The following is a 144,179-nucleotide window of genomic DNA, read 5'->3' as shown; positions in this document are numbered from 1 at the left end:
TACGGTATGGGTATCAAACGAAAGGTGTTACTGAGCATTTTAAGAGGGAGTGGGCATTAGGTCTATAGGTGGACGCCTTTTCGAGATATCGCCATTAGGGTGGGCCAGGGTGACTCTAGAATGTGTTTGTACGATATGGGTATCAAATGAAAGGTGGTAATGAGTATTTTAAAAGGGAGTAATCCTTAGTTCTATAGGTGGACGCCTTTTCGAGATATCGCCATTAGGGTGGGCCAGGTGTGACTCTAGAATGTTTGTACGATATGGGTATCAAACGAAAGGTATTACTGAGCATTTTAAGAGGGAGTGGGCATTAGGTCTATAGATGGACGCCTTTTCGAGATATCGCCATTAGGGTGGGACAGGGGTGACTCTAGAATGTTTGTAAGATATGGGTATCAAACGAAAGGTGTTACTGAGCATTTTAAGAGGGAGTGGACATTAGGTCTATAGGTGGACGCCTTTTCGAGATATCGCCATTAGGGTGGGCCAGGGTGACTCTAGAATGTGTTTGTACGATATGGGTATCAAATGAAAGGTGGTAATGAGTATTTTAAAAGGGAGTAATCCTTAGTTCTATAGATGGACGCCTTTTCGAGATATCGCCATTAGGGTGGGACAGGGGTGACTCTAGAATGTTTGTACGATATGGGTATCAAACGAAAGGTGTTACTGAGCATTTTAAGAGGGAGTGGCCATTAGGTCTATAGGTGGACGCCTTTTCGAGATATCGCCATTAGGGTGGGCCAGGGTGACTCTAGAATGTGTTTGTACGATATGGGTATCAAATGAAAGGTGGTAATGAGTATTTAAAAGGGAGTAATCCTTAGTTCTATAGGTGGACGCCTTTTTGAAATATCGCCATTAGGGTGGGCCAGGTGTGACTCTAGAATGTTTGTACGATATGGGTATCAAACGAAAGCTGTTACTGAGCATTTTAAGAGGGAGTGGGCATTAGGTCTATAGGTGGACGCCTTTTCGAGATATCGCCATTAGGGTGGGCCAGGGGTGACTCTAGAATGTTTGTACGATATGGGTATCAAACGAAAGGTGTTACTGAGCATTTTAAGAGGGAGTGGACACTAGGTCTATAGGTGGACGCCTTTTCGAGATATCGCCATTAGGGTGGGCCAGGGTTGACTCTAGAATGTTTGTACGATATGGGTATCAAACGAAAGGTGTTACTGAGCATTTTAAGAGGGAGTGGGCATTAGGTCTATAGGTGGACGCCTTTTCGAGATATCGCCATTAGGGTGGGCCAGGGGTGACTCTAGAATGTGTTTGTACGATATGGGTATCAAATGAAAGGTGGTAAGGAGTATTTTAAAAGGGAATAATCCTTAGTTCTATAGGTGGACGCCTTTTCGAGATATCGCCATAAAGGTGGACCAAGGGTGACTCTAGAATGTTTGTACGATATGGGTATCAAACGAAAGGTGTTACTGAGCATTTTAAGAGGGAGTGGGCATTAGGTCTATAGGTGGACGCCTTTTCGAGATATCGCCATTAGGGTGGGCCAGGGTGACTCTAGAATGTGTTTGTACGATATGGGTATCAAATGAAAGGTGGTAATGAGTATTTTAAAAGGGAGTAATCCTTAGTCCTATAGGTGGACGCCTTTTCGAGATATCGCCATAAAGCTGGACCAAGGGTGACTCTAGAATGTTTGTACGGTATGGGTATCAAACGAAAGGTGTTACTGAGCATTTTAAGAGGGAGTGGGCATTAGGTCTATAGGTGGACGCCTTTTCGAGATATCGCCATTAGGGTGGGCCAGGGTGACTCTAGAATGTGTTTGTACGATATGGGTATCAAATGAAAGGTGGTAATGAGTATTTTAAAAGGGAGTAATCCTTAGTTCTATAGGTGGACGCCTTTTCGAGATATCGCCATTAGGGTGGGCCAGGTGTGACTCTAGAATGTTTGTACGATATGGGTATCAAACGAAAGGTATTACTGAGCATTTTAAGAGGGAGTGGACATTAGGTCTATAGGTGGACGCCTTTTCGAGATATCGCCATTAGGGTGGGCCAGGGTGACTCTAGAATGTGTTTGTACGATATGGGTATCAAATGAAAGGTGGTAATGAGTATTTTAAAAGGGAGTAATCCTTAGTTCTATAGATGGACGCCTTTTCGAGATATCGCCATTAGGGTGGGACAGGGGTGACTCTAGAATGTTTGTACGATATGGGTATCAAACGAAAGGTGTTACTGAGCATTTTAAGAGGGAGTGGCCATTAGGTCTATAGGTGGACGCCTTTTCGAGATATCGCCATTAGGGTGGGCCAGGGTGACTCTAGAATGTGTTTGTACGATATGGGTATCAAATGAAAGGTGGTAATGAGTATTTAAAAGGGAGTAATCCTTAGTTCTATAGGTGGACGCCTTTTTGAAATATCGCCATTAGGGTGGGCCAGGTGTGACTCTAGAATGTTTGTACGATATGGGTATCAAACGAAAGCTGTTACTGAGCATTTTAAGAGGGAGTGGGCATTAGGTCTATAGGTGGACGCCTTTTCGAGATATCGCCATTAGGGTGGGCCAGGGGTGACTCTAGAATGTTTGTACGATATGGGTATCAAACGAAAGGTGTTACTGAGCATTTTAAGAGGGAGTGGACACTAGGTCTATAGGTGGACGCCTTTTCGAGATATCGCCATTAGGGTGGGCCAGGGGTGACTCTAGAATGTTTGTACGATATGGGTATCAAACGAAAGGTGTTACTGAGCATTTTAAGAGGGAGGTGGCATTAGGTCTATAGGTGGACGCCTTTTCGAGATATCGCCATTAGGGTGGGACAGGGGTGACTCTGGTATGTTTTTGTACGATATGGATATCAAATTAAAGGTATTAATGAGGGTTTTAAAAGCGTATACATACCAAATTTCATCAAGATACCTCAAAATTTACTCAAGTTATCGTGTTAACGGACGGACGGACGGACATGGCTCAATCAAATTTTGTTTCGATCCTGATTATTTTGATATATGGAAGTCTATATCTATCTCGATTCCTTTATATATGTACAACCAACCGTTATCCAATCAAACTTAATATACTCTGTGAGCTCTGCTCAACTGAGTATAAAAAGATAAAGAAATGCGTTCAAATTTAACCAAGTTTTCATATTTAAAAAAAATATTCAAATAAAACAAATTGATAGCTGAAGAAAGTTAGCAAAAACAAGTTGATCCACTTTTTAGTATTACCATCTGTATGGATCCATGAAAAAGACAATCCACAGCTCTCAGGTGAGTATGTCATGTTTTGTTACACCCAAACTTAGCCTTCATTTTTTGTTTTTAAGTTATTATTTTTCTAGTTTTTGCCGTTTGTTTATACAAATCAAACAAACCACATTAATTAAGTTTCAATTATGAGGTTATAAATTTAATCACCTATTTATTTGAACACAAAGAAATAAGTTTTTAAGATTTTTTTCACCTGTTCAAAAGTAAACAAAGAAGTATTTCTTGGAAAATAAATAAAGTGGCATATAACCTGCAGATACTCTCACCTATTCCCAACATCGCATGCTTTGCAAATGACTAAATTAACGTAATAACAATCTATGATTGGTTTTCACTTGGTCGAATTTCACCATTAATTTGGTCAAATCAATAAAAACAGCTTGTCATACAACGTCAAAAGCGATAACTAATTGGATGCTGATTACCGGAAACATCTCTTTTGGAGTTGCTTATCATATTTACACACGGCGACTCTTTTTAACGCGCTTTTATTAGCTTGGCCTGTATCTATGTAACGGAATGTTTGAGGTTAATTTTCACCGGTTTCTAGAAGTCTGATTAATTTGAAACTTTGCATACGTATCAAGGACCGATGACAATGTATTAATGTGGTGGTGTGGTGACATAAGGTCAACGGCCATAAGGTCAATTGGCCTTATTATCACTTTGAATGGTCATAAGTTTGATTGAAACTTTGTACACGTATCAAGGCTCGATTACAATGCATTAATGTGATGGTGCGGTGACATAAGGTCAACGGTCATAAGGTCAATTGGCCTTCTTAAAACTTTGAATGGCCATAAGTTTGATTGAAACTTTGTACAGGTATCGAGGCTCGATGACAATGCATTAATGTGTTGGTGCGGTGGCATCAGGTCAACGGCCATAAGGTCAATTGGCCTTATTTAAACTTTGAATGGCCATAAGTTTGATTGAAACTTTGCACACGTATCAAGGCTCGATGACAATGCATTAATGTGATGGTGTGGTGACATAAGGTCAACGGCCATAAGGTCAATTGGCGTTATTACAACTTTGAATGGCCACAAGTTTGATTGAAACATGGCACACGTATCAGGGCTCGATGACAATGCAATAATGTGATGGTGGGGTGACATAACGGACAAAAGGTCAATTGAACTTATGACCACCCCAAATGGCCATAGATTTGAAACCTTGCACATAATGCGAAGAACGCATTCCTTTAATAATGATAGAAGGGGATGCATGGCACATCTACGAAAGAGCATACTGGAGCCCTTTTTAATACGCTTTTATTAGCTTGGCCTGTATCTATCTATGTATCCATGTATCCATGTATGTATGTAACGGAAAATTTAGTGGAGGCGAGAGCCCCGGTAATGCAGAGCTCCGAACTCCATTGCATCTTTTGAAGCATTTTAAGGGAGGTACTTTTAGCTAGTGCAGGCCACCAGACCAAGGCATCATAAAGAAGAATCGGGCGCACAATGGCTGTGTAAATCCAGTAGGTCACCTTAGGGGAGAATCTCCTGCCCTCTTGCAGGTGAACAGCTCTGCTGCTGCCTTCTTGGATCGCTCCACTATATGGTCACTCCATAATAGCTTCCTATCCAGAATGACTCCCAAATACTTGACTTGATCGCTAAACGCTAAGAACGTACCCCTAATTCTTGGCGGTGTAAGATTTGGTACTTTGTACCTCCTCGTGAAGAGGACAAGCTCGGTTTTATCCGGGTTCCTTCCTGTGGCGGGTTGTACTCCTGGAGCAGCTCCAGGATGTCAGCTGGGTCCGTTGGCGTCACTGGAACCCAGGCTCTAGCCCTTGGTCGTGAGGGGATATCACGCGCCTCCACTATCTTGAGGCGCGCGCCCGGATATACCACCCCTATCAGCGTGACGGCGGCCCTATAGAGGTTTACCGACATGGCGTCGTCCCAGGCAATTAGCTTGACATTGCCCTGGAACCACCCTGCATCGGTGTAAAATGGCGGTGGACCAGGGTTGTCTTTCTTAATCTTAGCGGCCACCGTAGCGAGCGCGGCCTCGATCCACTTCCACTGTTGTTTCGGGATCCTGCCATCTTCGCTGCTCTCGTCTATAATGCCAATGATCTGCCGACCCTTGGCAATTTCGGCGAAAGACCGCGTCCAGACTCCCTGCGTCTTGGCCCTTTTCGGTGCCGTGGGGTTTGATTCATCCATGGACCCCTGGCCTTTCGAGGTTTCATCACTCTCGACTAAAACTTTTAAAATTACTTGAACTAAAAAATTAAAAATAAATAATAGTTTAAAAAAACTAAAAAAACACGCTTTTATAGCTAACCGAACTAAAAAATAGAAAATAATTTTCAAATAAAAAGTGTTTATATAACAGTAGTAGAATCTCAAACAATCATTTATAGTTAATCACCTCAAAATAAAATTATAATAAAATTTAAGTTATTAACAGAATAATTTACTTCACAGTAAAAAGCGTGGGGTGCTTGATATTGAATGTTACAATCATTCTATTGGCAACTATCTGAGAGGAAAGATATGAAATGTAGTCAAATGCACCCCACGCTTTTTAATCTGAATTAAATTAATCTGTTAATAACTTAAATTTTTTTATAATTTTATTTTGAGGTGATTAACTATAAATGATTGTTTGAGATTCTACTACTGTTATATAAACTACTGTATATAAACCCTTTTTATTTGAAAATTATTTTCTATTTTTTAGTTCGGTTAGCTATAAAAGCGTGTTTTTTAGTTTTTTTAAACTATTATCTATATATATATAATTTTGACTGAATGCGTTTGTAACACTTTCAACTATCGTAGGAGTGAGGGTTCAAATCCCACTCCCGGGAGAAAAGGCTTTGAAGAGATTTACAAGGTATAATCGAAACAGCTGTCGCCTTGTCCGTCTTGATGTGATGTTGTTTAAATTTTTCCCAAATTATTAAATCTAATCTAATCTAACCTAATCTAATATATATTATAAATGGCAAAGTTTGGATGTTTGGATGTTTGTATGTTTGTCCAGACGTTTGTCTTTGTAACTCAATCACGCAAGAACGGCTGGACGGATTTGGATGAAATTTGGCACGCATAAAGCCAATAGTCTAGAAGGATCAACTTTTTAAAAGGGGGAGGTCCCCGCCCCCTAGGAACAGTTATAATTTAATTAATGTATTTTTTCGTCTTTGTGACGGAATTACGACAGAGCGGCTACACCGATTTTGATGAAATTTGAGACGGAGACAATAGTCTACTGGCGAAATTTTTTTCGAGCATGGAAAGGGGTGTGGGGGTCCCATGACCCCTTCGAGCAATTACTTTTTAATAATTTTTACACATTATAACTTTACGTATACTGGCCTTCACCAATATCACAGCCTCAATGGGTCAAATAAGTCGAGGGCTTACAAAGTGAGCAGTGACACCCTCCGTCCCCCCTCCCCCTTCACCTATGGTGTAAAATCTATTAATTGTTATAACTCAATATAAATTTTCTCCTAAATCAGTAATTTCTGGTATCTGGTTCATACAGATGGAGATCTAAACAATTTTGGAAAAACGATCAGTGGTCCTCTCCTTCTCCCGCCATCCGCCCTCCATCAATTGTTTTTATTAGCACGTTTTTATTAGCTTTACCTGTATGTTTCTATGTAACTTTTCATTCGCTCCAACGCGCCTGCTGCCTTATTAACATGATTTTATAATTAGCTTCACCTTAATTTTAATCCCGTTAGGGTCATATCGAGAACCTTCCGGGATCATTTCTGGATGGTTTTCGGGATCCGTACGGGATCCCGACGGGGTAATTTCGGGACTTTTTCGGGATTATTTCGGGATCATTTTGGGACCCTTCCGGGATCATTTCTGTATAGTTTTCGGGATCCGTCTGGGATCCCGTCGGCGTTATTTTGGGACATTTTCGGGACTATTCCGGGATCATTTCGGGACCAATTCGCGATCATTTGGGGACCGTTCCGGCATCATTTCTGAATAGGTTTCGGGATCCGTCCGGCATCCCGTCGGGGTCATTTCGGGACTTTTTCTCGACTAATACGGGATCATTTGGGGACCCTTTCGGCATCATTTCTGGATGGTTTTCGGGATCCGTCCGGGATCCCGTCGGGGTCATTTCGGGACTTTTTTGGGATAATTTGGGTTCTCCTCCGGCATCATTTCTGGATGGTTTTCGAGATTCGTCCGGGATCGATCCCTTCAGGGTCATTTCGGGACTATTAAGGGATCATTTGAGGACCTTTCCGGCATGATTTCTGGATTGTTTTCGGTATCCGTTCGGGATCCCGTCGCGGTCATTTCAGGACTTTTTCGGGATCATTTGGGGTACCTTAAGGCCACATTTCTATATGGTTTTCTGGATCCGTCCGGGATCCGGTCGGGGTCATTTCGGGACTTTTTCTCGACTAATACGGGATCATTTGGGGACCCTTTCGGCATCATTTCTGGATGGTTTTTGGTATCCGTCGGGGATCCGGTCGGGGTCATTTCGGGACTTTTTCTCGACTAATACGGGATCATTTGGGGACCCTTTCGGCATCATTTCTGGATGGTTTTCGGGATCCGTCTCGGATCACGTCGGGGTCATTCCGGGATAATTGGGGTTCCCTTCTGGCATCATTTCTGGATGGTTTTCGAGACTCGTTCGGGATCCCGTCGGGGTCATTTCGGGATTAAGGGATCATTTGAGGACCTTTCCGGCATCATTTCTGGATTGCTTTCGGTATCCCGTCGGGGTCATTTCGGGACTTTTTCAGGATCATTTGGGTTCCCTTTCGGCATCATTTCTGGATGGTTTTCGAAATTCTTCCGGGATCCCGTCGGGGTCATTTCAGGACTTTTTTTGAATCATTTTGGGTACCTTCCTTCATCATTTCTAGACAGTTTTGGGGATCCGTCCGAGATGCCGTCGGGATCATTTAAGCATGGTTTTCAGGATTCGTCCGGGATCCCGTCCGGGGAATTTGTGGACTTTCCGAAACTATTTCGGAGTCATTTTGGGCCAAAATGATTCCTGGATGGATTTCGGGATCTGTCCGGGATCCCGTCGGGGTCAGTTAGGGGGCCGTTTGTCTCAGGGACATTTCGAAACTTCTTGTTGAATATTTCGGGATCATTTCTGGATGGTTTTCGGGATCCGTCCGGGATTCCGTCGGGGTCATTTCGGGACTTTTTCGGGGATAATACGGGATCATTTGTGGACCCTTCCGGCATCACTCCTTAATGGATTTCGGGATCTGTACGGGAAAAAATCAGCGTAATTTTGGGACTTTTTAGGGACTATTTCGGGATCAATTGGGGACCCTTTAGGGGTCATTCCATGACTTTATCTGTATTATTTCGGGATCATTTGAGGACCCTTCCGCCATCAATTCTTGATCGTTTGCCAGATCCATCAGGGTCATTTCGGGACCATGTTGGGATCATTTCTGGATCCGTCCAGGATGCCGTAAGATTCATTTTGAGATTTTTTTTGTTACTTTTTCGGGATATTTTTGAAACCCTTCCGGGTCACATCTAGATCCGTGCGGGATTCTATCGGGGTCATTTTCGGACTGTTTCGGGATCATTTTGGGCTCCTTCCGGAATCATTTCTCTATGGTTTTCGCTATCCGTTGTGGATCCCTCGGGATCATTTCGGAACTTTTTCGGAGCTTTTTCTGGACTATGTCGGGATAATTTAGGAACCCTTTCTGGATGGTTTTTAAGATCCGTCCGGGGGCCCGTCAGGGTAATTTCGGAACTTTTTCGGGACTATTTTGGGATCACTTTGGTACTCTTCAGGGATCATTTCTGTGTGGTTCTCTGGATAAGTCTAGAATCGTGCCGTTATTATTTCGGGTTTTTGGGACTATTTCGGGAACTTTTACAGACCCTTCCGGGGCGTTTCTGGATGGGTTTCATGAGCCGTCCGCTATAGTGTCGGGGTCATTTCGTTGCTTTTTCTGGATAATTTCGGGATCATTTGGGGATCCTATCAGGTTATCAGCACATATAGTTCTTTTTTTTTACTCAATTACAAAAATAAAATGCATTAGACAGAAAACAATTTTTAAACAGATAACTTGATAAGCAGGCTAACGTGACAGCCCATATATTTCATTTTCTCCTTGCGGACGGGGCCGCGGGTAAAGGCTAGTATATTATAAATGGGAAAGTTTGGATGTTTGTCCAGACGTTTGTCTTTGTGACTCAATCACGCAATAACGGCTGGACGGATTTGGATGAAATTTGGCACACATATAGTCTAGAAGGATCTACTAGCTATATTTTTTTGAAAAGGGGGGAGGTCCCCGCCCCCTAGGAACAGTTATAATTTAATTATTGTATTTTTTCGTCTTTGTGACTGAATCACGCCAGAATGGTTACACGGATTTTGATGAAATTTGGGACAGAGAAAATCGTCTACTGGCGAAATTTTTTTTCGAACATGGAAAGGGGGGAGGATGTCCCACGAACACTTAGAATAATTACATTTTAACAATTTTTACACATTATAATTTTACGTATACTGACCATCACCAATATTAGAAACTCAATGGGTCAAATAAGTCAAGGGCTTACAAAGTGAGCAGTGACACCCTCCGTCCCCTCCCCTCCCCTCCCCCCTTCTCTAACCCTCTGGTGTAAAATCTATAAGTTGTTATAAATCAATATAAATTTTCTCCTAAATCAATAGTTTTTGGTATCTGGCACATACGGATCGAGATCTAAACAACTTGGAAAAACGATCATTGGTCTTCTCCTTCTCCTCCCGCCATCCGCCCACCTCCAATTGTTTTTATTTGCACGCTTTTATTAGCTTTACCTGTGTCTTTGTAACTCTTAACTCGCTCCAACGCGCCTACTGCCTTATTAACATGGTTTTATAATTAGCTTCAACTTATTTATAATCCCGAGGGTCATATCGACACCCTTCCGGGATCATTTCTGGATGGTTTTCGGGATCCGTCCGGGATCCCATCGGGGTTATTTTGGGACATTTTCGGGACTATTCCGGGATAATTTCGGGACTATTTCGCGATGATTTCGGGACCCTTCCGGCATCATTTCCCGATGGTTTTCGGGATCCGTCCGGTATCCCGTAGGCGCCATTTCGGGCTAATTCGAGATCATTTGGGGTATCTTTCGACAACATTTCTGGATGGTTTTCGGGATCCGTCCGGGATCCCGTCAGGGCTATTTCGGGATCATTTGGGGTATCTTTCGGCATAATTTCTGGATGGTTTCCGGGATCCGTCTGGGATCCCGTCGGCGTCATTTCGGGTCTTTTTCTCGACTAATACGGGATCATTTGAGAACCCTTTCGGTATCATTTCTGGATGGTTTTCGTGATCCGTCTGGGATCCCATCAGGGTAATTTCTGGAATATTAGGGGATCATTTGGGGATCTTCCCGGCATCATTTCTGGATAGTTTTCGGGATCCGTCCGTGATCCCGTCGGGGTCATTTCGGGACTATTTCGGGATTATTTGTTGTCGGCGCCATTTCGGGCTATTTCGGGATCATTTGGGGTATCTTCCGGCACCATTTCTGGATGGTTTTCGGGATCCGTCCGGGATTCTGTCGGGGCTATTTCTGGATAATTTGGGGTATCTTTCGGCATCATTTCTGGATTGTTTCCGGGATCCGTCCGGGATCCCGTCGGGGTCATTTCGGGTCTTTTTCTCGACTAATACGGGATCATTTGAGGACCCTTTTGGCATCATTTCTGGATGGTTTTCGGGATCCGCCCGGTATCCCGTCGGCGCCATTTCGGGCTAATTCGGGATCATTTGGGGTATCTTCCGACACCATTTCTGGATGGTTTTCGGGATCCGTCTAGGATCGCGTCAGGGCTATTTCGGGATCATTTGGGGTATCTTTCGGCATAATTTCTGCATGGTTTCCGGGATCAGTCCGGGATCCCGTCGGGGTCATTTCGGGCTATTTCGGGATCATTTGGGGTATCTTCCGACACCATTTCTGGATGGTTTTCGGGATCCGTCCGGGATCCCGTCTGGCTATTTCGGGATCATTTGGGGTATCTTTCGGCATAATTTCTGGATGGTTTCCGGGATCCGTCCGGGAACCGGTCGGGGTCATTTCGAGACTTTTTCTCGACTTATACGGGACCATTTGAGGACCTTTCCGGCATCATTTCTGGATGGTTTTCGGTATCCGTCCGGGATCCCGTCGGGGTAATTTCGAGACTTTTTCGGGATCATTTTGGGTACCTTCCGGCATCATTTTGGGGTATCTTTCGGCATAATTTCTGGATGGTTTCCGGGATCCGTCCGGGATCCGGTCGGGGTCATTTCGAGACTTTTTCTCGACTAATACGGGACCATTTGAGGACCTTTCCGGCATCATTTCTGGATGGTTTTCGGTATCCGTCCGGGATCCCGTCTGGCTACTTCGGGATCATTTGGGGTATCTTTCGGCATAATTTCTGGATGGTTTCCGGGATCCGGTCGGGGTCATTTCGAGACTTTTTCTCGACTAATACGGGACCATTTGAGGACCTTTCCGGCATCATTTCTGGATGGTTTTCGGTATCCGTCCGGGATCCCGTCGGGCTATTTCGTGATCATTTGGGGTATCTTTCGGCATAATTTCTGGATGGTTTCCGGGATCCGGTCGGGGTCATTTCGAGACTTTTTCTCGACTAATACGGGACCATTTGAGGACCTTTTCGGCATAATTTCTGGATGGTTTCCGGGATCCGGTCGGGGTCATTTCGAGACTTTTTCTCGACTAATACGGGACCATTTGAGGACCTTTCCGGCATCATTTCTGGATGGTTTTCGGTATCCGTCCGGGATCCCGTCTGGCTATTTCGGGATCATTTGGGGTATCTTTCGGCATAATTTCTGGATGGTTTCCGGGATCCGTCCGGGATCCGGTCGGGGTCATTTCGAGACTTTTTCTCGACTTATACGGGACCATTTGAGGACCTTTCCGGCATCATTTCTGCATGGTTTCCGGGATCCGTCCGGGATCCCGTCGAGGTCATTTCGGGCTATTTCGGGATCATTTGGGGTATCTTCCGGCACCATTTCTGGATGGTTTTCGGGATCCGTCTGGGATCCCATCAGGGCTATTTCGGGATCATTTGGAGTATCTTTCGGCATCATTTCTGGATGCTTTCCGGGGTCCCGTCGGGGTCATTTCGGGTCTTTTTCTCGACTAATACGAGATCATTTGAGGACCCTTTCGGCATCATCAGGGTAATTTTTGGAATATTAGGGGATCATTTGGGGATCTTTCCGGCATCGTTTCTGGATAGTTTTCGGTATCCGTTCGGGATCCCGTCGGGGTAATTTCGGGACTTTTCCGGGATCATTTGGGTAACCTTCCGGCTTCATTTCTACAGGGTTTTCGGGATCCGTCCGGCATCCCATCGGTATCATTTCGGGACTTTTTCGCGACTAATACGGGATCATTTGAGAACCTTTCCGGCATCATTTCTGGATGGTTTTCGGTATCCGTTCGAGATCCCGTCGGGGTAATTTCGGTACTTTTCCGGGATCATTTGGGGTACCTTCCGGCTTCATTTCTACAGGGTTTTCGGGATCCGTCCGGCATCCCATCGGTATCATTTCGGGACTTTTTCGCGACTAATACGGGATCATTTGAGAACCTTTCCGGCATCATTTCTGGATGGTTTTCGGTATCCGTTCGGGATCCCGTCGGGGTAATTTCGGTACTTTTCCGGGATCATTTGGGGTACCTTCCGGCATTATTTCTAGAGGGTTTCGAGATCCGTCCGGCATCCCATCAGGGTCATTTCGGGACTTTTTCGCGACTAATACGGGATCATTCGGGGACCCTTTCGCTATCATTTCTGGAAGGTTTTCGGGATCCGTCCGGGATCCCTTCCGGATCATTTCGAGACTATTAAGTGATCATTTGAGGACCTTTTCGACATCATTTCTGGATGGTTTTCGGTATCCCTTCGGGATCCCGTCGGGGTAATTTTGAGACTATTTCGGGATAATTTGGTGTATCTACCGGCATAATTTCTGGATGGTTTTTGGGATCCGTCCGGGATCCCATCGGGATCATTTCGGGACTTTTTCTCGACTAATACGGGATCAATTGGGAACCCTTTCGGCATCATTTCTGGATGGTTTTCGGGATCCATCGGCTATCCCATCAGGGTAATTTCGGGACTTCTTCGGGACTATTTAGCGATCAGTTTGGGACCCTTCAGGGGTAATTTTGTGACTTTTTCTGTATTATTTCGGGATCATTTGGGGACCCTTCCGGCATCATTTCTTGATGGTTTGGCGGATCCGTCAGGGTCATTTCGGGAATATTTTGGGATCATTTGGGGTCCCTTCCGAGATCATTTCTGGATCTGTCCGGGATGCCGTGGGAGTAATTTCGTCATTTTTTTGTTACCTTTTCGGGATAGTTTCTGTGCGGTTCGCTGGATAAATCTAGAATCGTGTTGTTGTAATTCGGGTTTTTTTAGGACTATCCCGGGAACTTTTGGAGACCCTTATGGGGCATTTCTAGATGGTTTTCGGAAACCGTCCGCGATAGCGTCGGGGTCATTTCGTGGCTTTTTCTGGATAACTTCGGCATCATTTGGGGATCCTATCAGGTTATCAGGTCATTTAGTTCTTTTTTTTTTACTCAATTACAAAAATAAAATGCATTAGACAGAAAATCGAAAACTTGATAACCAGGCTAACGTGAATAGCCCATATATTTCATTTTCTCCTTGCGGACAGGGGCCGCGGGTAAAGGCTAGTATATTATAAATGGCAAAGTTTGGATGTTTGGATGTTTGTCCAGACGTTTGTCTTTGTGGCTCAATCACGCAAGAACGGCTGGACCGATTTGGATGAAATTTTGTATACGTATACCCAATAGTCTAGAAGAATCTGCTAGCTATATCTTCTTGAAAAGGGGGAAGGTCGCCACCCCCTAGGAACAGTTATAATTTAATTATTGTATTTTTTCGTCTTTGTGACTGAAACACGCCAGAACGACCACACGGATTTTGATGAAATTTGGGACACAGACAATGGTCTAATAGTGAAATTTTTTTCGAACATGGAAAGGGGGGTAGGGGGACCCACGACCCCTTCGAACAAATACTTTTTAATAATTTTTTACACATTATAACTTTCCTTATATTGGCCTTCACCAATATTACAGACTCAGTGGGTCAAATAAGTCGAGGGCTTACAAAGTAGGCAGTGACACCCTCCACCCTCCTCCCGCCGCCCCCCCCTCCCATCTGGTGTAAAATCTATAAATTGTTATAATTCAACGTAAATTTTCTCCTAAATCAATAGTTTTTGGTATCTGCCACATAGAGATCGAGATCTAAACAATTTTGAAAAAACGATCAGTGGTCCTCTCCTTCTCCTCCCGCAATCCGTCCTCCTTCAATTGTTTTTATTAGCACGCTTTTATTAACTTTACCTGTATGTTTCTTTGTAACTCTTCATTCGCTGCAACGCGCCTGCTGCCTTATTAACATGGTTTTATAATTAGCTTCACCTTATTTGTAATCCCGTTAGGGTCATATCGAGAACCTTCCGGGATCATTTCTGGATGGTTTTCGGGATCCGTACGAGATCCCGACGTGGTAATTTCGGGACTTTTTCGGGATTATTTCGGGATCATTTTGGGACCCTTCCGGGATCATTTCTGTATAGTTTTCGGGATCCGTCTGGGATCCGTCGGCGTTATTTTGGGAAATTTTCGGGACTATTCCGGGATCATTTTGGGGTACCTACCGGCATCATTTCTGGATGGTTTTCGGTATCCCTCCGGGATCCCGTCTGGGTCATTTCAGGAATTTTTCGGGATCATTTGAGGCCCTTCCGACATAATTTCTGGTTGGTTTTCGGTATCCGTCCGGGATCCCGTCTGGGTCATTTCAGAACTTTTTTCGGGATCATTTGGGGTCCCTTCGGATCATTTCTAGATGGTTGTCGGAATCCGCCCGGAATCCCGTCAGGGTCATTTCGGGACTATTAGGGGATTATTTGGTGTCCCTTTCGGCCTCATATCTGGATGGCTTTCGGAATCCGTCCGGGACCCCCTCTGGGTCATTTCAGGACCTTTTCGGGATCATTTGGGGTCCCTTCCGGCCTCATTTCTGGATGGTTTTCGGGATTCTGTCGGGGGCATTTCGGAACTTTTTCTAGACTAATACGGTATCATTAGGGGACCCTTTCGGTATCATTTCTGGATGGATTTCGGGACTATTAGGGGATGATTTCTGGATGGTTTTCGGGATCCGTCCGGGATCCCGTCAGGGTAATTTCGGGACTATTAGGGGATCATTTGGGAACGTTTGTCGGTATCATTTCTGAATAGTTTTCGGGATCCGTCCGGGATACCGAAGGGGTTGTTTCGGGACTTTTTCGACACTATTTCGGGAACATTTGGGGTATTTTCCGGCATCATTTCTGGATAGTTTTATGGCAGTATACAATAGATCACATAGTTATTTTGCGAACAAATATAACTTAATAAGTGGGGTATGTGTTCTTTTCCGTATTTAATCTGGTTGTATCGCAGTATACAGTATATCACATTAATAGTTTGCGCACAAATATAACTTAGTTATTGTGGTATGTGTGCTTTTCTGTATTTAATCTGGTTCTATGGCCTTATACAATAGATCACATTATTAGTTTGCGAGCAAATATAACTTAGTTAGTGAGGTGTGTGTGCTTTTCTTATTTAATCTGGTTTTATGGCAGTATACAATAGATCACACAATTAGTTTGCGAACAAATATAACTTAATAAGTGGGGTATGTGTGCTTTTTCCGTATTTAATCTGGTTTCATGGCAGAATACAATAGATCGCTTTATTAGTTTGCGAACAAATATAACTTAATTAGTGGGGTGTGTGCTTTTCCGTATTTAATCTGGTTTTATGGCAGTATACAATAGATCACACCAATTAGTTTGTGAACAAATTTAACTTAAAAAGTGGGGTATGTATGCTTTTCCGTATTTAATGTGGTTTTATTTATGGCAGTATACAATAGATCACATTATTAGTTTGCGAACAAATATAACTTAATTAGTGGGGTGTGTGCTTTTCCGTATTTAATCTGGTTTTATGGCAGTATACAATAGATCACACAATTAGTTTGCGAACAAATATATAACTTAATAAGTGGGGCATGTATGCTTTTCCGTATTTAATGTGGTTTTATTTATGGCAGTATACAATAGATCACATTATTAGTTTGCGAACAATTATAACTTAATAAGTGGGGTATGTATGCTTTTCCGTATTTAATGTGGTTTTATTTATGGTAGTATACATTAGATCACATTATTAGTTTGCGAACAATTATAACTTAATAAGTGGGGTATGTATGCTTTTCCGTATTTAATGTGGTTTTATTTATGGCAGTATACAATAGATCACATTATTAGTTTGCGAACAAATATAACTTAATTAGTGGGGTATGTGTGCTTTTCCGTATTTAATCTGGTTTCATGGCAGTATACATAGATCACTTTATTAGTTTGCGAACAAATATAACTTAATAAGTGGGGTATGTGTGCTTTTCTGTATTTAATCTGGTTTTATGGCATTATCCAATAGATCACATAATTAGTATGCGAACAAATATAACTTAATAAGTGGGGTATGTGTGCTTTTCCGTATTTAATCTGGTTTTATGGCAGTATACAATAGATCACATTATTACTTTGCGAACAATTATAACTTAATAAGTGGGGAATATTGTGCTTTTCCGTATTTGCTGTGGTTTTATGGCAGTATACGATAGATCACATTATTAGTTTGTGAAAAATATAACTTAATAAATGTGGTGTATGTGCTTTTCCGTATTTAATCTGGTTTAATGGCAGTGTACAGTAGGTCACATTATTAGTTTGCGAGCAAATATAACGGGTGTGTCTGCTTTTCCGTATTAAATCAGATTTTATGGTAGTGTACAATAGATCACATAATTAGTTTGCGAACAAATCTGTGGCAATTTGCCGATATATAGACCTTTATCTGAAAAGCTAGCCACAATTCACCATTGTAACTTCCTATATTTTGTAGGAGCCATTTGGCGCTAGGGCTATGAGTAACTAACACAGGGAGATATTTAACAAATTTCTGTTGCGTAGCCAGAATATCACTTTTACCATAACTCGAATTAGATTGTTTTTTCAAATTTCTACAGAAATATAACTTTACTAGCGTACCTCGCCCGCTTCGCTAGGCGATAAATTCAAAGATTTGCTGAAAGAGAATAAAATTAGTACGAAAGGAAGCAAATTCCCTCATACAATTTCATTCGAACTTTATCGTAACAGTTTTTGGTAAACAACGCTTTTGGTTTTCTATCTTTCGCGTAAATGAATAATGACGATAATTTGCCTACTCATGAGCAAGCTACATACAATTGTCCATGAGAAAAAATTGGGTATTCTAAATTAATACCGCACATTTATATATATTGTCTTTGCGCCTTATTAATTGTCATAGCGAAAGCAAAGCGAATAGTGCACTTCAAACATTTGAAATCGAATGTTAAATCCATCGGAGTCAGTGGAATTCTGGGTATCAAAACGTCTTCGCCTTTGTACTTCCCTTTCAAAATTGTTGCTTCGATAACATTACCCATTAGCTTCTTCGCAGCGAGCCTGGTACCGTTGCAAAGTCGTGGCACATTAATGTTGCGCAGCATAATAATCGGTGCTCCAATTTTTAATCGTAAATTATGAGGTGATAGGTCTTCTGGCAAATCGAGTGAGTTTAAGAATTCAGTTGGATTTTTTACGACATCATCTTGATCAGTAATAGTGTCCATTGACTTATATGCAACTATGTCACCAGGTATTTGATCCAGAATAGCTGCATTTATATCATTGACGTCCTTATTTTTCCCAGCTAAAATTGCTCTTTCGATGAGCCAATCATAGCTTTTGTAATGTTTAACTATGTTTGGAAATACACTCTGTATCAATGCCTCTTTAGACTGTGCAAAAGTGCAGAAATTGTTAGGCAATGTAATCATTCCTGTTGGATCGACAGACATTTGGCCGTTTCCGATTTTCAGTAATTGCTATGAAAATTGAGCTGCTGACGGATCGTTTTGTAGTTGAACACGTACGCTTGTAGTAAGGGTAAGGGTTCATAAATACGATGATTTTAAACATGCATTGATTTCATCTGCAGCCGTAGATTTTGGGATCACATGTAATGTTTGCCTGAAATCTCCAGCCAATAAAATCATGACACTTCCAAAGACTGTTTGGCTTCCCCGTAGATCTTTTTGAAGGTTCTATCAAGTGCTTCAAATGATTTCTCTTGTGTGTGTCATAGTGCACTCATCCCATTCATTACATACTTTAAGGACTTTTGCCATTCCATATGTTTTCGAAATATTACATGTTGGTGTTTAATTTACCTGCGTATTCAAAGGCAACTTTAATGCAGAATGTGCTGGGCGACCACCTTCCAGTAATGTAGCCACAATTCCGGAAGAAGCGAGTGCCAATGCAACGTTATTATCTGATCAAATTGTTGCTAATATCAATGAAATCAAAAGGTCTTGCCTGTTCCCCCGGGACCATCCAAGAAAAACAATCCACCAGTTCCATGGCTAACATTATTCATGATTGTATCATGAAAATGTTGCTGTTGGTCATTCAATTTTTTTTAATTTGATGTTACAAATGTTTTTAGTTCATTACAATCATAATGGTATTCACGCTACAGTTCTCGATTGAACATATCATGCAGTGGACGATTTGCTGCTGGCATGCCCAATTTTACTAACGATTTGTTTGACATCGACAAACAAATGTCGTCAATCCTTATCAATGCTTCATTGTAAATTTCCAATGTGAATTCCAACTCATAATTTGCAGTATTTCGACGCATTTGGTTTAAAATATCACCTGCCATATAATCTTTGAAATTATTCCACAATTCCAATGGATTAGATGGGGAGCATATTGCAATTATTATCGAAAATAATGTTCGTATTTGATTTGGACTGGTTATTACAGCTGAAACGGCAGGCGCATCTTCCCAATGCTTATCATCCTACAACAAATTTAATTGTTGATCTGCTTCACGATATGTAGCGCAAAATTCACTATTAATTGTTCTTAAAGCTTGGAATGATGTTGGCCCACGAACATTAATTAACAACACGCGCAAGTAAAAACACTCAGCATTATTTGGATGAACTGCATAAATGCATCATAATGCATCTGTTGAGAACACATTAGGATGACCTTGAACTGGTTTCCTTGTTTTCGCCTTTGAAATGTTTTCCTGGATTTATCCCATGTGAAATATTGTGGCAATTCTGCATATAGCAATGTTCTTGGAAAATCGTACGATTGACATAAATGAAAAAAGGCAGTCAAAGTTGTAGACGGTGCACTTACTACTCTAAGCGCTGCTTTTCCAGGAGTAAAATAAACGCGTTGGCCATTTTCAAGGTGAACCGCTAAATGAACGACTGTTGGATGTCTTTCGTGTATTGGGAATGAAAAAATTCGCCATATCGCTTCGTTACTGCTTATATAACGCCCCATTTGATATTTTTTATCTCGTCGTTGCCATTTTGAACTGCACCGAATACAGCCATATCGCTTCCTTTATTTACATATTTGTAAACGTATTTAATTGATTTAACGGAACTACGGTATTCCACGTTAATATGCGCTTTGAATATTTTGGACAACAATGGACAATATGGAACAATCCAACGATTGTCAACTTCAACATTTTGATTTCCCATCTTAAATATCGTTGATTTGGCATTTTCATCAGTGGATCGAAGACGATATGCCGGATAGCCATCGTTAACTGTGGCCGTATCCGAAATTAATGCTCGTGGGTCTCGCTTCGAACATTTTCCATCAATCATGCACGGAGAGTTCACATTCAATGTACCGCAAGGTCCATGCATTATATTTTTTGTGACGACTTTGAACAAATCTGGATCAATCGTTTGATACGGTATTTCAGCTGATGTCATATTATCAATTTGATCCGGAGTAATTTTATCAACCAACCAAATCAAAAAATGTGCGTGCGGTTATCCCCGCTTTTGCCATTCAACGGAATACATATAACGACGCACCTCTCCAAACACTCAATGTTTGACAATAAAGTCCATAAGTGATTTTAGTTTTAGATTCAAAATACGTGCAGTTATGTCGTGTCGATTAATTGAGGATTGTCCAGGAAACAAATGGTCTTTGATTTCACTCCATTGCGGATTGCATGTAAAAGTAATAAACAGATCCAGCGGTCCATAAGCGCGGACGTACGCCATGGCATCCTGTCCTTATTCATGCATGTGTCGCGGGCTACCGATGTCATTCACATTTCCATCGTTATTCACTGCATTTGTTGACTGTCGTCAAGAGTAGACGTGTTTTCAGTGTGTGTGGGGTGCGCGCAATTGAAATCGCTTTTTACTCTATTATTATAATCAAGTTTTATTAAAATTTACGCTAAGTTTTCACTTCAAATAATGAATTGTAAAATCTGCAATCAAAAAGTGGACCGCGCAGACGGTGGAAAAGTCACCTGTGCCGACTGCAAATATATTTTTCATTGTGTGTGCGTCAATTTAAATAAATCCGATGTCGATTTTATGAGAAGCAACAACACCAAATTTAGATGTGATGGTTGTGGTGTCGCTCGTCGTAAATCGTTGCCCATCCAGCCTCTGCCACCGCCAGCGACTGCATCTGGGCTTGCAAATGCCTCCAAAGCTGCTCCGACGCTGGAAAAAATTTTGGCATCTACAAGTTTGGATCAAGCCAAAAAACAACAACAACTGTCCGCAAAAGCAACTTCAGGTAATGCAAATGGGCAAGGCAATGCTAAAGAAAACAAAGCGTCTAATACCAACACAAATAATCAACAAGTAAGGAAGGCTAAGTTCGGGTGTAACCGAACATTACATACTCAGTTGAGAGCTGTGGAGACAAAGTAAGGGAAATCACCATGTTGTAAAAGGAACCTAGGGTAACCCTGGAATGTGTTTGTATGACATGTGTATCAAATGGAAGGTATTAAAGAGTATTTTAAGAGGAAGTGGGCCATAGATCTATAGATGGACGCCATTTAGGGATAACGCCACAAAGGTGGACCAGGCCTGACTCGAGAATTTGTTTGTACGATATGGGTATCAAATGAAATGTGTTAATGCTAATTTTAAAAGGGAGTGGGCCTAAGTTCTATAGGTGGATGTCTTTTCGAGATATCGACATAAAGGTGGACCAGGGGGGACTATAGAATTTGTTTGTACTATATGGGTATCAAATGAAAGGTGTTAATGAGTATTTTAAAAGGGAGTGGGCCTAAGTTCTATAGGTGGACGCATTTCGGAATATCGTTATAAAAGTGGACCTGGCTTGACTCTAGAATGAGTTTGTACAATATGGGTGTCAAACGAAAGGTGCTAATGAGTATTTTAAAAGAGCGTGGGTCTTAGTTCTATAGGTGGACGCCTTTTCGAGATATCTCCATAAAGGTAGACCAGGGTGACTTTAGAATTTGTTTGTACGATATGGGTATCAAATGAAAGGTGCTAATGAGTATTTTAAAAGGGAGTGGGCCTTAGATCTATAGGTGGATGCCCTTTCGAAATATCGCCAGAAAGGTGGGCCAGGGGTGACTCTAGAATTTTTATGTACGATATGGGTATCAAATGAAAGGTGTTAATGAGTATTTTAAAAGGGTGTGGGCCTTAGTTCTATAGGTGGACGCCTTTTCGAGATATCGCCATAAAGGTGGACCAGGGGAGACTCTAGAATTTGTTTGTACGATATGGGTATCAAATGAAAGGTGTTAATGAGTATTTTAAAAGGGCGTGGGCCTTAGTTCTATAGGTGGACGCCTTTTCGAGATATCGACATAAAGGTGGACCAGGGGTGACTCTAGAATTTGTTTATACGATATGGGTATCAAATGAAAGGTGTTAATGAGTATCTTAAAAAGGAGTTGGCCTTAGTTCTATATGTGGATGCCTTTTCGAGATATCGCCATAAACGTGGACCAGGGGTGACTCTAGAATTTGTTTGTACGATATGGGTAGCAAATTAAAGGTATTAAGGAGGGTTTTAAAAGGGAGTGGTGGTAGTTGTATATGTGAAGGCGTTTTCGAGATATCTACCAAAATGTGGACCAGGGTGATCCAGAACATCATCTGCCGGGTACCGCTAATTTATTTATATATTTTATACCATGTACAGTATTCCTTCCAAGATTCCAAGGGCTTTTGATTTCGCCCTGCAAAACTTTTTCATTTTCTTCTACTGTACCATATAGTGTCACACCCATTTTACCAAGTTTTTTTCTAAAGTTATATTTTGCGTCAATAGACCAATAAAATTACCATGTTTCATTCCTTTTTTTGTATTTGGTATATAATTATGGCATTTTTTTCATTTTTCTTAATTTTCGATATCGAAAAAGTGGGCGTGGTTATTGTCCGATATCGTTCATTTTAAATAGCGATCTGAGATGAGTGCCCAGGAACCTACATACCAAATTTCATCAAGATACCTCAAAATTTACTCAAGTTATCGTGTTAACGGACGGACGGACGGACGGACGGACATGGCTCAATCGAATTTTTTTTCGATACTGATGATTTTGATATATGGAAGTCTATATCTATCTCGATTCCTTTATACCTGTACAACCAACCGTTATGCAATCAAAGTTAATATACTCTGTGAGCTCTGCTCAACTGAGTATAAAAACAGCAGATAGACAAATACACGGGTCAACAACCTAACGATAACTCCGACAGCAGTAACAAATAGTGTTGGGAACTATCGAATGAATTCAACTACTTGTACTGTACTGTAACTAACTGAATGATTTTAACTATCGAACGAATTTTTTCATTCATTCATTTGATTTGTTCTTTAGCTTGCCAGAAGTCAAAAGAACAATTTCTGGATTGTTTTAGTTACCCCTCGGGGTAGCTAAAGAACAAACTTATATAAGACAAAAAACGTCGTGTTCCAATGAAACGTGATCCAGATACGGCTAGAGAACCATATGGATCAATTTGTTGTTGCATTTGTATGTTAAATTTCTATCCGTATCTGGATCACGCTACATTGGAACGTAACAAAAACGTTAAATATGACTAAAATGGTGTAAATTTTGCTTCAAGTAAATAATGAAAATATTCAATTTAAATGCCTTTGTTACATGTTATGCAAAGCGCATGAATGATATGCAAATGACCTTGGTTCGCAACCCACTGAGTTTTTTGGTCTCCCCCAAACCTGTGGGGAGATTTTATGTCTCTACAACAACAACAACAGGAAAGAAGGTTACTTGAAATGGATTTTTATCTGTATTATTCAAATCTGTTTCAGAGGCATTATTGATTGCCTTAACTTATACATAAGCTACTGTTTTTTTTTGTTTTTTTGCAAAATTCATGTCACGTTTAATTAATATAAAAATTGCGCATTAAATTTCACTTATAAAAGAAACATAAAACAAATATTTCAAGCACTTAAATACTAAAAGTCGCTATAGTTGTTCTAGCCAAAATCGGATAGTGCATGAGGGTCTATACTAAATTTTCGCCGCAGAGATGGCAACTGATTGTGTTATTAAACCCCTAAAAAAATTGATTGTAAAGTAAATAATACAAGTATGTACATCGAGTTGACATGAAAAATACCTTCAATGTTTAAATTGCTGTTCAAAAATATTATCATATCTAGTTTATCTCCTTTAAGTCGGTTTCTCCTGTCGTTAATTTGCCCTGCTTTCGAGAAAACTCGTTCTGACGGAACCGATACTGCGGGTATACATATGTAAATATTTTTTCGAAAGTATATATAGTTCCGGAAATGTTGACTGGCTACGATTCCAATAGTCTAGGGGATTATTTGAGTGATCAACAAAATTTTGCCTTAGATATTGTTCCAACTGAATATTTGCACTGACATTGGGCGCGTTTTGACAAATTGTTTTTGCTTCAGCAACTCTTTCATCGAGAAGGTCCCAGAGAGATACTTCGTTTTTATCGACCGATACTTCTCTTGGGGTGTTGGTAGAAACACTTGTGTTTTGTTGCCGTATTAGGGAAGTTACTTCTTCCACTAGCCATTTTGTTGCATTATTTGCATTAATTTCATTACCGAACGCAATGTTGTTACCCATTGCAACACTCCAAAAGGGAATTATAAGACGCATATGTGGCGCAAACTACAGGACAAATCTAACGCTATGATATCCTTTAGGAGACTAGATATACTACCATGTCGTTATCTATATTTATTTAAAGTCCTAAAAACGTTCTTTATTAGATCGGGGTACTTAGAAAGTTATCCTTCTGAAGTCTACAACCTTAGGAGCAATCTGCTCCAATCCCGCATGCTAGGACATCTCACTTCAGAACTTTTTATACATACACGTCGTGCAAAATGTTCAACTCTCTCCCTACTTCTGTACAAGTTATAAGAAATTTTAACCTATTTCAAAATAAAATAAAAATGTATCTGATTAGTTTTATCCACTACGATCTAGAAGCCTTGCTGAGGACGTTGTTGTTAGCTATATCAACTGTTTCTCTATCGGAACCTTAACTAATTAATTTATCAATTGTTTCCCTATCGTAATCTTAACTAATTATCTGAATTATTATGAGTTTATTCTATAATATTATTAAAAACTACACACCCCACACTGAAAAAGAATTTTACTCTGTGAACTGGCATTTAATACTATTTTAAACATTTAATATAAACAAGTAAGGAAGGTTAAGTTCGGGTGTAACCGAACATTACATACTCAGTTGAGAGCTATGGTGACAACATAAGGGAAAATAACCATGTAGGAAAATGAACCGAGGGAAACCCTGGAATGTGTTTGTATGACATGTGTATCAAATGAAAGGCATTAAAGAGTACTTTATGAGGGAGTGGACCATAGTTCTGTAGGTGGACGCCATTTAGGGATATCGTCATAAAGGTGGATCAGGGTTGATTCTATAATTTGTTTGTACAATATGGGTATCAAATGAAAGGTGTTAGTTGTTTAGGTGGTCGCCTTTTCGAGGTGTCGCAATAAAGGTGGACCAGGGGTGACTCTAGACTTTGTTTGTACGATATGGGTATCAAATGAAAGGTATTAATGAGTATTTTAAAAGGGCGTGGGGCTTAGTTCTATAGGTGGACGCCTTTTCGAGATATCGCCATAAAGGTGGACCAGGGGTGACTCTAGAATATGTTTGTACGATATGGGTATCAAATGAAAGGTGTTAATGAGTATTTTAAAAGGGCGTGGGGCTTAGTTCTATAGGTGGACGCCTTTTCGAGATATCGCTGTAAAGGTGGACCAGGGGTGACTCTAGAATTTGTTTGTACGATATTGGTATCAAATTAAAGGTATTAATGAGAGCTTTAAAAGGGAGTAGTGGTATTTGTATATGTGAAGGCGTTTTCCAGATATCGACAAAAATGTGGACCAGGGTGACCCAGAACATCATCTGTTGGATACCGCTAATTTATTTATATATGTAATACCTGCCAAGATTTCAAGGGTTCTTTATTTCGCCCTGCAGAACTGTTTCATTTTCATCTACTTAATATGGTAGGGTTCACAACCATTTTACAAAGTTTTTTCTAAAGTTATATTTCGCGTCAATAAACCAATCCAATTATCATGTTTCATCCCTCTTTTCGTATTTGGTATAGAATTATGGCATTTTTTTCATTTTTCGTAATTTTCGATATCGAAAAAGTGGGCGTGGTTACGGTCCGATTTCGTTAATTTTAAATAGCGATCTGAGATGAGCGCCCAGGAACCTACATACCAATATTTCATCAAGATACCTCAAAATTTACTCAAGTTATCGTGTTAACGGCCATGCGGAAGGACAGACGGACGACTGTGTATAAAAACTGGGCGTGGCTTTAACCGAGTTCGCCCATTTTCATGGAAAAAAGTTAACGTCATAATATCTATGCCCCTACCAAATTTCAGAGGATTGGTCAATTTTTGTTCGACTTATGGCATTAAAAGTATCCTAGACAAATTAAATGAAAAAGGGCGGAGCCACGTCCATTTTGAAATTTTCTTTTATTTTTGCATTTTGTTGCACCATATCATTACTGGAGTTGAATGGTGACATAATTTACTTATATACTGTATATACTGTAAAGATATAAAATTTTTTGTTAAAATTTTACTTTAAAAAAATCTTTTTTTTTAAAGTGGGCGTGGTCCTTCTCCGATTTTGTTAATTTTTATTTAGCGTACATATAGTAATAGGAGTAACGTTCCTGCCAAATTTCATCATGATATCTTCAACGACTGCCAAATTACAGCTTGCAAAATTTTAAATTACCTCCTTTTCAAAGTGGGCGGTGCCACGCCCATTGTCCAAAATTTCACTAGTTTTCTATTTTGTGTCATAAGGTCAACCCATCTACCAAGTTTCATCGTTTTAGCTTTCTTTGGTAATGAATTATCGCACTTTTTCGGTTTTTCGAAATTTTCGATATCGAAAAAGTGGGCGTGGTTATGAACCGATTTCGTTCATTTTAAATAGAGGCCTGAGATGAGTGCTCAGGAACCTACATACCAAATTTCATCAATTGACCTCAAAATTTACTCAAGCTATCGTGTTAACGGACGGACGGACGGACATGACCCAATCAAATTTTCTTTCGATCCTGATTATTTCGATATATGGAAGTCTATATCTATCTCGATTCCTTTATACCTGTACAACCAACCGTTATCCAATTAAACTTAATATACTCTGTGATCTCTGCTCAACTGAGTATAAAAATGCCATGTACTTTTCTTGTGCTGTATAGTAATAGAATGTGCTCTTTCAATATTGTAATTTATTTAAAATATGCATTAAGAAAATGTTTAATAAATAAATAAATAAATAAAATAAGTGAACGTATTTCTCGGACCGTAACTTAGTCTGGTTGAATTTGATATAGTACCCATAATGTAAAAACACATCCTAAGGTTATTCTGATCCACGTTTTGGGCAATATTTCGACACCCTAGTCACCCAGATGTATGAAAATTACCTTCTTCTGAAGAACTCATCAACAGCTTTCATTTGGTACCCATATTGTATAAACACATTCTAGCGGAATCTGGGTCCACGTTTTGGCCTAATCTCGAGACCCTAGCCACCTAGGGGTACGAAAAGTATACCATATTAAAGTAATCATTAAAAGCTTCCATTTGATACCCATATTATGCAAACACATCGTAGGGTTATCCGGGTCCACGTTTTGACCTATATCTCAAGGCCCTAGACATTTTCTAAAATTTTTATTGCTAAAATCCTTCCCCAATTTGGTCCCTATAATATGAAAAAAGAACGAATTAAATTGGCCTCGTATCGGCAGCAAAACATGGACAGGAACGAACATTATTTAATTTTTATATATATAGATAATTTAACTTAAAAATAAAATGTATTTTTTTAATTCGAAACAAGTAAGGACGGGACTGTCTTCGGCTGTGCCGAAGACTTCATACTTTTCATTAATGGGGCTGAACATTAATCTTATCCCGTTCGTAATCTCAAAATAAACGGATGTATAAGATAAGAAATATATAGTGAACAGATGTACATACCTAAACGATTTTTAATATAAATATAAAATAAAAAATGGCAAAAAACCCCCTTATCTGAACGATCGGTTTTATGGGATACATATTATATATAGCTCCGCACGAAATGATTTTTACAGGAAATCTTCTATTATATATTAGAATATATATCACCAAGTTTCACGTTTTCATATTGGAAACTAAGGGAGAAATGGCCAAAAATCTTTCTATCTGAACAATCGGTTGTAAGGGATAGGTATATACTATAAACATATAGCTCCCATCAAAGTGATTTTTTCAAGATATCTTCTATGATATATTAGAATATATATCACCGAGTTTCACGTTTATACTTTTCAAATTGCGGCAGGAATGACCAAAATCGTCCAATCTGAACGATCGGTTGTATGGGAGATATATGTTATAGTGGTCCGATCCTACCGGATACGACAAATGTCTAATATAATACAAAAATACATCCTTGTGCGAAATTTCATTGAGATATCTCAAAATTTGAGGGACAAGTTTGCGTTCAAACAGACAGACGGACGGACGGACAGACGGACATGGCTATATCAACTCAGTTCGTTGCCCTGATCAATTCGGTATACTTAATGGTTAGTCTATCTTCTATATTTTTCAACGTTACAAACGGATGGACAGACTGACATGGCTATATCAACTCAGTTCGTCGCCCTGATCAATTCGGTATACTTAATGGTGAGTCTATCTTCTATATTTCTCAACGTTACAAACATCGGACCAAAGTTAATATACAATTTCATGTTCATGAAGGGTATAAAATAGGTAGGTACTTTGTGTGAGGATGCAAAGTTTCAGGTTTTTCGTGGTCTGCATGTAAAAACTATGACTACGAATCACGTATTTCAACCATATATGACGTAAACATAACTATTTGATGAAATTTGTTGAAATTTGAAGCTTCTAGCCGTAAAAAAGGGGCAAAAATGAGAGTTTATATGGGGTATATAATATATATACCACCGATCTCTATGATTTTTTTGCACAACAATATATGCTATATACGTAAGCATTTAGTGAAATTTGAAGCTACCAACTGTTAAAATGGTGCTAAAATTTCGAAAATATATATATATACTATATATACCACCATATACATATATACTATATATACCACCGAACTTTATGATTTTTTCAGACAACAATATATGCTATATACGTAAGCATTTTGTAAAATTTGAAGCTTCTAGCTGTTAAAACGGGACAGAAATTGCGCAAAGTTTCTTATCTGAACAATCGGTTGTATGAGATATATACTATGTATACCACCGATCTCATTGATTTTTCAGACATCAATATATGCTATACACGTAAGCATTTGGTGAAATTTGAAACTTCTAGCTGTTAAAATGGGCCCGAAATCCAAAAAAAAAAATATATATATACTATATATATATACTATGTATACCATCATATACATATTATATATATCACCGATCTCTATGATTTTTTGACACAACAATACATACTATATGCGTAAGCAATCGGTGAAATTTGAAGCTTATAGCTGTTAAAATGGGGTAGAAATTGCGAAAAGTTTCTTATCTGAACAATCGGTTGTATGAGATATATACTATATATACAACCGATCTCTATGATTTTTTCAGACAACAATATATGCTATATACGTAAGCAATCGTTGAAATTTGAAGCTTATAGCTGTTAAAATGGGGTAGAAATTGCGAAAAGTTTCTTATCTGAACAATCGGTTGTATGAGATATATACTATATATACAACCGATCTCTATGATTTTTGCAGACAACAATATATGCTATATACGTAAGCAATCGGTGAAATTTGAAGCTTATATAGCTGTTAAAATGGGGTAGAAATTGCGAAAAGTTTCTTATCTGAACAATCGGTTGTGTGAGATATATACTATATATACAACCGATGTCTATGATTTTTTCAGACAACAATATATGCTATATACGTAAGTATTCGGTGAAATTTGAAGCTTCTAGCTGTTAAAATGGGGCTAAAATTTGCGAAAATATTTATATATATACTATATATATACTATATATACCACCATATATATACTATATATATCACCGATCTTTATGATTTTTTCAGACAACAACGTATGCCATATACGTAAGCATTCGTTGAAATTTGAAGCCTCTAGCTCTTAAAATAGGGCAGTAATTACGAAAAGTTTCTTATCTGAACAATCTGTTGTGGGGGATATATACTATATATACGACCGATCTCATCAATTTTTTCAGGCAACAATATGTGCAATATATGAAAGTATATCGTGAAGTTTGAAGCTTCAATCTGTTAAATTGGGTAAGATATTACAAAAATCCTCTTTTTCTGAAAAATCGGTTGTATGGAGGATATATGCTATAGTGGTCCGATCCGGTCGGTTCCGACAAATGTCTAATCGGACACCCAAATACACCCGCTCACCAAATTTTATCAAGATATCTCAAAAATTGAGGGACTAGTTTGCATACAAACAGACAGACGGACAGACGGACATGGCTAAATCAACTCAGCTCTTCAACCTGATTATTTCGGTATACTTAAAGGTGGGTCTATCTATTTTCCTTTAAGGACTTACAATTTTCGGTTTCGTGACAAAATTAATATACCATTTCATTTTCATGAAAGTTATAATTATAAATATCACCAAGTTTAACGTTTTTACATTGGAAATTAAGGGAGAAATGTCTAAAAATCTTCTTTCTGATCGATCGGTTGTATGGGACATATATTATATATAGCTGCGATCGAAATGATTTTTTCATGAAATCTACTATGATATATTAGAATAAATATCACCAAGTTTAAAGTTTTTATATTGGAAATTAAGGGAGAAATTGCCAAAAATCTTTCTATCTGAACGATCGGTTGTATGGGATATATACTATATATAGCTCCGATCAAAGTAATTTTTTCAAGATATCTTCTATGATATATTAGAATTTATATCACCGAGTTTCACGTTTATACTTTTCAAATTGCGGCAGGAATGACCAAAATTGTCCAATCTGAACGATCGGTTGTATGGGAGATATATGTTATAGTGGTCCGATCCTACCGGATCCGACAAATGTCTAATATAATACAAAAATACATCCTTGTGCCAAATTTCATTGAGATATCTCAAAATTTGAGGGACAAGTTGGCGTTCAAACAGACAGACGGACGGACGGACAGACGGACATGGCTATATCAACTCAGTTCGTCGCCCTGATCAATTCGGTATACTTAATGGTTAGTCTATCTTCTATATTCTTCAACGTTACAAACGGACGGACAGACGGACATGGCTATATCAACTCAGTTCGTCGCCCTGACCAATTCGGTATACTTAATGGTGAATCTATCTTCTATATTTCTCAACGTTACAAACATCGGACCAAAGTTAATATACAATTTCATGTTCATGAAGGGTATAAAATAGGTAGGTACTTTGTGTGAGGATGCAACGTTTCAGGTTTTTCGTGGTCTGCATGTAAAAACTATGACTACAAATCACGTATTTCAACCATATATGACGTAAACATAACTATTTGATGAAATTTGTTGAAATTTGAAGCTTCTAGCCGTAAAAAAGGGGCAAAAATGAGAGTTTATATGGGGTATATAATATATATACCACCGATCTCTATGATTTTTTCGCACAACAATATATGCTATATACGTAAGCATTTAGTGAAATTTGAAGCTACCAACTGTTAAAATGGGGCTAAAATTTCGAAAATATATATATATACTATATATACCACCATATACATATATACTATATATACCACCGAACTTTATGATTTTTTCAGACAACAATATATGCTATATACGTAAGCATTTTGTAAAATTTGAAGCTTCTAGCTGTTAAAACGGGGCAGAAATTGCGCAAAGTTTCTTATCTGAACAATCGGTTGTATGAGATATATACTATGTATACCACCGATCTCAGTGATTTTTTCAGACATCAATATATGCTATACACGTAAGCATTTGGTGAAATTTGAAGCTTCTAGCTTTTAAAATGGGCCCGATATCGCAAAAAAAAATATATATACTATATATATATACTATATATACCATCATATATATATTATATATATCACCGATCTCTATGATTTTTTGACACAACAATATATGCTATATACGTAAGTATTCGGTGAAATTTGAAGCTTCTAGCTGTTAAAATGGGGCTAAAATTTGCGAAAATATTTATATATATACTATATATATACTATATATACCACCGATCTTTATGATTTTTTCAGACAACAATATATGCTATATACGTAAGCATTCGTTGAAATTTGAAGCCTCTAGCTCTTAAAATAGGGCAGTAATTACGAAAAGTTCCTTATCTGAACAATCTGTTGTGGGGGATATATACTATATATACGACCGATCTCATCAATTTTTTCAGGCAACAATATGTGCAATATACGAAAGTATATGGTGAAGTTTGAAGCTTCAATTTGATAAATTGAGGAGGATATGACAAAAATCCTCTTTTTCTGAAAAATCGGTTGTATGGAGGATATATGCTATAGTGGTCCGATCCGACCGGTTCCGACAAATGTCTAATTGGACACCCAAATACACCCGCTCACCAAATTTTATCAAGATATCACAAAAATCGAGGGACTAGTTTGCATACAAACAGACAGACGGGCATGGCTAAATCAAATCAGCTCTTCATCCTGATCATTTCGGTATACTTAATGGTGGATCTATCTATTTTGCTTTAAGGACTTACAATTTTGGGTTTCGTGATGAAATTAATATACCATTTCATTTTCATGAAAGGTATAAAAACTGTATTGTATTATTCACGAAAGCGTGCCTTTCAGGTTTTCAGCTCATTTAGTTATTTTTTTAACTTAATAAGCAGGATAACGTAAATAGCCCATATATTTTATTTTCTCCTTGCGGTCGGGGCCGCTGGTAAAGGCTAGTAAATAAATAAATGCAAGTCGCGATAACCTCCGAGGACGAGCATATCTTCCAACTTGCGTCGTGCCGCTTTTAATTTTTCCTACAAATTGGCGGGACGATACATACATGCTTTTACGCCGACTCCGAGCGGTATCTGTAAGTCAGATTAGTTTCCACTGAGGAGCTTTTCATGGCAGGAATACAGTCGGAGTGTACGCTAAACATTTCTTAGAGGCGTCGCCGATTATAAAAACTTTTTTCTAATTAAAACCTTTTTTCTTCATTTTTGATGTTACTCTGCCCGGAAGTTGAACCCAGAACCCTCTTGGCGGTAGGCAGAGCATGCTACCATAACACCACGGCGGCCGCCTCGATCAATTACAGCTTGTGGAAATTTTTGGGTGATATAGGAGCCTAACAAGCCTATTTACTTAAGAACAATAATGGAAATTTTTAATTAGCTAAACAAACGGAATTAATATACGCATGTGCCAGCGAAATGAAATGAGCGTGGCTTTGACAAAGCATATTGCTATACTTTTTCAAAAAAAAATTTCCTAGTAATTATTTGTTTATATATATTTATATTTGCACAGTTGAATTGTATTAACAAATTGATATCTGTACAATGACTATATTTTTAGTGAATAAATACAGAAAAGTACAAAGGGTTCACTTAATTAGTTTCATCTGTTTACAAACTGCTAATAGTTTGTATTGTATATTGCCAAAAAACCAGAGTTGGGAGAAGTACACGAAATTCTGAGCAACAATACTGCTCGAACTTAAATGGGCTGACATAATCAATGTCTTTCGTTAAGAGTTAATAAGGCGTTAATTTGTTGTGGATTTAAATGTTTGTTCATCTTTCACATATTCGTAAAACTAGCCTAAAACCGCGTCCCAGTCCTCACGATTTGCCAAGATATGATCTTGAAAGAAATAACGAGATCGTCCAGAAAATAATCTTTAAAAAGTTCCAACAAATCGCGAAATATTCACAGTCGGGGAGGATAAGCACACGGTGATAAACAGATGGAAGGATTGAGTAGAGTTCTTAAAAAAGGAGGATCCAATACTCCCTTGAAATACTTTTTTTTTGTTTTAATGATCGTGAAATTGTTCCGAAATCAAAGAACAGTTACGGGATCATTTAGGGACCCTTCCGGAACCACCATTTTTTTCTTTATTGACAACAAAATATGATTTGATTTACAACAATTTTCTCAAAACAAAAAAAAAAAAAAAACAACAATGTTTTTGCGCGAGAAGATAGCTTATTTCTTATGTAAAACTATTTGCCATAAATTTTTAGGAGGATACATACAGAATGCAGCGGTAAGAAAAAATTAAATGCAAACAAGTAAGGAATGTTAAGTTCGGGTGCAACCGAACATTACATACTCAGGTGAGAGCTATGGTGACATAATAAAGGGAAAATAACTATGTAGGAAAATGAACCGAGGGTAACCCTGGAACGTGTTTGTAGGTATCAAATGAAAGGTATTAAAGAGTATTTTATGAGGGAGTGGGACATAGTTCAATAGGTGGACGCCATTTAGGGATATCGCCATAAAGGTGGACCAGGCGTGACTCTAGAATGCGTTTGTACAATATGGGTATCAAACGAAAGATGTTAATGAGTATTTGAAAAGGGCGTGGGACTTAGTTCTATAGGTGGATGCCTTTTCGAGATATCGCCATAAAGGTGGACCAGGGGTGACTCTAGAATTTGTTTGTACGATATGGGTATCCAATGAAAGGTGTTAATGAGAATTTTAAAAGGGCGTGGGCCTTAGTTCTATAGGTGGACGCCTTTTCGAGATATCGCCATAAAGGTGGACCAGGGGTGACCCTAAAATTTGTTTGTACGATATGGGTATCAAATGAAGGGGGATAATGGGTATTTTAAAAAGGAGGGGGCCTTAGTTCTATAGGTGGACGCCTTTTCGAGACATCGCCATAAAGGTGGACCAGGGGTGACTCTAGAATGCGTTTGTACAATATGGGTAACAAACGAAAGGTGTTAATGAGTATTTTAAAAGGGAGTGGGCCTTAGTTCTATAGGTGGCCGCCCCCATAAGAAAGAATTCGAAAAAAAAACTTTTTCATTTACAACTAGTAGAATAAATAACCAAAGAAAATTTTTGGAAATAATTAAAAAAAGCTAAATATTTTTTGAAATTAGTATAAAAATTAAAAATAAGTAATTAATTACAAGAACAAAAAAAATATAACAAATTCATAAAATGTATGAAATTTTAAGAAAATAGTGAACTTGACTTCACTGAAATTTGCAAAGAATATTGGAAAAAAATTTATGCAAAAAAAAAAAAGAAATAATTTAGAAAAAAACTTATAAAAATAAAAGTAATTAGTAAAAAAGTTTAGTGAAAGAATTCTTAATAAATGTTTCTTAAATAAAATTTAAACAAAAACAAGGAAAGGTGTCTAAGTTCGGGTATAATCGAACATTATATACTCAGCGTGAGCTTAAGTTGTACATTTCATTAAAGATAAATTACTTTCTACATAACACGTGGCACCGCCAGTTTAAAAAATATCTCCCCATTTCCTCTTACAATAAAACTTGATAAGAGAAATATCATTGATTCAAAACTATTTTTTGAACTTATTTTATATCTAAGTTGCCGTGGTCTTTAACCGATCCCGTCCGTTTTTACCAGGAATATTTTCTGCTATAAGGAAAATATGTGTGCACAATTTCATTACGATATGTTAATTTTTCTTCGAGTTATGGCTCCCGAAACTTAGAAAATTGCTTAGACAAAAAAGAGGCGGTCCCACACCCATTTTCAAAAATTTTAGCGTTTTCCAATTTAATGTTATAATTCAATTTAGAAAGTAAAATTCTATTGATACAAAGCTCTTATTCGCTAAGATATAGCTTATTATTTTCGTCTAAGACCCTTCTAAAAATCTTTTTTATAAAAGTGGGCGTGTTCTTTAACCGATCTCGTCCAATTTTTCTAGAAATATTTCCTGCTGTAGGGAAAATTTGATTAGCCAATTTTATTACGATCCGTTGATTTTTCTTTGAGTTATGGCTCCCGGAACATAGTAAATTGCTTAGTCATAAAAGGGGCGGTGCCACGCCCATTTTTTTTAAATTTGAAATTTTTCCTATTTATTGGTATAAATCCACTTGGGAAATAAAATACCATTGATATAAAGCTCTTTTTTGCGAAGATATAGTTTATTTTATTCGTCCACGACCTTTTTAAAAATCTTTTATGTAAAAGTGGGCGTGATTCTTAACCGATTTCGTTAATTTTTCTTCAAAGCATTCCTTATGGTAAAGGCAACCTCTCTGCCGAATTTTATTACTATAGGTTAACGATTTCTGATTTATGATTAATAATATTTGTAAAATTGATTTTGTCTCAAGTGGGCGGTGCCACCCTGATTTTAAAAAATGTTTTCAAATTCTTATCAAGAGTCCCAATATCAGTCCACATTTCAAATTTCAACATTCTGGGTGCATTATTTACTATATAATCAGGTTTTTTGTGTTTTCCAACTATCCGCTTCTATTTATATTCATATCGCTCAAATGATCTTGCAGACCATTCGCATTCGGTGACGAACATGCATAGTAGGGACCTGTAATGGAATTCACTAATTTATAACGAAGCGATTTGTCGAGATTTTAGTTAACGATTTTGTCGCTTGATTTATCGATTGTACTATTCACTAACTTAGTTTTAACGACTCGATGCAAAAACCACAAAAGGAACGCCAAAAATAAATAACTTCCGTATACTAAGTAACTGCTTTTAAAAGTCATTACAGTGCAAGTTTTTACATATTTTAAAATAAAATAATTAAAAAAAAATTAAGTTAAACGGTTTTATTGAAAACAATACTTACATGAAATAATAATAATACAAAAAGCTAGAAAATAATGAGGTAGGTCCTAGGTACAAGTCATCACACTCCTCATCAATATAGGGCGTTGATCAGGCAATTAAATAAAAGGGTTGGGAGCGTGAAATTTCTAAAAATGTGAGGCGTAGCATAAACTGATTAAGGTTCAGTTGGTTTTACTTATGACTATCAATAGAAATATGACGTATCCAACGCTTATATTTAATTGTTTGATCAACGCCCTAGATTGATAAGGAGTGTGATGACTAGTACCTAGGACCTACCTAATTATTTTCTAGCTTTTCGTATTATTATTACTTCATGTAAGTATTGTTTTCAATAAAACCGTTTAACTAAAAAAATTTTTTTTAATTATTTTATTTTCAAATTTTTAGTCTTTATTTAATTGCCTATTATTTCTCATTTTATTTAGTTCATTTAGTGACTCATTATTACAAGGACTCTTTCTGACAATTTGTTACAACCTAAGTCCTCAATACATAATCCTTCCAAAGACTTTACTCGACTCTGCGCCACGTATGCTTGACCCTCCTCCAACTCAAAAATATTTTGATGTCACTTCTACCGGACTGTATGCAATATTTGTTCCAAATATGAGCCAAATCGGGCATTATAGGTCGCTTTCTATTCATGTTTGTATTATGTGTTGCTAATATGGTCCAAATCGGGCCACAAATACGATTTCTGTGAATATCTCGATCCTTGCGCCACCTAGCGGCGATTTTTTCCATAATTCGCTTTCTATTCTTGTATTTATTTTAACGAATTTAGTGCAATTCCCCTTATTTTCAACCTTCTACTAACGTTCGAATCACTAAACTGTTGAATAAATAACTCCACTATACAATAATGCAAAATGGCCTTTTTTAAAATACTTCACAATAACACTTATAATTCGCAACTGTAGCTTGCTTAAACCAAAGTGACTCTCGCGCCTCAGCCTGTGCCGCTTTTATGCTCTTCGGTTTCCTCGTTCACCCGTTTCTCCTAAGGTCTAGTAATTTCGTGAACCTGATGCTTGTTTACCAGCTATATACACGTATATTTGCAATTTGTATCCATTTGCATGTGTATATTTGAGCAGCTGATGATGACATGCGCTTGTGAGTATCTCTCTCTGTTGCCCCGCACGTATGTGCGCAGACATAATGATTAATTTATTTACGTACATACAAGTGTAGCAGCTTGCTTTATTGTTGTTGCGGCTTTATTTACTTAGTATCAGATTAGTGATGGGAGTATCACTTAGTGTCACTAATATTCGTCACACTGCCCTCCACCTAAGTCTGATCATCCCGATCAGACAAACCTCTCAATCTAACCGCTGCTAGCCTCTCCAAATGAACCACCCTTCTATTTCGTGGTTTCCCAATTGTTTGTATGCGGTAGATGACATCACTGATCCTCTTCACAACTCTGTACGGGCCTTCCCAACTGCACCGATATTTGCATGGAGCACCTTTACGCCGGTGAGGGTTGTATAGCAGTACCAAATCTCCCTCCAAGAAACCTTCCGAATTAAAGTTCTTGTCGTGCCAGTGTTCCATCTTACTACTAATTAACCTGGGCCGTTCCCTCACACTCTGTTCTTTGGCCAATGAAGAACTACTTCGCAGAGCTTGATTTTGACGGATTGACTTGTATCATCAGTATCGTCTTGACATTTCACAAAAGTAATGCGCGCTGGCTTGAATCTACCCTTGCATTCTTTCTGGAAAATTCTTTCAGTCGTTTTAGTGCATCCATTAGGGTTTGTCAATGCCAGGATTTTTCTCATAGGTACCTTCGATTTTGCTTTGTTTGGATTTCGTAATCTTTGTCGACTCTTCTCCTCCAGTACTCGATTACTGCTGAGCCCTTTTTCCAAACTGAAGTTAAGTGGCACATCCTGGTTCTCATAATGCATCACCCTTCTCTGCATATAGACCTTGACGTCATGGTCAACCAAGAAGTCCACTCCCAATATGACTTCATCAATAATCTCTGCCACAACAAATTTGTGTAGAACCATGACCTTCCCAATTAAGACTTCACAGATCACTTCTGCCAGGATTTGGTTATACTCGCCAGTGATCGTACGCAATCTTGCTCCAGGTAATGGCTTTACTCTGCTGTTGGGCAAATCGGATCGGACTAAAGAAGGAGATGCACCCGTATCTACAGTCAGTACACGCTCCTTGCAATCCACACTTCCTTTCACGGTAAGACTGCTCGATTTCCTTCCAGTTTGCGAGATAGGTATCACCCGACATTCAATAGCTGGGGCAAGTTCTCGATCTTTACATTTGACTCGGTCTTTCTTATCTCCTCCAGCTTTGCGTTTAGACCAGCCAAGTTGGAACTACCATGACCGGTGCTGTAATGACGTGCAATGTGACTTGGGTTACCGCACTTGAAACACTTCATAACTCCGGCATTTTTTTGTTGTAATCCCTTCAGTGCTTCCAAAATTGTGTCTACCCAATCTGGCCTTTCCACTACCACGCGATAAGCTTTGTAGGCGGGCTTACTCAAAAGTGACGCTGTTTCTTGAATCAGTGCATGTGATACCGTTTCAGTAAATGTTGGCTTTGGGTTCGCATATGTCGCTCGTTTCGTTTCGGCATCCCGTATTCCATTTATAAAGCTCTGAATTTTAACCCCCTCGGTGTACTCCACGGGTGCGTCTGCATTTGCAAGATGAGCCAATCTTTCAACATCCGACGCAAACTCCTGCAAAGTCTCATACGCCTTTTGGTAACGGTTTTGCAACTCAATTTGGTATATCTGTTTTCTATGCTTGCTTCCATAACGTCTCCCGACAGCGGCCATCAATGCTTCATAGTTGTTCCGCTCTCCTTCGGGAATCGTCTGTAGGATTTCGGCTGCTGGCCCCTTCAATGCTACGAATAGAGCTGCAACTTTATCTTCAGCATTCCAGTTGTGCACTGCTGCGGTCTTCTCAAAGTGTAGCTTAAAGACCAGGAAAGGAACAGAACCGTCAAAGGATGGTGTTTTTACCTTTGGATTGCTTGCTGAAACAGCTGGAAAATTTAATTGCAACTGCTCCATACGACCCTTCAAATCGTCGACTTCTGCCTGAAATTGAGCGATTTTTGCATTCTGCGCTTCCAGTTTTGATGACAGCCTTGCTTCCTGTTCTGACAGTTGCGAAGATATGCGAGATTCTTGTGCTTTCAACTGCTCAGCCATATATGTCTTCTGTTCTTCTAACTGTGTTTCCACCTTAGATGTAATCTGTGTCGACATTTCTGAAATACGCGTTTCTTGTGCTTCAATCTTTGATGTTATACGTGTCTGCTGCGATTCCAGTTGAGATGACATTTGCTATAACATTTCTGAAATACGTGCATCCTGTGCTTCCATCTTGGATATTACACGTGTCTCTTGCGACTCCAGTTGAGAGGCCACTGTCGATGTTTGCGCAGATATTGCAGCCAAAATCATGTTCAAGTCTGTGCTCGTAACTGTCTGCGATGTTTCGTTTTTCTATTAAGTTTTTGTTGTTGTCTCGTCGCCACCAAGATGAAAGACATAATCTAACAGGTTAATTCCTTCTAATTCCATTGCCTGTCGTAGTCGTTCCTGAAGTTCTAGTTTAATGCCGGTTGTATTCAATCCACGGCTCTCCGACTCCTTCTTCAGTTGCTGGATCATCAATTCACTTAACTTTGCCATGTCCAAGTTGTATTCGAAATCTCCAGAATTTATTCAACAATTCCTCTTCTGCAACCAATTGTAAAGAATTTAGCGCAATTCCCCTTATTTGCAACCTTCTACTAATGTTCGAATCACTAAACTGTTTAATAAATAACTCCACTCTTCAATAATGCAAAATGGCCTTTATTAAAATACTTCACAATAACACTTATAATTCGCAACTGTAGCTTGCTTAAACCAAACTGACTTTCGCGCCTCAGCCTGTGCCGCTTTTATACTCTTCGGTTTCCTCGTTCACCCGTTTCTCCTAAGTTCTAGTAATTTCGTGAACCTGATGCTTGATTACCAGCTATATACACGTATATTTGCAATTTTTATCCATATGCGTGTGTATATGTGAGCGGTTGATGATGACATGCGCTTGTCAGTATCTCTCTCTGTTGCCCCGCACGTATGTGTGCAGACATAATTATTAATTTGTTTACGTACATACAAGTGTAGCAGCTTGCTTTATTGTTATTGTGGCTTTATTTACTTAGTATCAGATTAGTGATGGGAGCATCACTTAGTGTCACTAAAATCCGTCACAGTATTATGTGTTCCAAATATGAGCCAAATCGGACCACAAATACGATTTTTGCGAATATCCCGATCCTTGCGCCACCTAGCTGCGATTTTTTTCTTATTATTGCATTGTCATCGGGTTCTGAACTATACCAAGTTTCAAGTTTGTAGCTTATCGGGAAGTTACTTTAATTTCAATAACAAAATTCGTTCACAACGGCCGTGCGGCCTGCCTGTCAAGTCAAGCTAAATATAACCGTTTAAAAAGGTAAGTAAGTGGGTATTAATTTCTTTGTTTTCTCTGTCGATATCACAGTTATTCTTGTACCCCTTAATTGACCAACAAGTTGAGAAATAACATCATGAGCCAAGTCTGGGGTTAGTCGGTACAGCTTTCGAAACTCCTTTGCATTCAAGTTGAATGGGTTATCTACTTCTCTAAGAAGGTGTCTGTCCACCGACGATGGACTCAACAAATTTCATCTTGTGATAAAACGTACGCCAAATACTCAAATACCATTTGATTTATAAAGCAGCTTTTCATGTTTGAAAGTATTTAATTAAAGTTCCGATTTTCTTTTTTAACTAAAATTGACAGAAATATTAATTTCGTGATTTTTAACGCAGCCAATTTACAAGCCGTTTATTTAACAACACAGCTGTAGTGGAATTCACTAACTTGTAATGATGCGATTTGTCGATATTTTAATTAACTAACTTAGTTATAAATACTCGAAATAAATGACATTTAATAATTTATTTAGTAATTTGGGAAAAATTTAAACAACGTGATATCAGGACGGACAAGGCGACAGCTGTTTCGATTATACCTTGTAAATCTCTTCAAAGCCTTTTCTCCCGGGAAATGGTTATAAACTATCGTAGGAGTGCGAGTTCGACTCCCACTCCCGGGAGAAAAGGCTTTGAAGAGATTGAAAAGGTATAATCGAAACAGCTGTCGCCTTGTCCGTCCTGATGTCACGTTGTTTAAATTTTTCCCAAATTACTAAATAAATTATAAAATTAAAAAATTGCTTCAAATAAATGTTTTCATACATTTAAAAAAAAGCAATATGGGCAATCCCCGATTACTAAAATCATACAAAATGACATTTAAATTTCGTTTTAATAGTAGAAAGGTGGCAACACAGCTTAACGAAACCTAAAAAATGCGAAAAGCACAAAAGGAATGCCAAAAATAAATAAATTCCGTACACTAACTGCTTTAAAAAGTCATTATTGTAAAATTTGTACCTATTTTAACAAAAGGTAAGTAAATGCGGTATTAATTTCTTTTTTTTTTCTCTGTTGATATCGCAGTTATTCTTGTACCCCTTAATTGACCATCAAGTTGAGAAATAATATCATGAGCTAAGTCTGTGGTTAGTCGATACAGGTTTCGAAACTCCGTTGCATTCAAGTGGTATGTGTTATCTACTTCTCTAAGAACTTGTCTGTCTACGGGCGATGGACTTAGTAATTCTTCATCTTGTGATAAGACGTACGCCAAGTACTCAAATGCCATTTGATTTATAAATAAAGCTGCTTTTTGTGTTTGAAAGTATTAAATTAAAGTTCGGACTTTCTTTTTTAACTAAAATTGCCAGAAATATTTTTTTCGTAATAATGATCGTCGATAAACAAATATCGATACAAAATAGTTATCGATTCGCAAATAAAGCGATGGCAAATATGGTTAAAAAAGAATTTCATTACTGGTCTGGTGGCGTTCGGACGCAGACACAAATTGAAATGCTTACTCAAAACAAAAATTACTAACCGTCGTATTGACCCGATGGTAAATTCTTGCAGCAATAGGTGATAAGATATCTGTTGTAAACCACACTTAGAACTTTGAAATTAAGAGCTGCAAAATATAAATAAAAGTTATAGTTTAAATATCTCAAAAATATATGGTTATAATAACATACGAGCTATTCCATCATATTGTATTTGAAATTGTCCATCCTGAAGGAAAGTAAGTGTTCCGATTCTTTCGTTTATGCTATGGCTAATAAATGTGAATAAATGTTTTAAACTGCTATGTATATTTTCAAAGTGAACAAGTAAGGAAATCTAAGTTCGGGTGAAACCGAATATTACATACCCAGCTGTACACTTGAAATGCTGTTGTTCTTTGTTTTGTGTGCTTAATAGTGGTACAAGGCTGCGCAATAATATATATACATATGGTTCTATTCTGAACTATTTTTCGTTTAAAAGAAGCAAAAAGGATACAGGGGTTAACACCGATGACCTTGAGCGGGTAATAATGCAGTTTTCCTTCAGATATGGGGATTTCCCTACTGTTTGTTATAAAATAAAGATATAGCCGAACAATAAACATAAACACACAAGTGCCATTTTACTAAAAAGCGTTATTCATTTAATAATTAATAATTAATAATTTTCCAACTTTTACTAGAAATAGCTTATTACCTGCATCTACGCACTTTTACTAAATCTTTTATATAAAAGAAGGCGATCTATCCGATTTGGTCCATTTTTACTGAAAATATTTCCTGTTAAAAGGCATATATGTGCACCAAATTTTTCGTCGACTTATGGCTCCAGAAGCTTTGGGAAATGCATTGCAAGAAACGGGAAGTGCCACGCCCATTTTTCAGGATTTGAATTTTTTCCCATTTCTTGTTATAATGGCACAAAATACGATTGCCACAAAACTATTTTCCGCTAAGATTTAGCTTATTATTTTTGCCTACGACCCTTTTTAAAGTCATTTATATAAAAGTGGGCCTGGTCCTTAACCAATCTTATTCAATTTTATAGAAATATTTCCTGCTATAGGGAAAATATGTGTACCCAATTTTGTTACGATATGAAAATTCTTCTTCGAAATTGCTTAGACAAAAAAGAGGCGGTCCCACATCCATTTTCAAAAATTTTGTTGTTTTCCAATTTAATGTTATAATTCAATTTAGAAAGTAAAATTCTATTGGTACAAAGCTCTTTTTCGCTAAGGTATAGCTTTTTATTTTCGTCTACAACCCTTTTAAAAATCTTTTACATAAAAGTGGGCGTGTTCTTTGACCGATCTCGTCCATTTTTTTAGAAATATTTCCTGTTATAGAGGAAATTTGTGTACGCAATTTTATTATGACCCGTTAATTTTTCTTCCAGTTATGGTTCCCGAAACATAGAAAATAGCTTACTCATAAAAGGGGCGGTGCCACGCCCATTTTTTTAATTTGAAGTTTTTCCTATTTACTGTTATAAATCCACTTGGGAAATGAAATACTGCCGAATTTTGTTACTATATGTTTGACGATTTTTGACTTATGATTAATAATATTGTAACGACTTTAAGCAAACTCCGCTTATTTTACAGCTTCTACTAACTTTCGTATCGCTAAATTGTTGAATAAATAACTCCAATATTCAATAATGCAAAATGGTCTTTATTATACTACTTTGAGAGTACTTCACAATAACACTTATACTTCGCAACCAATAGCGTGATTAAATCAAACTGATTTCCTGACTACTCAGCTTGCGCTCTTTTATACTCTCTGCTGCTTCATGCGCATATCTCTACTAAAGTCTAAACGTATAGGAATATATTTGTAGTTTATGCGTTTCTCATAGTCATATGCGTGTGTATGTGTAGCAACTCTTCGGCTGATGACTACAAGTGTGTTCGCGTAGTATCTCTTCGTGCCTTATATATATGGCTGTAAATGATGACTGATGTGTTTATGTACACAGTGTGGTTCGCTTCAATGTTTTTGTGTTGGAAGTTTATTACTAGTGATGGTAATATTCGTCACACTGCCCTCCACCTAAGTCTGATCGTCCCGATCAGACAAATCTCTCGATCCAACCGTTGCTAGCCTCTCCAACTGAACCACCTTTTATTTCGTGGTTTCCCAATTGTTTGTATTCGGTAGATGGTATCACTGATCCTCTTCACAACTGTGTACGGGCCTCCCCAACTGCACCAACTTTGGATAGAACACCTTTACGCCAGTGAAGGTTGTATATCAGTACCAAATCTCCCTCCAAGAAACCTTCCGTTTGTCAATGCCAGTGTTTTTCTCGCAGGTATCTTCGGTTTTGATTTATTTGGCCCATTCGTTCCATCAACCCTTGCTAGATCTGCTGCCTTTGACTTTTGTGGTTTTTGTCGAATCTCTTTCACCAGCACTCGCTTACTGCTGAACCCTTGCTCAAAACTGAAGTTAAGTGGCACATCTTTGTTCTTATACTGCATAATCCTTCTCTGCATATCGATCCTGATGTTATAGTCAACTAAGAAATCCACTCACAATATGACTTCATCAACGATCTCTGCCACAACGAAATTGTGTAGAAACATGACCTCCCCAATTAAGACTTCATAGATCACTTCTCCTTGGACTTTGTTATACCCGCCAGTAATCGTACGCAATCTTGCTCCAGGTAATGGCTTTACTCTCCTGTTGACCAAATCAGAACGGATTAAAGAATGAGATGCGCCCATATCCACAGTCAGTACACTCTTCTTGCCATCCACATTTCCTTTGATGGTAAGACTGCTCGATATCCTTCCGATTTGTGATACAGAGATAACGGGACATTCCACAGCTGGAGCTAGCTCTCGATCTTTACATCTGACTCGCTCTTGCTCATCTCCTCCAGCTTTGTTCTTAAGACCACCCATGCTGTTGAAACCACTAGGATCAAGATCGGAATGATGTGCAATGTGACCTAGCTTCCCGCATTTGAAGCATTTGATAACTCTTTCACTCCGCTTTTGCGATCTTTTCAGTACCTCCAATATTATGTTCACCCAGTCTGGCGTTTCTATCTCTACACGGCGTGCTTTGAAAGCTGGCTTACACAGAAGCGATGCTGTTTCCTGAATAAGAGCATGTGCTACCGTTTCTGTGAATGTAGGTTTTGGGTTTGCGTATGTCGCTCGCTTCGTTTCGACATCCCGTATTCCATTAATAAAGTTCTGGATTTTTACCATCTCGGTGTATTCCACGGATGGGTCTGCATTTGCGAGATAGGTCAATCTTTCAACATCCGACGCAAATTCCTGCAAAGTCTCATTCGCCTTTTGGTAATGGCTTTGCAACTCAATTTGTTATATCTGTTTCCTATGCTCGCTTCCATAACGTCTCTCTACAGCGGCCATCAATGCTTCGTAACTGCTCCGTTGGTAATCTGGAATAGTCTGTAAGATTTCCGCTGCAGGCCCTTTCAATGCAATGAATAGTGCAGCAGCTTTATCATTCGAATTCCAGTGGTACACTGCTGACGTCTTCTCAAATTCTAGCTTAAAGACCTGGAAAGGAACAGAACTGTCAAAGGATGATGGTTTTACCTTTGGATTACTCGCTGAAATTGCTGGGCGATTTAATTGCAACCACTGTATACGACCTCTCAATGTCTCAGTCTCGGCATCGATTTTGTCCTCGAGTTGCAAAATGTTTGTTTCCTGCTCCTCCAACTTCGAGGAAAAACGCCCTTCTTGCTCTTCCAGTTGTGCAGAGATCTGCGATGATATATTTGTGCTGAAATTTGCGCAGAGATTTCGGATATTCGTGCCTCTTGTGCTTCAATCTTGAATGTAATCTGTGTCGACATTTCTGAAATACGCGATTGTTGTGCTTCGATCTTGGATGTTATACGGTTCTCCTGCTATTCCAGTTGGGATGCTATACTTTTCTTCTGATCTTCCAGTTGAGATGACATTTCTGAAATGCGTGCCTCCTGTGCTTCCATCTTGGATGTTATACATCTCTCCTGTGATACTCGTTGGGATGCCATATATGTCTTCTGGGATTCCAGTTGAGATGCCACTGTCAATATTTGCTCGTAACTGCCTGCGATGTTTCGTTTTTCTCTTCCATTTTTGTTGTTGTCTCGTCCCCATCAGGTTGAAAGACATTCACGTCTACATTAATTCCTTCCGACTCCATTACCTCTCGTAGCCGTGCTTGAGGTTCGATCTTTTTGCCCTTTGTATTCAATCCACGATTCTCCTACTCCTTTTTCAGTTGCTGAATCTTTAATTCACTCAACTTTGTCGCGTCCAAGTTGTATTCAAAATCTTCGGAATTTATTCAACAATTCCTCTTCTGACACCAATCGTAACGAATTTAAGGAAACTCCGCTTATTTTACACCTTTTACTAATGTTCGTATCGCTAGATAGTTGAATAAATAACTCCAATATTCTATAATGCAAAATAGACTTTATTAGACTTCTTTGAGAGTACTTCGCATCCAATAGCGTGCTTAAATCAAAGTGATTTCCTGACTACTCCGCTTGCGCTCTTTTATACTCTCTGCTGTTTCATTTGCATATTTCTACTAAAGTATATACCGACATCGGCAAATAATATCACAATTGTGCAGAGTCAATCCACACGTATTCTTATTCTCTTTAGTTTAGTTGTCGCTGAGCATTTGGCAGGGTAACATCGATTATGTTCTTCACTTGCTATGTTGACGAATGTTATTAGCAAGCAACAACCAAAGATCGTTTGTTAGTTTTTTCAATGCGCACAAGCGAAAAATATTTAATGTTGGCCAACCTTACTTACTTACTTAATTAACTATCTAATTAACTAACTTAACTATCTAAACGCCTATGGCCGTCCAACAAGGCGCGCCAGTCGCTCCTTCGCTTCGCCAACCGGCGCCAATTGGTCACACCAAGGGAGTTTAAATCGTTTTCTACCTGGTCCTTCCAACGGAGTGGGGGCCGCCCTCTACCTCTGCTTCCATAGGCGGGTTCCGACAAAAACACTTTCTAGGCCGGAGCATCATTTTTCATTCGCATAACATGGCATATCCAGCGCAGCCGCTGCGTTTTAATTCGCTGGACTGTGTTGATGTCTGCGTATAGCTCGTACAGCTCATCATTAAGTCTTCTTCGGTACTCGCCATCGCCAACGCGTAGAGGTCCATAAATCTTTCGAAGAACTTTTCTCTCGAACACTCCCAAAGCCGCTTAATCTGCTGTTGTCATGGTCCATTCTTCTGCCCCATATAGCAGGACGGGTACGATAAGTGGCTTGTAGAGTATGATTTTCGTTCGCCGAGAGAGGACTTTACTTTTCATTTGCCTACCTAGTCCAAATTAGCATTTACTGGCAAGATTGATTCTTCGCTGGATTTCAGTGTTGATGTTGATGCTAGTGTTGATGCTGGTTCCCAAATAAACGAAGTCTTTTTCTATTTCCAAATTATGGCTGCCAACAGTAGCGTGGTTGCCAAGGCGCATATGCGCTGACTCTTTGCTCGATGACAGCAGGTACTTCGTTTTGTCCTCATTCACCATCAGAGAAATCGTACGATAGGGGGTCACCCTGTCTGAAACCTCGTTTAGTTTCGAACGGCTCGGAGAGGTCCTTCCCAATTCTGACTGAGCTGATGGTGTTGCTCAACGTAATTTGGCACAGCCGTATAAGTTTTGCGGGAAAACCAAATTCAGACATAGCGGCATATAGGCAGCTCCTTTTCGTGCTGTCGAAGGCGCCTTTAAAGTCGGCGAGGAGGTGATGTGTGTCGATTCTTTTTTCACGGGTTTTTTCCAAGATTTGGCGCATTGTGAAAATCTGGTCGATGGTAGATTTACCGGATCTGAAGCCGCACTGATAAGGTCCAATCAGCCGGTTCACCGTGGGCTTCAATAATTCGCACAATACACTTGAAAGGACCTTATATGCGATATTGAGAAGGCTGATTCCACGATAGTTGGTGCATTTTGCAGTATCCCCCTTCTTGTGGACTAGGCAAAGAACACTATTCCGTCCATATTTTGCTAAGAAGCTGCTGCATGCGCCTTACCAACTCCTCGCCACCGTACTTGAATAGCTCCGCAGGCAATCCATCAGCACACACGGCCTTGTTGTTTTTCAATCTGGTTATTGCTATTCTAACTTCGTCATAATCGGGCGGGGGGACATATATTCCATCATCATCGATTGCGGGATCGGGTTCTTCATCTCTCCATAATCTAAGCACTCTCTGGACATCAGTTACAAGGTCGCCGTTTTCGTTCCTACAGGAGTTTGCCCCGGTCTTAAAACCTTCCGTCTGTCGCCGTATTTTTAGGTAAAATTTTCGGGCGTTATTCCTGGTGACTAGCAGCTCAAGCTCCTCGCACTCACGCCTTTCTGTTTCTGCTTTTTTCTTCCTGAAAAGGCTTCTCGCTTCCTTTTTCAACTCACGATAGCGTTCACACACTCCTCTTGTCGCGCTCGCTTTTAACGTAGCCCTGTAGGCAGCGTCTTTTCTTTCAGTTGCAACGCGGCATTCTTCATCGTAACAGTTGTTTTGTCGTGGTCGCCAGTTACCAATTTTTTCCTCGGCGGCAGTACGAAGTGCTTTGGAAATATGCTCCCACTGCTCGTGTATTCCTTCAGGATGAGTTGTGCTCTCAGAGAGCAGGTGTGAGAGTTGAGTTGCGAAATCAATATACAGTCTGTTGTGATTGAAGCTTTGCGACGTCTACCTTCCCTTGTGTTTTTTGTTCCTTGGTTTTAGCCGCGTTGAGGCGGGTGCGTATTTTCGCTGCAACGAGATAATGGTCCGAGTCGATGTTAGGTCCTCGGATCGTGCTAAAATACTGGAGGCAAGCCGTCCGTCTATCACAACGTGATCGATCTGATTGCGAGTATTTCGATCAGGAGACAGCCATGTAGCTTGATGTATCTTTTTATGCATGAACCTCGTGCTGGATATGACCATGTTTCGAGCACCGGCAAAGTCAATCAGCCTCAGTTCGTTAGGAGAAGTTTCATTGTGTAGGCTGAACTTTCCGACTGTAGGGCCAAAAACACCTTCTTTGGCCACCCTGGCGTTAAAGTCATCAAGCACGACTTCTATATCGTGACGGGGCAGCGCTCGTATGTGCGTTCTAATGGTTCATAAAAAGTGTCTTTCACCTCATCGTCTTTCTCCTCTGTCGGCGCATGGGCGCAGATGAATGATATATTAAAAAATTTTGGTTTTATTCGGATAGCGGCGAGACGTTCGTCCACAGGTGTGAACGCCAGAACTTGGCGACAAAGTATCTCTCCCACCACGAATCCGACGCCGAAACTGCGCTTATTCGTATGGCCACTCCAATAGATGTCACAATTTTGATCTTCTTTCTTCCTTGCTCTGTCCAACGCATTTATTGGATGGCGGTGATGTCAGATTTTGCTTTGACGAGGACATCAACCAGCCGGGCATCTGCACCAATCCCATTCAGGGAGCGGACGTTCCAAGTGCATGCCCTCAATTCATTGTCCTTCAAACGTTTGTCATGGTCGTCATCAATAGAGAGTGTATTTATCCGAGGCTTGTTGTTATATTTCATTGGAGTATGGTTTTACGTGGCGGGTCCCAATCCCAGCGCACAACCCGCTCAGCGGGGGTGAAAATATTACTTGGCACGTTTATATAGCGAGCCGCTTGCTCCAAGACAGACACCCGCTTGCAGCCGCACCTAGAGGTGTACAGACGCTGCCGATGAGGTCTCCCCCGGCTAGCCCTTAAACCGATTATGTCAGAGTGGCCTAGCCTGGTTGTCGCCTTCTCACATTAGCTCACCGCTTGGACGCAAGCGACCGGCAGTAGTGAGCTGCTTGAACCGCATTCAAAAGAATCGCTCAGGCCATTCCCAGGGGAATGGCGGTCAGAAGCTTTCCCCACTTTCGTGGACTTCTACACACGGCCCCACCCTCCACCATGTTGACCAACCGTTTTGCGCAAAAACAATGTTTTTAATTGTATAAACCTTTTAACAAGCGACCTTTGCTTGTTTTCTAATAATCGAATGAACTACGCAAACCGATGCATCAAGTGATGTGCGCGATTATCGTGCTCTCACTAACACATCTGCATTTTGATTTTGCCGATTCCTGGTCTAGACGTTTCACCTGCTAGAACTGCTGTTGTTATGAGCTGATAGCCTGAGCCTGGCGAAACTGAAGTATCAGTTCAGCGAGAAGGTCTTGTGAAGCTGCGAACCGCTAAGGCGTGTGCACTCGCTTGTTCCCGAAGTTTCAGCCTGGGGTGGATAAAATTCTTAGCGGTTGACCAAGCCCCTTCCTCCTCAGACTATGACCCTAACAAAACTTAGTTTGCACACTAAATAGCCACAACTCCAGACAAACCGTCTCCCGCTTTGTGTCGTTCATGCCCCTACACCTGATGCAGCGCCTGCTTATAATGATATTGGTGACTTCTCTGCACCCACCCTACCAGCAATACGTAACAATATTTTATTTAAAAATTCAACTCATATCGGCTTATACCTATATATAAGGCCTATATAAAGTAAAACTTAGCAATATATGACTTCTAAAGAGAAAAGTGAATTTAAATTGGATTGCAATATTTAATGGTTAAAAGTATATCTATGAACATTTTTCCTAGGGTGCACTATGATAAATTTGTATCCCGACCTACCTCAACGAAAGAATCTTTGATGTCTTTGACCCATTTTAAATAAAAGTATGTGTATACATTCGCAAGTAAGATAAGCCAAAGGGAACTCGGAAACCGGTTTATGAAAGAAGAGAGGAAAACGAATTGAATGCATAAAGATATTCAAAAGGGAGTACTCAGAGAGTGGTCAATCAACGATACTATTGGTCTATGCGGTTAGGGAAGCATATACCGGAGTATGCGCCGGATCTAAGTATGACAGGGAGCGTGAAGCGCGAAGAAAAAAAATTAACCACGACATTTACAATAATTCATGCATTTAGGTTTACATGGTTTTTTTTTTTTTTTTTTGATCCAGAGGTGACTTAAATTGCCCACCCCCTTTATTCATTATCAAATAAAGTGTGAATATACCTATATGCATGGATTATTGCATGTTAATAAATATGCATATTAATACCAATACTTAATATATGTTTACTAGAAGACCCGGCAGACGTTGTCCTGCCCTAAATTTGGCCAATCTGCATACATTTTAATAAGCTTTTTCCGTCTGACTCTGCCCTCCCCCCTCTTCACTTTTTCCTAATCCTTTTATTCACTCCCCCTCCGTCTTTTTCGCTTCATCTATCTCCATCTTCGTCTCATTCTATCTCTTTCTCAATCTCCTTCTCTCTTTTCTCTTCTCTCAATTCTTTTCTTTCTTCTGCATCCCTTATTGGGTATCTGGGTGGTATGCATTTTATTCCAGTCCCAGTCCCAGTCCCACTCCGAGTCTCAGTCCCAGTCCGTCTCTGGATAATATATTACTCTGTACTAAAGCACTCATCAACAGCTTTCATTTGATATCCATATTGTATAAACACTATCTAGGCATTCACTGGCCCACGTTTTGGCCTATATCTAGAGACCCTAGTCACCAAGGGGTATGAAAATAACCCTCTGCTAAAGCACACATCCACAGCTTTCGTTTGATATCCACATTCTATAAACACATTCTAGGGGTACCCGGGTCCAAGTTTTGGCCTATATCTCGAGACCCTAGTCACACAGGGGTATGAAAATTACCCTCTAAAAAAGCACTCATCAACAGCTTTCATTTGATATCAATATTCTATAAACACATTCTAGGGGTACCCGGGTCCACTTTTTGGCCTATAGCTCGAGACCCTATTCACCCAGGGGTATGAAAATTACCCTCTACTAAAGCACTCATCAACAGCTTTCATTTGATATCCATATTCTATACACACATTCTAGGGGTACCCAGGTCCACGTTTTGGCCTATATCTCGAGACCCGAGTCACCCAGGGTATGAAAATTACCCTCTACTAAAACACTCATCAACAGCTTTCATTTGATATCCATATTCTATAAACACACTCTAGGGGTACCCAGGTCCACGTTTTGGCTTATATCTCGAGACCCTAGTCACCCAGGAGTATGAAAACTACTAAAGCACTCATCAACAGCTTTCATTTGATATCCATATTCTATAAACACACGCTAGGGGTACCCGGGTCCACGTTTTGGCCTATATCTCGAGACCTTAATCACCCAGTCACCTATCCTATATTTCATGTTAGATCAAACTACACACGCAGTGCAAAACAAATTCAAAATCGGTTCAGTAATTTAGGAGTCCATTGGCCTCAATTGTGTGACACGTGTTTTTTATACTCAGTTGAGCAAAGCTTACAGAGTATATTAAGTTTGATTGGATAACGGTTGGTTGTACATATATAAAGGAATCGAGATAGATATAGACTTCCATATATCAAACTAATCAGGATCGAAAAAAAATTTGATGGAGCCATGTCCGTCCGTCCGTCCGTCCGTCCGACCGTTAACACGATAACTTGAGTAAATTTTGAGGTATCTTGATGAAATTTGGTATGTAGGTTCCTGAGCACTCATCTCAGACCGCTATTTAAAATGAACGATATCGGACTATAACCACGCCCACTTTTTCGATATCGAAAATTTCGAAAAACCGAAAAAGTGCGATAATTCATTACAAAAGACCGATAAAGCGACGAAACTTGGTAGATGAGTTGAACTTATGTCGCAAAATAGAAAATTAGTAAAATTTTGGACAATGGGCGAGGCACCGCCCACTTTTAAAAGAAGGTAATTTAAAAATTTTGCAAGCTGTAATTTGGCAGTCGTTGAAGATATCATGATGAAATTTAGCAGGAACGTTACTCTTATTACTATATGTACGCTTAATAAAACTTAACAAAATCGGAGAAGGACCACGCCCACTTTAAAAAAAAATTGTTTTTTAAGTAAAATTTTAACAAAAAATTTAATATCTTTACAGTATATAAGTAAATTATGTCAAGATTCAACTCCAGTAATGATATGGTGCAACAAAATACAAAAATAAAAGAATATTTAAAAATGGGCGTGGCTCCGCCCTTTTTCATTTAATTTGTCTAGGATACTTTTAACGCCATAAGTCGAACAAAAATTAACCAATCCTTTTGAAATTTGGTAGGGGCATAGATTTTATGGCGTTAACTGTTTTCTGTGAAAATGGGCGAAATCGGTTGATGTCACGCCCAGTTTTTATACACAGTCGTCCGTCTGTCCTTCCGCATGGCCGTTAACACGATAACTTGAGCAAAAATCGATATATCTTTACTAAACTCAGTTCACGTACTTAGCTGAACTCACTTTATCTTGGTATGAAAAATGAACGAAATACGACTATAACCACGCCCACTTTTTCGATATCGAAAATTACGAAAAATGAAAAAAATGCCATAATTCTATACCAAATACGAAAAAAGGGATGAAATATGGTAAGGTAATTGGATTTTTTTATTGACGCGAAATATAACTTTAGAAAAAACTTTATAAAATGGTTGTGACACCTACCATATTAAGTAGAAGAAAATGAAAAAGTTCTGCAGGACGAAATAAAAAACCCTTAAAATCTTGGCAGGTATTACATATATAAATAAAGTAGCGGTATCCAACAGATGATGTTCTGGGTCACCCTGGTCCACATGTTGGTCGATATCTGGAAAACGCCTTCACATATACAACTACCACCACTCCCTTTTAAAACTCCCATTAATACCTTTAATTTGACACCCATATCTTACAAACTCATTCTAGAGTCACCCCTGGTCCACCTTTATGGCGATATTTCGAAAAGGCGAACACCTATAGAACGAAGGCCCACTCCCTTTTAAAAATACTCATTAAAACCTTTCATTTGATACCCATATCGTACAAACAAAGTCTAGAGTCACCCCTGGTCCAGAAAGGCCCACTCCCTCTTAAAATATCCATTAACTCCTTTCGTTTGATACCCATATTGCACAAACGAATTCTAGAGTCACCCCTGGCCCACCTTTATGGCGATATCTCGAAACGGCGTCCACCTATGGAACTAAGGATTACTCCCTTTTAAAATACTCATTAACACCTTTCATTTGATACCCATATCGTACAAACGCATTCTAGAGTCACACCTGGTCCATCTTTATGGCGATATCTCGAAAAGGCATCCACCTATAGAACTAAGGCCCACTCCCTCTTAAAATACTCATTAACTCCTTTCGTTTGATACCCATATTGCACAAACGAATTCTAGAGTCACCCCTGGTCCACCTTTATGGCGATATCTCGAAAAGGGGTTCACCTATGGAACTAAGGATTACTCCCTTTTAAAATGCTCATTAACACCTTTCATTTGATACCCATATTAACACCTTTCATTTGATACCCATATCGTACAAACGCATTCTAGAGTCACCCCTGGTCCATCTTTACGGCGATATCTCGAAAAGGCGTCCATCTATAGAACTTAGGTCCACGCCCTTTTAAAATACTCATTAACACCTTTTGTTTGATGCCCATATTGTACAAACGAATTCTAGGGTCACCCCTGGTCCACCTTTATGGCGATATCTCGAAACGGCGTCCACCTATAAAACCAAGGCCCACTCCCTTTTAAAAATACTCATTAACACCTTTGATTTGATACCCATATCGTACAAACAAAGTCTAGAGTCACCCCTGGTCCACCTTTATTGCGATACCTCGAAAATACGTCCACCTATAGAACTAAGGCCCACTCCCTCTTAAAATACTCATTAACTCCTTTCGTTTGATACCCATATTGCACAAACGAATTCTAGAGTCACCCCTGGCCCACCTTTATGGCGATATGTCGAAACGGCGTCCACCTATAGAACTAAGGCCCACTCCCTTTTAAAATACTCATTAACACCTTTCGTTTGATGCCCATATTGTGCAAACAAATTCTAGGGTCACCCCTGGTCCACCTTTATGGCGATATCTCGAAACGGCGTCCACCTATGGAACTAAGGATTACTCCCTTTTAAAATGCTCATTAACACCTTTCATTTGATACCCATATCGTACAAACGCATTCTAGAGTCACCCCTGGTCCATCTTTACGGCGATATCTCGAAAAGGCGTCCATCTATAGAACTTAGGTCCACGCCCTTTTAAAATACTCATTAATACCTTTCATTTGATACCCATATCGTACAAACGCATTCTAGAGTCAACCCTGATCCACCTTTATGGCCCACTCCCTCATAAAATACTCTTTAATGCCTTTCATTTGATACACATGTCATACAAACACATTCCAGGGTTTCCCTCGGTTCATTTTCCTACATGGTTATTTTCCCTGATGTTGTCACCATAGCTCTCAACTGAGTATGAAATGTTCGGTTACACCCGAACTTAACCTTCCTTACTTGTTATATAATAAGATGACTAAGAATCATTGGCATTCCCACGTAGCGCAGAGGCATCCTTGCTGTGTTGCTGCTGCTTCTGGTGAGTAGCGATTCCGCTTAATGTGTTTGGTTTATTTATATGTATATAACGACTTAAAAAAAATGCGAATCTAAACCATCCTGTCCTTCGACATGGGACGACAGGTTTATGTGACTATTCTATAGTATAAATATGCCGGTCATAGTTATATAATGGTCTGCCTAAATCGGGACATATAAAAATGTTGCTAAAGTATGTCTAAGCGGCACACTTTATTTTTAGAGTTATCAGTAGTTATATGCCAACTAAGCAAACTAGAGCACGGAATGGGAGATGGAGTAAGCGCTCATCTCAGACGCAAAGAGAAACAAAAATCAAAGAAAAACAAGTAAGGAAGGCTAAGTTCGGGTGTAACCGAACATTACATACTCAGTTGAGAGCTGTGGCGACAAAATAAGGGAAAACCACCATGTAGTAAAAAGAACCTAGGGTAACCCTGGAATGTGTTTGTATGACATGTGTATCAAATGGAAGGTATTAAAGAGTGTTTTAAGAGGGAGTGGGCCATAGTTCTATAGATGGACGCCATTTAGGGATATCGCCATAAAGGTGGACCAGGGCTGACTCTAGAATTTGTTTGTACGATATGGATATCAAATGAAAGGTGTTAATGAGTATTTTAAAAGGGAGTGTGCCTAAGTTCTATAGGTGAACGCCTTTTCGAGATATCGCCATAAAGGTGGACCAGGGGTGACTCTAGAATTTGTTTGCACGATATGGATATCAAATGAAAGGTGTTAATGAGTATTTTAAAAGGGAGTGTGCCTAAGTTCTATAGGTGAACGCCTTTTCGAGATATCGCCATAAAGGTGGACCAGGGCTGACTCTAGAATTTGTTTGTACGATATGGATATCAAATGAAAGGTGTTAATGAGTATTTTAAAAGGGCGTGGGCCTTAGTTCTATAGGTGCACACCTTTTCGAGATATCGCCATAAAGGTGGACCAGGGGTGACTCTAGAATTTGTTTGTACTATATGGGTATCAAATGAAAGGTTTTAATGAGCATTTTAAAAGGAGTGGGCCTAAGTTCTATAGGTGAACGCCTTTTCGAGATATCGCCATAAAGGTGGACCAGGGGTGACTCTAGAATTTGTATGCACGATATGGATATCAAATGAAAGGTGTTAATGAGTATTTTAAAAGGGAGTGTACCTAAGTTCTATAGGTGAACGCCTTTTCGAGATATCGCCATAAATGTGGACCAGGGCTGACTCTAGAATTTGTTTGTACAATATGGATATCAAATGAAAGGTGTTAATGAGTATTTTAAAAGGGCGTGGGCCTTAGTTCTATAGGTGCACACCTTTTCGAGATATCGCCATAAAGGTGGACCAGGGGTGACTCTAGAATTTGTTTGTACGATATGGATATCAAATGAAAGGTGTTAATGAGTATTTTAAAAGGGAGTGTGCCTAAGTTCTATAGGTGAACGCCTTTTCGAGATATCGCCATAAAAGTGGACCAGGACTGACTCTAGAATTTGTTTGTACGATATGGATATCAAATGAAAGGTGTTAATGAGTATTTTAAAAGGGCGTGGGCCTTAGTTCTATAAGTGCACACCTTTTCGAGATATCGCCATAAAGGGGGGCCAGGGGTGACTCTAGAATTTTTTTGTACGATATGGGTATCAAATGAAAGGTGTTAATGAGTATTTTAAAAGGGAGTGGGCCTTAGTTTTATAAGTGGACGCCGTTTCGAGATATCGCCATAAACGTGGACCAGGGGTGACCCTAGAATGTGTTTGTACGATATGGGCATCAAATTAAAGGTATTAACGGGGGTTTTAAAAGGGAGTGGCCCTTAGTTTTATATGTCACGGCGTTTTCAAGATATCGATCAAAATGTGGAACAGGGTGATCCAGAACATCATCTGTCGGGTACCGCTAATTTATTTATATATGTAATACCACGAACAGTATTCCTTCCAAGATTCCAAGGGCTTTTGATTTTACAAAGTTTTTTTTCTAAAGTTATATTTTGCGTCAATAGACCAATACAATTACCATGTTTCATCCCTTTTTTCGTATTTATGGCATTTTTTCATTTTTCGTATTTTCCGATATCGAAAAAGTGGGAGTGGTCATAGTCGGATAGTGAGTTGAGATAAGTACGTGAACTGAGTTTAGTAAAGATATATCGATTTTTGCTCAAGTTATCGTGTTAAGGGCCGAGCGGGAGGTCAGACGGTCGACTGTGTATAAAAACTGGGCGTGGCTTCAACCGATTTCGCCCTTTTTCACAGAAAACAGTTATCGTGCTAGAATCTAAGCCTCTACCAAATTTCACAAGGTTTGGTAAATTTTTGTTCGACTTATGGCATTAAAAGTATCCTAGACAAATAAAATGAAAAAGGGCGGCGCCACGCCCATTTTGAAATTTTCTTTTATTTTTGTATTTTGTTGCACCATATAATTACTGGAGTTAAATATTGACATAATTTACTTATATACTGTAAAGATATTAAGTTTTCTTTTAAAATTTGACTTTAAAAAATTTTTATTTTAAAAAGTTGGCGCGGTTGTTCTGCGATTTTGCTAATTTGTATTAAGCATACATATAGTAATAAGAGTAACGTTCCTGCCAAATTTCATCATGATATCTTCAACGACTGCCAAATTACAGCTTGCAAAACTTCTAAATTACCTTCTTTTAAAAGTGGGCGGTGCCACGCCCATTGTTCAAAATTTTACTAGTTTTCTATTCTGCGTCATAAGTTGAACTCACTTACCAAGCTTAATCGCTTAATCCGTATTTGGTAATGAATTATCGCACTTTTTCGATTTTTCGAAATTGTCGATATCGAAAAAGTGGGCGTGGTTATAGTCCGATATCGTTCATTTTAAATAGCGATCTGAGATCAGTGTCCAGGAACTTACATACCAAATTTCATCAAGATACCTCAAAACTTACTCAAGTTACCGTGTTAACGGACAGACGGACGGACGGACATGGCTCAATCGAATTTTTTTTCGATACTGATGATTTTGATATATGGAAGTCTATATCTATCTCGATTCCTTTATACCTGTACAACCAACCGTTATCCGATCAAAGTTAATATACTCTGTGAGCTGCGCTCAACTGAGTTTAAAAATGTCAACCGAAATGTCTTGCGCTTTTAAAAGCGTACTCTCTTAAATAGTATATCTAATTTGAGTTAATATGTATGCGCATACTCCTATTTTGAGTTAGGTTGGACGATCTTATTGATCATTATTACGATTTAAGCAAGATGACTGTTAAATCCTACACTAGTTTGTATATGTGTACCTTCCACTTTAGCATGGTTCGACAATCAAACGTAAGAATAAGTATGTATGATTGCAAAAATGTTAAGTAAATATGCCTATTTTAGATTACATTTAAAACTTGAATATTGGTAAGTATCTAAAAGGATCGAATTTCTATTTCCTTATAATCTAAGCTTTTTCTTCATAGTGCATAATTAATTTCAGGGAATCTTATTGTAAGTTTTAAGGTAAGTGCTTTTACCTATGTATATTTAGAGGTGAGTATCAAATGCAATATTGGAGTTTGCCCTTTATATTTCCTTTGATTTCAGGTTCTTATGTTTTTTTAAGCTATTTCATAGATTTTATCGCGGCCTTGGCGACTAAATCAAAAAAAAACCGTAACGGATATTTGTCAAAAAAGGTTGGAAAAGGTTCGAAAAAGGTGTTAGCAACAGGCCAAATACATAAAATTGCATCTCTATCATAAAGTTAAAGTTAAAGCTAAAGTTAAATTAAAGTTAAAGTTAAATTTAAAGTTAAAGTTAAAGTTAGAGTTAAAGTTAAAGTTAAAGTTAAAGTTAAAGTTAAAGCTAAAGTTAAAGTTAAAGTTAAAAATAAAATTAAAGTTTAAGTTTAAGACAAAACTTGAATTAATATCAATTAGGGTTTTAAAAGGGAGTGGCCCTTAGTTGTATATATGAACGCGTTTTCGAGATATCAACCAAAATGTGGACCAGGGTGACCCAGAACATCATCTGTCGGGTACCGGTAATTTATTTATATATGTAATACCAAGAACAGTATTCCTACCTAGATTCCAAGGGCTTTTGATATCGCCCTGCAGAACTTTTTCATTTTCTTCGACTTAATATTGTGACGAATATTAGCAAAACTAAGGGATACTATCATCTCTAAGGCGATACTAAGCAGTTAATTGTATGTACATAAACAAATCAATCATTATATCTACACATATGTACATACTAGCAATGGAGAGATACGCACAAACACATGCATATATCTGAGATACTCGCAAAAGTATGCAATCATCGGTGGAAGTATTACCCACATATACACGTGCATCTGTACTTTATAGCTGGTAATTTAAAGCTGGTAAACATGTAGTAAATTATAGAAGAAGAAACGCCTTGAAGTATACGAACGAGACAGCAGAGAGTATAAAAGGAGCGAAAGCTGAGTAAACAGCAATCAGTTTGATTTAAGCACGCTATCAGTTGCGAAGTATAAGTGTTATTGTGAAGTATTTTCAAAGTATTCTAATAAATACCAATTTGCCTTATTGAATATTGGTGTTATTTATTCAACAGTTTAGCGATACGAACGTTAGCAGAACGTTGTAAAAGAAGCGGAATTTCACAAAATTCGTTACAATATGCCATATGTATGTATTTACAAACTTATAAAGTTTTTTCTTAAGTTATATTTTGCGTCAATAAGCTAATCCACTTACCATGTTTCATCCCTTTTTTCATATTTGGTATAGAATTATGGCATTTTTTTCATTTTTCGTAATTTTCGATATCGAAAAAGTGTGCGTGCTCATAGTCATTTCATCCATTTTTTATACTTTTTTATACATCTTCATTCCGTAGGCAGGCAGAAGCTGTCATGTATCACCTAAGAATTTCAGGCAAATCAATTTCTCGTCGTTTCTTCTTAAGGCGTTGAGCGGTTGATTGGCCTGTACCTAAGGGAAAGGATTCCTCGGGGGTTACTGTCGGCTTCACAGCATGCCTACTGTAAGGGCAGATCGAGGGGGCTAATATACTTGGCTTGGATATCATACGTAGTTCCAGGCTCTGGATGAGGGACTGTTATCTGACTTAGACCGGCAATAGTGACGAACTGTCACACGTGATTAATCACGTCCTGCACGAGGTACCCCTGCTATAGAGAGGACAACTCGATAAAAGCCGAAAACCCTGAGTCATTGTGCCGAAGCAGGGGAGGGGGGACTCTGTTAAGTGTCAAGATCGGTACACAACGGTGGCGAACTGGATTGTTAGGGTTTTTGATTATTGACTTTAATTTTTGACTTGATGACTTTGGGCTGGTAGGTGCGGTGTTCTGCCACCTTATTAGGTCGGGGTGAAACCTTACCGAATGGCTGGTAGTCTAATTCTGCACCGCTAAAACCGTGGCGGGCCTCAAAGTACGTTCCGGCTCCGTCGCCTTTAAGTTTGTGGTGTAGGTGCGGTTGAAAATTGTCCCGCTTTGCGTCCGGTCTGGCTCTGAATGCATTACCCATAAGGTAATGGGTCAACCCTCGCGTGGCCTCCCTGCGTACCATAGCTAACCACGAGACCGTTGAAGGGCGACTACACAATTGGCTCCGGATAGCGGCCTTGAGGGGGGACTTTTTAGAATGGACAAGACTAACACGAATCCGCCAAGTGTGGGGTGCGGAAGAAGAGCGGTTTTTATGGAAATCCGTCAAATCAATATTCAGCACTCTAAGGCAGCTTCCGCAAATTTGTTGCTCTACATTGAAAATGGCGGAGTGGATATAGTCCTTGTCCAGTAGCCGTCGCTGAGTAGTAGCGGCAGATATATTTCTGGATTAAGGACTGGAAAATTCAACACCTTGCATGGGGAGGCAGGTAGGCCTAGATCCTGTGCGCTTGTTAAAACAGAGATTAAAGCTTTTATTATCTCTAATTTTAGCAATGCAACGTAACCACGGTCTGCGTCGAGCGAGGCAGTAATGAAATGTGGGTGGTCTCAGCGTACATGCCCCATGGGGTTGTAGCGATACCACCACTTGCGATACTAGGCAAAATGAGCGCTGAAGCAAGGCTGAGAGGTGTTGGCGTGATCATCGGTGCCGATGCTATTGCCCATCATAGCATCTGGGGAGCTCGGATACCAACAGTAGAACTGAGTCTTTATTTACTTTTATTGCAGATGAGGGGCTTCGTATATGTAATAGGGGGAATGACCCGACTTTTATTACTGCGGTAAGAGAGGAGGTCCTGGACTTTACCCTGGTTAGTAGAGAACTGGAAGGTCGGATATCTGGATAGAGGGCTCTGAACGTTCACTCCTTCTCTGATCACCGATATATTTAGTTCTCGGTGAACGAAGAACGTCCCGGTAAAATATCTTTTAGGAACCCTAAAAGTACTAGCTGGGACTTGTATTGTAGGAAGCTCGCAGAGCAGTTGCATGCGGCACCTACCGTTAGTTCCGACCTGTCCGAATCTGAGATAGACGTTCTGGTGGAAAACTTCTCCTCGGCAAGCAATAGCGCCTTTCAACTGTCCTCTCCATTGAAAACTTACAGGGGGAAGGGCCCTGCTGGTCGGATTCTCTTGATGACTTAAGAGCGTCCGGTCGGCGGCTCTTCAACAGAGCCAGGAGGTGTAAATTACCCTCTGACTGGGAGATCTATAAGGTGAGTCTGGGGATTTATACATACGAAATAAGGATAGCCAAGCGAGATTCATGATGAAGCTTCTGCGAAAACGTAGAAGGCTACAATGAACCGCGAGGCTTAAAAAAAATACTATCTAAGAATGATGGTGGGGACTGGTCGATGAGTGGCGAGGAGTCCCTAAAACTTTTACTGGACAATCATTTTCCCGATGTCCCAGTTGCCCAGGGATCTTCACCTGCATGGCCGGCGGTCGTTGGCTATGCAGAAGTGCCTGCCATTCCAATACGGGAAAGTCAAATTACCTGGGCTATAGGGTCTTTCAAGCCCTATAAGTCTCCGGGACCGGATGGAATCATTCCTTCGCAACTTCAAAAGTCTTTAGGGATTTCCTGCCGCTGGTTGGCCATCATTTACACTAACTGCCTCAGGCTTAACTATACCCCGAATTCTTGGCACACGGTTAGCGTTATCTTCATTCCGAAGGCCGGCAAAAGCTCTCTTGTATCATCTAAGGATTTCAGGCCAATCAGTCTCTCGTCGTTTCTTCTTAAGACGTTAGAGCTGTTGATTTACCCGTACCTACAGGATAGGAGGTGGGTTACTGTCGGCTTCACAGCATGCGTACTTCAGGGGCAGATAGACGGAAACGGCTCTCCATTCGATTGTAAAGCAAATAGAGGGGTCCCTAGAACACAAAGAGTTTGCTCTGGGTGCCTTTCTAGGCATCGAAGGGGCTTTTAACAATGTCTTACCGGGGCCAATCGAAAGAGCTAGTGGGTTCAGGATTCGAGGCGGCTCTGGTTGAATTTATTAGCAAACTTCTATGCGGCAGAATTGTCGCAGCGGAGTGGGGAGGGCCCATAATGAAGAGGAAGTTTAGTAGGGGAACGCCACAGAGGGGTGTCCTATCTCCTCTGCTCTGGGTTGTGGTAGTAAACCAGCTTCTTGTGGAGCTAGAAGCCAGTGGTTCTCGGGTGGTTGCCTATGCAGATGACCTCGCTATCCTAGTCAGAGGCAAATTTCTGGGCACCCTGTCCGATGTTCTGCAGGGCTACCTGGATACTGTAGCTAGGTAAGCTGAATCATGTGGATTGGCGGTCAACCCGGGAAAACGGAATTGGTTTTTTTACAAGGAAATATAAAATGCCCGAATTCAGAATTCCTGATAGGGTTAAATATTTGCGGACTGTTTTGGACAAGAAACTTTCCTGGATACCCAATGTGGAAGATAGGGTCAGGAAGACCGCTGTTGCCTTGAACTGCTGCAGAGGGGCTATCGGAAAGAGATTTATACTCTCGCCAGGAGTAGTTCACTGGCTTTATGAGATGGTGGTCAGACCGATTCTGCTATATGGGGTGCTGGTCTGGTGGAAAGCACGGGACACGGCGAGCACCTCCAAAATGTTAATGTCAGTGAAACGAACGGCGCTGATCGGTATCAGTTGTGCTCTGAGAACAACACCTTCCTTGGCACTTCATGTCAAGCTGAACATACATCCAGTAGATATTGCGGGGAAGGCAGCCGCGGCCCGATCGTTGGTCAGGCAACGCGATGTTATGGACTTTCTGACTTCGGACACTCTAGCGTTCTTACCAGTTTCGACTTTATTTCGGACAGGATGGACTATCGTATGCCGATAACCGCTCCCTATGCAACCTTCACCCAGTCATACCCCGAGGAAGGAGTGGGGAAGAGGAATTATCCGTGGCATGGGACAGGTTAACTTGTTCACGGATGGGTCGAAGTTGGACGGAAAGGTTGGTAGGGCGTCTTTTGTCAGGGGCTAAATGTAAGCCGCAAGTTTAAGTTGGCTGATCACTGCAGTGTATTCCAAGCGGAAGTTGCTGCGATTAAGGATGCGGTGGAAGAAATGCTATGAAGTGCTACTACGGTTAGGGAATTTAACATCTACTCTGATAGCCAATCGGCTATAACAGCCTTGAGCTCAACTACAGTATGGTCGAGGGTGATCTGGGAGTGCCCGACCTCACTTGTGATTGCATCGAGTTATTTCACAATTAAGATTATCTGGGTCCCGGACCATTGTGACTGTCAAGCGGATCTCTTAGCCCGAATCGGTACAACTGAACCGGATGAAGATGGCTGTAGGGATTGCGGGATTCCGCTGGCTACCCGTGGATTGCTTCTCCATCTTTCTGGCAGGAGGTCTGCTGAAATAATTGGGTTCATTAAGGCTCACCTATCAATGGTCATTGGGGTTTTGACAGGGCACTGTCCCATGGGTATACATGCGCTACGTCTCAATATACTGGAAACTCCATCCTGCTGCAGCTGTATGGAGGATGATGAGGTGGAATCACCAAATCACTTTATGCTTCATTGCCCAGCTTTTGCAAGAACTAGGCGAAAGTACTTCGGTCGCGACTCACTTGGATCTCCCGAGGATTTATCCAAAGTTGAGATCGGTATCATTCGGAGCTTTATCGTTGCTACCCAACGATTCTCTAAGTAGCTAGATCTAAGTCACCGTTATTTTTGGTGTATGTGGTATAGAGATATACGACGCCCATAAACGCCGCCGCTGCCGCCGCATGTCGAAAATATCGGTGCGGCGGCGGCGGCGGCGTCTGGCGCGTCACTATATTTTCTCGTTTAAGACTGTTTAGGCCATTTATTGTTCATGTCGAAAATTGGTCGGATATGGTCGAAAGTGAACGGATGCGCATCACTGCCAGTTATAAGAAACTAATTGCGAAATTTAACTCTTTCTAACTCTTCAAAAGTTATTTTAAAAAAACAGGCGTTTTCGATGTCAGTTTAACACGGACTTTACTTACTTACTTAATTGGCGCTTAACCGTCTAAACGGTTATGGCCGTCCAGCAAGGCGCGCCAGTCACTCCTTCGCTCCGCCAACCGGCGCCAATTGGTTACACTAAGGGAGTTAAAAACGGGCTTGGCATCGCCCAATTTACCAAGTTATTAAAACAAAACAATAAAAGAAAAGTTATGTAATAAATTTATATGCTCAATTTGCATATATATATTTTTTTTGTCAAAAAATTAATAATGAACAATGAATTCAAATAAAATGACCCACGGCGAACATGTTTTCAAATTGTCCTCAAGTTGTTAAAAAAAGCACATTCCCCAAAAAATCTGCAGATTTGAAAAAGATTTTATATTGCAATTGGCTGAAAGAATAAGCGAAATTAGTGATGCAAAATCCGTTAGTAGGTTCTAGGGGCATAAACACTTCTTTGAAATGATTCTTACCTCATACTTAAGTTGAGGATATATGTACGTATGAGAAGGGTTTGGAAAATCACTTGAGCTTACATTCAAACATATGTTTTTTATTTACGAAACTATACAAAGCGTCTATGTTAATTTTGATTTTCACACTTCATCCTTCAACACCCAAGTCTCCCGGTTTGACATTTCCTGAAGTTGGCGGCCCTATCCAAAACTAGTCCCTTGGAGTGAATCACATTGATTATAGCCCATCAACCAAGTTTAAATATCACCTACACGTTACGTTTCCTTATACAAATGTGAATACGTAGGCACATATATTTACCAGGTGAGCCTTGTCCTTCGCAAGTACACTCAAAGTGGTGAAGCAAATGCTTTCCCAAGACAGTCGAACTAATGACTGTGTGTGCTACTACCCTAACGTAGTGGACAGTCGAACTAGTCTGAAAACTGAAGCTACGCGGTAATCCAAATGAGCTCTTATATCTTAAATCGGTCGACTTTCATTTTAAAATATCGTTTTGATTTAACGAAGACCATTGAAATCAATGTTGTGAACACAAACGTCTGCAAACTTTGGTCTACATTTTAAAAATTTTATCCAGTGTATTTGTAAAATTTCAATTATGTAGATGCGCCGAGGTTTATACGATTTTCAACCATTCCGCAATGACATCCACTTAGACGAGGGCGACATCCTTGGCCGAATAGTCACTCCCTAAAGTTTCAAGGAATTTCTTGTGTGGCTCGGCAGCATAGGGCGACAAAAACATCAGTTAGAAAGTCTTCGGAGCTACACCTAGAGCTTCTAGGAAAGTGACGTCGAGGAAGGTATGAGTTCGAAGTCGCAGTCCTTTGGCTTCTGTACTGGCATATGGTGTGAGGGTCAGGAGGCGTGGTAGCGACTGGTGGTCGGGATTGCTGCTGTTCGCATATTGGGAGTTGTAGCTCTTAAAAACAGCCGAAAAAACTGGAGGCGCCCTGTGCCACACCAGTCATTAGTATTAATAGACCATTAATAGCAACCGTAAGCCGCCTTTGTGCGTGACCTCCAAGGAGCCACAAAGAATTTAAAGAAATTGTGTTCGCGACGATTATCAGGAGTTCACCCCAGGTGAAACTAAGCTTTGCACGAAATATACAGACAAAAGCGTGACAATTTTATGTATCTATATTTCTTTTCAGCAGACGCAGCAGTACCAATTCCATAAACCGGGATTAGGTTCGAAGCTTCTCTGGAGTAAGTGAACGAGGGACAATCCCTCCGCAAGGAGCTACTCTTAAAAATTTTTGAACGATCTGCGAGATTTTGAGGCAAAAACCCCTGATCTTTCCGAAATGGCCAAAACGTTGATTTCCTTAAATACATACAAACAAAACCTTTCCTAAATGTTATTTTTTTTAAATAGAAAAATTAAGCTTTTTAAAGTAAGAGCACTGGCGTATGCCGGGCGCCGACCACGCCGCCGCCGCTGGTATATAATAGAGCCGCCGATAAAGTGATCGGCGTAAAGCTCTAATGTGGTCTCACAACGGACCTTCGTGTTGTCCGAGTGAGCTATTCTTATCAGGGCAGCTACCACCTAACCTAACCTAACCTAAGGGCCGATCGACGGAAACGGCTCTCCATTCGATTGTAAAGGAAATAGAGGGGTCCCAAGAACACAAACAGTTTGCTCTGGGTGCCTTTCTAGATATAGAGGGGGCTTTTAACAATGTCTTACGGGGGAATCGAAAGAGCTCTGGTCGGTTTAGGAGTCGAGGCGGCGCTGGTTGAATTTATTAGCAAACTTCTATGCAGCAGAATTGTCATAGCTGAGTGGGGAGGGCCAATACTTAGAGGAGGGTGTGCAGGGGCACGTCACAGGGGGGGGGGGGGGGGTGCCCTATCTCCTCTGCTCTGGGTTGTTGTAGTCAACGAGTTTCTAGTGGAGCTGGAAGCCAATGGCTTTAGGGTGGTTGCCTATGCAGATGACCTCGCTATCCTAGTCAGAGGCAAATTGTGGACACCATGCGCGATCTTCAGAAAGTGATGGGGACTCTCGCCAGTACAATGGCTTTATGAGATTGTGGTCAAACCAATTCTGCTCTATGGGTGCTGGTCTGGTGGAAAGAACTGGACACGGCGAGCACCTCCAAAATATTAGTGTCAATGCAACGGACGGCGCTGATCGGTATCAGTGGTGCTCTGAGAACAACACCTACCTTGGCACTTCATGTCATGCTGAACATACATCAAGCAGATATTGCGGGAAAGGCAGCCGCGGCCCGGTCGTTGGTCAGGCTTCGCGATATGGGTTATGGATTTTCGGACTTCGAACACTCTAGCGTTCTTACTAGTTTCGACTTTATCCCGGACAGGACGGATTATTGTATGCCGATAACCGCTCCCTATGCAACCTTCACCCCAGTCATAACCCGAGGGAGTGGGGAAGAGGAATTATCTGTGGCATGGGACCGGTTAACTTGTTCACGGATGGGTCGAAGTTGGACGGAAAGGTTGGTAGGGCGTCTGTTGTAAAGAGCTAAATGTAAGCCGCAAGTTTAAGTTGGCTGATCACTGCAGTGTATTCCAAGCGGAAGTTGCTGCGATTAAGGATGCGGTGGAAGAAATACTATCCAGTGCTACTACGGTTAGGGAATTTAACATCTATTCTGATAGCCAATCGGCTATAAGCGCCTTGAGCTCAACTACAGTGTGATCCAGGGTGGTCTGGGAGTGCCGGACCTCACTTGCGATTGCATCGAATTATTTCACAATTAAGATTATCTGGGTCCCGGGCCATAATGATATTCCGGGTAATTGTCAAGCGGATCTCTTAGTCCGAATCGGTACAACTGAATCGGATGAAGATGGCTGTAGGGATTTCGGGATTCCGCTAGCCACCTGTGGATTGCTCCTCCATGGCTGAGCCTCAAGTCAGCTCAGCAAACATTGGGCGGACACTACTGCAGGGTAGCAAGATCTTGCTGGCCGGAAGTGGATGGCAGGAGGTCGGCTGAAATAATTGGGTTTGCTAAGGCTCACCTATCAATGGTCATTGACGTTTTGACATTATCGCATGGATATCCATGCGATACGTCTCAATATATTAGAAACTCCATCTTGCTGCAGCTGTATGGAGGATGATGAGGTGGAATCACCAAATCACTGATTGCCCAGCTTTTGCCAGAACTAGGCGAAAGTATTTCGGTCGCGACTCACTTGGATCTCCCGAAGAGCTATCCAAGGTTGAGATCGGTATCATTTGGAACTTTATCGTTGCTAACCAACTATTCTCTAAGTAGTTATATTTACGTCACCGTTATTTTAGTTTATTATATGTGGTATCACAACGAACCTTCATGTTGTCCAAGTGAGCTTCCCCTATCAGGGAAGATACCACACAACCTAACCTAACCTATACCAAGATAAAGTGAGTTCAGATAAGTACGTGAGCTGAGTTTAGTAAAGATATATCGATTTTTGCTCAAGTTATCGTGTTAACGGCCATGCGGAAGGACAGACGGAAGACTGTGTAAAAAAACTGGGCGCGGCTTCAACCGATTTTGCCTATTTTCACAGAAAACAGTTATCGTCATAGAATCTATGCCTCTACCAAATGTCACAAGGATTGGTAAATTTTTGTTCGACGTATGGCATTAGAAGTATTCTAGACAAATTAAATTAAAATGGGCGGAGCCCATAACCTATTGCAAAAATATTAACTTGTAATAAAACAATTCTATATTCATTATTCAGATTCAATTACATGAATGAGACAAATTTTCCGTATTATATTAAAATGTCTGTCAGTTACCAATGATAATATACAACAAGTAAATGCAAACGTAAAATAGATTTTAATAAAAAAATATTTAACACTTAACACTTCCTCTGTGTATAATTCTGCACTGTGGGCACTAAATAACCTTGGCAGTTCACGTGACTGGTACATTGGAGGTCCGATCTGGAAAGTCCTATGGCATTAATAGCAAGCGTGTAAGCAGTTTCAACGTCCTGGGTTAGCACACGTTCTCGTGTATGAATCCAAACGTATTCTAAATTTTGGAAGAGAAAATAATGTTGTAAATATGTTTGTATTGATTTTTAAATGGCATGTAAAATTGTGATTACGTTCGTCCATTTTTCCTGCAGTATTCTAATTTTATTAAAGGTACAAATAGATTGTTGAACTCTAAGCCATTAATAGACTTTTGGTTCAGGGACTATGTTGAAGATAAGTGTGGGAATGATTTACCCAAATCCCTTTTGGAATTTGGTTTGTTAACGTAATTATTACGATGTTCAGTGTTATTGTTTTTTCCTACTTTCCACCGTGTATAAAAATCAACAAAACAGCTGCATTAATGATCTCTTCATCATCGGATGCAGTGATCTCTCATCTTCCAGTGATATCGGCAAGTGTTTGTAGAAAAAATAGCTAAAACATATTGCAAATACAAATACGCGAAGCCCAACAAAACACATGCATTTCGCTTAATGGTAAATTTTTAAAAATTTGCCTGCCATTGGTTGTTTGAGATTCTTTCTACATCTAACGTTGCAGTTTTGAGAACAAGGAAAACGTTAATTTGGACTTTTCAATTAGAGTTCTCAAACCCATGACAAAAACAAGTAAGGAAGGCTAAGTTCGGGTGTAACCGAACATTACATACTCAGTTGAGAGCTATGGAGACAAAATAAGGAAAATCACCATGTAGGAAAATGAACCTAGGGTAACCTTGGAATGTGGTTGTATGACATGTGTATCAAATGGAAGGTATTAAAGAGTATTTTAAGAGAGAGTAGGCCATAGTTCTATGGATGGACGCCATTTAGGAATATCGCCATAAAGGTGGACCAGGGCTGACTCTAGAATTTGTTTGTACGATATGGGTATCAAATGAAAGGTGTTACTGAGCATTTTAAGAGGGAGTGGGCCTTAGGTCTATCGGTGGACGCCCTTTCGAGATATCGCCATTAAGGTGGACCAGGGGTGACTCTAGAATGTGTTTGTAGGATATGGGTATCAAATGAAAGGTGGTAATGAGTATTTTAAAAGGGAATGGGCTTTAGTTGTATAGGTGAACGCCTTTTCGAGAAATCGCCATAAAGGTGGACCAGGGGTGACTCTAGAATATGTTTGTACGATATGGGTATCAAAGGAAAGCTGTTAATGAGTATTTTGAAAAGGAGTGATCCTTAGTCCATAGGTGGCCGCCGTTTCGAGATATCGCCATAAAGGTGGACCAGGGGTGTCTCTAGAATGTGTTTGTACGATATGGGAATCAAATGAAAGGTGTTACTGAGCATTTTAAGAGGGAGTGGGCATTAGGTCTATAGGTGGACGCCTTTTCGAGATATTGCCATTAGGGTGGGCCAGGGGTGACTCTAGAATGTTTGTACGATATGGGTATAAAACGAAAAGTGTTACTGAGCATTTTAAGAGGGAGTGGGCAATAGGTCTATAGGTGGACGCCTTTTCGAAATGTCGTCATTAGGGTGGGCCAGGGGTGACTCTAGAATGTGTTTGTACGATATGGGTATCAAACGAAAGGTGTTACTGAGCATTTTAAGAGGGAGTGGGCATTAGGTCTATAGGTGGACGTCTTTTCGAGATATCGCCATTAGTGTGGGCCAGGGGTGACTCTATAATGTTTGTGCGATATGGGTATCAAACGAAAGGTGTTACTGAGCATTTTAAGAGGGAGTGGGCATTAGGTCTATAGGTGGACGCCTTTTCGAGATATCGCCATTAGGGTGGGCCAGGGGTGACTCTAGAATGTGTTTGTACGATATGGGTATCAAATGAAAGGTGCTAATGAGTATTTTAAAAGGGAGTAATCCTTAGTTCTATATGTGGATGCCTTTTCGAGATATCGCCATAAAGGTGGACCAAGGGTGACTCTAGAATGTTTGTACGATATGGGTATCAAACGAAAGGTGTTACTGAGCATTTTAAGAGGGAGTGGGCATTAGGTCTATAGGTGGCCTTTTCGAGACATCGCCAATAGGGTGGGCCAGGGGTGACTCTAGAATGTTTGTACGATATGGGTATCAAACGAAAGGTGTTACTGAGCATTTTAAGAGGGAGTGGACATTCGGTCTATAGGTGGACGCCTTTTCGAGATATCGCCATTAGGGTGGGCCAGAGGTGACTCTAGAATGTTTGTACGATATGGGTATCAAACGAAAGGTGTTACTGAGCATTTTAAGAGGGAGTGGGCATTAGGTCTATAGGTGGACGCCTTTTCGAGATATCGCCATTAGGGTGGGCCAGGGGTGACTCTAGAATGTGTTTGTACGATATGGATATCAAATTAAAGGTATTAATGAGGGTTTTAAAAGCGAGTGGCCCTTAGATGTATATGTGAAGGTGTTCTCGCGATATCGACCAAAATGTGGACCAGGTGATCCAGAAAATCATCTGTCGGGTACTGCTAATTTATTTATATATGCAATACCACTAACAGTATTCCTGCCAAGATTCCAAGGGCTGTTGATTTTGCCTTGTAGAACTTTTTCATTTTCTTCTACTTAATATGGTAGGTGTCACACCCATTTTACAAAGTTTTTTCCAAAGTTATATTTTGCGTCAATAAACCAATCCAGTTACCATGTTTCATCCCTTTTTTCGTATTTGGTATAGAATTATGGCATTTTTTTCATTTTTCGTAATTTTCGATATCGATAAAGTGGGCGTGGTTATGGTCGGATTTCGGCTATTTTTTATACCGAGATAAAGTGAGTTCAGATAAGTAGGTGGGCTAAGTTTAGTAAATATATATCGGTTTTTGCTCAAGTTATTGTGTTAACAGCCGAGCGGAAGGACAGACGGTGGACTGTGTATAAAAACTGGGCGTGGCTTCCACCGATTTCGGCCATTTTCACAGAGAACAAGTACCGTCATAGAATCTATGTACCTACCAAATTTGAGAAGGATTGGTAAATTTTTGTTCGACTTATGGCATTAAAAGTATTCTAGACAAACTAAATGAAAATGGGCGGAGCCACGCCCATTTTGAAATTTTCTTTTATTTTTGTATTTTGTTGCATCATATCATTACAGGAGTTGAATTTTGACTTAATTTACTTATATACAGTAAAGATATTAAATTTTTTGTTAAAATTTGAATTAAAAAAATTTTTTTTTTAAAAAGTGGGCGTGTTCTTCATCCAATTTTGCTAATTTTTATTTAGCACATATATAGTAATAGTAGCAGCGTTCCTGCCAAATTTCATCATGATATCTTCAACGACTGCCAAATTACAGCTTGCAAAACTTTTAAATTACCTTCTTGTAAAAGTGGGCGGTGCCACGCCCGTTGTCCAAAATCTTACTAATTTTCTATTCTGCGTCATAACGTCAACCCATCTGCCAAGTTTCATCGCTTTAGTTGCCTTTGGCAATGAATTATCGCATTTTTTCGGTTTTTCGAAATTTTCGATATCGAAAAAGTGGGCGTGGTTATAGTCCGATATCGTTCATTTTAAATAGCGATCTGAGATGAGTGCCCAGGAATCTACATACCAAATTTCATCAAGATAGCTCAAAATTTACTCAAGTTATCGTGTTAACGGACGGACGGACGGACGGACGGACGGACGGACGGACATGGCTCAATCAAATTTTTTTTCGATCCTGATTATTTTGATATATGGAAGTCTATATCTATCTCGATTCCTTTATATATGTACAACCAACCGTTATCCAATCAAACTTAATATACTCTGTGAGCTCTGCTCAACTGAGTATAATAAATAGACATATTTTTAGGAAAAAATTAATAAAAATATGTTGTAAAGAAAAATTGTTAAACAAATGAATTAAATTAAATTATTAAAAGAAATAGCAAAAAAAATGTATATAAAAAATTAAATTTAAATAACAATATAAAAAAAAATTGTTTATCAATCAAATCAAATTAAAGAATATGTAAGAAAATTAGCAAATAAATTATTAAATTATTAATATAAACGTTATTAACGTAAAAAAGAATTTATGAGACAATTGGTAAAGTAGTAAACAAATTTTTAAAACTTACTAAATTAGTTAATAAAAAGAAAATTAGAAATGATTTTGATAAAAACTTGATTCAAATAAACTTAGTTTAATAAAGAAGAATTCGAAAAAAAAACTTTTTCATTTAGAACTATTAGAATAAATTATTGGTAAAAAAAATGTATTAAAAAAAAGAAATAATTTAGAAAAAAGCTTATAAAAATAAAAATAATTAGTAAAATATTTAGTAAAAGAATTCAGTGAAAAAAATTGCAAAATTAAAAAAAAACAAGGAAAACGTTAATTTGGACTTTTCAATTAGAGTTCTCAAACCCATGACAAAAACACGTAAGGAAGGCTAAGTTCGGGTGTAACCGAACATTACATACTCAGTTGAGAGCTATGGAGACAAAATAAGGAAAATCACCATGTAGGAAAATGAACCTAGGGTAACCTTGGAATGTGGTTGTATGACATGTGTATCAAATGGAAGGTATTAAAGAGTATTTTAAGAGAGAGTAGGCCATAGTTCTATGGATGGACGCCATTTAGGAATATCGCCATAAAGGTGGACCAGGGCTGACTCTAGAATTTGTTTGTACGATATGGGTATCAAATGAAAGGTGTTACTGAGCATTTTAAGAGGGAGTGGGCCTTAGGTCTATCGGTGGACGCCCTTTCGAGATATCGCCATTAAGGTGGACCAGGGGTGACTCTAGAATGTGTTTGTAGGATATGGGTATCAAATGAAAGGTGGTAATGAGTATTTTAAAAGGGAATGGGCTTTAGTTGTATAGGTGAACGCCTTTTCGAGAAATCGCCATAAAGGTGGACCAGGGGTGACTCTAGAATATGTTTGTACGATATGGGTATCAAAGGAAAGCTGTTAATGAGTATTTTGAAAAGGAGTGATCCTTAGTCCATAGGTGGCCGCCGTTTCGAGATATCGCCATAAAGGTGGACCAGGGGTGTCTCTAGAATGTGTTTGTACGATATGGGAATCAAATGAAAGGTGTTACTGAGCATTTTAAGAGGGAGTGGGCATTAGGTCTATAGGTGGACGCCTTTTCGAGATATTGCCATTAGGGTGGGCCAGGGGTGACTCTAGAATGTTTGTACGATATGGGTATAAAACGAAAAGTGTTACTGAGCATTTTAAGAGGGAGTGGGCAATAGGTCTATAGGTGGACGCCTTTTCGAAATGTCGTCATTAGGGTGGGCCAGGGGTGACTCTAGAATGTGTTTGTACGATATGGGTATCAAACGAAAGGTGTTACTGAGCATTTTAAGAGGGAGTGGGCATTAGGTCTATAGGTGGACGTCTTTTCGAGATATCGCCATTAGTGTGGGCCAGGGGTGACTCTATAATGTTTGTGCGATATGGGTATCAAACGAAAGGTGTTACTGAGCATTTTAAGAGGGAGTGGGCATTAGGTCTATAGGTGGACGCCTTTTCGAGATATCGCCATTAGGGTGGGCCAGGGGTGACTCTAGAATGTGTTTGTACGATATGGGTATCAAATGAAAGGTGCTAATGAGTATTTTAAAAGGGAGTAATCCTTAGTTCTATATGTGGATGCCTTTTCGAGATATCGCCATAAAGGTGGACCAAGGGTGACTCTAGAATGTTTGTACGATATGGGTATCAAACGAAAGGTGTTACTGAGCATTTTAAGAGGGAGTGGGCATTAGGTCTATAGGTGGCCTTTTCGAGACATCGCCAATAGGGTGGGCCAGGGGTGACTCTAGAATGTTTGTACGATATGGGTATCAAACGAAAGGTGTTACTGAGCATTTTAAGAGGGAGTGGACATTCGGTCTATAGGTGGACGCCTTTTCGAGATATCGCCATTAGGGTGGGCCAGAGGTGACTCTAGAATGTTTGTACGATATGGGTATCAAACGAAAGGTGTTACTGAGCATTTTAAGAGGGAGTGGGCATTAGGTCTATAGGTGGACGCCTTTTCGAGATATCGCCATTAGGGTGGGCCAGGGGTGACTCTAGAATGTGTTTGTACGATATGGATATCAAATTAAAGGTATTAATGAGGGTTTTAAAAGCGAGTGGCCCTTAGATGTATATGTGAAGGTGTTCTCGCGATATCGACCAAAATGTGGACCAGGTGATCCAGAAAATCATCTGTCGGGTACTGCTAATTTATTTATATATGCAATACCACTAACAGTATTCCTGCCAAGATTCCAAGGGCTGTTGATTTTGCCTTGTAGAACTTTTTCATTTTCTTCTACTTAATATGGTAGGTGTCACACCCATTTTACAAAGTTTTTTCCAAAGTTATATTTTGCGTCAATAAACCAATCCAGTTACCATGTTTCATCCCTTTTTTCGTATTTGGTATAGAATTATGGCATTTTTTTCATTTTTCGTAATTTTCGATATCGATAAAGTGGGCGTGGTTATGGTCGGATTTCGGCTATTTTTTATACCGAGATAAAGTGAGTTCAGATAAGTAGGTGGGCTAAGTTTAGTAAATATATATCGGTTTTTGCTCAAGTTATTGTGTTAACAGCCGAGCGGAAGGACAGACGGTGGACTGTGTATAAAAACTGGGCGTGGCTTCCACCGATTTCGGCCATTTTCACAGAGAACAAGTACCGTCATAGAATCTATGTACCTACCAAATTTGAGAAGGATTGGTAAATTTTTGTTCGACTTATGGCATTAAAAGTATTCTAGACAAACTAAATGAAAATGGGCGGAGCCACGCCCATTTTGAAATTTTCTTTTATTTTTGTATTTTGTTGCATCATATCATTACAGGAGTTGAATTTTGACTTAATTTACTTATATACAGTAAAGATATTAAATTTTTTGTTAAAATTTGAATTAAAAAAATTTTTTTTTTAAAAAGTGGGCGTGTTCTTCATCCAATTTTGCTAATTTTTATTTAGCACATATATAGTAATAGTAGCAGCGTTCCTGCCAAATTTCATCATGATATCTTCAACGACTGCCAAATTACAGCTTGCAAAACTTTTAAATTACCTTCTTGTAAAAGTGGGCGGTGCCACGCCCGTTGTCCAAAATCTTACTAATTTTCTATTCTGCGTCATAACGTCAACCCATCTGCCAAGTTTCATCGCTTTAGTTGCCTTTGGCAATGAATTATCGCATTTTTTCGGTTTTTCGAAATTTTCGATATCGAAAAAGTGGGCGTGGTTATAGTCCGATATCGTTCATTTTAAATAGCGATCTGAGATGAGTGCCCAGGAATCTACATACCAAATTTCATCAAGATAGCTCAAAATTTACTCAAGTTATCGTGTTAACGGACGGACGGACGGACGGACGGACGGACGGACGGACGGACGGACGGACGGACATGGCTCAATCAAATTTTTTTTCGATCCTGATTATTTTGATATATGGAAGTCTATATCTATCTCGATTCCTTTATATATGTACAACCAACCGTTATCCAATCAAACTTAATATACTCTGTGAGCTCTGCTCAACTGAGTATAAAAATTATGATAGATTTCTTAAATAAAATTTAAACAAAAATAAGTAAACAAAATTTTTTATTCCATACATTGCTCGTCACTATGGACTCATTCATCCTATTTGACGTCCTCACGGATCGGCCAGATCAACTAGACATTGGGATACATTTTAAAATACATGTCCTCTATGTGAGAGAGTCGTACAAGTGTGTGCTCCTATATCTTCTTTACTGCCTTTATGGCATAGAGAATGAGAATAAGTCGGCAGAAATAACTTTTAGTAAAATAAGACATTGTCCAAAAAACTTAAGATTCGAAAAGTTTTTCACTGGTACTGATTTTCCACCAATAAGAAAACCGCTTGTATTTATAGTTATATCAGTCAAATGATCTTGCAGACATTTCGCATTCGGTGACGAACATCCATAATAGGGACCTGGGGGTGAATTCCCTAACTGTGAAAAACTGAGAAATGTACACTTATTTAAAACTCATTTGCACACAAAATTTACACTTTAAATTACCATGCGATTCTTTGTTTGGCTGAATAAGCGCTGAATGTAAAAGTCATATATCAGTGAGAAAATGTTTATCAAACGCCTTGAAAGGAAACGAAGTTATTCTGCAACAGTGCGTAGGAGTTTTGAACGTTACAATATTGTAGACTGGCTGTCGAGTTTTTATCGGTGAGTTTTCTTGTTCACAGTTTTGCTTTACAGAATCAGAATTTCAAAGTTTACACAATTTCTTGCGTAAACTTTAAAACACACAGATAGTGAATATGAAGTGAAATGGTCTGGCGGCGTTCGCACATAGACACAAATTGAAATGCTTACTCAAAACAAAAATTACTAACCGTTGTATCGACGCGATGGTAAATTTTGGCAGAAATAGGTGATAAGATACTTGCTGTAATCAACACTTAGAACTTTGAAAATAAAAGCTGCAAAGTATAAATAAAAGTTATAGTTTAAATTTCTTAGAAATATATGGTTATAATAACATACGATCTCTTCCAGAATATTGTATTTGAACTTGTCCATCCTGACCGAATGTAACTGTTCCAGTGGTTACGTGTATAACGTCGCTAATAAATGTGAAAAAATATGTTAAACTGCTGTGTATATTTTCAAAGTAAACAACAAAAAGAGTATATGAAGGCTACTGCGAGCTGAGAGAGAAAGCGAGACGCCTTTGCAGGAGAAAAAAAGCATAGACAGAAAGGCATGAGTCTGAGGCATGTGCTGTTAGTCATCAGGAATGACGCCTGCAAATTTTGGCAAAAAAATTCGACAACAGACGAAAGGTTCTTAGTCCGGGGAAAAATACTGTCAGAATGGAATCGATGACCTTTTAACCGATGTTCAGAGAATACTTAGATTTTGTAGGGAACACTTCTCTGACCTCCCAAATGGAGACAGCGATGTACCTATCGCCCAATTAAGATGATGACTTTGTGCCCGCAATTGATGAATTTATGGAATTTATGTTCCTCTACCCTACTATGTCGAAAAAGGATATCAATAACAAGATTAAATAAAATAATTAAAAAAAAAAATTAAGTTAAACGGGTTTATTGAAAACAATACTTACATGAAGTAATAATAATACGAAAAGGTAGAAAATAATTAGATAGGTCCTAGATACAAGTCATCACACTCCTCATTAATCTAGGGCGTTGATCAGACAATTAAATAAAAGCGTTGGGCGCGTAAAATTTCTAAAAATGTGAGGCGTAGCATAACCTGTTTAAAGGTCAATTGGTCTTATATATGATTATCAATAGAAATTTGACGCGTCCAATGCTTTTATTTAATTGTCTGATCAACGCCCTAGATTGATTAGGAGTGGGATGAATAGCACCTAGAACCTACCTAATTATTTTCTAGCTTTTAGCATTATTATTACTTCATGTAAGTATTGTTTTCAATAAAACCGTTTAACTTAAAATTTTTTTTTTTATTATTTTATTTTCAAGTTTTTAGTCTTTATTTAATTGCCTATTATTTCTCATTCTTTTTAGTTCATTTAGTGACTCATTATTACAAGGAATCTTTCCTGACAATTTGTTACAATCTAAGTCCTCAATACATAATCCTTCCAAAGACTTTACTCGACTCTGCGACACGTAGGCTTGTCCCTCCTCCAACTTCAAAATATTTTGATGTCACTTCTACCGGACTGTATGTAATATTTGTTCCAAATATGAGCCAAATCGAACATCATAGGTCGCTTTCTGTTCATGTATGTAATATGTGTTCCAAATATGAGCCAAATTGGACCACAAATACGATTTTTTTGAATGTCTCGCTCCTTGCGGCGATTTTGTTTTCATACGTCGCTTTCTATTCATGTATGTAATATGTGTTTTAAATATGAGCCAAATTGGACCGCAAATACGATTTTTTTTAAATATTTCGATCCATGCGCCATATATCGGAGTTTTTTTTCATATTGTTGCATTGTCATCGGGTTCTGAACTATATTCCAAGTTTGTAGCTTATCGGGAAGTTACTTAAATTTTAATTACAAAATTCATTCACAACGGCCGTGCAGCCCTGCATACTGTCAAGTCAACCTAAATAAACCCGTTTAAAAACAACAAGACCGCGGGCGCTGATGGCTTTCCTTCGTATATTTTGAAACACGGCGATGAGGAGTTGATAAAAGGCGCATGTTTAAGGCTTTGTGCGACATACCATCGGATTGGCGAAATATGTATGATCGGACTATAATGTATGTCTGACGTTTGGAACCGAAGTGTACTTTGGCCAGTTTACATACGCCAAATCTTGGAAAAAAGTCGCGAAAAAAGAATTGACACACATTACCTCTTCTTCAATTTTAAAACCGCCTTCGACTGCTTGAAAACTTTATGTCTAGTATTGCCATTTTAGCTTTTTTCAAGCAAGATTTAGCTTTTTTTCCTGGTTTATGGCATATATCCACCTAGAGCTTTAACTGAGAAGATTATTAAATCTCATATTTTAACCTGCACTGTCTCCACTATAATTTTATTTAACGTTTTATTCATATTGAAATAACTATAATGTGGGCCACATATACAGATTCAACTTTTTCGAAGTTTTTCAGCAACAATTCAAGTTTTCGAATGAAATACATACATTTTCACATGTTTAACAAAGCAAAAACATATCTGAATATCATACTTTGATACATATTTTATTTTACTCACGTTTGGCAATAAAAATCTAAACTTGAAAATCTTAAAAAAACAGCTGTCATCCATGACTTTGAAAACTGCTCCTACCTTAAATATTTTTCTATCAAAAAATTACATAACATGATTTTCAGGTTGCCATACCAGAAATATAGTAATAATTGAACAAATGATTGAAGATTTAACTGAAATCTTCTGCCTTTCGAGATTTAATTTTATATGATAAAACATGCTAGACTTAACGTTAACTCTTTTCAAATGCCTAAATATCTAATAAAGCTCTAAATATGGTATAACGCTTATAAATTTTTATTTGGCCTTTTTTAGCTTTTTATTTTTGTCAATTTCTCTAAAAGATATGGCAACACTGGTCTGGTCTGCATTTGGTTTCCCCGCAAAATTTATATGGTTGTGCAAAATGATGTTGAGCAACAACTTCAGCTTTGCTATAATCGGGAAGGACAGCGGCTCAAAACTAAACGAAATTTCAGATTGGGCGGCTCTCTCCGCTGGAAGGACCAGATGGAAAACGATTTAAATTCCTTTGTGTTAAAATTGCCACCCATCAGTCAAATGAAGCATCGACTGGGGCAGCTTTTTGGACTGCCAAAACCGTTAAATCGCTTAAGTAAGTAAAACCTCGACTTATTGAATTCCACTCGCAGAACTCATTTGTAGCGATGACGTGTTTTCAAATACCACTAAATTAGACCATAGAAATATCCTGCGGAGATATGACTAAACTGAGAACAAAATACTATAACCTAACGCAGAAAAAAGTTCTGAACCCTTAAAGCATATGGGGACAACATGATTTAATCTCATCGTCCTCAAAGCAGCTTCAACACGAAGAGGTTTTGAGTATTCGTCAGATCCCTGAGCAATATTTTCGGAACCCTAAGCATCAGGACTGTATGTAAAAATACTTACTCTCTATTTCTTATTTCGAAGGTTTGTACTGTATGTTCACTGTTAGTTCCAATAATGTAATCGGTTCTCTGGCAGCGGAAACCGTCTTCGAAACTTCTTAATTGCATAAACCAGCGACCTTGGTAATTTAACTAATTAAAACATAAGCTTTTAATGTTAAAGTCTATGCATAGTACTATAAAATTGGCCTAGCTTTGTAGAGCTGACACTTAAGTTATTTATGTATATAGAACTTAATACTCACCCATTCTGATTCCACGTTTGACAAACCGGTCATATATGGACATACACCTGGTCTTTCAACTCCGGCCACCAAGCATGCTGATGTCAAAAAAATTAAAATTGATAAAGGGGGACTGAAAAAAATTTATTTAATTAAAAAATTATATTATATTGTAAAAAGAGACTTGGTGGGATAAGTATATTATTTTATTGCATTTTATTTTATTTTGCTTTTGATTTTATACATTTTTATAACTTTCATGAAAAAGAAATGGTATATTAACTTTTTCACGAATCTCAAAATTGTAAGTTTGTCGCTGCGCTTCAAGAATACCCTTACCGTAAAATCCGTCAATTCACAACTCGTCAAATCACAGCTCATCAATCAGCAAAACACAATCCCGCTACCATATGAGTAAAATTTTATGTTTTGAAATTCTTGTATGTATCTAATTTCGAATTCTCTCAATTTATCTTACTTTTAATTTCGAAAGCTCTCAATGCGCTCACTTGCATATATGTGTTTGTAATACATAATATTTCTGCATAATAAGAGTTGTAAGTTGATCAGTTTCAAATTCTATATACTTTTAAATGACTTTGTATGTATCTATTTAGACATACTTTTTCGAACATTGTATTATATCAGCCCAATTCTAAACGAAAATTCCGTGCGAGTTTTTTCCCTTCTCCCATTCCTCGTATTCTAAATAAAAATTCCTTGTGAGTTTTTTCACTTCTCCCTTTCCTCCTATTCTGAACAATGTTCGAAAAAGCGGAGAAAAGTAGGTATTATGAATGTGAGGGAGAGGGAGATTTCTCTACCATTTCATAGGAGTTTTTTCACTAGTTAAATTAAAGGGAATGCATCAAAATAGTTAAAGGAAATTGGTTCTTTTAAGAAAGAACACTTATTTGTACAAACTTGTGCTAAAATATGTATTTACATTCTACCCCAATATTCTCACTGTTAATACAACAACAACAACCACAATATTTATTTTAAGTCGAAAAGAATATCATAAGCAACGGTAGAGCTCTTGGTATACATATTTGATGCAGCCATCCAGAAATTGTGCAAGGATTTTTTAATAAGGCTTAAATAGATTTTGAAATATGAAGAAGTAGGAATTCAACTCAACTTGGCCGCCAGAAAATTGCTTTGCTGAACGAAAGCAGGCAACTCCGGCAGATTTGTGTTATGCGGCCGTCTTCTTCTTATGTTCCGCTGTTGATGTTGCTGTGGAATCAATTCATTACTAATTTCAGTGAATACCACATGAAATGCAATTAATACTGTGCATTGTTTATATTTTATTTCTCAATTTCCAACAAATTTGCAACAATAATTAAACTTTTCAATCTTTTAAACAAAATAAGAAATGTGCAACGAAATTTCAATTGACAAAACAGCTGACTTCGAAAATTCGAAATTCCTGTTCCCCAATTATTGTTCTCCCTAGGAGAAAGAATTGGAGGAATTTTTCAGCGGGAATAAAAAAATCCGCGAGAACAAAATTCCGCGAGAATATTTAGAATTGGTCTGTATAACTTTTCTTCGCAAATATTCTTGTCATTCGATTCATAGTGCACCTATACAAGTGTGTCAACTAAGCGATAAATGTCAAAACTACAAACAGCCTCGCTCACCTGATGCAAATCTCAGGTCTAGAGTTGCATATTTGGTACGTAAGAGTACTTCAAGCTGAGTTGCATTTGATATTTTAATAGGATTTATATTTTAATAGTATTTACAGATGAAATAGTTTCATATATTTCCGCGGAAATAAGAATACTAGAAGATTTGTAGTCTGCAACAATGCGGAAACATACGGAAAGCAAAATTTATTTAAATTAGAGTTAAAATATAAAGCGCCACACGTGTAACATGGAAAAATTTCACTTTTAAGGCTGTTTACACAAAATGGTGCTGCAAGTGTAAACAAATCAAACTCCTATATGACACTACTTTATTTTCTATGTATTTTTCTTGTATTTTCTGTAATATTTTTTGTCGAGGGAGCCAATAAGGTTTCAGTATTGGTGTAAGTGTGTGAACTATATTTGAAAAAACTAACGAAATACAAGAAAATACAACGTAGTTCATTAAAAACAAACAAGCCAGTTTGTATTTCGATAGGGTTTTTTGACATTAGGCCGTTTTTTATTTTTTTTTTCTAACAAATGAAAATTTTGTTTTTAGTTTCAAAATTTTGTGCATAAAAACAATTAAATTCAAAGTGTAAATTGTGTGTGCAAATGAGTTTTCAATAAGTGTACATTTTTCAGTTTTTCAAAGTTAAGGAATTGACCTCCAGATTCTTGTGTTACACAAATATAGTGAACTTGCGTACAGAAATTCAAATTAAAAAGTTTTTCACAATAATTTGAAAAAGTCTACGTTTTCTCTGCCTTTTACACTTAAAGGTTTAACCCTCCGTAATAAATTAAACATTTAATGAAAATCAATAACTCTGAACTGAATACTTTTCGCCATGATATAAAATTAAAATGCTGTGGAACAGAAGCAACACTTTTGTGACTACATAAACCCTGTTTCAATCTTTTGCGTCTCTGCACAGAACCCTAAATGACCGTTGTCAACCGAAACAACAATGGCAACCCAGATTTTCCCGTTATGCTCACTTAAGCGAGTGCCTGTCAGAAAGAAGTCAACACACTTGTACTTGCAAAATATTTTGAATATAAAGATATTGCATGCGCGAACTTCGGTGGAAAGCAGCGGAGCGTAACAAAATTCTAGTAGCTCACTTTCACCACACCAAAAACTTTAACACAATTTTTAACATAATTTAAGCACAGAAATACACTGATTGGAGTTTTAGTGAGTAAAAGTTAAAATTCTGAACACATTAGCTGAATAAAAGGTGTACAAATAATTATTAAATAACAAATACAGACAGTAGTAGTTTAACAAATTCTGCTGTGGTAAATGGTGAATGTGACCTACTAGAATTTTGTGAAGCTTGCCTCACACGATTTTTCGTCTATGCAATGTCTCTATATTACATCGTTTCTGGTACTTGTACACTATGCAGCAAAGCTAGCTGCTTTAAATATTTGTGAATATCAGTAAAGATTCACCCAATTTCGAATTCTCTCAATTTATATTACTTTTAATTTCGAAAGCTCTCAATGTGCTCAGTTGCATATATGTGTTTGTTATACATAATATTTCTACATAATCAGAGTTGTAAGTTGATCAGTTTCAAATTCTATATCCCTGCAAAAATCGCGAGTAACTCCATGCATGTATGTATGGAGTACTCGCTATGGACCAACCGAGTGCTCCAAAATTAACCACACTTCATACAAAAAATATGGTCCAATTAACATTGCGATGTCCTAGGACTGGACCATATACTCCAGCTCCGCAATACATCAGAGTAATCCGTGGAGTATCCACTGTCCAATAAACATCGTTTAGTGATTCCAATCGTTAAGAACGAGCAAACATCGGCTTAAAATATGTTCGTGTAGAAACATGAGTTGGTCCATTGCTGCATTACAGTGGAGTATAATGGTAAGTACTCTAGTGGAACACATGATCCAACGATTTTTGCAGGGATACGTTTAAATGACTTTGTATGTATCTATTTAGACATATGTACTTTTTCGAACCTTGCATTATATAATTTTTCTTCGCGTATATTCTTGTCATTCAATTTGTAGCAAGCGCAAGGGACGACCAATTTTTGAACGCGTCAAAAGGCTTGAATAAAATCATTTCATTACAAAAAGCGCATACCAATAATAAATAGAAAGTATTTATATTGAACAAATATTTGTTTATAAGCAAGATTCAAATCGTCGTCTACTTTATTTCGCCTACAAAGTCCTTAAAGGAAAGCAAATAGACTGCACCGCCCTTTTACTGTATGAACTGTCTTAAATATTTTGTTATCCTTATGTATTGTTCTATCGTCACATATATGTACGTACATATGTTACAGTCTACTGGTTTTATTGAAAAATGGAAATTGTCCCCTAAACATGAATACATACATATGTCAAAGTATCTCGATTTTTCGCATAGGTACATAAATTTGATTTCATAACTGTTCAATTATATTTATTTGTAAACCGCAATGTTAATCGCTATAACTCTTGCATACAAAGTCGCTATGAATTTGATGAGCGTTTAGTCGTCGATGAAGAATTGGAGCGAACCACACTGCGGTAAGTACTGCTCTTTAGCTTGTTAAATGTTAAGCATATTTGTAATAGTTTCCTTTTAATATGTAGAAATAAACCCACAAAACACCTGCAAATAAATTAATACGTGGAGTTAAATTCGTAAATCGCAATCGACAACAGATTTTTATTTCACATCGACGACACAGACTTAGTGGGTGGTAGACCGCAATGATTAGGATGAAGAGCTGAGTTGATTTAGCCATGTCCGCCTGTCCGTTTGTTTATTTTATGGAAACTATTCCCTCAATTTTTGAGATATCTTGAGGTGACCGTCAGACATTTGTCGGAACCGGCCGAATCGGACAACTAGGGTAGAAGGGGGAGGCTTCGACATGAGGGAGGCTTCGAATTTTTCAAATCTGACCGCCGTTATTCCTTCTAGCTTTTTTACTTAGCAAGTAATATTTTACAGCCATCAAGGTGCCAAATATCTACAAAATAAAGTTCCCTGAAAAGATCATCAACGAAAACAAAATGAAAAAAGCCTGGAGATAAAACAAAAAAAAAAAAAAGAAACACCATCATGTGCTGCTCGGAAATATAACTTGAAGCGGACGACACTAATCTCTTGAAGTTCAAAAGAGCAAGCAAATCTGTACTTACAGCTGCCCAGGAAAAATAATTAACGGCTTACTTCAAGAAATGTTCAAATATTCATCATGGATTGACGTATGACTTGGCTAGACGATTCGTTTTTGTTTTTGTTTTTATGTTCTCTGACAAAACAAATTTCCTTTACACTGGTGTAGTCGTAGAAGTTGAAAATTCGACGTGCGTCGCGAAATTCCTCAGACGTCAAAGTAAACCATAATATTTCTATGAACCGATTGTAGAAGACAGACACTTGGTTTCAAAGCAGGATATCATACGTATATTGCCCACACCTGAACATCCACCAGGAACTTCACGCGCGCAAAGCAAGTTTATTTTTAACTTTGATTTTTCAAATTTAGATGTTTATTAAAAGTACAGTTATACTTTATTTTATGCTTACATTTTTTATGTTTTTGTTCGAAAAATTTGTTACTGTATTGAAATAAATAACATCAAATATGAATTAAAAATCGTATTTAGAGTTTTTTCCAACATCCTTTTTTTATTTTGCTGGTTAAATTGCTATATTTGATAAATGTCGAAACCTCCCACCCAATGTGGAAGCCACCCAGATGACTGACCAAGCCTCCCTGAAAAAGGGAGGTTTCGTCATATTTTTTGTTTTTGGTTATTTGATTATAACTTAAAAAAAAAAGCAAGTGGAATATTAACCACAAATCCGAAGTATCATAAACATACATGACATCAGTAATTATTAAAGGAGTTATCTATTTCTCATTCTAGTTTCTCTAAAAAAATAATTTTCTCTTAACCTGTCGAAGCCTCCCTCTCTACCCTATAGCATATATCCTCCATACAACCGATTTTTCCGAAAAACCTGTTTTTTGTGATATCTTCCTCAATTTATCAGATTGAAGCTTAAACTTCACCATATGGTTTCGTATATTGCACATATTGTTGTCTGAAAAAATTGATCAAAATGGTAGTATCTATCTATCTATCTATATATATAAAATTCAAATTATGTATGTATGTATGTATTTAAGTATAGATCCAGTTGCGTCCTAAACGGATCGACCGATCACAACCAAAGTTGCACAACCCACTATAAACCTTCCAAAGATGGTCATAGGCTAAAAATAATATCGATATATAAAAGGGAAGTGGCACCTCCCATGCAAAATGAATATTTGGTACTGCATAATTCTGAAGGATGAATACCTTGAACCTAGAATATTGAAATTCAGTAAGGAGTTATACGAGATCAATCCCTAACACCGCCAAGAAAATGTGGGGTGGGGGAGAAGGGAATTTTTCATTCTACATATCTCTGGATGTATTAATGGTAGGATAATGAAAATTTGTAAGGAGCTATATGAGGTTAAGTCCTAACACCTCCAGTAAAATGTGGAATTGGGAAAAGGGGGCGTGGCACCTTCTTAAAATGGTATTTTTCAGAACTATGGCTGCCGTACAAACTTAGGTTATTATAACAACTAAAGATGGACTACAGAGTTGTTTGGCTGTTATCCTTTTGGATGATATGGCGATTCGCGATAAATTCATTATGGGTTTGGAGGCTGGCCCAGCAAAAGACAAAATATTCCTAGAAAATGAAAGCACCCTCACATTGGAAAAGGCAATAAGCATCACTAACGCATCACATTATATTCGGCAGCAGTATGAGGTCAAAAGGGAAGTTGAAGACAGCAATGAACAGCTACATTATAACCAAAGTCAAATGAAGGTCAGGCGGAGAAGTGAAGACTCGAAAAAGCAGCAAAAAGAAGACAGCGACAACGTAAAACGCAGTGGCGCTCGAAGTCAACAGCAGCGGAGGCGGCAGAAAAATGACCATCAGTGCAGTGTGTGTGGGAGCGTGGGCCATAGCGCTAGTGTGTGTAAGTTTAAAAGTTACAAGTGTCATAAATGTCAGCGAAGAGGGCATATTAAGAAAATGTGCAAAGCAGGCAGAATAAATTTTTTGACAGAGTGGAAGAAGAGTTACCTCTCTTTAATATATCATGCAATAAGCAGGGGCCAATTTGTTTTGATGTGCTTTTAAATAATGTTCGCTTAAACATGCAATTGGACACTGGGTCAGAATATAGCGTGATTTCTTTCGCAACTTTTCGTAAATATTTTAATGCCGCAGAACTTAAAAAGACAAATATAATTTTTAAATCGTATAATGGTACGCGGATTGTTCCTAAGGGAGAATGTGATATGCTGGTGAAATTTAATGGCTCGTGTAAATGGCTACCAGTTGTTGTTATTGAGAATGGTGGCCCGCCCTTGTTGGGAAGAAATTTTGTGAATCAGTTCGGCATAAGTATTCAAAACGTTAACTTTTTATCCAAACAGAACAATATTGCCGATTATGTATTCAAAAAGTTTCACTCTTTGTTCGATGGCACATTAGGGTGTTTCAAAAAACAACAGGTAGAGCTTGCACTAGAAAAAAGTGCAACTCCTAAGTTTTGTAAACCTCGCCCCGTCCCTATAGCAATAAGGGAAAAAGTGGACAGGGAAATCGCAAAGCTGGTTAAGCTTGATGTGTTAGAACCTGTAGAGTATTGTGAATGGGGCACGCCTATTGTGCCAGTGTTGAAAAAGTCAGGCGATGTAAGGATTTGTGGCGATTTTAAGGTCACCCTCAACCCCTACCTTAAGGTTGAAAAATACCCTCTACCCCGAATCGAGGATTTGTTTTCAAAGCTGCATGGGGGAAAAGAATTCACAAAGCTTGGCTTGTCCATGGCTTACCAACAAATAGAGCTGAAGCCATCTGCGAGACCGTTGACAACAATTTCCACTAGTAAGGTGTTATACCAATATAAGCGATTAATATATGGACTTGCATCAGCACCAGCGTTGTTCCAAAGAATTATGGAAACCCTTTTATCAGGGCTAGAAGGTGTAGTGGTATTTTTAGATGATATATTGATTACCGCCCCTAGTAGGACTCTCCATCTACAACGGCTAGAAAAGGTGTTAACTATTTTGCAGGAGTCGGGTTTCAAGCTGGCAAAAGGCAAATGTTCATTTTTAAATTCTTCATTGTGTTATTTGGGCCATATTATCGACCAAAATGGTTTACACACGAACCCTGAAAAGGTTAAGGCTATTGACGGTATGGGCAATCCGTCCAACGTCAAAGAAATCCAAGCGTTTTTGGGAGTAGTAAACTTTTATAGGAAATTTATCCCTAATATGTCAGCTGTAGCTAGCCCATTGTACGAGCTGCTTAAAAATAACAAAAAGTTTATTTGGACAACAGAATGCTCAAAATCGATTAGTGCGATTAAGGAAGCCTTAAAGTCCGACAGGTGCTTAGGTCATTTTAGTCCGAAATTGAAGACAAGGCTAACCGTAGATGCAAGTCCGATTGGATTAGGAGCAGTTTTGTCGCAAATCCATCCTAGTGGAATTGAACGGCCGATCGAATATGCGTCTAGGAAGTTGTCAAACGCGGAACAGAAGTATTCGCAGTTGGACAAGGAAGCGGCAGCAATTTTGTTTGGGGTGAAAAAATTTCACCATTATTTGTACGGTAGATCCATCGATCTGGTGACGGATAATAAACCCTTACACTATATTTTGGGGCCAAAAAAAGGTATTCCGCAGACTGCGGCCAATAGGTTGCAAAGGATAGCGCTGACATTGTCAGCATACGATTTTAATATTAGTTGTGTTAAATCTGAGGAAAACGTTGCTGATTTCTTTTCAAGGTACCCTAGTGAAACTGTTTGCGAAAATTTTATGTTGCAAGAAATGCAAAACGGTGTTTACATGAATTATGTCTCTGAACGAGGTATTCCGGTATTAGACTTTAACATCATCCAGAAAGAGACTATGTCGGATCCAATTTTAAAAAGAGTTAAAGAATACATCAATTCGCAATGGCCAAATAAATGCAGTGAGGTAGAGTTAAATCCATATTTCCTTCGTAGGTTCGAGCTCTCAGAGGAAAATGGGTGTTTGTATTGGGGTTATAGAATTATAGTTCCTCATTCGCTACAAAGTAAAATAATAAAGTATTTGCATAGTTCTCACATGGGTATAAGTAAAACCAAGTCAATAGCCAGAGAGTGTTGTTGGTGGCCTTGCCAAACTGTCGACATTGAAAAAGAAATTAAATCTTGCACCAGTTGCCTAATGACACGTTCAAACCCCCCGAAGCAAAAGTTGATTCCCTGGGACTGGCCAGAAAACCCCTGGGATAGAATCCATATAGACTTTTTTGAGCCAATGATGAGTCGTTGGTGTTTGGTAGTGGTGGATAGTCACAGGAAGTGGGTCGAGTGTGTAGATATGGGCACAAACACAACTAGTAGCAACACAATAACAAAATTGCGAGATATTTTTGCTCGCTTCGGTCTTCCACGAACGGTTGTCTCGGATAACGGCACAGCGTTTGTGTCCAGAGAATTTCAAGATTTTTTAACAAATAATGGTATTAAGCATGTCACAAACCCTGTAGGCTATCCGGCTACCAATGGACAGGCGGAAAATATGGTGAAAAGTATAAAAAATGCGCTAAGGAGAATTTTGTTTGGAAAAAGTTGCGTACGATTCAATGAAGCATTAGCACGATATCTTTTTGACTACCGCAATACAAATCACATCACAACGGGTTCGTCACCTGCTGAATTGATGTTTGGTAGGCAGCTACGAAATAGATTTGACCTAATTAATCCCAAGAAGAAGACTTGTAAAATAGAGTTAAGACAAATAGATAAAAAGGTAAAGAAACAACAGAAAGATCAGCAGCACTATTACAAGGGGAAAAAGAATTATGATTTTGAGCTAAACGAAGTAGTGTTAACAAAGGACTACTCAGTCGCTGGGCGCGTTTGTTGGGTGAGAGCGAAAGTAGTAAAAAAAATTGGTAAACAAACGTACTATGTTCAGTTAGAAGAAAAAAATAAAACGTGGAAGCGGCATGCCAATCAAATGTTAAAAATTGTTGATAGAACTAATGAAGAGTTTGAAGAGGAGGGATACGTTCCAACTACATTAAAGAATACAGAAAGATTAAAATTCTCAAATGAAAAAGAAATTGCCGCAGAGCCTGAAATTGTAGAGAATAATGAGAATAGGCAAAAGGAAAATTCTGTAACTAACGATGACACTAGAACACATAGCTATAATTTAAGAAGCAACCCTAATAGAACTAAGTCATAAATTTTGTAAAGATTAAACGACTAAAAACTAAGAGGGGGATAGTTGTGGTAACTTGCATTAAAGCCGATGAGAGATTTCTCTTATATACATACAACGGTTTCTATGCGCTATGTACACACTGTAGACTGCAGCTTCAATGCACTGTCACTGTACTCAAGTTTTCAGTCGTTCATTCTCCTTCGCCTTGTCGGTACCTGTTTGCGTAAATAAATACAATCCACTACATAACGCGTGTTTTAATTATAACAGGTTATTATAACAACTAAAGATGGACTACAGAGTTGTTTGGCTGTTATCCTTTTGGATGTTTATTAATCTACCGCCGTTAAAATTTTTTGTTAATTTCAGTCTATCCGCACCTTCCATCTATATATATATTGTTACGAATATTAGCAACACTAAGAGGTACTGTCATCTCTAAGCCGATTCTAAGCAGTGACTTGTATGCATATCCATAAATCAATCATTATGTATCTACATAAATGAATCAATCACTATGTCTACAGATATGTACGTAGACGCAGCGGAGAAGCAACGCACAACCACATACATACATCTGAGATCCTCCCGAAAGAATGCAATGAGATAAGCTTTAAACGTAGTTATAGCTGAGTAATTTTATAGCCGATAACTAACTAGTAAATTCTAGAACAGAACCGCCTAGAAATGTCAACTTGGAAACCAAAAACTATTAAAGCAGCAACAGTTGAGGCACGACAATCAGTTTGGTTTAAGCAAGCTATTAGTTGCGAAGAATAAGTGTTATTGTGAAGTACTATAATAAAGGCAATTTTTGCATTACTTAATATTGGAGTTATTTATTCAACAGTTTAGCAATTCGAACGTTAGCAGAAGATTTGGAATAAGCGGAATTGCAGTAAATTCGTTACAATTGGTGTCAGAAGAGGAATTGTTGAAGACTTCGAATACAACTTGGACATGACAAAGTTAAGTGAATTGAAGATCCCGCAACTGAAGAAGGAGTTGGAGAGCCGTGGATTGAATACAACCGGCATTAAACTCGAACTTCAGGCACGAATACGAGCGGCAATGGAATTAGAAGGAATTGATGTGGAAGAGTATGACTTTCATCTTGATGGCGATGAGACAACAAAATTGGAGGAGAAAAATGAAACACCGCAGACAATGGCGGACGCAGACCTGAGCATGATATTGGCTGCAATATCGTCACAAATATCTACCAGCATGTCATCACAATTGGAATAACAGGAGACACGTATAACATCCAAGATTGAAACTCAACTGGAAGAACAAAAGACATATATAGCATCCCAACTGGAATCACAGGAGGAACGTATTTCAGAAATGACCTCACAAGTGGAACTGGAAGACCAAAAGACCAAAAGTATCTGAATTAGAAGCGCAAGAAGCACGTATATCTGAAATGTCGGCAGAAATTTTGGAACAGGTATCATCAAAACTGGAAGCGCAGGATGCAAAAATGGCTCAATTTCAGGCAGAAGTAGGTGATCTAAAAGGTCGTATGGAGCAATTACAACTAAATCGCCCAGCTGTTTCAGCAAGCAAAAACACCATCCTTTGACGGTTATGTTCCTTTCCAGGTCTTTAAGCTACAGTTTGAGAAGACCGCAACAGCGAACAACTGGAATGCTGAAGATAAAGATGCAGCTCTATTCGTAGCGTTGAAGGGGCCAGCAGCCGAAATCCTACAGACGATTCCCGGAGGAGAGCGAACAGCTATGAAGCATTGATGGCTGCTGTCGAGAGACGTTAAGGAACTGAGCATAGGAGACAGATATACCAAATGGAGTTATTGAACGGCTTCCAGAGGCCCGGTGAAACATTGCAAGAGTTTGTGTCGGATGTTGAAAGGCTGGCACATTTAGCGAATGCGGTTCGCAAATTGGTAGAAAATCGAGCAGTCTTATCGTCAGAGGGAATGTGGATGGCAAAGAACGTGTACTGACTGTAAATACGGGCGCATCTCATTCCTTAATCCGATCTGACTTGGTCAACAGGAGAGTAAAACTGTTACCTGGAGCAAGGTTGCGTACGGTCACTGGCCAGTATAACCAAGTCCAAGGAGAATTGGTATGTGTTGGATGTGCGTGTATTAATTACAAAGGTCATGATTCAACACAAATTCATTGTGGCGGAGATTGTTGATGAAGTCATATTGGGAGTGGACTTCTTAGTTGACCATGACATCAGGATCGATATGCGGAGAAAGATTATACGCTATAAGAACCAGGATATATACCACTTAACTTTAGTTTGGAGAAACGGTTCAGCAGTAATCGGGTAATGGTAGAGACAAACACCACGAAAGTCAAAGGTAAAGGTTGATGGATCGAATGGCCCAAATAAAGCGAAATCAAAAGTACCTGCGAGGGAAACTCTGGCATTGACAAACCAAAGGGACGCCCAAAAACGAAGGAAAAAATTTCCCAGAAAGAATGCGAGAGTAGTTTCAAGCACTACTGTTGTGAAACGTGGGAACGATAATGATTATGCTAAGCCAATCCGTCAAGCGCATGCTCTAAGTAGTTCATTGGCCAAACAACAGAGTGTGAGGGAACGGCCCAGGGTAATGAGTAGTAAGATGAAACACAGGTACGACAAGAAAAATAATTCGGAAGGTTTCTGGGAGGGAGATTTGTTACTGCTATACAACCCTCACCGACGGAAAGGTGTTCCATCCATATTTTGGTGCAGTTGGGAAGGCCCGTACAGAGTTGTGAAGAGGATCAGTGATGTCATCTACCGCATACAAACAATTGGGAAACCACGAAATAGAAGAGTGGTACATTTGGAGATGTTAGCCGCGTTTAGATCAGGAAAATTTTCTAATAGGGACGAATAAGCGGAATTGCAGTAAATTCGTTACAATATAAAGTTAAAAGTATGAATGTTTGTATGTAGGTATAAATCGGGTTGCGTCCTAAACTGATCGGCCGATCACAACTAAATTTGTACAACCCACTAGAAACCTTCCAAGGATGGTCATAGGCTAAACATAACTTCAATATAAACAAGTAAAGGTGCCTCAGTTCGGGTGTAACCGAATATTATATACTCAGATTGATCTTCAATTGTACATTTCATTTCAGATAAATTACTTTTCTACATAACACGTGGCACCCCCTGTTTAAAAAAAATGTCTCCACATTTCCTCTTACAATAAAACTTGATAAGTGAAAATTTTCCTAAGTTGTATCTTATTTTTCTAGCCTACGACCCTTTTAAACTTGTTTTATATCTAAGTTGCCGTGGTCTTTAACCGATCCCGCCCATTTTTACTAGAAATATTTTCTACAAATACGTGTACACAATTTCATTACGATATGTGAAATTTTCTTCGGGTTATGGCTCCCGAAACATAGAAAATGGCTTAGTCGTAAAAGGGGCGGTGCCACACTAATTTTCAAAAATTTTGGTGTTTTGCAATTCAATGTTATAATTCAATTTAGAAAGCAAAATTCTCCTTTTCGCTAAGACATAGCTTATTATTTTCGTCTAGGGCCCTTTTGAAAATCTTTTATATAAAAGTGGGCGTGGTCCTTAAACGATCTCGTCCATTTTTTCTAAAAATATTTCCTGCTATAGGGAAAATTTGTGTACCCAGTTTTATTACGATCCGATAATTTTTCTTCGAGTTATGGCTCCCGAAACATAGAAAATTGCTTAGTCATAAAAGAGGCGGTGCCACGCCCATTTTTTTAAATTTGATGTTTTTCCCATTTATTTTTATAAATCCACTTGGGAAATGAAATACCTTTGATATAAAGATCTTTTTTGCAAAGATATAGCTTATTTTATTCGTCCACGACCCTTTTAAAAATCTTTTATATAAAAGTGGACGTGGTCCTTAACCGATTTCGTAAATTTTTCTTCAAAGCATTCCTTATAGTAAAGGCAGCCGAATTTTGTTACGATAGGTTTAATGATTTTTGATTTATGATTAATAATATTTGTAAAATTGATTTTATTACAAGTTGACGGTGCCACGCCCATTTTAAAAAATGTTTCCAAATTTTTATCAAGAGTCTCAATATAAGTCCACATGTCAAATTTCAACATTCTAGGTGTATTATTTACTAAATTATCAGGTTTTTTATGTTATCCAAAATTTTATATGTATAAAAAGTGGGCGTGGTTATCATCAGATTTTGCTCATTTTCAATACCAATCTATTCTGTGTCCAGATAAGCTAGTGTACCAAATTTGGTGAAGTTATTTCAATATTTACTGAAGTTATCGTGCTAACGGTCGGACGGCGGACGGACGGACATGGCTCAATCAATTTTTTTTTCGATACTGATAATTTTGTAATATGGAAGTCTATATCTATCTCGATTCCGCTATACCTGTACAACCAACCGTTATCCAATCAAAGTTAATAGAATCTGTGTGGAAAGCACGCTGGGTATAAAAAGGGGGTGGTACCTACCATACAAATGGAATGTTTGATACAGCATAACTCTGGAAGTATTCGTGCAAGAACATTGAAATCCAGTAAAGAGTTATATTGGATCAATCCCTAACACCACTTAGAAAATAAGGGGTGAGTAAGAAGGGTCATGTCACCTCGCATACAAATGGAATAATGAAAATTGGTAAGGGCTATATGACGTTAAGTCCTAACAGCACCAGTAATATATGGAATTGAAAAAAAACAAGACAAATGGGACTTTCAGAACTATGGCTTCCTTTAAAACTTAGGTTATTTCAACACGTAAAGTTTGATTGCAGAGTTGGGTTGGCTGTTTTCCTTTAGTATTCTTTTATGTTATCTTCAGGGTTGGTATTTTTGGATACGCCTGGAGGAACCGGAAAAAAACATTTCTGTTTAATTTGATATTAATTGATGTAAGAACAAAAAGAGAAATCACTATGGTAGTTGCTTTCTCAGATATCGCGGATACCCTGACCACTGTCTGCAAACATCTGATACACCGATGTGCAACAGAACCAAGCGGTCAGGCCAAAGTGGGGGTGTGCAATGTGTGCACCATTACTCATAAACTGTGGCTGCAAATTTTAGACCAAACCCCTAAGAATTTAAGGTGTAATCACCATCCCAAAGGTGCTGTTTTCCTGTTACTTGCTAGAAAAGCCGCAGTTGAAGTAAATGCGTGCCTTTTCGTCTATAGGCGGCTTTACGTACAAAAATTTACTCTCATTAGAAATATGAGAGAGCAATTTGGCGGAAACACTTCAACAGATTTTGCTAAACAACTTCTTGAAATTAATTGTGGCAAAATTTCTATTTCTGTACTAACAGATTTGGTTTCTTTTCCTGCAAGTTTTTGAGAAATTATGAAATCACCTGAAGCTTTAATAGCTAATGTTTCTTCCAAATATTGAATCTATCTTTACAAACTATAAATGGGATTAAGAAAAGGCATTTTAGGCACCTTATAATGAGGATGTTAATATCACTAGAACCAAGACAACTTATCACTCTATTAACACAGTCGTGGAAGAGTCACAAGCTGTGCATATCCGACTGAGTTTATTAGCTCTTTGGAGCCATCAGAAATTTCTACTCATCGATTGATCCTTAAAAAAGGGCCCATAATATCACAATATTTATTCTTCGTTATTTCGATTCTCCACGCTTATGTAGTGGGACAAGGCTTTTCATCACAAAACTTTTACGAATTTCATTGAAGCAATTCATTTTATCGGAATTTCGAAAACAAAAAGTTTAAAACCAAGGATTCCATTGATATCGATAGATTTGTCTTTTAAATTTTAAATGCCTCAAATTTCCTATGCCTATCAATGAAGCTCAAGGACGATCATTAGCTGCGATTCAAGGGATTGATGAGCTCAATGCAAACCTTTAAAGCTTCTGCAACTCAATTGTCAACCTCAACTATGCGAGGGGAATCATACAACAACAGTCATTAGCTGTAGCAGAAGTCAATCTTACCAACTCATGTTTTACCCATGCCCAGTTACGCGTAGCCTGCATATTTTTATAGAAACGTGGGGTAAAACCCACGGGCATAAGCAAGTTTATAGATAAAACAGATGAATTTTGATTATTTCTCTTTTTGGAACTTTTTATGTTCTGCTTGCTTGGCTCATTTTCAATACATGCAAACAAGTGTACGAATGAGATAAATTAAACAAGTATGTGTGTCTTAAAGGTAAATAATTTATGTTTTAAGCTTATAATTTGCCTTTTCAAAGCATTTTAAGGAAAACAAAGTAGTAGTGTGTGTTGTTGAATCATAAAAATCAATAAGTTTTAGAACAAAAATGAATACCCAGCAGAAAAAACGAACGGTGCCGAACGAGTACAAATCTGAAGGAGAGCGCAACATTTAGTACTCACGCTTGTACCAATAGCGCTTAAGTTCGACGCATATATATTTAAATAAAATAATCAAAGACTACGGAAAGTTCAGTGTAGACCTTTTTAAAGCGTTCCTAAATGGTTCTGTCTTAGGTGGTTCTGAAATAGTCGATAACTTGAGTAAGTATTGAGATATCTTCACCAAATTCACGAAATAGGATGATAACCACGCCCACTTTCTATATATATAACATTTTGGAAACCACAAAAATCCTGATTATTTAGTAAATAATACACCTAGAATTTTGGCATTTGACGTGTGGACTGATATTGGGACTCTTGATAAAAATTTGAATAAAATTTTTAAAATATGCGCGGTACCACCCCCTTGTGATAAATTCACTTTTACAAATATTATTAATCATAAATCTAAAATCGTTAAATCTATCGTAACAAAATTCGGCAGAGAGGTTCCCTTTACTAATAGGAATGCTTTGAAGAAAAATTAACGAAATCGGTTTAAGGCCAGGCCCGCTTTTATATAAAAAAAAAAAATAAATAAATAAAATAAGCTATATCTTTGCAAAAAAAGAGCTTTATAACAATGGTATTTCACTTCCCAAGTAGATTTATAACAATAAATAGGAACATTTTGAAATTTTTTAAAATGGGCGTGGCACCACCCACTTGTGATAAAACCAATTTTACAAATATTATTCATCATAAATCAAAAATCGTTAAACTAATCGTAACAAAATTCGCCAGACAGGTTGCCTTTACTATAAGGAATGCTTTGAAGAAAAATTTACGAAATCGGTTAAGGACCACGCCCACATTTATATAAAAGATTTTTAAAAGGATTGTAGACGAAAATAATAAGCTATATCTTATCGAAATCTTGCGGATCGTAATAAAATTGGGTACACAAATTTTCCCTATAATACAAAATATTTCTAGTAAAAATGGATGGGATCGGTTAAAGACCACGGCAACTGAGATATAAAACAAGTTTAAAATGATCGTAGACTAGAATAATAAGCTATAACTTATCTATAGCTATAACATCTACTTGCAAATGGCTCTCGGATTCTGCATAAGTCATGCAGGGAGGTGGGCGCCAGCTTGTATAATAGTAGCACGACGCAAATACGATTTAAAGCTCGGCTTAAATTTTCTCGGAGGCATCTTGCGCGTTATTATACTCAGTTGAGCAGAGCTCACAGAGTATAATAACTTTGATTGGATAACGGTTGGTTGTACAGGTATAGGGGAATCGAGATAGATATAGACTTCCATATATCAAAATCATCAGTATCGAAAAGAAATTTGATTGAGCCATGTCCGTCCGTCCGTCCGTCTGTAAACACGATAATTTGAGTAAATTTTGAGGTATCTTGATGAAATTTGGTGTGTAGGTTCCTGGGGGCTCATCTCAGATCGCCATTTAAAATGAACGAAATCGGACTACAACCACGCCCACTTTTTCGATATAGAAAATTTCGAAAAATCGAAAAAGTGCGATAATTCATTACCAAAGTCGGATAAAGCGATGAAGCTTGGTAGCTGCGTTGACCTTATGACGCAAAATAGAAAATTAGAAAAATTTTGGACAATGGGTATGGCACCGCCCAAGTCAAATTTTTCCAAAAAATTTAATATCTTTACAGTATAAAAGTGAATTATGTCAACGTCCGACTCCAGTAATGATATGGTGCAACAAAATACAAAGATAAAAGAAAATTTCAAAATGGGCGTGCCTCCGCCCTTTTTCATTTAATTCGTCTATAATACTTTTAATGCCATAAGTCGAACAAAAATTTACCAATCCTTTGCTAGGGACATAGATTCTATAACGATAATTGTTTTCTGTGAAAATGGGCGAAATCGGTAGAAGCCACGCCCAGTTTTTATACACAGTCGACGGTCTATCCTTCCGCTCGGCCGTTAACACGATAACTTGCGCAAAAACGATATATCTTAACTAAACTTAGTTCACGTACTTATCTGAAGTCACTTTATCTTGGTATAAATAATGGCCGATATCCGACTATGACCACGCCCACTTTTATGATAATGAAAATTACGAAAAATTAAAAAAATGCCATAATTCTGTACCAAATATGAAAAAAGAGATGAAACATGGTAATTTGATTGGTTTTTTGACGCAAAATATAACTTTAAAAAAAACTTTGTAAAATGGGTGTGACACCTACCATATTAAGTAGAAGAAAATGGAAAAGTTCTGCAGGGCGAAATCAAAAGCCCTTGGAATCTTAGCAGGGATACTGTTGACATATATAAATAAATTAGCGGTACCCGACAGAAGATGTTCTGGGTCACCCTGGTCCAAATTTTGGTCTATATCTCGAAAACGCTCTCACATTTACAACTAAGGGCTACTCCCTTTTAAAACCCCCATGAATACTTTTAATTTGATACCCATATCGTACAAACACATTCTATAGTCACCCCTGGTCCACCCTTATTGCGATATCTCGAAAAGGCGTTCACCTATAGAACTAAGGCCCACTACGTTTTAAATAATCATTAACACCCCTCATTTGATACACATGCCATACAAACACTTTCCATGGTTACCCAGGTTCATTTAGCTAAATGGTGATTTTCCCTTATTTTGCCTCCAAAGCTCTCAGCTGAGTATGTAATGTTCGGTTACACCCGAACTTAGCTTTCCTTACTTGTTGGTATTATGGTGGTCAAATAGCTTTTATGCAACAATACTCTGCCTCACAACGCGACAATATGTTTGGTAATGTCGAAGTACTTATATGTATATGTATTTGATGTGGAAGCTTGTATTTGAGAACACGGTTGCCACTTCAGTCCATTTGGACCAAAAATGCTCCCTCCAACCCTATATGGTCCGCTGGTCCCTTTTTCTCAATTTTGGTTCGTTTTCCGCACGGTTTTGGTACTTTTGTTTCTTTTTCACTGAAACAAAAATTCAAAGCACATGTAATTCTCAATTTACTTTAATGCAATTCTTAACAAGAAAATTGCTGTATCAATAAAATGTAGCACCTGGAAGATGATTTAGGCGAGGCATTAAAAAGGAAGTGTTGAAGGTTCGGGCAAACACATTGTCATTAATTTTTGATTAAGCAACGGACTTATCAGAAAAAGACTTGTTTTAGTGGTTAGAATTTCGATCGGTATTCAATTATTATACAGTTGAAACTTTTAAGACGCTTCATTTTTGGTCTGAGTTCAAAACTCACACTTACTGAATCTAGGCTCTGGTATGAAGTTTAAACTGTTAGGGAAAATGTAAGCATCTATAAAAATAGCATTAACACAATTGCTTAGTTTTAGTTACGATTTATTGAGCTTGCCACAACGCAAATTTTTTAACCGTTCCTTACTAAAACCAAAAAAGGCCGCGGCACAATGACATTTTTCATATAGATGCCTATGAATTCCAATAGCATCGCCACAATCAACCAAGATGTTTCGTTTGTAAATGTGAACTTCAGGCTTGGCAATTAAAGTTTATTACGCCCATCACATACAAAATTTCGCGAAGCACTGTTATAAACATTTTCCCTATACAAAAAAAAAATACTTGCTAACACATTTTGTGTCGTATTCGATTGTTATATTGCAGTTTTTAATTGCGAAAAATGTTAGAAAATTTGCCAACCAGTGGAAAAAATAATTTCACTTGCAATGTGCGCGAACACAACCAAAGCAAATGTTAAATTCTTATTATGATTTGCTTGCAACAAAATTTGGGAATTGGATACTTTTCAATGTCAGTTGGCGCCAATGTCGCTCATTCTACCGTTCTGCATAAAAATACGGGCAATCTACTCATAATGCATAAGCTTGTGTTAAACTCATCTATATGAAATACTGCTTATGTGTTGGGGCTTTAACTGCGCTATACATTTTATTTCATTGCAATCAAGCAAAACTAGAAATTTGAAAAAGTAATGCCTAAAGGTATACTTTATTTTTGTTTGTGCAGTTTGAACTAAAGCCAAGTGTCTCCTTTATTAAAATTTTATATAGGAAACCACTGACATATCCTACAGTTTTTGCCTTTTACAACAAATACGATACTCTAGTAGTAGTTTGTATACCAATAAAATAAAACTAAAATTTGGTCGTTTTTTTGAGGCCTGGTCCTTTTTTCGATAAACTGTGGTCCCAAATGAAAACATGGTGTGGCAACCGTGTTTGAGAATGCACGTGATAAGGTTGCATTTTTCCGAACAATATATTTTTTAAATAATGAAATAGTAGTATGCAAGCGACTGCATAGGAGTAGACATGTCCGGATCGTACGCAGGAATTAATAGAAACGGGAAGCAATCCGAAAATGAAAGATTTTTTTATTTATTTCATATTTCATTGGCAACGCTTTAGAACAATGCAATCTTGTATAGTACAACAAAAGTAATAATTACATAAAGTTCATTTAAAAATACTCTATATAAAGCGAAAAACATATATAAAAGAATAAAAAAGAAGATGAAGTAACAAATTTTGTTCGGCCTGGGTGCGTCTGAAACCGGCAGTGGGTAGGCGCACACGGGTCGATCTCGAAATGGATGGGTCACTCAAAGAAATAAATAAGAACACAAAGAGGATTCCCTCGTTAGAAAATAATATTTAATTAGAGTGTAAGGAAATATAAAGAGGATACAATATTACCTTTGAGTGTAAAACTGATGACGGTGATACTCGGCGATGTGTGCTGGTTGGCGGTCGATCGAAAAAGAGACCGGTTATCCCGTTGAGGACAACCGCTAAGCCGCGAAAAAGTCCTCTGGTGTTAAGGAGGGGAAAGGCCACACATACAACCACCCCCACATATACGTGCATGGGTGCTGACAACCTGCACACACACACGTGCATGTGTATGAAACGCATGCATGTGCATGCATGCACACAAATGTAGGCGTGAGTGTGGGTGGCTGGAAATATTATTAAAACATTAGGGAGGGGCGCCGTCAATCAGGTAAAAGTTAGGCATTGGGCCTAAACAAATTTCGTATTACTGTTGAGTAAAGGGAAAATTTTACCATATTTATTGGCTACCACTCAACAAATGCACTCTTCCATCTACCAGTTTTTATGAAAAAAATTCAGTCGTTGTAAGCCCATGGGGGGGGGGGCGGAGGGGGTTGAACCTCCAAACCCCCTTGCGCGCGACCGTGATACATGTACATGAATATTATGAGCAAAGTTTAAAACTGCAAAATTGTTCTTTGAAATATAATCTAGGAGAAAATGGACACGAGGCGCACCATAAGCAATCTTGAGGTGTAGAGAGATCTTAGCTGCATACCAAATTTTGCAGGCGTCTACGATGCTACGCCTCGTGTGTATCTTGCCTAAGTTCAACTTTTTAGGAGATCCAACATTTTTAATTAATACTGATAAATAACACGTAAAGCAAATACTCTTACGGTGACTTTTTCGTCGTTTTGGCACTGGGAACAAATCCTCCTGGAATGCGACGCAATCTGATGAGGGCACAACAGACCAATGTTCGCAGTGTAATTCCCAATAAAATTCCGATCTATCTGTGGCACGGAAACTTTTAACGTACGTTATTTCAAAGTGACACTTTATTTGACAAATCACTGAACGATTTCTTTCAAATAAATTGCTTGTTAGCGTTAACCGAAGAAGGTGAAAACGGCCCCTGGAATTGTTACCTTATATAGCGAGAAAGTTAAGATGTAATGCATAGGTATAAAAAGCTTGTATGCATAAAACCATTTTTATTATATCGAGCCCTTCCCGTAATTTAAGTGTAACCAACAAAAAGTAAATTTCACAGTAGGAGGTTTTTTGTAATTATCTTCTCACAAAAAATAGGTACTATCATGAAATTTGGTATGTGTATAAAATATTTCTTGAGCCTGCAATTAAGACTTCGGTTTTTGACCACACTGTACCGAAAGTCCTGTTATCTGTACTTACGTTTTTTTGCTGTCATGTTGCCACACTTTCCAAACACTATTTTGTTGGTTACGTTTAATTTCAGATTACATAGGGGCACACTAAAGGCGTATTTATTGTCATTTTTTAGTTCATAAATACATTTGAAATTAAAGGAAACTTATACAATTCCAAATTTGAACACAATGTATTAAACAGTATTGTTGTAAACAAAATAATAAGCTAATATATTCATAGTGAAATTGTTTTGGTGTGATATTATTTTCGCAAAGAGCTTTTAGGTCGTTATATTTTGAAGATGAAGTGTGTAAGAAGTGATCATACAAGGTAACAGGACTCTTACTAAGTATGAGAGATTTTCGTTTTGACCGCACAATTGTACTGAGATCGTATACCTTTTTTTCGCTTTCGTGAAAATAACCATAGTGTAGTTTAACCAATGGAGAATTTTTTTCGGAGATAGCGCAACGCAAAGACGTAAACGATATTTAAACTGAAGCTGGAAGAAAAGCTTGAGAAAAGGTTTTCCAATCTTTAAAATCCGAATTATGAATTGAAATACATGTATAATTTTCTGTTATAGTTCTTGCGCTCGAAATAATTGTATACCATTCACTTGGAGCCTAAACATTTCTATCGCGAATAAAAGACTCAATATGTATGGAGTCCACGGGCATCAGGGTATGCCCAGGCAACAGGTAAGTTAATTTAATATGTTTTATGTTAGCAGCCTTCTCTAAGAAATATATTATCATTGCTTGCATAGCTCTGTTCCTGTTCTGCCCAACACAACTATCACAATATTGACTTATATAAGAATGAGTCCCCTTTCATCCACGATATTTAAGTATTGGAAAATTGCACTGGAAATTTCGTTATATCCACGTTTTCCATCCGATTCACCCCACAAAAAGCAATAACCGTTTCTTGTGCCGTTTTCGTAAACTCTTTTATTATAAAAAGGATATTTTCTTGAATAGAAAAGGTTTACGCTTTTATTATGGGGAGGAGGTCTTTTTTTGGTCAGGCAAGAGGTATTTGAAGAGTTATGTTTTTTTCTAACACATATTAACGTTTTTTGGGAAATATTAAGTACTTTCAGTAAAAACTGCTGACAAACTTTAAAACACTTTTCGTTATAGTTAATGAAATATGCATAGGTCCATTGTTTTTTAAGGCTACCTGATGTTCCCCTTTGAACGAAGACAATCTCTTTCTCGTATCTTGTTGCCTAAGCCTCAAAAGTGTACATTTAGCACCAACCGATCTTGCTCACTAAGCTTTTCACAACACTTGTTTCCACGCTTTTTACCTACGCAGGGATTTGGTTTAACTTCATACAGCTTTCTTTTTTTACCCCGAAGTCTTTTAGGAAGTTTTCGTTTCTTCTGGTACCCTCTTGTTCCAACGCATATCTCGTTTTCTAATTCCCCAGAATATGTATTTTCAGACTCGGTATCGCTCTATGGCACCAGTGAGTTATTCTTGATCGTTCATTGGTATAAAAACACAGTTTTGTTGTTTTATTTTAAAGGTAATATAAAATAATTAATCACCTTATTTTGCAAAAGCTTCATATTAAAATAATAAAACAATTCTATTGGATTTCACGAACTTAAAATGAAAATCTTCTGCTAAAAAAGGAGCACAACCTAACTACATTTTTCCATTTTCGCACTTAACTACACTCTCTTATGTGACTCAGGATTATGGGCAAATTTTTAAAAAACTCCGAACATCATTCCTTCATTATACTTCATTCGAGTGCCTTCTTTCACTGCCTTTCACTATATTCGCAACATAACCTCAATTTAAGCTGCCAAACTATTTAGTAAACAATGGTTTCATAATAGAATGAAAGTCGATAAAACTGTGCGTAATGAACACCCAATCTAAAAATTTATGTTCATTTATTCACAAACCCGTTTCACAATTTCCATTTGTTTCATAGTTTCCCTTTGTTTCACAGTTTCCCTTTGTTTCAGATGATGTGGTATTTTAAATTGATGTGACGTCAGTTGACAAACGAAAATTGCCAACGTGTTGGCAAAATAAAGCAGGCATGCTTAACGAACGATACGATATCATTTCGTTACGATAATCAACGTTAATAAACGAAACGAAGTCATTTCGTTAAAAACGTTAACGAAAACGTGATACTTTATGTTTGAATTGTGCTGGCAATGCTATAGCCATGGTGAAGCCGTAAGCTGGCAACAACGAGCGCACATACACACACAAACTCTATGTAATTTGTTTGTGTAATTCGTTGGTGGTAATGTCAAAAATACTCTGAGAAATGTTCGTACTGTCAAAATTCATGAGAAAAGTTGCAATCAGCTTGGATAATGCTTTCACCTTTAATGACTCCGCCATCAATCAGCTTTGCCAGCAAAGTTTGAAATTAATAATCAACATAAACGATTTGATTTCGTTTTGATATGGCAGAAAACGAAACGAAATCATTTCGTTAATTTGACGATCTTAACGTTAATAAACGAAACGAAATGACTTCGTTTCGTTTATTAACGTTGATTATCGTAACGAATTGATATCGTTTCGTTGGTTAAGCATGCCTGGTACGAGTATACATGTATTTAGAGTAGAGAAACACATACTTATGTATTATGTATGTATTTATACTCGAACGTGTTGATCAATAGCGCTACAAGGCAAGAGCGAGCGCTCAAACTGTAACTATAGCATGCTCGCTATTTACCAACATAGCCAACCATAGGTAAATCCATTGTGTCATATATTTTATGTACAGTGTGTACCACTTAGATGTTACCACAGTGTGTGCCACTTGGATGTTACCTACTACAATTCGGCCATCCTGACAATTGAGATCAACTGATCTCTAGTATGTTGGTCTGAATACCCCTTGAACCACGGCCGGATATTTCCTACTGCCCATACGCCTTTGTATGGTATTCTAGATTGTTGAAACCCTTCCACGTCTTCCAGAACATACCTATCATTACGTAAGACCTTTGCTATTTTGTAGGGACCTTTGAACTTTGGGATGAGTTTTTTAGATGTACCTACGTGGGAATCGAAATTCTTTATTACCACATAATCGCCCTCTTTGTATTCTGTCGGGGTTCGTCTTTTCTTGTCAACATACTGTTTATTATAATCTTGCACTAGCTTTTCGCATTCTTTCGCTTTTTCTCTAATCTCTTTGTGACTTTTTAAGGGTGGATTTTTAAAACTATCTTAAAGTTTCCATAAATATATCTTCTACCATTCCGCGTTGCTTTACTCCGAAAAGCATCGCACTGGGATATTCCTTTATTGTGCGGTGTATTGTATTGTTAATGGCATATTCAACTGTATCTAATATGTTATCCCAGTGTACGTTCTTTTCGGAATCTGTAAGTTTTGCAATCATTGGCCCTAACGCCCTGTTCACCCGTTCAACCTGTCCATTAGCCTGTGGCGAACCTGTGGCAATCGTTATGTGCTTTACGTTTTCTTCCTCTAGAAATTTTTGGAACTCGTTTGACGTAAAACAAATACCTCTATCTGAGACTATGCATTTCGGTCGGCTATAAGAACGAAAGTAGTCTTTCAAAGCTATGACAACCTCTTTTGTACTTGTCGTTTTAGTCGGGTATAACCTAACAAATTTCGTATGGGCATCTATAATGACGAGGATGTGTTTCTTTATGCGGGAGTTATCTATTGGTCCAAAATGGTCGATATGTACTACTTCAAACGGACTACCATCTTTTTGAATGCTATGCAAAAATCCTTCTTCGCGTCCCCGTTTTGAAGAGAAAACTATACATTTCAAGCAGTTTTGTATGTGAGTTGCTATTTTCTGCTTCATTTTGGGAAACCAGTAAGTTTTTGAAATAAGGTCAAACGTTTTATCAACTCCGTTATGTCCCATCTCATCATGATATTTAAATATGACATGACTTTCCATTTCACCCGGAACATAAAAAACAACACCTCCACTTTCTTTTTTCCTATATATAACCCCATTTCGCATTTCAAACAAACCGTTCTCGCTTTTTTCTAGTTTTTCTCGTAATGTTTTTATCTGCGTATCTTTTGCTTGGCAGATGATAAAGTTTTCTTCAAACGTATTGGTTTCAATAGTAGAAATGTTGTTGCACCTACTAAGGGCATCTACATGCTGCATCCGAGATCCCGGACGATGTTCTAACACATAGTCTTAGTTCTGGAGCTCTAGAGCCCACCTAGCAATTCTTGGATTTAATTCTTTTTTGTTAAGGGTTAATGTCAACGAATTGCAGTCTGTGATTATTTTAAACTTGAGGCCCTGCAAATATACTCGGAAACGTTTGAGAGCATATACTATAGAAAGCGTTTCTAGCTCAACGCTATGGTACTTTGACTCTGCTTCGCTTGTGCGCTTGGAGAAATAAAAAACTGGGTGCATTTTCCCATCCACCTTCTTCTGCATAAGAATCGCTCCGAAACCGGTCGAACTTGCATCGCAGTGCAATTCTGTTTCGTCTGGTGGGTTGTAAAAAGCTAGTATGGGATCTTCTAATAATTTTTCTTTGAGAGTCTCGAAACATTTCAATTCTTCGTCCCGAATTTAAATTTTCTATCTTTTTTGGTTAAATCATACAATGGCTTAGCAATAACTGAGAAATTTTTAACGAATCTACGAAAATAAGAGCATAGTCCTAAAAAAATTTGAACTGAATGCACCTTCGTTGGCACCGGGAAATTTCGAATAGCATCTAGACCCTTTTCATCTGGTTTTATTCCGCTTTTCGATATTGTATAACCTAAATACTTTATGTCCGTTTGAAAAAACTCACACTTGTCTACTCTCAACTCTAATTTGTTTTGCACAAAACGTTTAAATACTTCTGTTAAAATCTCAAAATGTTCACTTATACTTCTTGTTGCTATCATAATATCGTCCATGTATACTATCAACCTGTTATCTTTTACCATATCTGCAAAAATCTTATTCACAAAACGTTGGAACGTTGACGGCGCATTCTTAAGCCCGAAAGGCATGCGCAAAAATTCGAACTGCCCTAATGGAGTGATGAAAGAAGTAAACTTGACTGAGTCAGAGTGCATATAGACATGAAAGAAACCATTTTTCAAATCTAGCTTTGTAAAAAATTCTTTTTCTGCTAATCTATCTATTAAATCTTCGATCAGGGGGATTGGATAATTATCTTTCGCTGTTACTTTGTTAAGGGTTCGGTAGTCTACACACATTCTAATGTCGCCTGTCTTTTTCCGCACTAGTACGATGGGAGACACAAACTTTGACTCACTGGGTTTGATAAAACCCATCTCTAAGTAGTCATCTAAAAGTTTTTGTAAACTTTGTTTTTCAGTGTAGGACAATCTTCGCGGTGGACAATTAAATGGTTTAACATTATCTACAATTAATCTCTTCTCGCACTTGACCTGTGGTTCAAATGGGCGTTCAGTTTTCTGATAAGTATTTTCAAATAACTCCAAAAGTTTTTGCTGGTCCACGTGACCCAGGTTACTACCGATTTTTATTGAATGATATTCCAAACCATCGCACTCAATTTTCAGAATAGAGCTATCTAGCCAGCTGCACTCTTGCTTGCTCTTTTTTTTATACCTGCATCAATTGATCCTTGCATTTGGCAATTTTCTATTGCTAATTTTGTTACATTGTTATTTTGGTCTGATTTTAATTCAATTTGCGATGTTTTATCAACAACTTCCAATTTTTTCTTACCTTTTGAATTTTCCATATACTTTTGATTATTTAACAAACTTTTAATTTTTTTCTTTTGAACTTTGTTTTGTATAACTTTCTTCAGCAAGCTTTTTGTCGTTTGTACATTTTCTAAAATCTGAATTAGTTTCTTTTAAATTTGTATCAGCGCAAATCTTTTTACAACATTCTAAACTTACCACATTTTTATTCAACATACTTTTAACATTTTCTTTACCTAAACTTTTTCCCATGTAACTATTATCAGTTTGAATTGGTTTTCTTACTAGCTTATACATACATGTTCCAAGAAAATCTCTTCACAGAACTGCCTCATAACCCATTGTCCCATCAGCGACCACAATAAAATTTATATCAAAACGTTTATTATTTAATAAAACGGAACATAAAAATTTTCCAAAAGTATGTATCTTGGACTTATTTAAACCAAAGTAATTCAAATTTATATGCGAAAGAAACTTGAAGTTAAAATTTTTTGGAACAGCAGACTTCCTTATTAAGCTGATCGGGCTGCCGGAATCTATGAGGCATTCTAAAGAAAAGTGTATATGGTTAAAATTGTTTATGATAAAATTGAATTTTTTTACCCATTCAAATTCATCTGCATCAGCCAGTTGTACAACCTTCTTCTTATCTGGGCAATCGACTGCACGATGAGCTGTGCTTCCGCATGCGTAGCAAGCGCCCTTTTCCCTTCTGGGCTTTTTAAACCCTGCAGCAAAATGTCCACGCGAGTTGTAGCACCTGATTTCGCGCTGTGCCGTCGTAGTTGTTGCCTTGTCGCCTTTCATTTTAATTTTTGCAAACGCCTGCACCAATTGTGCCCTGGTGGAATAGCATTGCATATAAGCTTGCGTACGTAATTGCTCGTTTGCGATACCGTCAATGGCATACTCAACAAACTCATCTTCGCTAAGTTGTATTGGTACTGACAGCATAACTTTTTCGTTAAAATAGTCAACAAATGCTTCTCCAACTTTCCATTTTCGTGCTTCAAATTTTTTCCGCAAGAGTTGTTTACTGTCTTTGGATGTGAACACGTCTTCCATCTCATCTAATAGTGTATCAACACTAGCCGTGTTTTTTAACACGCGCGTATACGTTTCGTTTGCGCGTGTTAAAAAACGCCTATCTTCGCTTAGATAATGCTTAGGAGACCCATCTAGCGGCTGTGGTAAAACAACTAGCTACAGCAACAGGGTGTACCGAAAAGCGGAGACGCAACGCTCTGATGGCCATAGGGTATAACATATAGCTGAATCAGTTGCGATGAATTGTGGACACACATATAATACATAGAATTAGTGTACAGGGTGAAACAAAGACACATATTTCAGTTACATCTGAGTATAATGCGTATTGAAATTTAGTAGGACAAAATTTATGCGCAGCAATTTCAGAGGTGTATTTATAGTTTGTCTCTTAGCAGTCAATATAAAGTTTAAGCGTAAACGGATATACGCGTGTTAAAAAACACGGCTACTATCTGTCACAAAATTTGGGTTGGAGTGCATCCATTGCAATGCTTTGCCTTTTAATTTGTTGAGCAAAAGCATGCGTTTGTCGTTGTCACTCAATGTATATATGTACATTACCAACATTTTTAAATTGGGTCAGCCACACATCAACGCTTGTTTTCCCATCGAACTCGGGTAAAACGTTCAGCAGCATTTCCTTCGAAATTTTAAACGAAGCTGCTTCCGATGATGCGCCGCTGCGCCAACTGCTCTGCCATTGTAGTCTGCTATGCGCCGAAGAAAATCGTTTTCACGCTCAAGCAGTTTTATTTCGCGCATAAGAAGTTGTATTTCTTTTCCATCGCTTTGTATGTTTTTGTTGGTACCGTTGTCACCGTCGTCATTATAATCTTCGCTTTGAAAATTGCTTGCTTCTTCGTTATGCATTTCTTGCTGCTGATCACGTACATACATCTGTACGTCTACACCATCGTCGCGCACAGTAGGACATTCCCCACGTTCACTTGCTGGTACTGCACTTATACGCAAAGCTAGGGTGCTCTTCGTCCCGCTGATTGGCAACGACAATTTTCGCGACCAAGCTCGGTTGTCGTTGCGCGACACTATAGTTTTCGGCACACACCATTTCTTCCATTTTTATTGTTTTCAGTTTCTTTCAAATTTTTTCACCTTTCGTTTAAATTTACAGTTGTCTTTCGACTTTGATACTCTTTCTTTCAATTTTTCAGTTAGCTTTCAATTTTCACATTTTTTTCTTTCACTTAGCTTTCAATTTTTTTGTTTTCTTTCAGTTCTCGGCAAAAAAAAATTTGTGTCAACATTAACCAATTTACTCTACAAGACGCACGTTTTTATAATTCAAATACCAGAGTGGATTTCGAATCCTACTTCTGAATTGTAAGACGACCGTTCAGTTTAATGGTTTACTTTATTCTGATTTTCTTGTTGTACAAAATGTCGCTTACAAGCTACGTATATCCTGCCTATACATATATTCCTGTGTATATTATATGACAAATACTAGATACATGAAATTATTTGAAACATAACCGCCTTATTTTCTATTCATATTCTATATCAAAGTACATGAGTGTCAAGCTTCAACCGCAATGCAGTATGTACGAGTATACATGTATTTAGAGTAGAGAAACACATACTTATGTATTATGTGTGTATTTGTACTCGAACGTGTTGATCAATAGCGCTACAAGGCAAGAGCGAGCGCTCAAACTGTAACTATAGCATGTTCGTTATTTACCAACTTAGCCAACCATATGTAAATCCATTGTCTCATATATTTTATGTACAGTGTGTACCACTTAGATGTTACCACAGTGTGTGCCACTTGGATGTTACCTACTACATATGTATAGTTCGGGCATATTAGGTACACATATTAGTATCGTTTTTGGTTAAAATATTTCTTTATATAAATAAATTATTTTTACTTTCAACTTTTGCAATTGCAAATTCAAAATGAAACCAAAACATTGAACACATTTTCTTACAACACACAAAAATTTCAAAGTTTTATGTTTTCATTCCATTTCATTCGCCTAATAATGTGCGTGTTCATTTTGACAGTCTGAACAAAGGTATGTTCTTGCTGTAGATATGAGCCAACCAGCTATCAAATTACTATTGTGTAAGCTAAATCGAGTTGTATGAACAGCACTCAATTCAAATCGAAATTTTCTGTTTGAACATAGTATAACGCAAAATATTTTTGACAGAAATTAATTTGTTTTTCGGTTAAAAAAATAGCGAAGATTTAATTTAATTTCCAAATTTTGTTGCTTAAGTCACATTTTTATACCCAGCTGTACTTGTACAGAGGGTATTATACTTTGATTGGAAAATGGTTGGTTGTACAAGTATAAAGGAATCGAGATAGATATAGACTTCTATATATCAAAATCATCAGAAACGAAAAAAAATTTGATTGAGCCATGTTCGTCCGTCCGTCTGCCCGTTAGCGCTATAACTTGAGTAAATATTGAGATATCTTCAGCAAATTTCGTACACGAGCTTATGTGGACTCAGAATAGATTGGTAATGAAAATGAGCGAAATCGGATTATTACCACACCCACTTTTTATATATATGTATAACATTTTGGAAAACACAAAAACCTGATAATTTAGTAAATAATACACCTAGAATGTTGAAATTTGACGTAAGGACTGGCATTGAGACTCTTGATAAAAATCTGGAAACAATTTTTAAAATGGGCGTGGCACCGCTCCCTTGTGATGAAATCCATTTTGCAAAAATTATTAATCATAAATCAAAAATTGTTAAACCTATCGTAACAAAATTCAGCAGAGAGGTTCCCTTTACTATAAGGAATGCTTTGAAGAAAAGTTTACGAAATCGGTTAAGGACCACGCCCACTTTTACATAAAGATTTTAAAAAGGGTCGTGGACGAATAAAATAATCTATATCTTTGCAAAAAAGAGCTTTGTATCAATAGTATTTCATTTCCCAAGTGGATTTATAACAATAGCCGTGTTTTTTAACACGCGTATATCCGTTTACGCTTAAACTTTATATTGACTGCTAAGAGACAAACTATAAATACACCTCTGAAATTGCTGCGCATAAATTTTGTCCTACTAAATTTCAATACGCATTATACTCAGATGTAACTGAAATATGTGTCTTTGTTTCACCCTGTACACTAATTCTATGTATTATATGTGTGTCCACAATTCATCGCAACTGATTCAGCTATATGTTATACCCTATGGCCATCAGAGCGTTGCGTCTCCGCTTTTCGGTACACCCTGTTGCTGTAGCTAGTTGTTTTACCACAGCCGCTAGATGGGTCTCCTAAGCATTATCTAAGCGAAGATAGGCGTTTTTTAACACGCGCAAACGAAACGTATACGCGCGTGTTAAAAAACACGGCTAATAAATAAGAAAACTTCAAATTTTAAAAAATGGGGGTGGCACCGCCCGTTTTACGACTAAGCAATTTTGTATGTTTCATGAGCCATAATCGAAGAAAAATTAACAGATCGTAATAAAATTGGTACACAAATTTTCCCTATAGCAGGCAATATTTCTAGAATAAATAGACGAGATCGGCTAAAGAGCACGCCCACTTTTATAAAAAAGATTTCTAAAAGGGTCGTAGACGAAAATAATAAGCTATAACTTAGCAAGAAATAGTTTTGAATCAATGATATTTCACTTATCAAGTTTTATTGTAAGAGGAAATGGGGAGACATTTTTTTTAAACGCGCGGTGCCACGTGTTATGTAGAAAAGATATTTATCTGAATTGGAATGTAGTTACGCGTAGCCTGCATATGTTTATAGAAACGTGGGGTAAAACCCACGGGCATAAGCTAGTTTATAGATAAAACAGACGAATTTTGACTATTTCTCTTTTTGGAACTTTTTATGTTCTGCTTGCTTGGCTCATTTTCAATACATGCAAAAAAGTGTACGAATGAGATAAATTAAACAATACGTGTGTCTTAAAGGTAAATAATTTGTGTTTTAAGCTTGTAATTGCCTTTTCAAAGCATTTTAAGGAAAACAAAGTAGTATTGTGTATCATTGAATCATAAAAATCATTAAGTTTTAGAACAAAAATGAATACCCAGCAGAAAAAACGAACGGTGCCGAACGGGTACAAATCTGATGAAGAGCGGGTCATTTAGTACTCACACTTGTACCAATAGCGCTTAGGTTCGAGATATATATATTTAAATAAATTAATCAAAGGCTACGACTATTTCAAACTACCTGCGATTGAATTAGTTAACGACGCGTTCAAAGGGCAAGTTCAGTGTAGACCTTTTTAAAGCGTTCCTAATTGGTTCAGTCTTAGGTGGTTCTGAAATAGTCGATAACTTGAGTAAGTATTGAGACATCTTCACCAAATTTGGCACGCGAGCTTATCTGGACCCAGAATAGATCGGTATTGAAAATGAGCGAAATAGGATGATAACCACGCCCACTTTTTATATATATAACATTTTGGAAACCACAAAACACCTGAGTATTTAATAAATAATACACCTAGAATGTTGACATTTGACGCGTGGGCTGATATTGAAACTCTTGATAAAAATCTGGAAACAATTTTTAAAATGGGCACCGCTCACTTGTGTTAAAATCAATTTTGCAAAAATTATTAATCATAAATCAAAAATTGTTAAACCTATCGTAACAAAATTCGGCAGAGAGGTTCCCTTTACTATAAGGAATGCCTTGAAGAAAAGTTTACGAAATCGGTTAAGGACCACATCCACTTTTACATATAAGATTTTTAAAAGGGTCGTGGACTAATAAAATTAGCTATATCTTTGCAAAAAAGAGCTTTGTATCAATAGTATTTAATTTCCCAAATGGATTTATAACAATAAATAAGAAAAACTTCAAATTTTAAAAAAAGGGGGTGTTGTGGAGAATTTATATTGGCAACGCACTGTGAATGCGCCCTCCTGCTTCTGAATTGCGACCGTGCGTAGTTGAGTTACATTGCCCGTAATTAGCAACCCTGGCGAAACGGCACCGTTTTCATCTTGATTTCCTTAACATAAATTATAGTTCTCGGTCGTATCAGCAGCAGGAGCACGCACAAAAGCGTAAGATTAATTTTTAATGTTTATGTGATTTGTATTTAACATTTTATGTACGTCATATTGTTCCCATAGGAAATAAAACAACATTGCATCGTACGTGTAAGTGCTTTTCATTGTCCTTATTTGGAACTCCTGCAAGATCGGGAACAAATTTTTATTTCGCTTTTATTGGCCTCATCAAAAGGAGCCTTACTACTGTAACCACCAGCTAATGCAGCCAATCCACTGTGAGATCGGTTCATCCAAGAAGATATAAGCATATTACATAAAACACCTCATCCAGCTATACAGCAGCAACAACGTAAAGGGGCATTCGAAGAAAACAGTACACTGTGGGCAAGCATAATAGTGGTCAGGTAAGAGTGCATAAAAGGTGGTTGGGAGATTTTGGTGGTCAGGTAGTGTCCTAAAGGTTAGTGATTAGGCCAATAGAAGGGTGTACGGTATAATTTGCCGCTATAGCGTCTTAACAAAATTCCGTTATCCGTTGTTTCGCAAGTTCCAACCGTTCATATTGGTAATGCCACTAACTCGCTCTGCGTCTGCCAATGAGGCAGAAAGAGACGACTTAAATTCCACGATAGTCGAAAATACAGCGAGTGCAAGCAATTCTATTGAACAACGTCTTAACCAAATGGCGCAAAAGATAAATGCGCTACAGGTCGAACTGGATAACAGCAACCGTCAATTACGAGAAACTCAATTGCAACGAGCTGAAACCCCGGAACAAGTAGGTAACGCGAGTGTATCCTCATTGTCATCGGTATTGACGGAATTAAATCGTACGCTTTCATCCAGTAGAAGAGAACAACATCGCAAGCTCTATGACCTTCCTGAATTTGAAGGCCGGCCCGAAGACTGGCCAATGTTCAAGGAGGCATTCCACATGACAACGGAGGAGTACGGGTACAACGATAGGCAAAACATTATGCGTCTGCAGAAAGCTATAAAGGGCAAGGCAAAAGATACTGTTGAGTGTCTCTTGATTCACAGCAGTAATGCGTCGCAAGTTATGAAGACTTTGGAAGAGCGATTCGGAAGTCCAGACCTACTGGTGAAAAGCCAGATTAGTAAAATACGCGACGTACCTAGTATCGCCGACAATCGTATCGATTTACTTATACCATTCGCGACTAAAGTGCAGAATTTGGCGTCATTCTTAGAAGCCGCAAACTGCGACCACCATTTATGTAATCCAACGCTCATGGACGAATTATTGGCGAAGTTGCCAGTACAACGGAGGCTGGAGTGGGCTAGACACGCCATATCAATTACACTAAGAGCATCTATAGTCGATTTTAGCAAGTGGCTGCAAGAGTTGGCACGCATAGTTAGTTTAGCATGCGCAAACACAAACGAAAATCCGAGGTCGTCGGCGGTACGTGGTGAACAACGCCAGAGATTTCTTCATACCAACAAACTATCAACTAAAAAACGGTGCAAAATTTGCTCCGACGATCACGAGGTCGAAAAATGCAAACAATTTTTAGATTTGCCCTGTAATCAGAGGTGGCGTGTTGCACGTTTGAACAAACTTTGTTTTTCGTGTCTGAAATCAGGTCATGTAGGCAGTAGCTGTGCGAAGCGTCGTAATAATAGTGGTCCCAATGCAACTAGATATACGCATAGGCTTCTAAACGAAGCAATAACTAGTGAAAATAAACAACCAGAGGCACGTCCCATGCTTACTAGCTCTGATGTAGGTTCCACTAACTCTAAGGTTTTGTTTAAAATTCTACACGTACGGTTGTATGCAAGAAACAAGCAAATTGATAGTTATGCATTTTTTGATGAAGGTTCTGCCATTACTCTAATGAACGAAAACCTTGCAAAGAGACTTGGCCTCGAAGGGAAAACAGAAAAGTTAACTCTCCAATGGTTCGGAAGTAACACAGCGACAGAGACGTCTAAACGAGTTGACGTCAGAATATCCGGAGTAAGAAATAACGATAGAATTTTTAATTTAAAAAACGTTAGTACGGTACCGAATCTCCAATTGCCAATGCAGACACTTAACATTGAAAAGCTCTGGTCCAAGTATCGCCACATGAAGAAGTTGCCCATTTGTGGTATGAGGACGTCGTTCCTGAACTGCTTATTGGAATCGATAACGTTCACCTAGGAGTTGCGCGTAGTGTCGTCAGGGACGGATGGAAGGGGCCAGCCGTAGTCAGGACCAAGTTGGGTTGGGTTGTGTATGGTTCGGCAGCAGGTAATCCGACTGCTAATGGAAGTCGTCTATTTCTTACGCAAGTCGAAAACAATGAATGTAACGAATTGAATCAGATGGTGAAAGAATTCATAGCAAGCGATCAGTTAGGCGCGCGTTGCGCCGAGCATGTGGACAGCGATGAAGTTAAGAGGGCCAAATACCTATTGGAGACTACGACTGTTCGGAAGGGAGATCGCTTTGAAACGGCCTCTTATGGAAGAGCGAGGACTCAAAGCTCCCGAGTAATCGATTGATGGTTGAAAAACGATTTCTTCTCCTGGAAAAGAAGTTCGAACGCGATGAGCATCTCAAGGAAGAATACGCGCGTGTTATGACCGAATATATGGAAAAAGGATACTCGAGAAAACTGCGGAAGTGTACAACAGTCGTACGTGGTACATACCTCATTTTGCAGTCTACAATCCAAACAAACCGGGTAAGTTGAGGTTAGTCTTCAATGCTGCCGCAAAGATTGATGGTCAGTCCCTGAATTCCGCGCTGCTTAGTGGTCCGGACCAGTGTCAACCCTTAGCAGTGGTTCTAATGAAGTTTAGGCAGCGAAAGATTGGAGTCTGTGCGGACATTGTCGAGATGTTTCACCAAGTGAAAATCCGGGAGGAGGATCAGTCAGCTCAGAGGTTTCTGTGGAGGACTGACACCAACGAACCTATCGAAGAGTATACGATGACAGTGATGACATTCGGAGCAACTTGTTCTCCTTGTTCGACTCAGTTCGTAAAAAATAAAAATGCAAGTGATTTTCAAAATCAGTTTCCAGAGGCGGTTAGCATTATAATTAACAACCACTATGTTGACGATTTGGTTCACTGTTTTTCTAGCGAAAGCGAGGCATTGAAAATTATACCGGAAGTTGTGTGGGCACATAAGAAAGGCGGTTTCGATCTCAAGCGTATGGTCTCGAACTCCCTACTGGTTACCAAGATGTTCAACGATAACCACGAAAGTCGACAAGTTTTGAGTCTCGATAAAGAAACGTCGCAGGTGCAGAAGGTGCTAGGTATGTGCTGGGACACTAGGCAGGACACCCTTCGCTTCGCTACGTCATTCGCGAGGGTCGACAAAAGACTACTGGAAGGAGCAAGAGCGCCTACAAAACGAGAAGTGCTAAGTATCACCATGTCCTTGTTTGATCCGTTCGGTGTGGCAGCTGAGTACTCCTTGGTGGCAAAACTGATACTACAATTGACCTGGAGGAAAAACGTGGATTGGGATGAAGAGATTCCAACGGACGCACGAGGACTCTGGAGTAAATGGTTAGCTATGCTTGGCGATTTAGGAGACCTCAGCATACCACGATGTTATATTGAATTCTCCATGAGCATACCAGTCGAGTTGCACGTTTTCGTGGACGCCAGCGAGGTGGCCTTTGCTGCGGTGGCATATTGGCGTGTGATGGAGACGTCAGGAATAGTGAAGTTAGCATTCATAACTGGAAAGACGAAATGTGCGCCATTAAAGCTGACTTCGATCCCTCGTTTGGAGCTACAGTCGGCGGTGTTAGCTACTCGTTTACGTAAGTTCATCGAGCAAAGTCACGAGATAGAGCCCTCCAGGGTGGTGATGTGGAGCGATTCCAAGACGACAATTTCGTGGATTAAGTCAAATCATCGACGCTACAAACCGTACGTAGCTCACAGAGTTAACGAGATCTTGGATGGTTGTGAACCAGCTGAATGGCGGTGGCTCCCAAGTGGAATGAATCCAGCAGACTTCGGAACGCGAATCAGAAGCACTCGTAGGTAATCTCTGTGAACGACTGGCCCAGAATTTTTGTTCGGAGATGAGACGGAGTGGCCGAATTATGTAGAACCGGATGAGACGAAGGCAGAGCTACGAACAAAACCGCTTTTACTAACCATGAACCAATTAACGTTGTTTGAAAGGTATTCGTCGTTTCAGCACATGCAGAGAATTGTAGCGTGGATCTTACGCTTCCGCGATAATTGTACTAAAGTCCCAGAAGAGAGGAAACTATCCCATTTGGACCCGTCAGATTTGGAGAAAGCTAACCCGGTGATTTGTCGCAACGTTCAAAAGGAGGCTTATGGCAAGGACTACATGTCACTGGAATTGACCGGAAAAGTAGGACGGGATAGCTCACTGTGGAGATTGACGCCGTATCTGGATGACCTTGGAGTTGTGCACGTGAATGGTAGATTGAATAATGCCGCGGCCCTTTCAACAGACGCTCGTAGGCCGATCATAGTTCCGAAAGTTCATCGAGTAACCAACTTGATAGTCGATCATTACCATAGTTCCTGGCGCCATCAAAACGATGAGACGATCATAGCGAAGCTTAGAAGGCGGTATTGGATCCCTAACGTGGCAGTGAAGCAAGCTTCCAGAAGGTGCCTTAAATGCAAGAAGGATCGTGGTCAACCAGCGGTACCAATGATGGGACAGTTGCCTGAAGATAGAGTAACGCCGTTCGTGAAACCATTCACTTACGTAGGGTTGGACTATATGGGTCCCTTTACCGTAGTCTCAGGTCGTCGTACTGAAAAGCGTTGGATAGCGTTGTTCACCTGTCTTACTACACGGGCCGTTCATCTTGAGATAGCCATGGACTTATCCAATGATACCTGCTTGATGTGTATTAGAAATTTTATGAAAGGCGTGGCACTCCGGTGCGTATACGTTCTGATAACGGCACGAATTTCATTGGAGCGGACAGGGAACTGAAGCGCCAACTATCGGAACTCGAAAATGGTAAGATAGCAGATGCCTTGTCGAAGAAGAGCGTTGAATGGGTATTCAACTGTCCCCTTAACCCCCTCGAGGGAGGCTGCTGGGAGCGGCTGGTCCGCAGCGTAAAACGAGCCATGGGGGATACATTGCACAGCGAAAGTTTACAGGAACACGGTTTGTACAGTTTAATGGTTGAGGCCGAGAACATTCTCAATTAGCGGCCGCTGACTCACATACCTTTAGATGCACCTAGCGAAGAACCCCTCACTCCTAGCCACTTCCTTTTAGGTACTGCAAACTCTGACCAGACTGCTAATCCTCTGGAGGAGAAGCTGCGCGCCACAAGAAAACAATGGCGAAAGGTTCAACAGCTGCGGCATAGGTCCTGGAAGAAATGGATCGCGGAATACCTTCCGGACCTGTGCCGTCGAACGAAGTGGTATCAACCGGTGAAAGCGTTGGAAGTTGATGATGTCGTTATGGTTTGCGACGCTGGGGTGCACCGCTCCAAGTGGCTTATGGGAAGGGTGACACGAGTGTATCCAGGCAAGGATTCGCAAGTCAGAGCAGCGGACGTGAAGACGAAGTTTGGCACGTACAAAAGACCGGTTCGTAAGCTTGCTAAGCTAGATGTTGGTGAATCTGAGTCGAGCTAGATTCACGGAGGCTGGGATGTTGTGGAGAATTTATATTGGCAACGTACTGTGAATGCGCCCTCCTGCTTCTGAATTACGACCGTGCGTAGTTGAGTTACATTGCCCGTACTTAGCAACCCTGGCGAAACGGCACCGTTTTCATCTTGATTTCCTTAACATAAATTATAGTTCTCGGTCGTATCAGCAGCAGGAGCACGCACAAAAGCGTAAGATTAATTTTTAATTTTTATGTGATTTGTATTTAACATTTTATGTACGTCATATTGTTCCCATAGGAAATAAAATAACATTGCATCGTACGTGTAAGTGCTTTTCATTGTTCTTATTTGGAACTCCTGCAAGATCGGGAACAGGGGGTGCACCGCCCCTTTTATGACTAAGCAATTTTCTATGTTTCGGGAGCCATAATTCGAAGAAAAATTAACGTGTCGTAATCAAATTGGGTACACAAATTTTCCTTATAGCAGGCAATATTTCTAGAAAAAGTGGATGATATCGGCTAAAGAGCACGCCCACTTTTATAAAAAAGATTTCTAAAAGGGTCGTAGACGAAAATAATAAGCTATATCTAGCGTAAAAGAGCTTTGTATAAATAGAATTTTACTTTCTAAATAGAGTTATAACATTAAATTGGAAAACACTAAAATTTTTGAAAAGTTGTGTGGCACCGCCTTTTTTATGACTAAGCAATTTTCTATGTTAAGGGTGCCATAATTCGAAGAAAAATTAACATATAGTAATGCAATTTTGTACACATATTTTACTTATAGGAGAAAATATTTCTAGTAAAAATGGACGGGATCGGTTAAAGGCCACGGCAACTTAGATATGAAGCAAGTTTAAAAGGATCGTAGACTAGAATAATAAGCTATAACTTAGCAAGAAATAGTTTTGAATCAATGATATTTCACTTATCAAATTTTATTGTAAGAGGAAATGGGGAGATATTTTTTTTAAACGCGCGGTACCACGTGTTATGTAGAAAAGATATTTATCTGAATTGGAATGTATAATTGAAGCTTACGCTGAGTATATAATGTTCGGTTACACCCGAACTTAGACACCTTTACTTGTTTTGATTTGAAACCATACAAGGAAAAGCGAATTCAACTAATTAGTCGTGCAGAAGAATGTTAAGTCAAAAGAAAAATTTCATTGATTTCGATTAACTGACGTATTGTTGTACAAAGCGTTGCATGGAAAATAATCAAGAACAGCAATCAGCTGTTGGGGTAACAACACCTGGTACTGAATTCGCATTGGTTTTAATTGATAGGTATTTCCAATATTTCACAACAATTTTTCAAATTTTCAATAAATAAAACAACTTTTTAGAATGAGATGAAGTGAAATATCATGCTGCTTAAAAAGAGTCGCTGTGTGTAAATATGATAAGCAAATTCAAAAGAGAAGTTGGCGGTAATCAGCATCCAATTTAATTATCGCTTTTGACGTTTTATGACAAGCTGTTTTTATTGATTTGACCAAATTAGTGGTCAAATTCGACCAAGTGAAAACCAATCACAGATTGTTATAACGTTAATTTAGTCATTTGTACAGCATTTGATGTTGGGAATAGGTGATAATTTCTGAGTGTTAAATGCCACTTTATTTATTTTCCAAGAATTACTTATTTGTTTACTTTTGAACAGGTGAAAAATATCATAAGAACAGTTTTTTTTGTTCAAATAAATAGGTTAAGTAAGCGATTAATTTAAAACCTGATATTTGAAGCTTTAATTAAAGTGCTTTGTTTGCTTTGTATAAACAATTGGCAAAAACTAGAAAAATAGTAACTCAAAAAGAAAACAAAATATTTCCCAATGAACCCATAGCCAAAAAGTTTTAAGGTCAGTGACTAAAAAAATACTCAACCAAAAAACTTTTGAACACTTGCAAAATAATAATAGTTACGTGTAGATTTTAAATAACCAAAAAATATTTTGGGCACGCGTTATTTCACTTCTGTAAATGGCATTAATTAGCGCGTCATCAACAACTCACAGTTTGACAGCAGATAATTCAATGAAGAACAATAACTATAAGAAACGATAATTACCGTTAAATACTGTGGACATTTTAAAAACAAACTGCATTCCAATTAAAAAAAATGTGACTTGAAAATTTTTACTTTTTCGCTTCTAAACCAAATAAAAAATGCCACTGTGCGACGGCAGAAATAAGCTACTGATGATTTTATAACTTGGCCGGATCGATCCTCGTCGTATTTTTAAATTTTGTTTGAGTGTGAACGCATTGATCCAGCCAATAAGCCTGTCAGAAATCAGATACATCGGGCTCAATAAGGTTATGCTAGGTGAGGACCCGGCCCCACATATACTATATCCGTCCATTGTGTTTGTTTAACAACCAAGCTGAGAAATAATATTTAAAACCAGGGCTTATCTTATAAAATAAATTTGTCCTTTTGATAAAGCTTGCTAGGACCTATGCCACTAGCTGTTCTATATCTGATTTAAATACAGCAAAAATTCAAAAACAGGATGTATATACATATTTCTTTAAAATAATCCAAAAGGACATATAGCAGTATGTCCTTTACTAATATATCGATTTGATTCTTAAAATATCTTTTAATTTGCAACACTATTTTTGTCTGAATGGATAATATAATTTAGTTACTTACAGAGCAAATTGGTGTTTCAGCATTTTGTATAGTTTTAATTTGAACGGATCACAAGCAAATATCACTTTCTTCTTCGGCACTAAAACTGACAATGTGATATTAAAATTTTTCACACCTTTTATACTTGCGCTCTATGCCGATTTTTTCAGCGAAAATTCCACAGTGCTTTAAAAAGGCAATTATAAGCTTAAAAAATAAATTATTTACCTTTAAGAGACACGTATTGTTTAATTTATCTCATTCGTACACTTTTTTGCATATATTGAAAATAAGCCAAGCAAGCAGAACATAAACAGTTCCAAAAAGAGAAATAATCAAAATTCATCTGTTTTATCTATAAATATAAACAGACCCGGCAGACGTTGTTCTGCCATAAGTTTGATCTATCTACATAAGTTTTGAGAAGTTTTAACCTCTAACTCTTCCTCCCCCTTTTTCTTGTCCTCTTAATCACTCCTCTCTCTGCGTTTCTCTTTCTATGCATCTCTTTCTCCCGGTCCCAGGTCCGATTCCCGGCAAAATTTTCGTAAATACTAGTCCAGGAAAAGGGCTGCATCAATACCTAATTTCGGCAAATCGAACCGCGAATACAATTTGTTCGAATAGATCGTTCCCGGGTCCCCTTTCCGGGAAGGGAAAGGTTTGCCATCAAGCGACCCTGCGAAATTTGATCGGAGAGTGATTTGTGAGTCCATAAATTGCATGCAACATCCTTCTTTATATGTATATTTATAGATACATTAAAACTTTTGTTTAAGGATCTTAACGAAATGTTCAAAATTTTTATTGAAAGATTGTTTTTCAAATTATGATGACTTTTAACCATTTATGTTGCGTTATCCTAACATATTGACAATTTTCCACGCCCCTATAATATGTACCTTCCAATTATATCCAAAATGTCTATCTCATGTTGCTAAGCTTTCAAATGAAAAAACCCGTTTTAAACCCGGAGCATGCTGTGTGAAGTGATGGGTGTTCAATGACATTTGGCGCTCTTCTTTAAACGGTTATGGGCGTCCAACAAGGCGCGCTAGTCGCTGCTTCGCTCCGTCAACCTGCGCCAATTGGTCACATCAATTAAAGTCTTGAATTTTTGGAAAGCTGTAATCTCTTACACTACTTAAGGTATTAGATTGAAACTTGCTTTAAAAAAAACCTAACATGTAGCTCTATAAAATAGCCACTTAAGAGGAAAATTAACTTTAAAATTTTTTACAGTGCTATAGTGACAAGAAGTATGATTGTGTGATTCGTAAATCAACAACCTTATGTTCTGTTGAAGTAGGTGCAAGCTAACTAATAAAATGAAAAATAAAATAAGGATTTGGGCTATCACATATATATTTTAAAATTTATGCCATGGCGAAATCAATGAAGTGAAGGCAGTGTCAAGTTTAAGTGAGTTCGCTTTTCCGCTATGCAACTGAATTTGGAAACCACTGTAATGCTTGACCAAGTCAACAAAAACGATTTTTTATGCAACGTCAAATGTGGTTTGCCGTCCATTTTGACTACAAAGTGACAACTAAGTTACCAATAAATGAAAACTACAGTTGCCCATTTACCATTAAAATTTCATTTGCTAACATGATGGCATTTTATTTTCGTTCATCATATAATAACACAGCGTGAAAAACAACGGAAAATAATGAAATAGGTTGTGAAATAAATGAACACAAAGTTTTATCGTGTATTTTGACCATGAATTTCTTTATCGACTTTGAGTTAGTAATGTGTCAGAAGAAACGCCTTTGACCCCAACTGACCACAGGGTCAGCTTAAGGCAGTTTTGATGTCAGTCATTTTGACCTAATGAAAACCAAGCATTAGATATATTGGCGTTGATTTGTTTTTCATATGCCTTTTATTGTTATTGTTTTTTTTTCATTAAATTTTCGGGGAATTCTCATCACATTTAACACGGAAAACATTTTTATTTGTTGAAAAATAACACTTCCCTTAATTTATTTATTTAATTAATTTCTTAAATATATGAATAGGCACAATGAACGAATGTGCGTTGTCAGCGAAAGTTCAATAAAAAAACGATAATGCAGTTTCTTATGGGTATCTATTGTTAAAATGTGTAACGTCTAAAGAAGGCTGGGCTTACCTTTGTTTAGTTAATTACCTAATTCATTCGTATAGTAAAAGATTTAGTTATAAACATAAAAGGGATCGGTCGAAAGATACAAAAATATAAAAGAATGTTCCGAAAGCTTTCAACTTTAGCCACTGACCTTAAAACTATTTCTTGCTATGGGTTCATTGGGCAATATTTTGTTATTTTTAAGTTATTATTTTTCTAGTTTTTGCCATTTGTTTATACAAAGCAAACACAGACACATTAATTAAGGTTCCAATTATGAGGTTTTAAAATTAATCACCTATTTATTTGAAAAAAAAAAACTGTTTTTAAGATATTTTTCACCTGTTCAAAGTAAACAAACAACTATTTCTTAGAAAATAAAGAAAGTGGCATTCAAGCTGCAGAAATTCGCATATATTCCCAACATCAAATGCTTTACAAATGACTAAATCAACGTTATAACAATCTATAACTTGGTTTTCGCTTGGAAAATTTTAGTGAAATCAATAAACACAGCTTTGTTATACAACGTTGTCATCCGCTTTGACTACAAATCTACAATTCAATTGGTCAATAAGTCGCTGTTTCCACACAAAATGTTTGGTTGCTGTTTATCGGCAACTTCTCTTTTCGAGTTGCTTATTATATTTACACATGGCGACTCCTTTTAAGCAACAGTTTGTCATTTCATTTCATTCAAAAAAATAATTTTATTTATTGAAAGATTGTGAAATATTTGAAATATGAATTAAAATTATAAAAATGTGTGCTTCAAAACAAAACAAAAATGTTTAATAAAAACATTTAAAACAAGTAAGGAAGTCTAAGTTCGGGTGAAACCGGACGTTACATACCCAGCTTTACACTTGAAATTCTGTTTTTTTTTTGTTTTTTGTGCTTAATAGTGTTACATACAAGGCTGCGCAATAATACATATACATATGGTTCTATTCTGAACTAATTTTCCTTTAAAAGAAGCAGAAAGGATACAGAGGCTAACACTAATGACCTTAAGCGTGTAATAATGCAGTTTTCCTTCAGATGTGGGGATTTCATTTTAAAATAAAGATATAACAGAACAATAAACATAAACACACAAGTGCCATTGTACTAAAAAGCGTTATTACAAAAAAGGGCAGGGTTTGTAATGGTCGCCATCAAAATTAATGTTAAACACTTTTATCGCATACATTTCGCGACAAAAAAATTGTCGCATGCGATAAAATTAATTTCTAGTTCTACTAATGGATGGCGCTGTTGTTAGTAGTTGATCTAACTTTGCCGTATATCGCAGGGAATGTACAAGAAACTACAACTAACTTCAATACAGATTTTATATAATGTTAGTGAGAGACAATTTCAGAAGCTATATAAAGGCTGACCACACTACAGTTACTTTTTTTGGAGAACCGCAAAGTCATTGATATAGCAGGCGAAGTAGAAGATTCTGTTGCCGGCAATTTTGGACTTTATACGTCCGACTTACTAATTTCCCAGGTATGTAGAAACGAAAATTAACCAGAAAGTATCCAAGGGGGCTGCAACAACATTTTGATTATATTCCACCTAAAACCACATAGGAAGTGCATGACCTAAGAATTTCTAAACAGAATATGCACAATCGGCATATACATATGTACATCCACAACCGCACATTTGTGTTGTACTTTGGCCCAACCATGCCTTGCCATCCAAAAACGTGCAAAGACAAACCCCAACTCAGTAATTAGTTGAAAGCGGACGGAATAAGCTGTACCATCAAAAAATTGAGACAAACATGTGTAGTGATGATATAGGAAAGAAAGTGCAAAAGAAATAAACATAATTAAATTAAGTGAAGATCAAGAATAAGTTGGAAAAAGTTAGGAAAATATTTGAAAATTTAAATGAAGTGAAAAGCGATATAGTTCAGAAAGTTAGAAAGAAGTATACATACATAGCCAAAGAGATTTTGGAAACGAAAAGAGTTAAAACAACAACAAACAGACATCGGGAAACATACAATTGTTAAAAAAATAAGTAATAAATCGATCCATTAATTAATGTAAAATAGTGAACTAAAGGCAAATTAGATTGTTTAAATATTAACTTTTAAAAAGTAAAAGCATCCATAGATGTTTAATTGCATTATTAATACCTAACGCAAAATTCACATTGTTTTTCGTTGTTGTTGCAAAAACAAAACCAATCTCTTCAAAAGCAAAAGCAAAAATCCATATTAAAACAGAAAAATTCCAAAAAATTTTCGTATAATTAGCTGTGGATAATCGAAGAAGATATACATATATATATATATATAAATAAGTTTTTTAACGAAATGTTAAGTTAGGATAATTTTTCTGTAACGAAAGAAAAATACACTTGCTGATAAGTAGAACCAATAGAATCCAGCTCATACAGCAACATCGCATAACAACTATAACAATGGAAGGCCTTTCAACGCTGCAGTTGAATGCGGATTTGTAAGCATGTAAGTTATATATGTTCTAACTAATTCTTTCGTTATAATCTTTTATTCAGCCGATCCATATCGCCATAAATATGTACGTATGACGGCAGACATTTTCCTTGCTTAAAGTTAATTTTCCATAATTTTTGAAATTTTAAATTTTCATTAACCTTTATGTCAACAGCAGAACTTTTTTACGCACGTCAACAGCAACACACCCGGGTATGTACATACGTTTTGTATGGCAAATGGCATGCCGTTATAACCCGGCAGGTACACATCTCTGAAAAAATCGATAGTACCTGCGTTAATCACTTGCGCTAAAAAGTATAAAATAGGGTTTACCAGTATTACGGATTTTATCATGCACGTATGATTCGAAGTGAAAGGACGTTTCTGTTTATTTTGTGGAAATAAAAAAATAAAATCAAAGTGAAATGGCAGATGGTAAATGGTTTACTCCACGACAACTAAGCGCACTTTCGTACGAAGAACAGCAAGCATATATTCGTCAAACGCTTGAAGAGAGCCAAGAAGAAATAAGTGACCACGATTCAGTAGTTGGTGACGAGGCTTTAGATGAATGTGTAGGTGATATTGGTGGTGATGACTCAGACTTAGAAGAGCCCACGTTACCAGAATATGACCCAGAGGACGGCAGTGATTCAGATGAAGAACTTGAAGATGCACCAACTGAAACTGGGGAATATTTTACTGCCAGAGATGGTAATGTTTGGTCTTACATACAACCACAACCTGTAAGATTCCGTACGCACAACATTCTAAGAAGTGCACAATCTGGACCAGTACGGGCAACGCAAGGTTTGACCATTTCAGAAACGTTCAAATTGATAACGTCAGACGAAATATGCGACATAATTATTCGTGAATCAAATCGAAAGGCAAGGCAATTCTTTGATGATGACAATGCAAAACATCCAACAAGAGAACCGAGATCATGGATTCCCATAACAGAAAGTGAATTTGATGCATATTTGGGCGTACTTTTGCTAAGTGGCGTTACACATTCTGGTTACGTGCATACGAAAGATTTGTGGAATACTAAATCACATCCATTATATCGTGCTGCAATGAGTTTACGACGATTTTGGGAAATTAGCCGCTTCATTCGTTTTGATAATGGAAACACATGCCAGCAACGCAAACAAACTGACAAAGCAGCAGCAATATCGGACGTTTTTTTGATGCTAAACAACTGTCTTCGTAGATATTACGTGGCAGGAGCCAACGTCACCGTAGATGAACAATTGTATGCTTATCGTGGTGGAACTGGCTTCACGCAATACATACCATCAAAACCTGCCAAATATGGGATAAAAGTGTGGTGGGTGTGCGACTCCATTTCGTTCTATCCATTGCAGGTACTATCAATATTGTTGAAAATTGTTGAAAGTATAAATAACTAAATTGAATTTAATTTTTCAATGCAGGGACAAATCTATACAGGAATGGCACAGTCTGGTGAACGTGAAAGAAACGTTGGTGAAAGAATAGTCAAAGATTTAAGTATCAACCTTTTTGATGGAAGTGGAAGAAATATTGTATGTGACAACTTTTTCACTAGCTACAACTTGGCAAAATCTTTGATGATAGACAATAATTTATCTATATTGGGTACTTGCAACAAAAGGCGTACATTCGTGCCAGCAGCATTTGCCAACCCCAAGGGACGTGAAGCTGAATCGTCAATGTTTGGGTTCTATAATCACGTTACGATGTGCTCGTACGTGCCCAAGAAAAACAAGGCAGTTGTATTATTGTCCACTTCTCATTATACAACAGAAACGTCCGGTCCTAAGAAGAAGCCATTGCTTATATTGGACTACAACAAAACCAAAGGTGGAGTTGATAGCATGGACATGTGCTTGTCCGAATATAGTACCAAGCGGCGCACAAATAGACGCCGATTTTGAAAATTTCTTTTATTTTTGTATTTTGTTGCACCATATCATTACTGGAGTTGAATGTTGACATAATTTACTTATATACTTTAAAGATATTAAATTTTTTGTTAAAATTCGACTTAAAAATTTTTTTTTTTAAAGTGGGCGTGGTCGTTCTCCGAGTTTGCAAATTTTAATTAAGCATACATATAGTAATAGGAGTAACGTTCCTGCCAAATTTCATCATGATATCTTCAACGACTGCCAAATTACAGCTTGCAAAACTTTTAAATTACCTTCTTTTAAAAGTTGGCGGTGCCACGCCCATTGTCCAAAATTTTACTAATTTTCTATTCTGCGTCATAAGTTCAACTCACCTACCAAGTTTCACGCTTTATCCGTCTTTGGTAATGAATTATCGCACTTTTTCGGTTTTTCGAAATTCTCGATATCGAAAAAATGGGCGTGGTTATAGTCGGATATCGTTCATTTTAAATAGCGATCTGAGATGAGTGCCCAGGAACCTACATACCAAATTTCATCGAGATACCTCAAAATTTACTCAAGTTATCGTGTTTACGGACGGTCGGAGAGACGGACGGACGGACATGGCTCAATCAAATTTTTTTTCGATACTGATGATTTTGATATATCTATCTCGATTCCTTTATACCTGTACAACCAACCGATATCCAATCAAAGTTAATATACTCTGTGAGCTCTGCTCAACTGTGTATAAAAAAACCCCACGTAGAGTAATATTTGTCAAATAGGCAAAGACAGTTGCATTGGATTTTTTTACGTTTGATCTCATTGCCTATTTGTAATTGCATTTGCTTTCCATTCATAAATATCTCTGAGTAGGGAACCTAAGCAATAGGGATATAAGAGTTTAAAGTGTAAACGTATTTATTAGCCGCTTGCAAAGCCAATAAGTATGTATGAGAGAATTTTTTTTAGTAAGAATCAATTCATATAGTTTGAAATTTAGTGATGTTGGGAATTACGAGGGTTACTCGTTATAAAAGTTTGTTTAGCTAAGATTAGAATTAGAAATTGTTTAATGAGCCCCAAATATGAATTTATAAAGTTTAAAAAAATCAAGTAAGGAAGGCTAAGTTCGGGTGTAACCGAACATTACATACTCAGTTGAGAGCAATGGAGACAATTTAAGGGAGAATCACCATGTAGGAAAATGTACTTCGGGTAACCCTGGAATGTGGTTGTATGGCATGTGTATCAAATAGAAGGTATTAAAGAGTATTTTAAGAGGGAGTAGGCCATAGTTCTATGGGTGGACGCCATTTAGGGATATCGCCATAAAGGTGGGCCAGGGCTGACTCTAGAATTTGTTTGTACCATATGGGTATCAAATGAAAAGTTTTAACGAGTATTTTAAAAGGGAGTGGTCCTTAGTTCTATAGGTGGACGCCTTTTCGAGATATTGCCATAAAGGTGGACCAGGGGTGACTCTAGAATTTGTTTGTACGATATGGGTATCAAATGAAAGGTGTTAGCGAGAATTTTAAAAGGGTGTGGGCTTAGTTCTATAGGTGGACGCCTTTTCGAGATATCGCCATAAGGGTGGACCAGGGGTGACTCTAGAATTTGTTTGTACGATATCGGTATCAAATGAAAGGTGTTAGCGAGGATTTTAAAAGGGCGTGGGCTTAGTTCTATAGGTGGACGCCTTTTCGAGATATCGCCATAAAGGTGGACCAGGGGTGACTCTAGAATTTGTTTGTACGATATGGGTATCAAATAAAAGGTGTTAGCGAGGATTTTAAAAGGGCGTGGGCTTAGTTCTATAGGTGGACGCCTTTTCGAGATATCACCATAAAGGTAGACCATGGGTGATTCTAGAATTTGTTTGTACGATATGGGTATCAAATGAAAGGAGCTAATGAGTATTTTAAAAGGGCGTGAGCCTTAGTTCTATAGGTGGATGCCTTTTCGAGATATGGCCATAGGGGTGGACCAGGGGTGACTCTAGAATTTGTTTGTACGATATGGGTATCAAATGAAAGGTGTTAACGAGTATTTTAAAAGGGCGTGGGCTTAGTTCTATAGGTGGACGCCTTTTCGAGATATCGCCATAGAGGTGGACCAGGGATGACTCTAGAATTTGTTTGTACGATATGGGTATCAAATGAAAGGTGTTAACGAGTATTTTAAATGGGCGTGGGCTTAGTTCTATAGGTGGACGCCTTTTCGAGATATCGCCATAGAGGTGAACCAGGCGTGACTCTAGAATTTGTTTGTACGATATGGGTATCAAATGAAAGGTGTTAACGAGTATTTTAAAAGGGCGTGGGCTTAGTTCTATAGGTGGACGCCTTTTCGAGATATCGCCATAGAGGTGGACCAGGGATGACTCTAGAATTTGTTTGTACGATATGGGTATCAAATGAAAAGTGTTAACGAGTATTTTAAAAGGGCGTGGGCTTAGTTCTATAGGTGGACGCCTTTTAGAGATATCGCCACAAAGGTGGACCAGGGGTGACTCTAGAATTTGTTTGTACCATACGGGTATCAAACGAAAGGTGTTAATTAGTATTTTAAAAGGGCGTGAGCCTTAGTTCTATAGGTGGACGCCTTTTCGAGATATCGCCATAGGGGTAGACCAGGGGTGACTCTAGAATTTGTTTGTACTATATGGGTATCAAATGAAAGGTGTTAACGAGTATTTTAAAAGGGCGTGGGCTTAGTTCTATAGGTGGACGCCTTTTCGAGATATCGCCATAGAGGTGGACCAGGCGTGACTCTAGAATTTGTTTGTGCGATATGGGTATCAAATGAAAGGTGTTAGCGAGAATTTTAAAAGGGCGTGGGCTTATTTCTATAGGTGGACGCCTTTCCGAGATATCGCCATAAAGGTAGACCATGGGTGATTCTAGAATTTGTTTGTACGATATGGGTATCAAATGAAAGGTGCTAATGAATATTTTAAAAGGGCGTGAGCCTTAGTTCTATAGGTGGACGCATTTTCGAGATATCGCCATAGGGGTGGACCAGGGCTGACTCTGGAATTTGTTTGTACTATATGGGTATCAAATGAAAGGTGTTAACAAGTATTTTAAAAGGGCGTGGGCTTAGTTCTATAGGTGGACGCCTTTTCGAGATATCTCCATAGAGGTGGACCAGGGATGACTCTAGAATTTGTTTGTACGATATGGGTATCAAATGAAAGGTGTTAACGAGTATTTTAAAAGGGCGTGGGCTTAGTTCTATAGGTGGACGCCTTTTCGAGATATCTCCATAGAGGTGGACCAGGGATGACTCTAGAATTTGTTTGTACGATATGGGTATCAAATTAAAGGTGTTAATGAGTATATTAAAAGGGAGTGGTGGTAGTTGTATATGTGAAGGCATTTTCGAGATATTGACCAAAATGTGGACCAGGGTGACCCAGAACATCATCTGTCGGGTACCACTAATTTATTTATATATGTAATACCACGAACAGATTCCAAGGGCTTTTGATTTCGCCCTTCAGAACTTTTTCATTTTCTTCTAATTAATATGGTAGGTGTCAAACCCATTTTACAAAGTTTTTTTCAAAATTTATATTTTGCGTCAAACAGCCAATCCAATCACCATGTTTCATCCCTCTTTTCGTATTTGGTATAGAATTATGGCATTCTTTTTAATTTTTCGAAATTTTCTATATTAAAAGTGGGCGTGGACATAGTCGGATTTCGGCCATTTTTTATAGCAATACAAAGTGAGTTCAGATAAGTACGTGAACTGAGTTTAGTAAAGATATATCGATTTTTGCTCAAGTTATCGTGTTAACGGCCGAGCGGAAGGACAGACGGTCGAGTGTGTATAAAAACTGGGCGTGGCTTCAACCGATTTCGCCCTTCTTCACAGAAAACAGTTATCGGCCTAGAATACAAGTCCCTACGAAATTTCACAGGGATTGGTAAATTTTGTTCGACTTATGGCATTAAAAGTATCCTAGACAAATTAAATGAAAAAGGGCGGAGCCACGGCCATTTTGAAATTTTCTTTTATTTTTATATTTTGTTGCACCATATCATTACCGGAGTCGGATGTTGACAAAATTTACTTATATACTGTAAAGATATAAAATTTTTTGTTAAAATTTTACTTAAAACAATTTTTTTTAAATGGGCGTGGTCGTTTTCCGATTTTGCAAATTTTTATTAAGCATACATATAGTAATAGGAGTAACGTTCCTGCCAAATATCATCATGATATCTTCAACGACTGCCAAACTACAGCTGGCAAAGCTTTTAAATTATCTTCTTTTAAAAGTGGGCGGTGCCACGCCCATTGTCCAAAATTTTACTAAGTTTCTATTCTGCGTCATAAGCTCAACTCACCTACCAAGTTTCATCGCTTAATGCGTATTTGGTAATGAATTATCGCACTTTTTCGATTTTTCGAAATTTTCGATATCGAAAAAGTGGGCGTGGTTATTGTCCGATATCGTTCATTTTAAATAGCGATCTGAGATGAGTGCCCAGGAACCTACATACCAAATTTCATCAAGATACCCCAAATTTACTCAAGTTATCGTGTTAACGGACAGCCGGACGGACGGACGGACATGGCTCAATCGAATTTTTTTTCGATACTGATGATTTTGATATATGGAAGTCTATATCTATCTCGATTCCTTTATACCTGTACAACCAACCGTTATGCAATCAAAGTTAATATACTCTGTGAGCTCTTCTCAACTGAGTATAAAAACAAGTAAAGGTGCCTAAGTTCCAGTATAACCGAACATTATATACTCAGCGTCAGCTTAAATTGGAGGTTTCATTTCAGATAAATTACTTTTCTTCTTACTTTTTTTCGCTAAGATATAGCTAATTAATTTCGTCTACGACCCTTTTAAAAATCTTTTATATAAAAGTGGGTGTGGTCTTTAAGCGATCTTGTCCCTCTTTTCTAGAAATATTTCCTGCTATAGGAAAAATCTTTGTACCCAATTTTAATACGATGCGTTATCTTTTCTTAGAGTTATGACTCACGAAACATAGAAAATTGCTTAGTAATAAAAGAGGCGGTCCCCCGCCCATTTTTTTAAATTTGAAGTTTTTCCTATTTATTGTTATATATTGGGAAATGAAATACCATTGATATAAAGCTCTTTTTTGCAAAGATATAGCTTATGTTATTCATCCAGACCCTTTTAAAGATCTTTTATATAAAATGGGCGTGGTCCTCAACCGATTTCGTTAATCTTTCTTCAAAGTATTCCTTATAGTAAAGGTAACCTCTCTGCCGAACTTTGTTACGATAGGTTTAACAGTTCTTGATTTATTATTAATAATATTTGTAAAATTGATTTTATAACAAGTGAGCGGTTCCACGGCTATTTTTATCAGGAGTCTCAATATCAGTCAACACGTCAAATTTCAACATTATATGTGTATTATTTACTAAATAATTCGGTTTTTTGTTGTTTCCAAAATGTTATATATATAAAAAGTGGGCGTGGTTATCATCCGATTTTGCTCATTTTAAATAGCAATCTATTCTGGGTCCAGATAAGCTCGTGTACCAAATTTGGTGAAGATATCTCAATATTTATTCAAGTTATCTTATTAACGGACAGACAGACGAACATGGATCAATCAAATTTTTTTCGACACTGGTGATTTTGATATACGGAAGTCTATATCTATCTCGATTCCTTTATGCCTGTACAACGAACCGTTATCCAATCAAAGTTAATATACTCTGTGTGCAAAGCACGCTGAGTATAAAAAGAAACAATAATGTGTTAAGTCTTTCTTCTAATTTCTCACATTGTCACATCACGTTGCGCTAGGTCACATCGGTCTATAGCCACGTTATCTTACCTACATTTTTAGGGTACAATTAAGAGGCCAGCGAGCACAAATATCACATTGCACTCAGAATTTCATTCCATAAATTTTTGGCGCCCAACGTGTGAGGCTAGCTAAGGGTTTAAAATTGAGTTTAATAAATCAAGAAATTTTGGAACTATGTAGCAAACCACATAGCGCTGTTAGGTAGTACTGGAAAAACACATTTAAAATATATCGTTAGAAGTCACAAATCTATTTTGGTGCTGCAGTAAAAAACTTTTCATAGCGTTATATCTCACTTTGTTTTGATGGATTTCGTCAATCTTCCGCACAGGAGCTGAAAGCACGTAAGCGAAATTGCCTACCTGATACCAAAGCTGCGTCTACGTCAGCTGCAGAGGCTACGCGAATGGTAACTAGAAACGCGGCCAAGATATTGAAACTAGGTTCAGCGTCAAATACAGGCGAAGTACAGGAATTGCATAATTCCGATCCCAGTGTTATACTGTTTTCACACAGAAACTTAATGATCTCATTTCACCTGCTAATGAAATCGTAAATTTTTTGCTTTCACACAGAAGTAACTGCTCGATTAGTGTGAAGGATGAGACAGACAATCATGGCGGAACGATACAAGGTGCATGGCATGGGGCATGGTGACATACCTACAAACAAAAAAAATTCCATGTACTTGTAAATTCGATGGACAAATTTCAAAATCATACTGCGCCGGTAGTTGATGTATCAAATCAAATAATAAAGGTTATAATCAGCTGTTCGATGCGGCCAACTTGTATCGTTCCGCCATGCAGACAATGACATTTGCTTTGACAAATGACATTTTTAAGCACTGAACACACCAAAAACTAAGAAGCGGAAACGGAAGCGGAACGCTGCCAACAGAGTTGCATTGTGCTTTTGACTTCATTAGGCATTCGATTAGCTACTAATGAAATAATAATAGATTCGAATTTTGTAGGGAAGATTGAGCTCAATAAGCGTCTTAATGTAGAAAATTGCCTTTATTATTCAATAAGCCGTCTGTGTGAAAATAGTATTATGCAATCATCTGCTTTATATGCTAGTAATAGCGGGAATCGTCCTATGCATATGGCACCCGGGTACCTTTTGCATATTCAAAAGGCACTTTTAAATAATCTACAAATAGAAACGAGTTAAAATTGTGTGACATCGTTTGGGAATAAGTTTTCTACAAAAAGGAGAGACAATTTTTTCAAATATAATTTCATAAAGATGATTTTTTTAATAAATTAGTTTTTTATTACTAGTTCTGGCTGGGATACCCAGGTAACACTAGTAGTTCTCACGTATGAATTGCCTTGTGGTACCGGAGTACCCAGCCATGCGAACTAAGAAGAAAAATTATTCATGAACAGGAGGGTTATAGACAAACTATGAATAGAAGAAGAGGGCGGCCAATTCAAAATTCACGTCAGAATAACAACATGATTGAACAATCAATAAACCAAATTATGTCCTCTATGAATATGCGGTCGGGTACCAATCCTTGCCCGAGTTCAGGTCCCGGTAATACGCAAGGCTTATTAGTAGCTACAATACATGAAGCCCCATCATCCATGGTATCCTCAGTTTTAGTTAGGAAAACTGCGGACATAACGCAAAAATGGAACTTGCAATTCGATGGATCCTCGGAAGGTTTAGGCGTGGAAGAATTCATTTATAGAGTCAAATTACTCACAGATGAAACTTTAGACAGCGATTTTACCGCCATTTGTAAGCACATACACATTTTATTTGTTGGTAAAGCACGGAATTGGTATTGGAGATACCATAAGCAAGTAAACCGTGTTATCTGGTCAGACATCTGCAGTTCACTTTCGCCAACAGATAAAGATTACACTACATCACAAATTTCACTTTTTTTCTGCACCAGAGACGCCATTATGAAATTCCTATGTAAAATCACCCCCTGATTCCGAAAATCAAGGTTATTTTTAGTTCTATGGTAACATTTTTGACATATTTACGAATTACCGTTTTTCTCCAAAAAAAAAAAATTGGGTCCCCTTAATCATATCTCAAGAACGATTTGAGCAATTCCAAAACGGTTTAAAGCCCTTAAAAGATAGTAAAATTTGCTATAAACTGTGCATACAACACTTTTTGCTGGGCCCTGCTGATTCAAAGATAACGAACAATCTTTATGGATTTTTTCAATTGTTTTGTGAAAATATAAAAAAAATTGTACTTTGCCAAGAAGGATCTCGAAAACTTTAAATTTTTTTGCAGATTTTTTTTCTCTCTAAGCTGTGTTTTAATACAAAAAAATAAACTTTCGTTCAACAAAATCGATGGACTAATACAAAAGTTAAAAGCATTCAAGTAAATATATACATTTAATACTTAAGTACCCTACTGGTACATGTGTGTTAGTATTCGTATATCAGTTAGTTAACAGGTAAATTTTCGAAGGGTTATTAGATACAAAAAACTGTTAGTGTCCTTTTCTCAAACCCAGGTACATTTCAAGCATGAGCATATTTTTAAGGCAGGTAGTGTTTTCTTTGCAGAACTAGGGAACCTTTTTGTCTAGGTTGGCTTGAATTTTTACTTGATCTAATTATAAATAATAGTACATGCGCCGGATACTGCTCAGTTTATAATTGTAGTTTATAACCAACCATTTACTTAAAAATATAATATGAATAAAAGGGCGCGAGAGTTTGAGTGTACTAATGATCCAGATATGTTATGTTTCATCTGCGGTCAATTTATCGTTAAAAGGATACGACGTGTGATTTCAAATCCTTTGAAAGTTACATACTATAAGTATTTTGGAATTGAGCCTAAAAACAATGAAAGACCATGGAGACCGAATACTGTGTGCACTACATGTCGAGTCGAATTGATTTTTTCGGAAACCGGAACAAAAAGGTGCGCTGTAAAAATTAGGAATTTTCTCCCTTTTCATGCATAGCTGACAAATTTCTGAAACTATCTATTAAGCGACATATGAAATTTATTTCACCAATGAAGTGGAGGGAACCAACTTGCCATTCAACGGACTGCTATATTTGTACTACAGAAGTACTTGGAGTTGGAAAGTCAAGAAAAGTAACCTATGCGAGCGTATCTACAGTGTCATTACCAGAACTAAATTCAAGGGAAGCTAAATTGCCAAAATCAAATTTAACTTTGGTTCCGGTTCCAGTAATATCTGATTACGCGGCATCATGCTGTACTCGATTTTAAACGGAAAACGAAATAAACTCTTTGTCACAAGCACAACTCAATGATTGGATAAAGGATTTGGAATTGTCAAAGGAAAAGGCCTAACTATACGCCTCCCGTATGCAATAATTTAAATTTGTTTCATCCGATGTTAAGGTAACATATTATAGAACCCTTCACGAACAATTTTCCAAGTACTATACTAAGGAGGACAGTGTTTGTTACTGCAAAGGCATTGATGTCTATTCAAACAGTTTGGTGAACCATATGATTGAAAAGGGTGGCGATTGTTCATAGACGACAACAAATTAAGTTTAAAGGCCATATTATTGCATATTGGCAACCAAAAGCCATCTATCCCGATCGCGTATGCAGCAAATACGAAAGAAACGCATGAGTGGAGAATATGTGCCGATCTTAAAGTCATTGGAATGCTATGTGATCTACAAAGTGGATACACAAAATACTGCTGCTTTCTATGCAAATGGGACAGCCGAGCTCGTCAAGACCACTACATCCTAAAAGATTGGCTAGAACGAATCGAGTTTCAAATTGGGATGGATAACATAAAATACTCCCCACTTATAAAGAAGGAAGAAATAATTCTACCTCCACTCCACGTCAAGCTTGGCCTTATCAAAAACTTTGTTAAGGCTTTGGACAAAGAAGGCGAAGCTTTTTATCATTTGAAGACAATCTTTCCTGAGATTTCAGAAGCAAAAATAAAGGAAGGGATTTTTTGGGACCACAGGAAAATGATGACCAATAACCATTTCAAAGAACTATTGTCACCAGTGGAGGCAGCAACGTGGGATTCTTTTGAAGTCGTGACTTCTTTTTTGGGCAAACACAAAGTCCTAACTAACGATAAACAAAAAATTTGTATGAAAATGTTTAAATTTACATGAGAATATATAGCCCTAAATGTGAACTGGACGATTAGTTCCGAACAAACAAGAACGAGAAAAATGTAAACACAAAATTTGTTCTGAATTGAAAGATAAATCCAGCCTAAGAAAATTATATACTAATGTGTCACTTATGTATTTAACTAATTTACTTTTTTATTTTCTTTCAGGATTTAATATGTCTTTAAAAATTTATTTTCTACACTCCAATTTAAATTTTTTCCCGCAAAATCTTGGCGACGAAAGTGACGAGCATGGCGAAAAATTTCACCAGCAAATGAAAATGATTGAAAGTCGGTATCAAGGATTGTGGGATGTCGCTATGATGGGTGACTACTGTTGGTTTCTCATAAGAGAAACCGATCCTAATCGAAGTAAGCGCCAAAACAAGACAAATAACTTTTTCAGTTATAAAATAAGATCATAGAGTTAAGACAGAATCATCTAATCGAATATCTAATATCTAATATATATTATAAATGGGAAAGTTTGGATATTTGGATGTTTGTCCAGACGTTTGTCTTTGTGACTCAATCACGCAAGAACGGCTGGACCGATTTGGTGAAATTTTGCACACATATAGCCAATAGTCTAGAAGGATCTACTAGCTATATATTTTTCAAAAGGGGCGTGGTCTCCGCCCCCTAGGAACAGTTATAATTTTATTATTATATTTTTTCGTCTTTGCGACTGAATCACGCCAGAATGGCTACACGGATTTTGATGAAATTTGGGACACAGACAGTAGTCTACTAGCGAAATTTTTTTCGAACATGGAAAGAGGGGTGGGGGTCCCACGACCCCTTCGACCAATTATTTTTTAATAATTTTTACACATTATAACTTTACGTATACTGGCCTTCACCAATATCACAGACTCAAGGGGTCAAATAAGTCGAGGGCTTACAAAGTAAGCAGTGACACCCTCCGCCCGCCCCCTTTATCTCCCCCTTTGGTGTAAAATCTATAAATTGTTATAACTCAATATAAATTTTCTCCTAAATCAATAGTTTTTGGTATCTGGTACATACACATCGAGATCTAGACAATTTTGGAGGAACGATCAGTGGTCCTCTCCTCTACTCCCGCCATCCGCCCTCCATCAATTGTTTTTATTAGCACGCTTTTATTAGCTTTACCTGTATGTTTCTATGTAACTTTTTATTCGCTCCAATGCGCCTGCTGCCTTATTAACATGGTTTTATAATTAGCTTGACCTTATTTGTAATCCCGTAAGGGTCATATCGAGATCCTTCCGGGATCATTTCTGGATGGTTTTCGGGATCGGTCCGGGATTACGCCGGGGTAATTTCGGGACTTTTTCGGGATTGTTTTGGGACCCTTCCGGGATCATTTCAGTATAGTTTTCGGGATCCGTCCGGGATCCCGTTGGGGTTATTTTGGGACATTTTCGGGACTATTCCGGAATCATTTCGGGACTATTTCGCGATCATTTGGGGACCCTTCCGGCATCATTTCTGGATGGTTTTCGGGATCCGTCCGGTATCCCGTCGGGGTACTTTCGGGATCATTTGCGTAACTTCGAGAGATAAATTCTTGATGGTTTCCGGGATCATTACGGGACTTTTTCGGGGTTATTTTGGGTCCCTTTAGGCATCATTTCTGGATGGTTTTCGGGATTCGTCCGGCATCCCGTCGGGGTCATTTCGGGACTTTTTCGCGACTAATACGGGATCATTCGGCATCATTTCTGGATGGTTTTCGGGATCCGTCCGGGATCTCGTCGGGGTCATTTGGGGACTTTTTCGGGATCATTTGGGGGCTCTTCCGGCATCATTTCTGGATGGTTTTCGGGATCCGTCCGGGATCTCGTCGGGGTCATTTGGGGACTTTTTCGGGATCATTTGGGGGCTTTTCCGGCATCATTTCTGGATGGTTTTCGGGATCCGTCCGGGATCTCGTCGGGGTCATTTGGGGACTTTTTCGGGATCATTTGGGGGCTCTTCCGGCATCATTTCTGGATGGTTTTCGGGATCCGTCCGGGATCTCGTCGGGGTCATTTGGGGACTTTTTCGGGATCATTTGGGGGCTTTTCCGGCATCATTTCTGGATGGTTTTCGGGATCCGTCCGGGATCTCGTCGGGGTCATTTGGGGACTTTTTCGGGATCATTTAGGGGCTCATCCGGCATCATTTCTGGATAGTTGTCGGGATCCGTTCGGGATCCCGTCAGGGTCTTTTCGGATCTATTAGGAGATCATTTGAGGACCTTTCCGGCATCATTTCTGGATAGTTTTCGGGATCCTTTCGGGGTCCCATCAGGGTCATTTCGGGACTTTTTCGGCAACATTTAAGATTGGTTTTCAGGATTCGTCCGGGATCACGTCAGGGTAATTTCTGGACTTTTCCGAGACTATTTCGGGATCATTTTTGGACCTTCGCAAGATCATTTCTGGATGGATTTCGGGATCTGTCCGGGATGCCGTCAGGGTCATTTTGGTATTAGGTGATCATTTGAGGACCTTTCCGGCATCACTTCTGCATGGTTTTTGGTATCCGTTCAGGATCCCGTCGAAATAATTGCGGACTTTTTCGGGATCATTTGGGGTCCCTTCCGGCATCATTTCTGGATGGTTTTTGGGATTCGTCCGGCATCCCGTCGGGGTCATTTCGGGACTTTTTCTCGACTAATACGGGATCATTTGCGGGCCCTTTCGGCATCATTTCTAGATAGTTGTCGGGATTCGTTCGGGATCCCGTCAGGGTCTTTTCGGAACTATTAGGAGATCATTTGAAGAACTTTCCGGCATCATTTCTGGATAGTTTTCGGGATCCTATCGGGGTCCCGTCAGGGTCATTTCGGGACTTTTTCGGGATCATTTAGAGATGGCTTTCAGGATTCGTCCGGGAACCCGTCAGGGTAATTTCTGGACTTTTCCAAGACTATTTCGGGATCATTTTGGGACCTTCCCAAGATCATTTCTGGATGGATTTCGGGATCAGTCCGGGATGCCGTCAGGGTCATTTTGGTATTAGGTGATCATTTGATGACCTTTCCGGCATCACTTCTGGATGGTTTTCGGTATCCGATCAGGATCCCGTCGGAATCATTGCGGGACTTTTTCGGGATCATTTTGGGTCCCTCCCAAGATCATTTCTGGATGGATTTCGGGATCTGTCCGGGATCCCGTCAGGGTCATTTAGGGATGCGTTCGAGATCCCGTCAGGGTCATTTCGGGACTTCTTCGGGACTATATCGGGATAATTTCTGGATGGTTTATGGGATCCGTCCATGACCCCTTAAGGGTCATTTCGGGACTATTAGGTGATCATTTGAGGATCTTTCCGGCATCACTTCTGGATGATTTTTGGTATCCGTTCGGGATCCCGTCGGAATCAATGCGGGACTTTTTCGGAATCATTTGGGATCCCTTCCGAAATCATTTCTGGATGGTTTTCGGGATTTGTGCGGGATCCCGTTGGGATTATTTCGGGACCTTTTCGGGGCTAATATGGGATCATTTGGGGATCCTCTAGGGGTCGTTTCGTGACTTTTTCTGTATTATTTCGGGATCATTTTGGGACCCTTTCGGCATAATTTCTTGATGGTTTGCCGGATCCATCAGGGTAATTTCGGGACCATTTTGGGATCATTTGGGGACCCTTCCGAGATCATTTCTGGATCCGTACGGGATGCCGTAGGAGCCATTTCCGGATTTTTTGTTACTTTTCCGGGATAGTTTTTGCACCCTTCCGGGATCATTTCTGGATCTGTGCGGGATGCCATCTGGGTCATTTCCGGACTATTTCGGGATCATTTTGCGATCCTTCCGGAATCATTTCTCTATGGTTTTCGCGATCCGTCGTGGAT

The 144,179-nt window shown here is 38.4% G+C and overlaps 2 protein-coding genes across 2 annotated transcripts; one reads left to right on the top strand and one right to left on the bottom strand.

Annotated features, from left to right (window-relative positions):
* Nucleotides 1–69,710: 69,710 nt before the first annotated feature.
* Nucleotides 69,711–124,087, bottom strand: LOC137242795 (bilin-binding protein-like). The gene is made up of 6 exons (XM_067770047.1): nt 123,973–124,087; nt 81,793–81,904; nt 81,549–81,679; nt 78,445–78,524; nt 78,294–78,380; nt 69,711–70,028 (listed from the first exon to the last, which is right to left on the bottom strand). Exons 1-6 carry the CDS (start codon nt 123,993–123,995, stop codon nt 69,853–69,855), a joined length of 609 nt encoding a protein of 202 aa, XP_067626148.1. The 5' UTR covers nt 123,996–124,087; the 3' UTR covers nt 69,711–69,852.
* A 4,621-nt stretch (nt 124,088–128,708) lies between these two features.
* LOC137241862 (piggyBac transposable element-derived protein 4-like) lies at nt 128,709–130,447 on the top strand. The gene is made up of 2 exons (XM_067769232.1): nt 128,709–129,895; nt 129,965–130,447. Exons 1-2 carry the CDS (start codon nt 128,951–128,953, stop codon nt 130,445–130,447), a joined length of 1,428 nt encoding a protein of 475 aa, XP_067625333.1. The 5' UTR covers nt 128,709–128,950.
* Nucleotides 130,448–144,179: the final 13,732 nt, after the last annotated feature.

This window comes from Eurosta solidaginis, chromosome 2 (assembly GCF_040869045.1).
Source record: "Eurosta solidaginis isolate ZX-2024a chromosome 2, ASM4086904v1, whole genome shotgun sequence".
In the NCBI taxonomy this organism is placed as follows: domain Eukaryota; kingdom Metazoa; phylum Arthropoda; class Insecta; order Diptera; family Tephritidae; genus Eurosta; species Eurosta solidaginis.
This window is presented reverse-complemented; position numbering and strand designations above follow the sequence as displayed.

Excerpts from the sequence above, each read along its gene's own strand:
- LOC137242795 (XM_067770047.1), bottom strand. The coding sequence starts at position 123,995 with ATGCTGAAACACCAATTTGCTCT. Across the intron at positions 81,905-123,972 it reads CTGAAACACCAATTTGCTCT|TCCCCCTTTATCAATTTTAA; the intron begins GTAAGTAACTAA and ends AATTTTTTTCAG. Across the intron at positions 78,525-81,548 it reads TTCGAAATAAGAAATAGAGA|CGACGTTATACACGTAACCA; the intron begins GTAAGTATTTTT and ends CACATTTATTAG.
- LOC137241862 (XM_067769232.1), top strand. The coding sequence starts at position 128,951 with ATGGCAGATGGTAAATGGTTTACTCCACGACAACTAAGCGCACTTTCG. Across the intron at positions 129,896-129,964 it reads TTTCGTTCTATCCATTGCAG|GGACAAATCTATACAGGAAT; the intron begins GTACTATCAATA and ends TTTTCAATGCAG.